This window comes from Clarias gariepinus, chromosome 21 (genome assembly GCF_024256425.1).
Source record: "Clarias gariepinus isolate MV-2021 ecotype Netherlands chromosome 21, CGAR_prim_01v2, whole genome shotgun sequence".
Classification (NCBI taxonomy): Eukaryota; Metazoa; Chordata; class Actinopteri; order Siluriformes; family Clariidae; genus Clarias; species Clarias gariepinus.
In genome coordinates this window covers 5,588,549-5,732,727 of record NC_071120.1, presented here as the reverse complement: position 1 = coordinate 5,732,727, position 144,179 = coordinate 5,588,549, and the positions used below count along the sequence as shown (strand labels likewise).

The 144,179-nt window shown below is 38.5% G+C and overlaps 4 protein-coding genes and 1 long non-coding RNA gene across 6 annotated transcripts; 4 read left to right on the top strand and 1 right to left on the bottom strand.

The window, feature by feature from the left end:
- The first annotated feature begins 59,544 nt into the window (after window positions 1–59,544).
- LOC128509753 (uncharacterized) lies at window positions 59,545–61,619 on the top strand. The gene is made up of 4 exons (XM_053481587.1): window positions 59,545–59,562; window positions 60,171–60,597; window positions 60,816–60,931; window positions 61,497–61,619. The coding sequence occupies exons 1-4, from the start codon at window positions 59,545–59,547 to the stop codon at window positions 61,617–61,619; spliced, it is 684 nt and encodes a 227-aa protein (XP_053337562.1).
- A 9,866-nt stretch (window positions 61,620–71,485) lies between these two features.
- LOC128509752 (immunoglobulin kappa light chain-like) lies at window positions 71,486–139,172 on the top strand. The gene is made up of 4 exons (XM_053481586.1): window positions 71,486–71,531; window positions 138,488–138,835; window positions 138,913–138,948; window positions 139,054–139,172. The coding sequence occupies exons 1-4, from the start codon at window positions 71,489–71,491 to the stop codon at window positions 139,170–139,172; spliced, it is 546 nt and encodes a 181-aa protein (XP_053337561.1). The 5' UTR covers window positions 71,486–71,488.
- LOC128509154 (uncharacterized) lies at window positions 101,511–103,220 on the bottom strand. Its single transcript, XR_008356005.1, has 3 exons — window positions 103,112–103,220; window positions 101,800–101,895; window positions 101,511–101,610 (listed from the first exon to the last, which is right to left on the bottom strand). It is a non-coding gene; the product is annotated as an uncharacterized LOC128509154 (long non-coding RNA).
- On the top strand, window positions 115,361–120,623 carry LOC128509143 (uncharacterized). Of its 2 annotated transcripts, XR_008355996.1 has the most exons (7): window positions 115,361–115,462; window positions 115,914–116,282; window positions 116,375–116,416; window positions 116,519–116,644; window positions 116,790–116,820; window positions 116,978–117,621; window positions 119,137–120,623. XR_008355996.1 is itself a non-coding variant. In XM_053480731.1 (6 exons), exons 1-6 carry the CDS (start codon window positions 115,438–115,440, stop codon window positions 117,168–117,170), a joined length of 786 nt encoding a protein of 261 aa, XP_053336706.1. In that variant the 5' UTR covers window positions 115,361–115,437; the 3' UTR covers window positions 117,171–118,140. The 2 variants fall into 2 exon arrangements, 1 of the variants encoding a protein (XP_053336706.1); XM_053480731.1 differs by lacking the exon at window positions 119,137–120,623 and having other exon boundaries at window positions 116,978–118,140.
- Window positions 124,087–127,519, top strand: LOC128509134 (patr class I histocompatibility antigen, B-1 alpha chain-like). Its single transcript, XM_053480719.1, has 6 exons — window positions 124,087–124,209; window positions 124,643–124,903; window positions 126,100–126,372; window positions 126,516–126,800; window positions 126,922–127,155; window positions 127,450–127,519. The coding sequence occupies exons 1-6, from the start codon at window positions 124,119–124,121 to the stop codon at window positions 127,497–127,499; spliced, it is 1,194 nt and encodes a 397-aa protein (XP_053336694.1). The 5' UTR covers window positions 124,087–124,118; the 3' UTR covers window positions 127,500–127,519.
- Window positions 139,173–144,179: the final 5,007 nt, after the last annotated feature.

The following is a 144,179-nucleotide window of genomic DNA, read 5'->3' as shown; positions in this document are numbered from 1 at the left end:
GTGTCCAACAGGTTTGCTCTCCTCAGTAATGCACCCGCTGAGAAACCTGAAAGAGCTCTGGTTATAGGAGACTCTATACTGAGACATGTGAAATTAGCTAGGCCTTTAGGGGCGGCAGTGGTTAGGTGTATCCCGGGAGCCAGAGCACCGGACATAGCAGGTAATCTTCGGGCTCTAGGACAGCATAGGTTCTCTAAGATAGTGGTACATGCTGGAGCTAATGATATACGCCTTCGTCAATCAGAGGTTAGTAAGAATAACTTTTCAGAGGTGTTTAAACTAGCGAAGGTGATGTCCGATGAAGTAATATGCTCTGGTCCCATCCCAATGAGACGTGGTGACATAGCTTACAGCAGTATGGTCGCTGAACCGCTGGATGTCTAGGTTGTGCTCCGAAAATAATGTGGGCTTCATAGATAATTGGAAGACCTTTGAAGGCAAAGCTGGCCTGTCCGGGCGGGATGGTGTCCATCCCACTTAGGAAGGTGCTGCTCTCATTTCCTGTGGTATAGCGCATAGTCTCAGAAGAGGCCTAGTTAATCGGTGACAATCCAGAGCCCAGGCCAGAGAGCAGACAGACAGGCAAAACCAACCATCTGCTAGCTGCATAGAGTCGGCACCCAGGGTTCACTGTGTCTGTTCCCTAAGTTAAGCAAAAATATAGAAAGACCCAGAAAGTCTGTTTTAATAATTTAATTAACATAAAGACCACAAACTCGGGTCATACTGAAGGCGCAGCCAGCACCTCTGATCTGAAGCTAGGACTGTTAAATATTAGATCTCTCACATCAAAAGCAGTTATTGTTAATAAAATTATCACAGATCAGGAGTTTGATATACTCTGTTTAACTGAAACCTGGATTAAACAGGACGAGTATGTAGCAATAAATGAAGCTAGTCCTCCTGGATATAGCTACATACACCAGCCTCGGTTAACTGGTAGAGAAGAAGGCGTCACAGTTATTCACAATGATAATTTGACTATTCTTTATAGTAACATAAGTGTATTTAAGTATATTAAGTCAGCTCAGTCGATTCCACTAATTGTCATTTACAGACCATCAGAGCCGAATTTCTTCGTGAATTTGCAGATTTCCTCTCAAACCTAGTCGTTCTTGTAGACAAAGTGTTAATTGCTGGAGATTTTAATATTCATTTTAGGAATCCAGAAGACCAGCATTTATGTCCATACTGAACTCAGTAGGAGTAAATTAGTGTGTAGTAGGACCCACTCATAAAGCAGGTCACACTTTAGATTTCATAATATTGTGGTGTGGGCGGGGCGGCAGCTGACGACCAGCATTGCCTAGCGGAAAAACGCTACATTGGTGTCAGAAGTGGGATGGAGAGTAATAGGTTGGAGCGCACATCAGAGGACCTTCTAAAAATCCAAGCAGGCCGCCGAGTAGCGGAGCAACTACTCGGAAAGAAAAAACGCTTTCCCGACGAAGCTAGCACGAGCACACACCCGGGTGGCGGAACTTCCGGTAGCAGACCGAGCGGAAAATCTACGGTGACCGGTACTGCGAGCGAGTGGAGCACCGTGTCGACGTAGAACACTCGACGCAGAACATTCTCCCTGTGCAGTCCTCCAGGCTCTCCGGCGGTGATCAGCCGTCCGAGCCAGCGTGCAGCCGTGTTACTGCATCACCCAGAGCGTCACCCGCAGTCGCTTCGCCGGTGTCACAGCTGGACCATGATCCGCTCATCGCCAAGCAGAAGGGCCCCACCCAGCGCTCGCAGGCACTGTGCAAGACTTTCGGGTGGGGGCACCTATGGGGCGTATGGGCGTGGACACTCACAGCCGGGGCCAAGATTTTGCTCCTGGAGAGCAGGTATGGGTGTGTTCCTTCGGAAGGAAGAGGGGGCTCTCGGACAAGCTTACAGTATGTCTCACTGGGTGGGCCCCTGTACAGTACTTGCTCAGCTCTCCGATGTCTTCTACCGGGTGCGGTTGGCGGGGCTGGCACGAGTTGTGCTTCACCGGGACCGTCTTGCACCTTACCAGCCGCACGTTGATGAAACACCGAACTCTGTGGAGGCCGGATCGCTTCAGGACAATGTTCGCGCTCATCCCTCACCTGCCAAAGGACTTCGGCGTTCCCAACGCCAGCGCCGACCGCCTCCACGCCTCTGAAATAAAGTTCGTCATGGTGACCAGGGACGGTCACAGCTCGGGTAGGGGCAGTGTGGCGTGGGCGGGGCGGCGGCTGACGACCAGCATGCCTTGCAGGGATGTCGGTGTGTTCACCATGTTGGGGAAGGGTGTTTGGGTTAGTGGCTTCGGCCCTGTTTGTGTGTGTGGTGTGTGTGTGACGTGTGGAATGTGCTCCGGTTCATGCTTAGGCTGAATTTGATGTAGGTTCCTGTGTGAATGTGCTGTTCATGCTGTTGTTAGACTGTGTGAGTGAAATAAAGTACTCCCAGCCATTGCATTGGGCAGCAAATAAGCTCACTCGTCTCTCCAGCATCCTTTTCGGCGGAAAAACGCTACAATATTATTCGGATTAAGTATAAGAAATTTATTCACAATTCCACTATCTGAGATTATCTCAGATCACTATCTCATCTCAATTCAAGTTTGTCACAGTAATAATGTACGCACAGCGCCGCGCTACCATATTAAACGTACATTCACATCAACTACTACAGAGTTTTATCAGTAATCTCCCATAGTTTCCAATTTCGATTATATCACCGTCTTACCCCACAGAACTCGATCAGGCGACTGAATATTTAGAGTTGACATTTCGCTATACCTTAGATTATGTAGCTCCAGTTAAAATTGTCAATTCAATTGTCAATTCAACTTTATTGTCAATTTTGCTACATGTACAGTGCATACATATAGAGAATCGAAATTACTTTCTCTCATCCTCGATACAAATAACACTGAAGGGGGGGGGGGCCTTAAATAACAGAAACTTAGAAAATCAACAGAGGTGAGGTAATTTAGTTACTGTCCTGCAAAAAGGAACAGTTAACAACACAGAAGGCAGATATGGAGAGAAACGGAACAGTGCAATAGGAATAGTGCAAGTGTGCTTATTTTAGTTGATTAAAGTGACAAGTGACATTATAAAGAGCAATATAAACCAGTAAACAAGACGGGGTATAAATAAAGTGTGAACAAGTTATGTAATTTACTTATTTTATTATTTTTTTTTAATGTTATTTCCTGGGTTGAGGTAGTGAAGGTACCAATGGTGCATGGAGCACAAAGTGACAGGTGCAAGAGTGTGATTGCGTGGATGTGTGAGTGTGTGTATATGTGAGTTTGTGTGAGTGTTGTGTGTCTGAGTGTGTGTGTGTGTGTCTGTATGTGTGTGTGAAATAGAGGAGTCAGAGTATGACGGTGGGAGAGGCCGAAGAGCACAGGAGAGGCAGAGCTGGAAGGAAGTTGAGCTTTCTGATCGCCTGATGGATGAAGCTGTCCTTCAATCTGCTTGTCCTGGCTTGGAGACTCCTTATCGAAGGAGTCGAACCACAGAGTGATGCAGCTGGTCAGGATGCTCTCAATGGTGCCTCTGTAGAAGGTGCGCATGATGGGTGTCGGGGCTCTGGTTCTTCTCAGCTTTCGGAGAAAGTAGTAGAGACGTGCCTTCTTGGCCAGTGCTGCAGTGTTGGTGGACCAGGAGAGATCTTCCGTAATGTGCACACCTGGGAACTTGGTGCTCCTTACCCTCTCCACGATCGCACCATTGATGGACAGCAGAGAGTGTTGGGTGTATGTTCTCCTGTAATCGACCACAATCTCTTTTGTTTTTTGCACGTTCAGGGAGAGATTGTTGTCTGTGCACCACCCTGCCAGGTGGCTCACCTCACTCCTGTAGTTAGTCTCATCATTGTTGCTAATGAGACCCACCACAGTCGTGTCGTCTGCAAACTTGATAAAGAGGTTGGAGTTGTGTGATGGTATGCAATTGTGGGTCAGCAGCGTAAAGAGGAGGGGGCTCAGCACACATCCTTGGGGAGCCCCAGTGCTCAGCATAATGGTGCTGAAAGTGTTATTGGCAACCTGTACCGCCTGAGGTCTGCCAGTCAGGAAGTTGTTTTCCAAGTGGGTAAGCGCCGAGTAGAGGGCCGTAGCAATGGCATCATCGGTTGAGCTTTTGGACCGAAAAGCAAACTGGAAGGGGTCCAGGGAGGGGGGAAGGCAGTCTTGATCTGCTTCATGACTAGCCTTTCAAAGCACTTCATAATGATGGGAGTAAGTGCAACTGGGCAGAAGTCATTGAAACAGGAGGGAGATGTTTTCTTAGGTACTGGGATTATGGTGGTGGTTTTAAAGCATGTGGGGATAACAGCCTGCCTCAGAGAGAAAGAGAGATGTTAAAAATGTCCGTAAAGACATCCGTCAGTTCCCCTGCAGAGTCTCTCAATACTCGGCCAGGAATGTTGTCCGGACCCGGGGCCTTGCGTGCGTTAATCCTGCGGAAGGATCTTCTCACGCTGTCTGGGGAAAGCGTCATCACCTAGTCGCCGGGCTGAAGGGCCTTGTAAGCTTCTCTCTGAGTAGTGTAAAGAAGGTCCAGTGTATTGTTTCCTCGTGTTGGAAAGTCTATGTGCTGTTGTATTTTTGGCAACACGCTTTTTAGATCTGCATGATTAAAATTCCCAGCCAAGATAAGAAAAGCATCTGGGTGAGCTGTCTGCTGCTCACTGATGAGCTGGTACAGTTCATTTAGTGCCTCACTCCTGTTGTTATTGGAGTTGGGGGTACATAAACAGCCCCGATTAAAATGGCTGAATATTCCCTCGGTAGATAGAACGGTCGATACTTAATGATCATAACTTCCACCAGAGAAGAGTACGTCAGACCACCACTGCATCGCGGCACCACGCATCACTGATGTAAACACAAAGTCTGCTGCCACGGGTTTTACCGCTCTCAGCGAGAGCTCTGTCCGCACGGTAGCATGTTAGCTGGTCGAGCTGAATGGCGCTATCCGGAATGCTATTGTTGAGCCATGTTTTAGTAAATACAAAAACACAACGGTCTCTTACAGTCCTTAGAGTTGTGCGAAGGAGTTGAATGTGGTCCAGTTTATTGTCCAAAGAGCGTACGTTAGCCAGTACGATCATAGGAATAGCCGGCTTGTGTGGGTTAGCCGCTAACCTAGCACGGATACCTCCGCGCTTTCCCCTCTTCTGCTTCCTTTCCCGCCGCCTGTGGCGCCTCCACTCTGGACGAGGTGCCGGAGTGGGGGTTGGTGATGGCGAAGGCCTCAGGAGCAGACCGATGTCCCGCAGCTTATCCACATTCGACGAGTTTAACTTAAAAACTGTGGATTTACCGATAACTAACAAACTCTCTACTGTATGTTTGTTTGAAGACAGATGGACGAGTTAACTTTTTTAATAATAAAATTGTAAATATTAGGCATACAATTGAGGCTTTGTGATACCAAACAATGTAATTGATGCAGATGTTAATCTAGCCGTGTCAGATTGGAACCTAGAATACTTTTCTCCCCTCGAAGAGAATGAACTAATTTTACTCATCTCTTCTGCTAATTCATCAACCTGTATATTAGAACCAATACCGACACAATTTCCTTAAACAGATAGTACCAGCAATAACAAAACCCCTGTTGAGAATAATTAATTCCTTACTCAGCATTGGTTATGTTCCAAAATCTTTTAAATTAGCAGTTATCAAACCAATAATTAAGAAACCTGACCTCGACCCCTGTCAGCTGTCCAATTACAGGCCAATATCAAACCTCCCCTTTATCTCTAAGATTCTGGAAAAGATAGTAGCGGAGCAGCTATGCTCATATCTACATAGAAATGGCATACATGAACTGGATCAGTCAGGATTTAGGCCTCATCACAGCACAAAGCACTCGTTAAAGTAGTAAATGACCTCCTATTGGCCTCTGATCAGGGTTGTGTAACTACAGTATGCTTGTATTACTCGACCTCAGTGCAGATTTTGACACCATTGACCATGCTATTCTTCTTCACAGATTAGAAAATGTAGTAGGAATTAAGGGTACAGCCCTCTCCCGGCTCAGATCCTATCTGACCCATCGTTATCAGTATGTAGACTTAAATGATAATTATTCTGCATGTTCTCTAGTGGAGTTTGGCATTCCGCAGGGTTCAGTTTTAGGTCCACTGCTTTTTTTCCCTTTACATGCTTCCTCTGGGCAACATTATCTGTAAGCATGGTATTAGTTTTCATTGTTATGCTGACGACACACAGTTATATGTCTCAGCAAAACCTGATGAGAAAAAACATCAGCTTACTAAAGTTAAGCAATGTGTGCAGGACATAAGAAATTAGATGCTAATTAACTTCCTTTTGCTTAATCAGGATAAGACAGAAGTTCTAGTCATAGGACCGCATACAGCTAGGAGTAAAATTTTTGATTAACGTTAGACGGCCTTTCTGTTACATCAAGTGCAACAGTAAAAGACCTCGGTGTGATTATAGATTCCAGCCTTTCATTTGAAGCTCATGTAGATAATATCACCAGGATAGCATTCTTTCACCTCAGAAATATTGCCAAGATAAGAAATATATTGTCGCTAAACGATGCAGAAAAACTAGTTGCTTTTATCACGTCTAGGTTGGACTATTGTAATGCCTTACTGTCTGGTTGTTCAGCTAGGTGCATAAACAACCTTCAGCTAGTCCAAAATGCAGCAGCGAGAGTCCTCACTAGAACCAGAAGATATGAGCACATCACCCCTATCTTATCTTCACTGCATTGGCTCCCTGTGAAATTAAGCATTGATTTTAAAATACTATTCTTGACATATAAAGCATTAAATGGTCTCGTGCCACGGTATTTGGGCGAACTGCTAGTATCTTACGATCCGCCACGCCTACTTCGATCAAAGGATGCAGGCTGCTTGTCAGTACTGCGTATTAGGAAAAATACAGCTGGGGGCAGAGCTTTTTCTTACAAAGCCCCCAAATTATGGAATAGTCTTCCAAATAGTGTTCTGGACTCAAACACAGTCTCAGTGTTTAAGTCTAGGCTAAAAACCTATTTATTTAGCCAAGCATTTTTATAAATAGATTTGCCTTAGGTAAAGGAGCAGATCTGGGGGACTCATGGACGTAGAGTATTATGGTGAACTGGTATGTTTGGATCCTGTTTTCCTCACTCTCATTGATCACTCAGGTTTGTTGACGATGAGGTGATTGTTTGCTTCACATCTCAGGAAGCCCTCATGTCTGTGTTTCCTTCTGGCTCTGCCTTTTAGTTATGCTGTCATAGTTAGTTCTGCCGGAGTCTCTGCTTGCACTCTACAGTTAATATACATTCACATTATACAGTACATTGTGTGACTGTGACCATACCGAATTGCCATCTCTTCTTCTCTTTCTCCCCCTTTTTCTCTTTCCTCTCTTCCCCTGTCTCCCCCTTTCACTCTTTCTTTCTCTCTCTCTCTCTCTCTCTGTCGAGCTACACATGTCGTTCCTGAGCTGCCAGTGATCCAGACTCCCTCAGCCCTCCGGACCTGTCTGACCCATCCTGGTGCCTCACTTCTGGTTGGAGATCTCGTCACATGGATGCCCCGTGTGTCTCTTTGGGATGCGTCTGGTGTCTGGAGATGATTCTCTCTACCTAGAAGATGGTTCTGGCCTCAACTGGTGTTGGCAACTGTTTCTCTGGGGACTTAACAGTTCAATAGTTCAGGACTGGAACTTCCTACAAGTCTATCTGAGTCTTCAATAACTACCTGGAATCCATATTAACATCAATTAACATCAACTATTATAGCTGAACTGCCTGCCACCTTACACACTGTATAAATGCAGATCATTTCCTGCTTTCTGTTTCACCCAAATGAGGATGGGTTCCCAGGTGAGTCGTGTTTCTTTCAAGGTTTCTTCCTATTACCATCTCAGGGAGTTTTCCTTGCCACTGTCGCCCTTGGCTTGCTTACCAGGGACAAACTGACCATTTAGATTCATTCACATTCACACTCCATACAAACTTAAATAGTTCTTTTGATTGTGTAAAGCTGCTTTGCGACAATGACAATTGCTAAAAGCACTATACAAATAAAATTGAATTGAATAGATACCCTTTTATTTATTATTTTGGCCTGGGTCTTTGACCTTAAGCTGATCCTGGTGTTGTTTGTGTGTGTGGGTGTGTATTATTGTAAAGCAATACAAACTTCACTATTTCTTCAGCTAACGACTGGATTTAGTTCTTTATGCCATATACCACCATTTCCATACAGTTTAAAATAGAAATCTGGACCATTCTTTTGCTGTACGGCCCAACCCTAGACTGGGACGTACACCATATTTAAGCGACCATTTTAATTTTCAAGCACAAGAAAGGCAACAGCTATATTATTATGCATAGGTGTTCCTTCAATTAAAAACAACTAGTTTGACACTTACATTTTAAACAGTATTAGAAACCCCCATTCCACCCCGCTGTTAAAAAAGTAACTCAGTAACTTTTACTCTGAGTAAATTTTTAATGAGCTCCTTTTACTTTTACTTAAGTAGATTTTTATAATGTTAACTTCACTTGTATTTCAGTAAAATTTCTCTGGCAGATACTACATTCTCTGTGTGTAGATGGCTGGGTGCACCAGGGGATGTCTTTTTTGCAGTGCCAGTTAGATGATTACTGTTCATCCCCATAAAATAAAACCTGAGTGAACAGAAAGTTTTTTTTTTTTAATTATGTAGGGTTACAGTCCAACCTTTCAGTCATTACAAGTTTCATGAGCTTGGAAAAGACAAGATTATTCCTGGTGTGTTGGCCCACCTGTGTGACAGGACACGGACAGGAGCTTCTTCCACTTGCCTAAAGTATAAACTAATTTAATATTAAATAGTTTATATTATATAAAAAATAAATAAATATTGATTAATATAAATTTTGCATTAATACTCATTCATCATCATCATCATCATCCTCTATACTGCTTAATCCTGTGTTTAGGGTCACCGGAGGCCTGGAGCCCATACCAGGAGACTTGGGGCACAAGACGAGGTACACCCTGGACAGGTTGCCATTACAGGGCACACACATACACATACTATGACCAATTTGGGAATGCTAATTAACTTAACCTACATGACTTTTGACTGTGGGAAGAAACTGTAGTACTGTACACGGAAGAAATTCACCAAGCACAGGGAGAACATGCAAACTCCATGTAAACAGAGACAGGAATCAAACCTGGATCCTGGAGGTGCAAGGCAACAGTGCTAACCACTATGTCACTGTGCCGCTATTACATTAGTACTTACAATACAAATATAAAACATTTTTTATTACGAACTAGTGTGTGCATTCAAAGAAGTGGTAGGAAACCTTGCATGTGTGGGACTTGTACATGTGTTTCCAATATTTGTAGCAGTTTTTTCCTTGTTTTGCAGTCACTTTTTGTAGAGCAGAAGTTGCATTTCCTTCTCTTCTGTCCCCTTGTGTTACTGTAGGTTCTTGTATGACTTGCTGATTAGGACCAGCCTGAGATCGCTGCACTGCCCTTACCAGTGCGGCTGAAGCTGCTGTTCTGAAAAGTTTGTTTCACTTTTGCATGCAACGAGGCACAAGGGTCTTTCCAAGCTTCTCCAAAAAGAATCTCCCTCAGTTCCTCTTGCTTGGTCGCCAGGTAGGGTTCAACTCACTCCATATGACAAAGGAAAATATGTCAATGATATTGTGGAATATTGCGTGAGACCAAAGGGCAGTTCACCTCTTGCAGACTAGTTTTCTGTTCACCTGAGTACTGACCTCTGTACTAGAAGAAATTACATTTTTGTTCATCTTTTGCATATATGAAATAATTGGGTATCAGGGGTGAAAGCAAATTTTGAAGAAAAGACTGCTCTCCAAAAATTTAGCAATAAACTATGTTTCATATTTGTGTTCTAAGTGTTAATGTTGAATTAATATTGTTGAATTGTAGTTATGAGAATCAAACTGTCAAAATGCACTGTGCAAATTCACTTAAATTGATGAGGGGCACTACGCTTGAAAAATTAATCACATTGGTACTGACTGATGTACGGCTGTGGGCTGGATAATGTCGGCACCACTAGAGGATACACACAGTACGGTTTTGATGTAGAAGCTTTTTATCAGCTTTGATCTGAAGACTCTCACCTGGATCGCTCCGACACTGCAGGCTCTGATCATCAAACACAAGTGGGACAATGATAATGTGTATAATAAGGGCATAGAGAACTATTTGAAAATCACCCGAGTGGTTAAAGAGGTACCTGTCTCATAGACTCTGCAGAGGAAAGGTAAAGGTTGTGATCCGTTAATCTCTCACACACGATTTTCCCTGAAGGAAAATTCATGCTTCTATCTGAATTCTTGCATGTGCGGCGGTGTGGTGGGGTGTATTTTTCTCTATGTCGGGAAATAAAATTCCCCTTAACCAACCTTAAAAGACTGATAAATACCGATCACGCCACCCAGGATTTTTTACCTGGGAAAAGATTAAGACACGCAGGTTCGAATCTCTCAGTGAGAGCACAGGGACATGGATACAACAATAAATATACAGATCTTTATTCCTGCAACAAATTTCCACGTCAAGCAAAATTAATATAACAGCTTAAAATAGGTCACTAAAACATCCCAGGCAAAGAGACAAACAAAGAAAAGAAATTGGAGCTGGGAGCTTAACCATAGAGAGGCAGGCTAGATACGGGACTACACTCCTGCCTGGCAATGAATAATCAAACGTGCACCAAACCACTCACACTAGTGAAAAGGAAGTACCACTCCACACTTTGTAAATATAAGCATGCCACTCTACAAGCAGCTAGCCTGCCTTCTCCCCATTCCCAGCTCCCCAAAAAAAGTAAATAAACAAGAACAAAATAATTAATAATTACAAAAATAGTAATTAAAAGAAAAAAAGGAAATGGATTTTGTAGTACATTGGTTGATCCCTAGAGGGAGTTGGTGATTTCTTATTTTGTTAGTTTTACCAGAGTTTACCAGGGTGTGTGACGAAGAAGAAAAAGCGAATACTATAATGACAGACAATGTGTGTACCGCTCTGGAAGTTAAGTAAAGTTTGAAACTGGGTTCTGAGTGTCTAAGATTATTCATTACTTCACCTAATGATACCACACAAAGCAACCTCCAAACTTGGGAGGACAAATAAAACTAAAACGTCAGCCAGCGAAAGTTTGTATTAAAGCTCTGGCTGACAACACCAAGCAAAGCAGCACAAACAAAACAACCAAAATATATAAACACGCCAGGCCAAGGCAGCAGAAGGAGCAAAGCAAAGAACTGCTGGAAAAGGCAAAGCAGAGAAAAACAAAAACAAAGAGAAAATCCGTCACAAGGACAAAAAACGAAACTAAGAGAAAAACAATAAAACTCTAAGCTGGAACGACACACTACGCTGAAACAAGACAGTCCACTGAAGCAAAACAATCCGCTGAAGGTAAAAAAGCAGGGCTAAATCTGCAAGCAAAGCTATGAGAAACGTAAAGCCAAGGACAAGTGGGAAAAGCTCCCTCGCCAGCCGATCAATTTACCTAAAATGTAAGAGAACATTGAATTAAAAAGATACAGCACATACCTGTGTGGCGGGCGATAAGAAAATAAATTTCACCTACCGCGCGATGCAGACCACATCTGTCTGGCAGCCAATCCTTCAACAGATCAAATAGGGAAGATAAATAGGTCACATTATACACCTAATGATCTTAAACACTGCTATACTAAGGAACCCAGATAGCACACACACGTCGCGGAAACGTCTATGCGACGTCGTCTTTTTCATCTGGCAGTTGTCTAGCAGAGAGCATTTGCTCATCTGGCAGATGTCGCCGAGACGTCCGTGCCCGATGTTAGAACAACGCTTAGCCTACGTGTTTAAGACGTAAAATAATTAAAACGACCCCGATCCGCTCTTTAGATGATGTTAATCAGATGTTCATACATCTGCCAAAGGTCTGATTCATGTCGGATAAACGTCGTTTTATTAAAACACCCCCTCTCATTATTTTATTTAAATACGCTTGGTTAATTATAATTAACCATGGTCAACAGAATTCTGTGAAGAGGGAAACATAAGACTAATGGGGTAAAACTGAGATTTTTATTTTATATTTAATAAAAACCCTGTTTTATACCAGCAGCAGCTTACAAATGAGGTCTCAATTTAAAAAGATGTACAAACCAAACACCACAAATAAGTATTAATCATAGAAAAAAAAATAAACACCAACAGAAACGTTTTGTACTTTATAACTGTACGTTATGACTTTTAAATATGACCGTTAGATACGGTTGGTCAGGAAACTCCTGAAGTCAGATGCAGACAGGACACTTTTCAGTCACAAACTGCTGTGAAAAAATACAGAGATAGATATTCAATAGTTCATGATACTTAATTTAGCAAATTAACAATATTTATAGTTTGTTCCTCTCACTTCACAACTCATGAGAACAGACCGAAACCCGAACCGAACCGCAGACTGAACAGGTTTGAAATAAAATCAGTAGCAGCATTAACTCACGCTAATAAACTAGTTACTTATTTTAATTATTATGGTAGTCAATATTAATTCGAAATAATGCTGAGAAATGTTATTTTTAATTAATATTGACTACCATAATAACTACTAGCACGAGGTAATGCTGCTACTGATTTTATTTCAAACCTGTTCAGTTTGATTGGCATAATTTTCACTCAGCTCTGGTAGATCGGGTGGTGGGGGGGGGGGGGGGGTTGGTCATCATCAGCTGCACTTACAGCTTACACTGATGAGTGGTATATCTTACACTGCATTACGATGATACTCCCTGCGAAATGATATCTCACAAACTAAAAGGCTAATCTTTTTTTTCCCTCATGAAGTGTTTTAGTGAAATTCCACCCATACACGTGTGACAAATATGCAAAGAAAAAAAAATCAGGAAGTGGCAAATACTTTTTCATGGCACTGCACATGTAGTTAGATTGTTCCTCTGGGATGAAACTGTGGCAGGTGGAGTTATAGCACTTACAAAATCATACTTACTTTACACTGATCTGAATAATAAATGCTTTTTAACACCCTTGTGACTCAATAAGAGACAATGCAAAGAGGATTTTCTAACAGCCTTAAAACATTTTGGCAGTATTGTCTTGCATCTTTTGAAATAAATAAATAAATAATCACAATACTGCCAAAATGTGTCATTTCGCTGTCAAACTCACTGTGAAAAATGTCTGTGAAAACTACAGTAAAATACTGTAAAGCAGCAACAGTAAAAGCCTATTTAAACCAAAATAGCACATCACTGTATTACATATATTAAAATACCGTAATTTAAGAAACAGTACATAATTTAAAATTTTACTTCCTTAAAATGTAAAAAAACACTCAAGTAATCCCCCTAACATCAATGGTATAATTTTGTGTAAAAACACATTTTGTTGATGTGTACTATAGAATTTACAACATAAAACCTTCAAAAATTCGACAAACACATACCTTATAGCAAGCTGTTAAACATATGGTATATGGTTGTTAAATAAGTCTATTTTAAAGGGATAGTTCACCCAAAAATTTAATTTCTAAACCTGTAAGATTTCATTTATCATTGGAACACAAATTAAGATAGACAGCAAAGGCTGTTACACCATAATTACACAATTAAATCCAAAATACCTTAATTTCTTTTCTGAAGATGACATCTGACAGATGAACTATCCCTTTAATTTAAAAAAATCTGTAACTTACTGTACTTTTGTGTATTTTTCTTTAAATATGGATCAAATTTGCCATAAAAAACAAAATGGAAGTCTTGAAAAAAGTCAAGAGATAATTTTAGGAATACAAATATATTGACCTTTATGTAATCATATTTCCATAGATTTTCCAAATTATTATTTAATTGTCACTTGTAACGGGTTCGACCCTATGTGCACGAGCGACACCAGAAAGCACAGATACGAGGCGAGGTCTTACAGGGAAAAGGGTAATTTATTTAGAAAAATGGGGAAGGAAAGAATTAAAGGAGGGACGACGGAAAGAAAGGGAAGGGAAGGTGGTGCACGTGCAGGTCTGGTTGGCAGTTGCCCCACTGGCATGCGGGCACAGGCTGGTGAGTGGTGACGGTGGGCAGAGCGGCAACTTTGGAGCATGCGGAGGTCGGGAGTCTCTCCTGGACATCCGTCGGCTGGGCAGCTTTCCCGGCTGGGATTGGGGGCCCTAATGCAGTCCTTTTTGCGGCCTTTTCCTTCAAGGTGACGGGGATGCGAAGGCAGACTCTTCCCGGATGCGAAGGTGCCGCGAGAGCTCGCACAGCTCGTTCATGTGCTGTCCTCTCGCAGAAATCAAATGGCGGCATTCCCTTTTTTAAAGTCTCTGGGGCGCATCACATCGCCCGCTCACGTGCCACTGTCTTTTTAAACATCCACCGCATAGCAAACTCCAGCTTCTCAACAGACAGACCCCAAGCTACACTCCCCACTGTGTTTTATAGCGCAGGGAGAAGCCCGGGATCATTAGCGGCGATAGCTCACCAGCCGTGCCTGATTCCGTGGCCCTACTCCCTCACATAGCTAAATAAAAGAGCACAAGACATAACAAAAATCTGCCCATTCTAAAATAAAATATTATTTAGCTTTTATTATTCATGATAGCATGTTTCAGGGGAAAGGCATTATCATGCACTGCTGACGCATGATACATGTGTATCTGTTTAGTATAACGTAGCTAACTCGCTAATTTAAAAGATGCCTAAAAAAGAGACTCATGCTCTGCTAATGTGAAGTGAACTTTTGAAATCGTCTTTACAAAGTGCATCATCTTTTAACCCATTTCTGGGCTTATTTAAAAAACTAATAGTGCATGATGGAAACGCACTTTTCTAAACTGAAAAGGTAAAACTCAAAACTGAAGATGCTAAGTCTCTAATAGCACACTTGAAAGACCATATTGTGGAAGGATGTGTGGTCAGTTGTACAGTAAGTGGATGCACAGATGTTTTTAAGGTTAAATCTACCTGACACATGTCACGGAAACATAGAGATTTTGCAGAAAGCAGAATCAGTGACTTGTACAGAGACCCATTGGCTAATCAGTCATCATAATCTGATGGCCCTGAGTTTGTAAAAGCAAGTACAGATTTAAGTGATATGGACACATCAGACGATTTCAACGATCTTTTCTTAAAAATGTTTGCTTATTTTATTTAAAACTGCAAGGGCAGTTCTTAGTGCCCAATTCAACCACACAGAATATTGTTGAGGAGATTCAAAATATACACGACTTGGGTCAGACATATACTTTAAGTATGGTAAACTTACTTCACAGCTAAAGAATAAAACATCCTTATCAAAAGATGAGATCACCAAAATCTGTCAGTCTGTCAGGGAATCCGATCTGTTTTCTGCATGTCATACAGGCCCAATGAGGACAGCACACTCAAGAACTCAGTGTTTAAAAAAAAAATTCAATTATGTGTATCAGATGAAACCATAGTCAAAGGAACATTGAGCACTGCTGGTGATCATTTACTGTAGAATCCCACTGCATTGGTGGGTGTCAAACCCCTGGTCTGATCATTAAGTTTTTCATTTTCCTTTCTTTCTTCTCCCTTCCTCTTCCCCCCGTGTTGTTTACATGTCTATTCAAGCACATGGCATTTGTTTTTGATACTTCGCCATGTGTCCGCGTCACTGACATCACCACCTTCCCTCCCACTTCCTCTCTATCACTCTATTAAGATGATTGCACTCACCTGTTCCCCTCGTGTTCGTTGTAATCACTCGCCCTATTTATTCCCTCTTTTTCCGTTGTCCTGTGTCAGACCGTTGTTCCGTGTCGCTAACCATATCGCTTGCCAATTTCATGTCCTGTCTAGTTTTTGTCTGTGTAGTTTGTTTTGGCTCCAAGCCAGTATCATCCGGGACTGCTTTTTCACTTTTTTTTTTTCCCCTTCTTCCTCTTTCTGGGTGTTTTTTTTTATCTTCTTTGCATCCAGACTGGGTCCTGTTTTTTCCCCCCTTCTTTAGTGTGCCCTGCGCTGCGGTTTTCCGTCCCGAAGCCTGCCTGCTCTCGCCCTTCTTCGCGGCCGTGCAGTTCAGCGGGCTTCGGCCCTATCGCCCCCTGCTGGCCACCGACGGAACTACAGCCACGTCTCCCGGACACGGCCTTTTTCCTCTCCGGAGTGTTTTTTTTTTTTTGTTTTGTTTTCCCCCTTTTGGGACGTCGACGCTCCGGGTTTTCCTTTCACTTAAGAAAAAGAACCTTGCAGCTGGTCACAGTTTTTATCTCTATTTTCATAATTTTGTTTTGTTTTGCTTTATTATTTAAAAGGAAAAGAAATAATAAAGGATTGGAGGAGACCTGCACTTGTGTCCGTTTCAATTCCCTGACAGAACGGTCTGACCAGCATGGACGCAGCAGGTCCAGATCCCATCAGATCAGCAGTGGCCCAACAGGGGGTGCTCCTAGGCCAGCATGAGACCCGGCTGACAAGCACCACGAGAGAGGTCGAGTTCCTCGCCAACCAGGTGGCAGACCTCACCGCACGCATCCAGGAACTCCAGCGGGAAGGCACTCAAGCTGGTACCGCCCACCTCTCCTCACGTCACGATCCTGAACCCCGCTGTAACAACCCACCTCCCTATGACGGGGACCCTAACTCCTGCCGAGCCTTCCTGACACAATGCTCTGTAGTGTTCGCCCTGCAGCCACGTACATTCGCGGCAGAGGAGACGAGGGTAGCATTTATCTTGACCCTTCTTACGGGCAAAGCTCGTGAATGGGGAACGTCTGTCTGGGAGTCCAGAGCCCCGTGTTGTGACTCATTTGACGAGCTTCGACAGGAGATGTTGAGACTTTTTGACCGGTCCGTCAGAGGACAGGAGGCAGCAGAGAAGCTTGCACGGCTTCGTCAGGCAGGCCGCTCAGTCACAGAGTTTGCCATTCAGTTTAAGACCTTAGCAGCCTCCTGTGTCTGGAATGAGGCAGCCTGTCGGGCAATGTTCCGGGCAGGACTCGAGGAGGAGATACAGGACGAACTGGCCACGCATGACCTGGAATGAGGCAGCCTGTCGGGCAATGTTCCGGGCAGGACTCGAGGAGGAGATACAGGACGAACTGGCCACGCATGACCTGCCCCGCGACCTTGAGGACCTCATCGACCTGGCACTCCGCATCGAGGCTCGTCTCTGTCGTCGGCACCAGCGCCGGATGATCCGTCCTTCTAGCAGGGAGGAGGGCCCTCACCCTCCCGCGGCGACCGTTGACCTGCCAGAACCTGAACCCATGCAGCTGGGACGCCTCCACCTAACGCCCCAGGAGAAACAACTGCGCCTGGTCAAAGGTCTGTGCCTCTATTGTGGCAAGCCAGGCCACTTTGCCGTCGCATGCCCAGCAAAAGCCAAGGCTCACCAGTGAAGCGGGGGATCCTGGTAAGCGCTATTCCTTTTTCACAATCCCCCTCCTCTCGCACTGTTTTATCTGTCTTAGTTCAGTATGGGGAGACTTCACAGTCATGCTCGGCCTTGGTCGATTCAGGGGCTGAGGGTAATTTCATGGACAGCTCAATAGCTGCACGTTTGGGTATTCCGGCTATTCCCTTGCCTGAACCTATTCCTGCCCGATCCCTAAATGGAACCTTAATTACTGCTGTCTCTCACCAGACACCCAAGGTTAGCTTAGTGGTCTCAGGTAATCACCGTGAGGAGACCACGTTGTACCTTCTGGACTCCCCTAGTGCTCCTATTGTGCTGGGGCACCCCTGGTTGGTACAACATGGCCCTCACATTGATTGGTCTGGAAACTCTGTCCTGTCTTGGAGCCAAAATTGTCTAGCTTCTTGTCTTGGTCCTGCCCCTTTTTCTGGTCCTGTTTGTCCTGTGTTGCAGGTGGAGGTTGCTGATCTGTCTGGGGTCCCGGCGGAGTACCACGACCTGCGGCTGGTGTTCAGCAAGTCCTGGGCCATGTCCTTGCCTCCTCATCGCCCTTATGACTGTGCCATTGAGCTCCTCCCAGGCACTTCTCCGCCCAAGGGTCATTTATATTCCCTTTCAGGTCCGGAAAGAGAGGCCATGGACACATACATTAACGAGTCCCTCAAAGCCGGCCTCATCCGTCCCTCCTCCTCTCCTGCGGGTGCGGGGTTCTTCTTTGTCAAGAAGAGAGATGGTTCCCTGCGTCCCTGTATTGATTATCGTGGGCTGAATGACATCACCATTAAGAACAGGTACCCCCTCCCTCTTATGTCTTCAGCTTTCGAGCTTTTGCAGGGAGCCAAGGTCTTCACCAAGCTTGACCTGCGCAACGCCTACCACCTTATCCGTATTCGGGAGGGAGATGAGTGGAAGACAGCTTTCAACACACCCACGGGACACTTTGAATACCGGGTCCTTCCTTTTGGTCTGACCAATGCTCCTGCTGTCTTCCAGGCCCTGGTCAATGATGTGCTGAGAGACATGGTAAATCAATTTGTCTTTGTGTACCTAGATGATATCCTGATATTTTCTCCCTCTTTGCAGGTACACACTCGGCATGTCCGCCAGGTGTTGCAACGGCTTTTGGAGAACCAACTATTCGTTAAAGCGGAGAAGTGCGTTTTCCATGCAAGGTCGGTTTCGTTCTTGGGGTTCATAATTTCGGCAGGTGAGATCAGAGCTGACCCTTCTAAGATAAGGGCGGTAGCTGAGTGGCCAACTCCTGACTCTCGGAAGGCTCTGCAGCGGTTCCTGGGGTTCGCCAACTTTTATCGGCGTTTCATCCGGAACTTCAGTCAGATGGCTGCACCCTTAACAGCGCTCACTTCTCCAAAGGTACTGTTTAAATGGAGTAATGAGGCCCAGGAGGCCTTTGATAAATTAAAGTCCCGGTTTGTCTCTGCTCCTGTCTTGTCTACTCCAGATCCTGAGCAACAGTTTATTGTTGAGGTGGACGCTTCAGATGTTGGAGTTGGTGCGGTCTTGTCACAACGCTCTCTTCGGGATGGGAAAGTGCATCCGTGCGCCTTCTTCTCCCACCGCCTGAGCCCCACTGAGCGGAATTATGACATAGGTAATCGGGAGTTGTTGGCAGTCAGACTGGCTTTGGGTGAGTGGTGTCACTGGCTAGAGGGCGCAGTCCAACCATTCATGGTCTGGACCGACCACAAAAATCTAGAATATATCAGTTCAGCCAGGAGACTAAATTCTAGACAGGCCCGCTGGTCCCTTTTCTTTAGCCGTTTTAATTTTACACTCTCCTACAGGCCTGGGTCCAAAAACACCAAACCAGACTCCCTTTCTCGCCTGTTTAAGACCCCCGAGAAGGAGGCCTCCATCGACACCATCCTGCCCAAGGGTGTGGTGGTGGCCTCACTCTCATGGGATGTCGAGAGGGAGGTGCAGGAGGCCCTGCGTAAGTGCCGTGTACCCAGAGGGGTTCCAGCGGGCAAGTTGTATGTCCCTTTGAGACTGCGTCCCAAAGTCATCCAGTGGTGTCACTCATCCAAACTAGTCTGTCACCCAGGAGTTCGGAGATCGCTGGCCTCCATCCGTCAGCGATTTTGGTGGCCCTCCATGACCAAGGATGTCAGGCAGTTCGTGGCAGCTTGCTCAGTTTGCGCCCAGAACAAGAGTTCACCTTCGCCTCCCGTTGGTCTGCTTCGCCCATTACCCATCCCCGCCCGCCCGTGGTCACATATAGCTCTCGATTTTGTCACTGGCCTCCCCGAGTCAAGGGGCAACACGGTCATTCTCACAGTGGTGGACCGCTTTTCCAAAGCTGCCCACTTCATCCCTCTTCCCAAGCTGCCCTCCGCCAAAGAGACTGCTCAGGTGGTGGTTGACCAAGTATTCCGGATTCATGGTCTTCCGGTAGACGTGGTCTCCGATAGGGGCCCACAGTTCGTCTCTAGGTTTTGGAAGGAGTTTTGCAGACAGATCGGGGCCTCAACGAGTCTGTCATCTGGATTTCATCCCCAGACCAATGGGCAGTCTGAGCGGGCTAACCAGGATTTGGAACGTGCTCTCCGCTGCCTGGCATCCCACAATCCGGCCTCCTGGTGTCAACAGCTGTCCTGGGTAGAGTATGCCCACAATACTCTACCGGTTTCTGCCACAGGTATGTCACCATTTCAGTGTTCTGTTGGCTATCAACCCCCTCTGTTCCCTTCACAGGAACCCGAAGCGGCAGTTCCGTCTGCCTTGGCTTTTGTTCAACGTTGCCGGCGCACGTGGAGAAAAGCTAAGGAGGTCTTGGCCCGGGCTAGTAGACGGACCAAAGCCGCGGCCGATCGCCACCGGACTCCTGCCCCTAACTATGTTTGTGGTCAAAGAGTATGGCTTTCTACCAAGGACTTGCCTCTCAGGGTAGCCTCACGCAAGTTGGCTCCCAAGTTCATTGGTCCGTACCGGATCACAAAGGTCTTGAACCCAGTGGCGATTCGGCTCAAGCTTCCTTCCACGCTTGGTCGGGTACACCCAGTATTTCATGTTTCTAGGGTCAAACCTGTGTTTTCCTCACCTCTTGCCCCTTCTACTCCGACCCCCCCTCCCCCCCGTCTAGTGGATGGCTCCCCAGTATACACTGTTAGGAGGTTGCTGGACGTCCGTCGCAGAGGTCGGGGTTTTCAGTACTTGGTGGACTGGGAGGGTTATGGCCCAGAGGAGAGGAGTTGGATTCCGGCTCGGGATGTTCTGGATCAGGCGCTGGTCGAGGACCTCCGTCGACGACGAGGTGAGCCCCTCCCTGGGGGCGCCTAGTGGCGCCCAAGGGGGGGGGGGGTACTGTCAAACCCCTGGTCTGATCATTAAGTTTTTCATTTTCCTTTCTTTCTTCTCCCTTCCTCTTCCCCCCGTGTTGTTTACATGTCTATTCAAGCACATGGCATTTGTTTTTGATACTTCGCCATGTGTCCGCGTCACTGACATCACCACCTTCCCTCCCACTTCCTCTCTATCACTCTATTAAGATGATTGCACTCACCTGTTCCCCTCGTGTTCGTTGTAATCACTCGCCCTATTTATTCCCTCTTTTTCCGTTGTCCTGTGTCAGACCGTTGTTCCGTGTCGCTAACCATATCGCTTGCCAATTTCATGTCCTGTCTAGTTTTTGTCTGTGTAGTTTGTTTTGGCTCCAAGCCAGTATCATCCGGGACTGCTTTTTCACTTTTTTTTTTTCCCCTTCTCCCTCTCTCTGGGTGTTTTTTTTTATTTTCTTTGCATCCAGACTGGGTCCTGTTTTTTCCCCCCTTCTTTAGTGTGCCCTGCGCTGCGGTTTTCCGTCCCGAAGCCTGCCTGCTCTCGCCCTTCTTCGCGGCCGTGCAGTTCAGCGGGCTTCGGCCCTATCGCCCCCTGCTGGCCACCGACGGAACTACAGCCACGTCTCCCGGACACGGCCTTTTTCCTCTTCGGAGTGGTTTTTTTTGTTTTTTTGTTTTCCCCCTTTTGGGACGTCGACGCTCCGGGTTTTCCTTTCACTTAAGAAAAAGAACCTTGCAGCTGGTCACAGTTTTTATCTCTATTTTCATAATTTTGTTTTGTTTTGCTTTATTATTTAAAAGGAAAAGAAATAATAAAGGATTGGAGGAGACCTGCACTTGTGTCCGTTTCAATTCCCTGACAGGTGGGTTCTTAAAAAATTTCAGCCGTGCAGAACATTTCTGTAAATATTGTCTAATAACCCCATCTGAATTTCAGGGCGAGATCCTAATCGATGTGGACCGGCCCGCACCATTGAAAATTACAACTCAGCAATTGACCGCACCCAGACAAAAAATACACAAGACGTTGAAGGAGTAAAATTCAGGTCAGTATTCAATTCTTTTAAATACTGTACTTTAATGTGTGTCAGCCAGGTCTGCAACCTTGTGTAGGACATGACATCTTGAAGGGTGTTTTGTCTTATGATGTCACACTGTATCTGAAGTATTTCATTAAAAAAAAGCCTGGTTCACATACTCCACTCTAAATAGGCGCATTGAACAGTTCAAATACTGTGCCTCTGATGGTTCTGCTAAGCCATGTGAGGTAAACCCTCAAGCAGCTAAACTCACAGGAAATGCAATACAGAACTGGATTTTTTTAGGACTGCTACCTCTCATAATTGGTGACCAAGTGAAAGATGCAGCAAATGATGTGTAGCAGCTGACTCTGCAGCTGAAAGACATTGTTGACATGGTATGTGCTCAAAAAATCTTTGTCCCTCAGATTACATATCTTGATGTCCTTATTCAAGAATATTTACACTCTAGTAAATCAATATTCCCAGAAACTAACTTGCGACCAAAGCACCATTATTTACATCATTATCTGAAATTTGGCCCCTTGATCAGATTGTGGACTATATGCTTCAAATGTAATCATAGTTTTTTCAAAAGATGTGCGAGGAATTTGAGGAATTTCAAAAACCTCTGTCTTACTCTGTCTATCAGACATCAGATGTTGCAGGCTTATCTTTCAGCTGGCTCTGTGGGACAGTCTGTCTTGCAAATTACAGATGGTTGTCTTTTTTACTCAGCACTGTACAGTAAAGCAATTCAAGATGCAGTCAGACAATATGGCTTTAGTGATATTGACACACAGGTCACAGTAGAAATTTTGTACAAAGGAACAGCATACAAAAAAGGACAGTTCCTTGTCACAGGGGAAACTGACTCAGTGGAGTTTGGAATTTTGATAAAAAATGATGCTGTTTATCTTTTGGTGTCAATGTACACAGCAGAATTCCTACCTCAGTACCATGTTTACTCAGTGAGGAAGGACAATGAAAAGATGCAGTGTCTGAACATCTGTGACATGATTTATTTCTATCCATTGGCTGCTTACAGGAAGGATGGACAACAACTGGTTCCGTTGAAACACAGTGTTTTGTCAATTTTGTTAGTTAAGTATTTTTTGTTTTTGTCCTTTTTTTCTTACTCAGAATAGATGATATAGAACCAAGCAACATAAGCAGTGCCATTACTAATGTGTTACCAGACCTCCTAACCGCTATTCAGAATATTGTATTGGAGACACTACAGTCTTTAGGTGTGGAAACCACTGAGGATTTACAGTAAATTCAGGAAGCTGATCTGCTCACAGTACTGAGACCAATTCAAGCTAGAAAATTATTGGCTGCCTGGAAACAATCCAGTAAGTACATTACGCAGAAAGTTACTTTAACATATAACTTAAGATAAAATAAATGTATTTTCTTACATTTGAATTTTAATTTATTTTACAGCAGAGAAACAGAATTCCATAGTCAGTCAGCATTTACCTTTCCAGTGTCTTCAGCATGCTCCTCAATCTCTCTGTCTTTCTCACCCTCACCCTCACCCTGACACCTGATTGCAACTGCATATTGGTTTGACAGCTTCCAGATTCCATGGGAGAAGCTTCCCGAAGCCTTGATGCAGTGTTTGGAAAGAGGGCAGCAGTTCAGGACACATATGGCTGCATACTGTAAATTGGGACATAAAATGTATGCCAGTGAGCAAGACACTAGAAAGCCAACAGGAGAAAAAAAGAAAAAATGAAGGTGCTCAGTGAACAGGCAACCTTCAGTACAGAGGAAGTAAAACTTCTTATAAGTGCACCTATTTCTCCCAGGGTAAAGCAGGGTAAACAGTGGAACAGATCTGCAATCCCTCATGGAAGAGTGGACTTTTTTGTTTAAGGAGATTGGCATGACAGTTCACTTTTATGAGCTTACTGGTGTATCACTGAAAGAGACTTTCCTCAGTAATGATGAAAAAAAAGGAAAACATGTTTTGGACTGTATGAAAAGCATTTGTGCAGACAAGAGCAAACAAGTTTTGCGAGCTGTAACAAAGCTGAAAATTCCGAGAGGACAGTTGGAGGGCTGCTCAGAAGATGTAAAGGATTTGGTGCTCCTCATCCTCTCCTATTTTAATGAAAAAGAGGAGAAATTGTTCCGTTATGTTGAAGAAACATGTGTGGGAAAAGAAGTACAAATAATAAAACTTGCCTATGACACCCTGCATCATTGTATGTGGTAAGGTGATCTTTTTTGCTGAAGGAGCCTGAGCTTATGTAAGGAAATAATACATGTGTATGAATTAGCTGTTGTGCAGTTATTGTTTTTTAACTGTGTCTTCCTTCTTCCTTCTTCTTTTAGAACAAATCTAGAAGTTAATGTTAAATTCTTGTGTTTAAAAAGGTGTTTCTTCAACATCAATCCTGAGAAGGGCACAAAAGTGGAGACTAATAAAAACAAGAAACAGCTAGCAGTGAATCCAAGAGTCCTTACACTCATTGCAGATCTCTCGGATCATTAGTGGAGAGAGACATGTTAAATGTGGACCTTCAGTCACATCTATTTAAGACAAAACATTTAAACAGCACTACCTGTATGGAACAGCATTCACTTTACTTTACCTTATCTGTTAACCACTAACAGAAATGCTTTTAGGTTTGGGTTAATGTTTTAATAAGCTTTGTTTTTGGTTCAGTTTAATTGGTAAACTGGCTTATTCCAATTTTTGGTTTCCACAAGTTATTAATGTCTAATGATTACCTAAGAACAATGTAACAGATTTTTTGGACATTTTTGTTAAAGGCTGTATTTGTTCAGTTTAGTAAAAAAAATAAAAATAAAAAAAGAGCACTTTTTTTTTCATTGTTCTGAAGATGTTACAATACAAATTGATTATACTCCCTGCATATAGTGTTGTATGCTTTTAGTTTTTAATTTTACAAGTTTTGATAGTTTGATACAACAGGGACTTTACAGTGTTTGGCTGTTTACATACTGATGTTAATAAACCTTGTGGAAAACTTTCCAGACACCTTTTTTTAGTAATTGTTGTAACCTTTTAAAATAAGTTAATGGCTGGTGGCATTGCTAAGACCAAGGAATCTACTTAAAAGTAAGTAAATACGTTTCTGTAAATTTTTCTGCTAAAAGTATAATTGCTTTTACAGACACACTCATACACATTGTATAAGATATTTTCATAACTAGTGTTATGACACATTTCAGGCACTGCATTCAAACTTCAGTAGACGATGACTTTAAGGAAACAACTTTCTAGACCTTTGTGACAAAAGAAAGTGGTGAAATTGTACTCTTTTATCAATAGTATTTATTTAATTTACTGGTTTTAACTTTTAATGACATGTTTTTGCTGTATTCATTATTTCTCCCTTTACCTGTTTTGGCTATGTTATGCCAGGTGTTGTACGCAACAAGGACCTCTTCAATCTCTTTTGCCTGACAGTATTTGGACACTTTATAAAAATAAATAGCAGTATGTTTTGCTGTCTATTATACATGAATTCTTTTACTTTCTTACCAAAAACTTTTGAAGTACTATTTAATTATTTAACCCTTTCTTTAACTTTCCAAGCACAGCTGGAAATTTCAGTGCTTCCAACTTTTCAGAAATGTGGGATGGCCAAGTCACAGTGCTAAGCTTCAGTGAGTACATTTCAATCATGAGCTTTTAAAGTAACTGCCCGGCATCAATATTTGTCAGATTACATTGTTACGTTTTGGTCAGCTGTTCAAATAACTTTACTCTGTTGTCATTGATATGATGATATTGTAGAACTAAAATCTATTTTTTCTAAAAAGTATTTTATTACAACATAAATGTGTTCACAATCTTTCATTTTATAGCAGTGCATATGTCAGTTTTTAATTTCAAAGCAGAGGTCCTAATGCTTGATCTCAAGTGATGCTTTTTTTGTTTATCTCCTTTTTGCAAAGAGGATCATGTCAGCACCAGCTCAAAGTTCCAGTTTTCTGAACATTGTATCCTGTGAGCAAGAGACTCTCTCCCACCTTTCTTCAGTCAAGTCTGGACCCAATAAGACAGCAGTCTCAAGGACAATTAATGGTATAGTTCAGTGTAACAAATGCAAGGTAGATTCAAGCACAACATTCACTTCAAACTATTTGTTGATGATTAAAAAAAATCTTTATTTTATTATTTTATTTTTACTATTAAAAAGATCAAAGATACACAGCACAAATTAAACAGTGGTTTATTATTTTTTCAGCTACAACAGGTGGAGATGTGTGTATTTCAGTCTTTTGACCTGATACTTGTATTGATTATCAAAGTAGACTGCATAATTTTAGAGTGTTGCTTGCTTGTGTGTAGTCCATTAATAATCAATTTGACAAAAGAAGACTGAGTTTATCTCTGTTTAAGCATATTGCTTATAAACTAACTTGTCTTTGTGTCTGTTTTCTGCAGATTGATCATGCCTATCCACATTAAAATAGTGACAGCATTCAAGTCTTTAAGCAGTACATTTCCAGTTTCTCGAACTGACTCAGTCCCATGTCTTCCGTCAAGTGTGGACTCATTACTGTTGTTCAACCAAACAAGCAGCCCTGTTCCAGTTCCAGTTTGATGTTTATGTCATCATTAATTATCCTGAATTTATATGGACACATTTTATTTCCAAGATCAACACGTCTTTGTGAGTACACTGGTCAAGTTATTGGATCAGCTCAGACGGTTTTAACACAGTGCCTGTGTACAGAATCTGTTTCTTTACAATCTAATAATTATGGTTTGTGCCTTGAATTACTATACATAGACACTATTTATTAGTTAATTTATCAATTCCAATAATCTGACTGATTTTTGTAAAATCTGTGGCAAACAACTGTAATGCCTTTTCTATTTTACCGTATTTTTTGCAGTGATATTCTGGCAACCACAGCTGCCGGTACTTTTCTGTAAAAATGAACATTACAATAAAATGCTATAATATTCTATAAAGTTCTATGGTGTTATTTACGTAAACAGAATGTATTTAGTTTGACAGTATATTATATTAACAATAGTTTACTGTAAGAAAATCTACATTTACAACTGCTTTTTTAAAAGTAAATTACTGTAAACATGTTTACAATAAATCTGTTTTATTTAACAGAAATGTACTGTAAACAAGCAGCAGTCCTAAAATGTACGGGTTATCAAAAAGTATTCTGTAAAGCATTTCACATTGTGACCATATATTTTACGGTGAACTTCTGGCAACCACAGCTGCCGGTATTTTACCGTATATTACACTTTTTTTTTTTTTACAGTGCTGTTTATAAGCCTCCTGGGTCTCTGTGAGACTGGTGCTACTGGACACTGAAAATGTTGTCTTTAAATGTAGTTTTATATGTTGTTTGTCTTATTATTTCCGTTGTTTCTTTGTCTTACAAATATGACCCAATATATGTTCAGTGATACTTTTTTTATATACATTTTTGTATTGTGTTATCTTTTTATACTAGTTAGTATTTTTTAAAATTAATATCCACTTTAATGAGCCAATGTATTATGATGCATTTACCTCTAAACTTTTTAAATTTACAATTAGGCTCTTATTCAGAGCGACTTACAAAAAGTGCTACACTGTAAAAAAAAAAAAAAAAAAAAAAAAAAGTAGATTTTACGGTAAAACGCTGGCAGCTGGGGCAATTCCACCGTAAAATAACGGGTAAAACATTTTTTTCTTTTACGGTTGGCAGGCATTGTTATTGTTGTTTCTACGGTTAAATTTGGTGCTGGAGTCAATGTTTTACTGTAAAAGAAAAAGTTTTAACTTAAGAAAAAAAACAATGTTTTTCCTTAAAATGAACAAGAAAACAACCTATAAAATTATGTTTGTGCCACAAAAAACAACATTCAATTCAATTTAATTCAATTTTATTTATATAGCGCTTTTAACAATGGTGATTGACAATGGAAATTCATAAAAAAAAAATATATATATATATATATATATATATATATATATATATATATATATATATATATATACAGGTCCTTCTCAAAAAATTAGCATATTGTGATAAAGTTCATTATTTTCTGTAATGTACAGATAAACATTAGACTTTCATATATTTCAGATTCATTACACACAACTGAAGTAGTTCAAGCCTTTTAATTGTTTTAATATTGATGATTTTGGCATACAGCTCATAAAAACCCAAAATTCCTATCTCAAAAAATTAGCATATTTCATCCGACCAATAAAAGAAAAGTGTTTTTAATACAAAAAAAGTCAACCTTCAAATAATTATGTTTAGTTATGCACTCAATACTTGGTCGGGAATCCTTTTGCAGAAATGACTGCTTCAATGCGGCGTGGCATGGAGCCTGTCGTGGCAATCAGCCTGTGGCACTGCTGAGGTGTTATGGAGGCCCAGGATGCTTTGATAGCGGCCTTAAGCTCATCCAGAGTGTTGGGTCTTGCGTCTCTCAACTTTCTCTTCACAATATCCCACAGATTCTCTATGGGGTTCAGGTCAGCAGAGTTGGCAGGCCAATTGAGCACAGTAATACCATGGTCAGTAAACCATTTACCAGTGGTTTTGGCACTATGAGCAGATGCCAGGTCGTGCTGAAAAATGAAATCTTCATCTCCATAAAGCTTTTCAGCAGATGGAAGCATGAAGTGCTCCAAAATCTCCTGATAGCTAGCTGCATTGACCCTGCCCTTGATAAAACACAGTGGACCAACACCAGCAGCTGACATGGCACCCCAGACCATCACTGACTGTGGGTACTTGACACTGGACTTCAGGCATTTTGGCATTTTCCGCTCCCCAGTCTTCCTTCAGATTCTGGCACCTTGATTTCCGAATGACATGCAAAATTTACTTTCATCCGAAAAAAGTACTTTGGACCACTGAGCAACAGTCCAGTGCTGCTTCTCTGTAGCCCAGCTCAGGCACTTCTGCCGCTGTTTCTGGTTCAAAGGTGGCTTGACCTGGGGAATGCGGCACCTGTAGCCCATTTCCTGCACACGCCTGTACACGGTGGCTCTGGATGTTTCTACTCTAGACTCAGTCCACTGCTTCCGCAGGTCCCCCAAGGTCTGGAATCGGTCCTTCTCCACAATCTTCCTCAGGGTCCAGTCACCTCTTCTCGTTGTGCAGACTTCCCACTGAGGTGCCTTGATACAGCACTCTGGGAACAGCCTATTCATTCAGAAATTTCTTTCTGTGTCTTACCCTCTTGCTTGAGGGTGTCAATGATGGCCTTCTGGACAGCAGTCAGGTCGGCAGTCTTACCCCTGATTGCGGTTTTGAGTAATGAACCAGGCTGGGAGTTTTTAAAAGCCTCAGGAATCTTTTGCAGGTGTTTTAGAGTTAATTAATTGATTCAGATGATTAGGTTAATAGCTCGTTTAGAGAACCTTTTCATGATATGCTAATTCTTTGAAATAGGAATTTTGGGTTTTCATGAGCTGTATGCCAAAATCATCAATATTAAAATAATCAAAAGGCTTGAACTACTTCAGTTGTGTGTAATAAATCTAAAATATATGAAAGTCTAATGTTTATCAGTACATTACAGAAAATAATGAACTTTATCACAATATGCTAATTTTTTGAGAAGGACCTGTATCTATATGTATATATATATATATATATATATATATATATATATATATATATATATATATATATATATATAAAATAATAATAAAATAATAATAATAATCATTTGTGTATGTGTGAGAAAAATGTGTCTAGATAATAACGAGATGAATGAATGAAATTTCTCTGATGAGCAAGCCAAGGGTGACGGCGACAGTGGCAAGGAAAAACTCCCTGAGATGGTAATAGGAAGAAACCTTGAGAGGAACCAGACTCAACAGGGAACCCATCCTCATTCGGGTGATAACAGATAGAGATGATATAACACCATGTGTGTTATGCAGGTGAAAGTACAGTACAATATAACAGAAATTCTTTAAATTAACATGAAGTCCAGTTCAACATAGGGATGAGTCAGTAGGTGCAGAGGGCAGATGGGATCTGGATCACTGGGAGCACAGGAGCAGGATGTGTAGCTCCAACCATAATAAGGCAGAATTCAGCTGGAGCTGGTCCTTCTCTGGATGCCTCAGGATCCTCGCAGGGTTGGCCTTTCTCTACTGAAGCTGGTACAATCTCCAGATGCCTCAGGAAGGGTAGAAAAGTACAGAACAGATGGAGAGAATTAGCGTAGTTGCCATTCAGGATAGATGTACTGGAGTATGAGGTTATGGGATGAGTCATGCGTATGCCATATTAAAGAGATGCGTCTTGAGTCTACTTTTAAACTGGGAAACTGTGTCTGAGCCCCGAACACTGTCTGGAAGGCTATTCCAAAGTTTTGGAGCTAAATATGAAAAAGCCCTACCCCCTTTTGTAGATTTTGAAATTCTGGGAATTACAAGAAGTCCGGAGTTTTGTGATCTTAAGGAGCGTGGTGGATTATAGCGTTTCAGAAGACTGGTTAGGTATGTGGAAGCTAAACCATTTAAGGCCTTGTATGTAAGTAATACTATTTTGTAATTAATTCTAAACTGAACAGGTAGCCAGTGCAGGGATGATAATATTGGGGTTATATGATCATATTTTCTGGATCTGGTGAGAACCCTGGCGGCTGCATTTTGGACTAACTGAAGCTTGTTTATTGAGGATGCAGGACAACCACCTACTGTAGTAATGCATTACAATAGTCCAGTCTGGAGGTCATGAATGCATGAACTAGCTTTTCTGCATCAGATACGGATAAGATGCTCCTAAGTTTGGCGATATTTCTAAGATGGAAAAAGGCTGTTTTTGTGATATTGGAAATATGATTTTCAAAGGACAAGTTACTGTCTAATATTACGCCCAGGTCTTTTACTGTTGAGCTAGTAGTAACAGTACATCCTTCTAAACACAGGCTGAATTGTGAAAGCTGTTGTGTGCTGGTTTTTGGGCCAATGAGTAATATCTCGGTCTTGTCTGAGTTTAGTAAGAGAAAGTTATTGGTCATCCAATCTTTTATGTCCTGGACACACTCGGTTAATCTAGACAATTTAGGTATTTCGTCTGGTTTTGTTGAGATATATAATTGGGTATCATCAGCATAACAATGGAAACTAATCCCATGTCTTCTAATGATGTTACCCAAGGGAAGCATGTACAGTATATTGAGAACAGCAGAGGTCCTAAAACTGACCCTTGTGGGACCCCATATTTCACTGGCATTACATCAGACAGTTCTCCATTTAGATCTACAAAATGGTATCGATCAGACAGGTATGATCTAAACCATTTTAATGCCTGTCACTGAATACCTATGTGATTTTGTAAGCGATCTATGAGAATATTATGATCTATAGTGTCGAATGCAGCATTAAGATCAAGCAAGACTAGAATTGAGGTGCAGCCTTGGTCCGAAGCTAAAAACAAGTCGTTTGCAATCTTAACTAGTGCAGTTTCTGTACTATGATGGGGCCTGAAACCTGATTGAAATTCTTCAAGGATATTGTTTTCCTGCAAAAATGTGCATATTTGAGCTGATACTACTTTTTCTAATATTTTTGATATAAAGGGGAGGTTTAAAATCGGTCCATAATTTGTTATTTCATTTGCGTCCAAATTATATTTTTTAAGAAGCGGCCTAATAACTGCCAACTTGAAAGGTTTAGGGACGTGACCTAAATATAATGAAGAATTAATAATGTTTAAAAGTGGCTCTTCAACCGTATGCATCACTTCTTTCAAAAATCTGGTTGGGATTGGGTCTAACAGGCACGTTGTTGATTTAGCTGAGGTGATAAGTTTATAAAGCTCTTCCTGTCCTACACCTGTAAAGCACTGAAAAACTAAATGTGAAACTTTAGGCTGAACTAGATCATGAGATGCTATTAGAGGTTGAACTTCCGTTATTTTCTTCCTTATGCTATCGATTTTTTCATTAAAGAAGTCCATAAAATCTTCACTACTAAAATGTTGTGGAGTACTCTCTGCAGGCATCTTAGGTTTTGTTTGGCGGGATACTGTACTAAATAAGAACTTGGGATTGTTTTGGTTTCTTGCTATCAGTTGGATAAGATGCTCGGTCCTAGCAGTTTTTAGAGCCTGTCTATAGTTGCACATACTGTCTTTAAACGCAATTCGAAAAACTTCTAATTTAGTTTTTCTCCATTTTCGCTCAAGGTTACGGGTTGCTCTTTTTACGGCGCGAGTATGATTATTGTACCAAGGAGCAAGTGTTTTATCTCTGACTTTTTTTAATCTGATGGGAGCAACAGTGTCTAATGTACTGGTAAAAAATAATGCCCATGCTGCTAGTCACTTCATCTAGATCGTCTGCATTTAGGGGTCTAATAAGAATTTGAGACAGATCCGGCAGATTACTCGTGAATCTGTCTTTAGTAGTCGGATTCATATTTCTAACAAATCGATAACGTGGGGAGACACAGCTAATCTGTTCTACGGGTAGAGTATATATCAGGAGATAATGATCTGTTATATCATTACTTTGAGGTAAAATCTCTATATTAGAGACATCTATACCATGAGATATAATTAAATCTAGCGTATGATAACAGCGGTGAGTTGATCCATTTATATTTTGTTTAACCCCAAAGGAATTTAGTAAGTCCATAAATGCGAGGGCTAAAGCGTCGTTAGCATCATCTACATGAATGTTAAAGTCACCTACTATCAACACTTTGTCAGAGTTAACAATTAGGTCTGATAGCAGATGTCCAAATTCTTTAAGAAAATTGGCATATGGCCCTGGGGGTCTGTACACGGTGGCCATTGTAAAATATAGCGCGTGTTTATTATGTATTTCATTAAGTGCAACATTAATGACGAGCACTTCAAATGAGTTAAACCTAGGCCTCATTTTCTGAGTAACAGTGAGTACATAATTGTAGATAGTGGCGACACCACCACCACGACCAGTTAGACGGGGCTCGTGCTTATAAAAATATCCTGACGGAGTAGACTCATTCAGACCAATATATTCATTTGGTTTAAACCAGGTTTCGGTGAGGCAGAGTGCGTCAAGGCAATAATCTGATATAATTTCAATAACAATAAGTGCTTTAGGCGCAAGGGATCTAATGTTGAGAAGTCCAAACTTTAGAGGTAGATTTAGATTGCTTATGTGGCCTTTTTCTGGTTTAATGGTTACCAGATTGTTTCGGCTGGATTTAACGAATTTATTCTTTTTTCTCACTATTCGGGGAACAGACACAGTTTCTATAGTACAAGCTATGTGTGTGCATCTATTAGTATGGTGGGTTGTATTGTGGATGATATCTAAAGAATCTAAGGTATGACTTACCACCAGTCAGATGGTTTGTAATGTCCTGGAGATGTTGTCTGAAAGGACCGCTGCTCCAGCTCTGCTAGGGTGCAGGCCATCTGTGTGGTAGAGCCTAGGACGCTCCCAGAAAACATTCCAGTTATCAACAAAGGGTAATCTCTGTTGTTGACACCAAGATTGTAACCATTCATTAAAGGCAAATAATCTACTGAACCTCTCGATTCCTCTCTGAAATGTCGGAAGTGGTCCAGCTACGACGATCTTTGTCGTGGGTGATGTGCTGCGGACCTTCTCAACCAGGCTTCTGAAGTCTTAACATCTATTCCTTGTAAAATTAACTATCAAAAATTATAAAATACAATACAATTTTATTCCATAAAAATTCCCAGAATATATATATATATATAGTTAGCTTACATGCAGCAGTCATATTTTCATACTACTTGCCAAAGGGGGAAAGGTGTAAAATAGTTATAACTCGGGAGAAACGGGGGCGACCTTTGACCGCGGAGTAAATTACTAGCTAGTGAAAAACGGGAGGTTAGCAGGTGTGTATATTTGTGAGAGGGTCAGTGTTTTGTAACACCCCAGCATTTTATTGTCTCAAACAGTGAGATTAATAAAGTTCTAATGTTAACTAAATTCTAGCGTCATGCTAATACTACAGTTACAGTTTCGTCACCCTGCAAACATTCTACAGAGAAAGCTAAAAAGCTCAGACATCTTATCTGTTTCCTTCACACACAGGTGGGGTTCTGTGGCTAACTAGCAGCTATTGTCAGCTAAATTAACTTACCTCAGACCAGCCTGAAAGTTTAATTGTAACCTTAACACGGTAACAGTAATAAATCTTACATATAGTAATAATATTTTAGTCATATGTGACTTAGGTGAGTGAACATGTGTATACAGACCTTGTATTTAACGTCATTTTCCCTTAAATGAACCGTCATCAGCGGTGTGGGAGCTCAAGAGAGACACGAAGCTCTGACTGACAGCCGCTGAATCCACCGGTGACCTTTGGGGGAGGAGCCACCAAACTTCAACCCAGCAGCTGGGTTACACAAAAACTACCCAACTCTCTGTAAATAACCCAGAAAAATGACCCAACAGAGGCAACCCAGCGCTTGGGTAGAAAAAACAACCCAGCGCTTTTTAGAGTGTATAGATTCATATAAAGAAACCAAATATTTTTTATAGAGTTGTTGAAAAGTTTAATCTTTTTTGTTAGCTGATGACCAACACTTGTTTTACTTGCTAAAAAAAGTATACAGACTGTTAATGCACAATCCTATATTCCTCTTGTAATACAGTGGCCGGCAAGTAAATCTTCTTACTCGTCACAAGATCCGTAACCAAGTGTGAGTTTAATAAAATTACAAAAAACAATTACAAACAAAATCCAGATGGTCCTTATGTCCTTTGATATACAGTTATTAACCCTTTAACTTGTATTTCCTTTAAACGCTTAAACACAAGTTTTCCTTAAAGACAGAAAGACGGTAAGAAAACTGTTTCTCTTTTCTTCTCCGGCCGTGTCAATTCAACCTAATCTATCAGCATGACGTGGTCGTTAAAGAAACAGCGCCAAAGTACACATCAGAAATAATAGTGTTATTAAAGCATACATAAAAATATCAATATTGCTTTTACTAAACAGAAATAAACATTATAAGCAACATAATACAAATTACTGACATATAAGAAATTGGCTCCTACACACCAGCCCCTAATTGTATTTGTGTTACACAAAACAATTATCAACCTATTTACATCAAAGAGCCAAACAAATTTCTTAAAGATAATGTATTTTCTACAAATCAAACGCAAGAAATACAACAAAATCTTTCAACGATTTCAGTTTAAATTTAGGTAATAAAACTATAACCTTTCACTAGGACTGTGAAAAGAAACTATAAGTCAGCCTCTAAAAGTAGACAGAGTTTGGTAACAGGCCGCAAGAGTGTATTTGTTTTGGTTTTCACTTGGGCTTGCCTCACAAGACCTTTGTTGTCTGTGAATGTTTTTAGCACTCGTCCCATTACCCAAGAGTTTCGTGGCGCAGAATCATCAGCAATCAACACAATGTCCCCAGGCTTTAGATTTTTCACTAGGGTTTGCCATTTTTGTCTCTCTTGCAAGTCAGGTAGGTACTCTTTGACCCAACGCTTCCAAAATAGGTCAGCTATATACTGAACTTGGCGCCACCTACGTCTGGAATATAGATCTGCTTTATCAAAAACTCCAGGAGGCACGGATGGTTTTACTTTAAGCAGCAGCAAGTGATTCGGAGTGAGGGCCTCTAAGTCGTTTGGGTCATTTGACACTTTAGTGATGGGACGACTATTAATTATTGCCTCCACTTCACATAAGAGCGTTTGAAGACTTTCTTCATCAAGAGACTGCTGTTTTACAGTGGAGTTGAGAATTTTTCGGATGGTCCGTATTTGCCGTTCCCAGACTCCTCCGTGGTGGGATGCAGTTGAGAGGTTGAAAATCCACTGTACACCCTTTGCAAGTAATGTGGTTTGAATCTGGTCATTATCCAAACCTTGTATGGCTCTTTGCAACTCCCTTTCTGCCCCAATGAAATTTGTTCCATTGTCTGACCTGATTGTTTGGACTTGGCCTCTCCTAGATATGAATCTCCTTAGCGCATGGATGCACGAGTCAGTATCTAAAGAGCTAGCAATCTCAATGTGGACAGCTCTTAATGTCAGGCAAGTTAAGATAACCCCATATCTTTTGATCAATGATCTCCCTCTTTTTATATCCCCACTATGGACCAAAATAATCAATGCCTACATTTGTGAATGGGGGTTCATCTGGCAAAAGTCTGTCACGGGGAAGGTCGGCCATGAATTGTTTACTTGTAATGCTGCACTGGCGTTTACAAACGGTGCACTGAGACTTGAGAATTTTTCTGATGGCGGTTTGAGCTTTTGGAATCCAGTATTTCTCTCTCAACTTTGACAACATATGATTACGGTTACTATGACCTACATCTACATGAATTGATCGTAAGATCAGATGCGAAACATGGTGGTCCTTTGCCAAAATTGCAGGATGCTTGGATTCCTCAGGCATTGCAGATTTGCTTAGTCTGCCACCTACTTTTAGGATTTTATCTTGTAAAACTGGAGACAACCTGTAGAGAGAGCTACTGCGTTTCACAGTTTTATGCTGTTGGAGGGCTTTGATTTCCACTGGAAACATGATTGTTTGGCTGTAGCGAATTATCTCTTTCCCAGCATTTTCAATGTCACTTACTGATAATGTAACACCTGACAGTGAAACTTTGAAGTTTTCCATTTCTTTTTCAAGTTCAGAATGCACTGATGTAGTGTATCTTAAAGTGTGGCACAGCTCCTTCCTTTTTTCCATCAGTGTCTTCAAAATGTTTTTTAATTTTAGGAACCATGCAATTGCTCTTCTCAAACGGTACCAATCTGAATAGTGTGAAAAGAGCTGAGAAGTATAGTCACAAATTTCAGCGCCCACTGCATTAATTGAGACTTCCTTTACTTCAAGATCATTGTCAGATATCTTAAGAGTGTGACTTGGTATTTTTGGCCACACTGATTCTGGCTTTGTCAGAAAGAATGGACCTGTGAGCCATGAATTTGCTTTAAGGAAAGCATCCACAGTAAGTCCTCTTGAGGCAATGTCAGCTGGGTTGGAAGAAGAAGTGACATACGTCCATTGTGACGCCTTTGAGAGCTCTCTGATTGTAGTTACCCTGTTGGCCACAAATGTACGGAAGCGTGCGCTTTCATTGTTAAGAAACTTCAGAACTGAAGTACTGTCTGTCCAAAACACAGATTCCTGCAGAATCAAGTCCAATTCAGATTTCTGCATGTTGTCCATTCTTGCAGTCATTGTAGCTGCAGTGAGCTCAAGACGTGGCACGGTAACTGTTTTAACTGGAGCAACCCTTGCTTTACCCATAACAAAGGCACAATGTTGGTTACCTCTGTTGTTCTCCATGAGCAAGTACGATACTGTGCCATAACCCAGCTCACTGGCATCTGCAAAATGATGCAGCTGTGCAAAAGTGACTTCACCAAAGTTAAGTGGCTTCATGCATCTCTTAACCTGAAAGTCATTTAAGTTCTGAAGACTATGAAACCACAAGTTCCACTGATGTCTGAGAGTTTCTGGAATACTGTCATCCCACTCATATTTTGTTCTACAAAGCTCTTGCAGTATTTGTTTTGCAGGGAGAATGACCGGAGAAAGTATTCCAAGTGCGAAGCAGCGCTACGGGAGGAAACTAGAGTCACAACTCCAACAGAGTGACTCTAGGAGCCTGTGGCAGGGATTAAGAACAATAACGGATTATAAAGCACCAACATCCGGTATGATAAACGCAGACGTGTCTCTGGCAGATGAGCTGAACACTTTCTATGCTCGCTTCGAGGCTGCAGCTAAAGAAGCTAGCGATGCTAATGCTAGCGGCGCTAACGGCTGCAGACAGGAAGTCACTGCCAGCACCGGAAGTGCGTTCATCATCACAGAGCATGACGTGAGGAAAGCCTTCAAGAGAGTGAACACCAGGAAAGCAGCAGGACCAGACGGCATCTCAGGCCGTATCCTCAGAGCCTGCGCAGACCAGCTAGCACCTGTGTTCACTGAGATATTCAACATCTCTTTATCTCAGTCGGTGATCCCCACATGCTTCAAAGAGTCCATCATTGTTCCTGTCCCAAAGAAACCTCATCCTGCTTCCCTCAATGATTATCGCCCTGTAGCCCTCACCTCAGTAGTGATGAAGTGCTTTGAACGCCTGGTCAGAGACTTCATCATCTCTTCACTACCAGACACACTAGACCCACTACAGTTCGCTTATCGTCCAAACCGTTCCACGGACGATGCAATCTCTCATCTCCTCCATACATCTCTCACTCACCTGGACACCCGGAGGGGGAATTATGTGAAAATGCTCTTCATCGACTACAGTTCTGCATTTAATACCATAAATCCCTCCACACTTACCACCAAGCTGGAGCACCTGGGACTCAGCTCATCAATGTGTCAGGGGATCTCCAATTTTCTGACTGGCAGACCACAGGCAGTAAGGATGGGCGGACATGTCTCAGCCTCCCTCACTCTCAGCACTGGAGCCCCCCAGGGTTGTGTTCTGAGCCCCCTGCTGTACTCTCTGTACACCCACGACTGCGTGGCCACTACCAGCTCCACCACCATCATCAAGTTTGCTGACGACACTGTTGTGGTGGGCCTGATCACGAACAACGATGAGACGGCCTACCTGGAGGAGGTTGGAAATCTGGAGAACTGGTGCCAGAGAAACAATCTCCTCCTGAACGTCAGTAAGACAAAGGAGCTGATAGTGGACTTTAGTACAAAGCAGGTGAGGAACTACCAGACCCCCATCATCAACAGGAGCCCAGTGGAGAGAGTGGACAGCTTCAGATACCTCGGTGTTCACATCACGCAGGACCTGGCATGGTCCTGTCACATCAACACCGTGGTAAAAAAGGCCCGGCAGCGTCTCTACCACCTCAGACGCTTGAGAGACTTTAGACTGCCCTCCAAGGTGCTCAGGAATTTTTACTCCTGCACCATAGAGAGCATCCTGACGGGAAATATCACGACCTGGTTCGGGAACAGCACCATGCAGGACAGACGAGCTCTACAGAGGGTGGTGCGATCAGCTGAGCGCATCATCCGCATCGAGCTCCCTGACCTGCACTCGATCTACAACAAGCGGTGCTTGACCAAGGCCAGGAAGATCGTGAAGGACCTCAGCCACCCCAATAACGGACTGTTTACTCTGTTGCGGTCTGGGAAGCAATTCCGCTCCTTGAAGGCCAACACAGAGAGACTGAGGAGGAGCTTCTTCCCGCAGGCGATAAGGTCTCTTAACCACAACCACACCACTATGCAGAACTAACAATCTTTTCATAATTGATCAAATCTATCAATCTTCTTACATCCATGAACACTATGGACAATTACACGCTCACCTTCCTTCATATATACACTACATGTCGTACGTTTACATCCTGGACCATTGCACAAAGACACTTTAATAACTTTGCACACCTACCTTCACAACTACACTACATTTTACAGTTTTACGTTTACATCCTGGACCAGTGCACAAAGACACTTTAATAACCTCTGCACAAAGACACTTTGTTCTATGCATATTTGCACACACAGTACAGTATATTTCAATTTGTACAGTATATTTCTATTTTTGTACATCATATTTCTATTTTTATTTCTATTTTTAGTTCTATTTTTCCTAGTTTAATTTTTTTTTTTTTTTATTTCTATCGTATTTATTTTATTCATATTTATTTCTTATTTGTAAACTTTAATTCTCTTTTAGGGTCAATGGCAGTCGTATAATGCATTTTACTACATTTCGTACTGTGTATGTTTGTGTATGTGACAAATAAAATTTGAATTTGAAGTGGATCATAAATGGAGCTGACCATGGACAAAATATCTCTCCTTGTAAGAGGCCTTTCCTGCAGGGTTACTTTGAACTGCAAAGTATCAGTCTCTATACACCACTGAACTCCCAGGGCTCTTTCCAATGGCAACTTGTCTTTCTCCAGGTCCAAGTCCTTCACTGTCTTTGCTTTGCTCTCCTCACTTATGGATGCAATACATTGCGACTGTTGGACATCCACTTGGTCAAATTAAATCCTCCTGATGCGCACACCTCCCTTAGTTCATGCATCAGAGCAATACCTTGTTGCTCGGTAGCCACAGATGTCAAACAGTCATCCACATAGAAATTCCTAAGTACCGTTTGAATCACCTCTGATCTGTGATGTGCAGTGTTATCCTTTGCACAGCTTTGCAGCGCATAGATTGCACAACTTGGAGAGGATGTGGAACCAAATAAGTAAACAGTCATTCTATACTCCTCCATGTCTTGGGCAGTGTCCCCTTTAGGCCACCAAAGGAATCTTAAGAGGTCTTTGTCTTTAGCAGGAACTCTGACCTGATGAAACATCCCTTCTACATCCGCTGCAAGGGCTATTGGCTTGTGTCTGAATCTCATTAGCACACCAATGAGAGAATTATTTAAGTTGGGTCCTTGTAACAATTGAGAGTTGAGTGATTTCCCTTGGTAGGTAGCTGCGCAGTCGAACACTACTCGTAGTTTGTGTTTCTGTGGATGATACACCCCGTGATGTGGGATGTACCAAATTCTATCAGGGTTTCCTTTGATTTCACTTGCAGGGATTTTTTCAGCATGACCTTTGAGTAACATATCCTCCATAAAACTACAGTAGTCCTTGTGGAAATCCAAATTTCTTTTGAATTTTCTTTTCAGAAATTGAGCATGCAAAGATGCTACAACATAGTTGTTGGGAAATGTTGCATCCTTTTTCTTCAATGGAAGGTCAATGCAGTAATGTCCATCAACAAGCTTTATGGACTGTGATACTGACTCCATAAACTGCTTATCCTCTATGGACATTTCCAAATTTTCAGCTTGCTTACACTCAGGAAAATCATAACTAGTTTGTTGTTGAATTAGGTTTTCCAGGCTTACTACTGAAATTCTGTTTGCAATTACCTGTGGCCATTCTGCATCATTGTTAGCTTGGATGTTGTCTCTCTCCAAAGGTCCATTTACAATCCAACCCAGGATGGTCTTGACAGCAAAAGGTCCATCTCCTCTACTGTTGATGACTTTCCAAGGTTCAAGGATTTTTGGTACATTTGTACCTATGAGTAAGCCGATACCTGCATCAATCTGAGGAAGACGCACTTCATCAAGGTACTTCCATTTCTTAACATCCTTCTGTTGAGGAATATTTTCTCTTTTAACAGGAATCTCCTTTTGCGAGAACACCTGAGGGAGGTCCACAAAATTGTTTTCATTCAGTCCGCTTATTTCAAGCTCTGTGAAAACGTGCGTAGTAACAGGTCTTTCCTGTCCCATAGTACGCAGCAGGATGTTTGTTTTCCTACCCGTTAGACTTACAGTAGTTCTGTCATTAGTTGTTCCGTGCAAAATGTCGCAGAACTACCCGGGTCTAGGAATGCATAGGTCATGACCTCATGATTGCTTTTTTTGGATTTAACTCTGACTGGTAAAATGGCCAATGAGCACACCAAATTACCAGCCCCAGTACAGCCACAAGTTTCGCTGTTTACAGAACATGACTCAGTAACAGTTGTGGAGCTTTCACCATCCTGAGATGGAAGTACTGGCTTCTTTTCTGGGAGATGAAGGATGGTTGGATGCTTTAGTGAGCATTTCTGACAAGTCAATCGTTGCATACAACCTTTACTCATGTGACCTGGTAACAAACAACCATAACAGAATCGCTTGGATTTTAGAAATTCAAGTTTTTCTTTGTGTGGCTTGTGCTTCAGAACATCACAAACATCCAATCCATGGTCGTTATTACAGCATGAGCAGAGGGTTCCTTTGTTTGCTTTTGCTCCATCCTTTTCCTTTGCTCTTTGAATTTTGGATTGTGGAACAGGTGTCACGCTTGTAACAAATGTGGTTTTCTTTTCTTTCATTTGAAAATTACCTGATTTGTTTGGTTTGAATTTCTGATAGTCTTTTGTTATTCTGTTATCTTGTACAGTATATTACCAAACAGTGGATGTGAAACAATCTTTGCCTGTTTGTCTACAAAACTAACCAAGTCAGAGAATCTTGCTCTCAAGCCAGTCCTTTCTTGTAGCTCGCAGGCAACTCCTCTCCATTTCTCCCTCATTTTGAAAGGAAGCTTTGACACAATAGCACGCATGTTGCTTGGACTGTCCATCTCTTCAACATATTCCACACTGTCAACTGTGTTGCGACAACCAGTAAGAAAAAGGGCAAAATCTGTTAAGGCTTTATTATCCTCAGGCTTTAAAGCTGGCCAGTTCAATGCCTTTTCTGTATAGGCAGTGGCGATAGTGTACTCATTGCCAAAATGTTGGTAGAGCAGTCTTTTAGCCTCATTGTAGCCCCTTTCAGATGGCATGTGTTGACAGCTGCGTACAAGTATCTTTGGTCGTCCTGTGGTGAACTGCTCTAAAAAGTACAATCTGTCTTTGTTGCTTGTTGTCTTATTCTCTACTCCGTGTTCAAATGCTCGAATAAAGAATGTGAATTCAAGCGGGTCTCCACTAAAGACTGGTATATCCATAGGGGGAAGAGAAAATAATGACTGCTGTCTTGCAAAAATCTCTGCAATGTCATTTTGACGTTGCATGATGTTGAACAAACTTCCTGTATCCATATGCTCAGGCATATCTGACCTAGGTGGCTGTAACCTATCATTATTGCCAGGTAATAACGAATGAAAATGTGATTTTGGCTGTACCACTCTTTCAGATGTGGCTTTAAGATTTTCTGCAGTTGTGGCAGCCTTTGCTGCACCACCAGATGCAACAGAAATACTCCGAGCTGGTTCATACATGGACAAAATTTTAAGTTTGGCTTCAGCCGCAGCAATTGCTGTTTGGAGCTCTAAATTTTCCTTCTTTGCTTTAAGCTCAGCTTCTTCCATTTCAAGCTCTTGTTTCTGTTTCAAAGCATTTGCTCGTGCCATCAACTCTGCCTTTTCAGTTTCAATTCTCAGCCTGGATGAAGCTGTAGATGACACGCTTGAAGCCACATGACTACCAGATTTTTTTATCAAGAGGGTTTGTGAAGAAGAAATAACCATTGAGGCGCTGTCTGAGCATTCAACCTCTGCATCACATTGCTCTGCCTCTTTAGATTGGAGTTTTACTCTTTCAATCCAATCATTGACCTTGTCAACAAAATTCTTAACTGCTTGAGACTTAGGTTCAAACCAGTATAGCTGATCTAAATATGTCTCATCATCTGACATAAGTTCTCTGGTTGCATTATTTATGTCTTGGATTGCAAGGAAAGACTGTGCAAACTCACCATTTATGCATTGATACACAGTGTCAATGTTACCATAGTCCTCAAGCAAAGTTTCAATTTCTCTCATTCGCCTTGTCAAATGTCCTAACTTGGCTTTTCTAGACCCCATCAACTGGTTAAGCCGTTCCTCTTGGGCTTTAGCAGTCATCTTAGGCACTCTTTTAGAGGCCGCGCTCTTTTCCTCAGTTTCCATAGTGATCAATGTTCGTATTCAAAGCGCGCGTTGCGTTCATCACGAAAGCAGATGAGATCGCCCTCTTGCGATGTTGTGTGAAGGCGCAAATACGGCGGGTCCATGACGCAGCAAAATATAACAATGTCCAAAGCTTAATAATATCCCCAAAATATCCAAAAGACGGAAATGTTCACCATAGTCAAATCAGATAAATTCTTAGAGTGTAATCCAAACGCCATCGCATAATTTTAGTCACGGTAGTCCATTATAATCCAAATATCGTGCCTGAAGGCGCGTGAATCACTCAACGATCCTCTCATAAAACAAAACCAAAAACATTGCACGTTTTGGACAAAAGGAGAAGTTTTCTTACTAATGTTAATGCACAATCCTATATTCCTCTTGTAATACAGCGGCCGGCAAGTAAATCTTCTTACTCGTCACAAGATCTGTAACCAAGTGTGAGTTTAATAAAATTACAAAAAACAATTACAAACAAAATCCAGATGGTCCTTATGTCCTTTGATATACAGTTATTAACCCTTTAACTTGTATTTCCTTTAAACGCTTAAACACAAGTTTTCCTTAAAGACAGAAAGACGGTAAGAAAACTGTTTCTCTTTTCTTCTCCGGCCGTGTCAATTCAACCTAATCTATCAGCATGACGTGGTCGTTAAAGAAACAGCGCCAAAGTACACATCAGAAATAATAGTGTTATTAAAGCATACATAAAAATATCAATATTGCTTTTACTAAACAGAAATAAACATTATGAGCAACATAATACAAATTACTGACATATTAGAAATTGGCTCCTACACAGACTAAAAAAAAAAAATAATCTTCTGACATTTTATTTATTGTAAGATTATTATTGTTAACATCACTTGTTATTGTCATTAGAACAAGTTAAGTTTAGCTTATAACAATTTATTTGTTACCACTCGTTTTTTTTTGTGACAAAATATATTTACTAATCTGTTTTCAAAAAAGAAGTTGTTGAATAAAATGTTAAATTACTTATTTTGTCACTCATGTTAATTCCTTAATGTGATATTAAAGTGTCCTCTTTTCATTCACAAAATGAGTTCCCTTTCATCAGGGTAAAAGCAACATTCATTATTAATTTCATAACGTATTAGAGCCTTGATTTGCCTGAATTGACAGTGAATAAGGTAAGCCAAACTGTTTATGGAACAACCCAAAATAAGCTTAAAAAATTATTATTATTTCAGGGTTTTGATTATACTTTTACATCTTTTTATTCTTTAAAAATGCTTACAAAATTACCCCAATTATTCTTGAATTATTATTTGATTTTTAAGCAGTTCAAAACACCTGGTGAACATAAATAAATTTGTACACATCGCAATATATATCGCAGGAAAAAAATATATCGCAATGTAATTTTTTCCCCAATATCGTGCAGCCCTACTTTGGACTACACAAAATGTTATACAAATTGTGGGAAATGATACTAAACAAGCCAAGAGTACAATAACATTGCAGTTACATCTGAAAAAACAGTTGAATTTTGCTCAATTTACTTACTGTACCACAAACAATAATGAAGGGTGTTGGTGGCACTTCCTCCATCTGAACATCCTCTGCAAGGCTTGTTGTCTCAACATAGTCAAACAGAAGCGCTTCCTTCTCATCAAAATGAGCCAGTAAAAGAAGCAGCATCTCAATGACTTCTTGGGAGCAACCACTGGACTGACCTCTTTCAGTCTCAAGCTTGAGAAGAGCATTCAGGACTCGTTTGCTTTTTTGTGCATCAACATATTTCAGGAACTTTAACAGACGTGCCCCTTTTTTGTCTACATTGGCAAGGAAGGTTTCCATCAGATTCACACCAGTCAGCTCTTGGAAATGTGCTGGCATACCAACTTCATTTAAGAGAAAGGGCCATTCCTGGCATAGTTTCTGGATGCTTGCCCCTTTGTTGATGTCTTTACGCTGGGTGTAATAGGTGCACTTGACCAGCTCTTTCACAACATCTGTACTGTAGTTCTTTTTAAACATCTTCATTTCTTCTTTTTTTTCAAGCTGACTCTCCACAGTCTCTGAGAGTGGCAAATGCTTTGGCTCCCAGCTAATATAGGTGTCTTGAACACTTGCTTTTTGTTTGACAGGTATTTCGTCTGTGTCATCATCTGATGCTGCTTTGCGCTTTATAACCTTTGGTGTGTCGGGTCTCTTGACATTTTCAACTTTTGCCTGAAGTTGCTTCACCAAAGAATGATATCCTGGTCCAATAACGTCACCATCAATCACATCTTGCAGCGACTTTGGATACCTGGCCACCATCCTTTTTGCTATCCCTGTTATGTTGTGTTTGGTTGGATTCTTGCAAATCTTCATCATTCCAGAGAACACGATCCTTACCATTTCTCTTCGTTGTCTTGACTAGGTCTTTTCTGCCTTTCAAAGTTCTGCATTAACTCCTCAGGGACCCTCTGCCATGGTATTTCAAATTGCTCTAAGCAGTTTGGTATTAATGGTGTACAGATTCTTGAAGATGATGTAGAGGAGGATGATGCTGGTGAAGAAGGAATTGAGGGTGCAGAGGGAAAGACAACCACTGGAGATGAATGCACAGCTTTTGGTGTTGAAGTCCCAGAGACTAAAAAGAAGATTTGAAAGTATTAAACATTGAGTAATGCTTGCACAGTAACATTTATTTATTCAGGAAATAATGATGATCACATTATCATTAGACTCATAAAAATTCATATTCTAACCTCAACACCATGTTAACAAGTGTGCCATTGGGTGGTGTGGTGACATTGTTCTGTACTCACTATTTTGGGTCCAGGCAGCAACCAGTCTTCGGACTTGTATGGGCTTTAACACTGGCAGCAAATCATTTTCCGTGATGTACTTTAAATCATCTGTGGTTGCCGCACCAAGTGTTTTAAAAGTATCTTCAACAGACTTAACAAGTTGATCAGGATGGTCCGGAAGCACTCCTGCTATCGCATCTCCTATGTTCTTTAGCAGCTGTGATTCAGCCATATCTGTTAAGACACATAAACAAAGAGTTTGGTCTCTGGTCCAATGAAATTAAGACATTCAGTCTGACAAGATGCTGTGCTTCAGTGGAATAATCTGGTAACCGTTTTTCTCATAAGATGACAATGGCCACAAGTCAATCAGTTCACTGATGAGTCTGCACTCTAATCTGCCCGTGTCTTCTTTTACTGAGTACATGTGGTAGTAAGAAATAAATTTAGCATTATAAACTCTCATGAGAAAACGAAGAGCTGAATCATCCTAGAAGCGCCGAGCAGCGGTCATTTGACCGCAAGGGGGTAAAAAAAAAATAATACTTCACATTCGATCAAATTCCAGGACCCTCCTTTCATGACTTTTCCTAGTTCAGTGAGCTTAATCACCCTGTATGCTTACATTTTCAAAATCGCACCAGTAAAAGCCAGTATAAAGCTATTTTGCTCTTATTTACGTGAAATCGTTGACAGTTGCGCGGCGGCATTACGTTTCCTTTCTTTTCCAACCTGCGATTTTCATTTCTCTCAGCAGATGGCGCAAGGAATCGCGCCAACTATCTATGCGTCATTCAGTGTGTATATGTAACTATCGCAGGTTTCATTTCATATATGCAGTTTATTTTATATATTTATGCTTCCGTGAAATATTGACAATTCGCCATTAATTCTGGCGTTGATAATCAGCGATATTTTATAAGGACATTTAGGGGATTTCGCTTTACTTAATTTTATAACGTTTTAAGAAAATTTATTAGTTTGTTCATTCTGTTAGAAGCTTCCATGAAATTATCTCTAAAACAATATTGTTTTACATATTACATATGTAATGACCCCTCCTGAGGATATAAAGCCTCATTATTAAATTTGAATAAATCAGATCTACCACAGCAGATAATAAACTATGCTATGTCATAACCGAAGCAAACACCACGTTTATGCCTCGTTTCGTTCAGTGTTGCTAGGCAACGGACCACGCGCCTAATCGGCGAGAACGTGGTGCACTTGACCGCGGTGTATTATAAACCTGTGGAATGTTTCACTGCTTATGTTCATGTAAAAAAAGCGAGGGAAATGTGGAAGTGATGTGTGGCCACTAAATGAGAACTAAATCAAAGATTTCGGTAACTACACTGTGTGTAACATCTGCATAGTGACACTAAACAGCTGAACACCTTCACTTTTCCGTTTACCTCTGAGAAAAAAAAGCTGTATTTTGTTTGTTTATATTTAGAATGTTTATAAAAGTACACGAAGTAGGCGCGCGCGCACACACACACCCCTTCCCTGAGCCCTCGGTAAACATCTAATCACCGTCGATATGCAAATGAGTCAAGACGTAGCCTAACGTGGTGTCGTGTCGGATTACAGCGGTCACGGAAAGGAAAGACTTTGAAGCAGTTGCAGCGTTTTTTCAGTTACAACAGGCACAGCGATGAGTCCAAGTTGTTTCACTGTTTATGACATAGTGACACTGAACAGCTGAACAACTTCACTTTTCTGTTTACCTCTAAGAAAAAAAAGGTGTATTTAGTTTGTTTATATTCAGAGTAACACCTTCCAACCACCTCTCATAGTCTATTGTTAGTTTTAATGATTTGGCAGAAACTAATTATCACTACATAAGTACACCAACACCATTGATCATGAGTTTCAGCTGAAACTAATTCTATACATGCAACAGAAAATGTAGATGCAGATTTCAAATGTATAAAGATGCATGCTATGTGTGTGTGTGTGTGTAATCGAGGCTGGATCTATTCAGGGGCAAGAGCGCCCCCTCAACTAAATGTCTGCACATGTTAATATATTCCTAAAATTAATATATTACAAGTTGATAAACTGATCTGCGGTAGCAGAAAAATCCGCTGAAAAAGGGACACTACACAATACGGTATTAGATGTCCCTTATGTCTCTGTTCTCGGCTGTGCGTATTCGTGCACAGGCTGCAGCGCACGCACGTACACACCTCCCCTGAAGCAGTTGTAGCGTTTTTTCAGTTACAACAAGCACAGCGATGAGTATAAGAATACAATTAGTTAACAGTTTGGTCTGTGTAGTTAGTGCCCTTGTATAGAATTAATAAATTAATTTAGTATTTTCCTGGGCATCAGAAAAATCGGTTTCCCTTCTCCTACTGGCTGTGGAAGTATCAGGGATGTCTGAAATTGCCTTAGAGACATGTATACATGGGGCACAAGTAACACAATGCACAGAATGTTTTTTAAAAACACTGTCTTACAATTGAAGTATGGGAAACAAATTTTCCTGGGTATCAGGAAAATCGGTTTCCCTCCTCCTACTGGCTGTGAAAGTATCAGGGATGTCTGAAATTGCCTCAGAGACATGTGTGCTTAGGTAATACAGTGAGATGATGTTTTTTTAAAAACACTATTTTTAACAAGAGACTCCTGAAAATCAATTTACCCAGTTAACATTTGTAATAAACTTCAAGTTTTCATATTTTGTGAAATGAAAGAAAAATAACCAATTCAGATACATTATTTAATGTAAAAATGCTATTATAATAAGTGCTGTGCCAATTATGTATGTCTATTTTATCATGGATATCCATACAGTATATCATGGATTTCAGGATATCATGTTTCCCCATCATATGTGGGTGCTGAGATAGATAGATAGATAGATGGATGGATGGATGGATGGATGGATGGATAGATAGACAGATAGATAGATAGATAGATAGATAGATAGATAGATAGATAGATAGATAGATAGATGTGAATAAGATGAATAACTATGAGTGTGGTGTCCTATAATCGCTGTACCTGTGTGTTTGATATGTACACCATAGAACTGGATGTTTGAGTGGGTAAAAAAAGAGTATGTTGGTTATCACAAGTAGACACTCTAACCTTGAGTTACATGCTATAATAAATTACAAAGTATAACCTTAAATATATTTAGAATAAATCAGGATCACATCTATCATCACACAGCTAATGTACGTGTAATAAAAGTAGTCGTGATGTCAGTACTCGCCCAGCAAACCAGCCTTTTGCAGCGGCTTAAAAAGTCTGAATTATCTTCAAATATACAAAAAAAGCGAAAAGACACTCGATTATTTTGTATAGGTTATCTGTTTAATTCACAAAGTTCGTAAAAACACTTTAAACGAGAGAAAAACTGTTAAAATCCTCGTTCGCCTTCTCAGCATTTGGTAGCGAGTGACGTCATGATACGAATCTGCGAGCGACCGGGAAAACTAAGGGGAAACTGAATTTCCCGGAACACCATAATCAAACACAACTGGGCTTGTTTCAGAACACGGACGGAATAGACCAAACTAATTAATATTGAGGGAGGGCGATACATTCACATACACGGTAACAAACACACGCTCTTTGTCGGCGGCGCCCGTGCGATCGACACACTCATCCATATGCGTAGAAAACAGATGCAATATTATGGTTTCTGTCTTCTTTTTATATATTTGCGTACTGACTGGGCCGGACCACATTGGCCAGCGGCCCACTGGGAAAACTCCCGGTGCTCCATATGGTCAGTCCACCACTGCAAGTAACTAAAGTACAGCACACCAAAAATACCTCTCGCACAAGGCAACAAACTTCCGGAAGCGCAACCTGGGGGTGAATTACCGCCACACCTGGCTGTTCTTACAACACCCTTTTATACTCTCACAAACTACAACCAGTGATCAATGTCAGGTGCATAACCGGAAATCTGGAGGGAAGTGCAAAACCCAGTCTCACCACACATGCATAAAACTTTTTTTTTAATTCATTAATAAATTAATAAAACTGAAATTGGTGTAATATTGATATCTCTCTGTGTCTCTGCAGTTCGTCCCGAGCTGTCAGTGTTCCAGAAACACTTTCCTTCTCCAGAGGTGGTGTGTCACGCTACAGGTTTCTTCCCCGAAGCACTAAACATCACCTGGCAGAAGGACGGAGAGGACATGCATGAGGACGTGGAGCTCAGAGAGACGTTACCCAACCAGGATGGAAGCTTCCAGAAGAGAAGCATTCTGAAAGTCCCAGCTGAGGAGCTGCAGAAACACACCTACACCTGTGTGGTTCAGCACAGCAGCTTGGAGAAGGAGTTAGTGCGAGAAGTACCAAAAGGTCCTAATAAACTAGAGCTGTAGAGAGTAAAAGATGATTTCTTGCTGCAGCAGATAATAAGGTCCATAAAAAGTATCAGGTGAAATGCAGAATTATACAATGTCTGGCCAAAACTATGTGGACACCTGATAAACAAACCCACCAAATTGTAAACAAACCCATTCCAAAGCCATGGTCACTCTCCTAGAACGGTTTTCCTGTAGACTGTGGAACATGGCTCCGGGGAATCATTATTGTACTGTGTTATTAAATTGTAATTTATTTTATAAAAATTTTAACAGTGAACACAATCAGCTGTATACTGTGAAGGTCATGAAACACTTTCATACAGTTTTTTAGACTAAAGTGGAAACTAATTAAATATTCTTAATAAGTATTTTTTCTTCGTTTGATTTTAAAATTGTTCAGTTCTTTATTCAACTGCTACAAATGATTTATATAAGTCAATCCACTCAATTCACTGGGAGGAAATGTGCTGCTACTACTTTCCGTTTGAATCATTAGAAAATTACAATCAAAGCATGAGGTTGTTATACAAGTATATTTTATTGAAACTTACCATATTATTGATTATAAATCACACGCTTAAATAACCATAAACAGCTGTAGTATGATTTGGGACATAACTGTATAAATTGGGCCAAAACTGTAGAAGATGGATTTATAGCCTTTTGCAAAATCATCTGAAGTTCTCACTTATATAAACAAAACAATTTTGATGTACAGTAAAATGTTGCTAGCATGCAACCTTTTCACTAAAAACATGTACAAATATTTTATAACAGCTTGTAATGCATTTTGCTTCTTTTAATAAAAATGTTTTCTTAAAGCTGCTAAAATGACTATTATATTTTGTTGTCAAATGGTTTTCACACATTTTTATGCTTTCTTGAACATTAAGACTCTCCTGTGCTTTTCATCCTTATCATGGTATTTGGTGCTGTATTTGGGATTTTTCTCTGTGTCTTTATCTTTAATCACCAACAAACACACAGAGATAAATGATTGATTATGTAATAATAATGTTTTCTCTGTTGTGTTGTAGGTTTTGATTAGTTTCGAATACAGTAGCTTTACGCTTACGTTAAGAAGGAAAATACAGTATTTAAGAAATTTTTAAATGTATACACTACATGCAGAAGAATTTAAGTAATACTTTCATGATTCTTGGGCAAGAAGGTGGACGCAAATGCAGGTTTAGCAACTGAGTCTTTATTTTCGCCAGTGCAGCGTTAAACAGAAAGAACCAAAAATAAACAAACACCAAAAACGGGTCCCAGTCCCCAGGCTGGTCTGCAGGGGGGCGTGCGGGTCTTGAATCAAAAGGAAAACAAATAAAGAACAGTCTTAACAAAAAGGGCTGAGAACCTCTCAGTGTTGACCTTCACCTTGGTCTTGCTAACAGAAAACTCCCTGGCTCTGCAGACATGGCACAGTCCTAGGGAAATATTAAACAGAGTAGCTAATGTGATAACTATAGGTAACGCACATTATGTTAAATGTTTTGATAAGATTGCGAAGTCTGCTTAGTGTGATATACAGTACATTGGATACATGTCATGTTGATGTGATTCTGAAAATGGTTGTTGACTGCTTACTTGTGCTTACTTAAAGAAAGGGTGTTCTGTGCCTTTAAATAGTGCTCCCTGTTAATTGGCATACCTGTGTCATGACGTCATCGCATGCCTCAGTAGGTGGCGCGCATGTGCTGTGCTTCATTCGTGTTAAATACAGCGTTGAGGAAGCCATCACTGCTGCGCATGTCTTTAATTAATTTTCTTAATTAAATTTTCTGTTCAGGTATTTGCAATAATTGAATGCACAAAACACACTTTCATTAGGTACACTGTTCATATTCATACACTGTTCAAGTGATATTGCTGAGTTCTGTGTTTAAAGTAGTGTTTAAAGTAGTTAATTTAACTAAATTGATGGTGTCTCATGAGGTCGGCATGCTAAGCACACAAATAGCATGGGTGCTTCGTGACTAGCACGATAGCCTGACAGTTATGATAAACGGCTAATGTGCTGATGTTATTTAAGAATTGTTGATGTTAAGTTATGGTTTAGCTTGCACTTGACCAATTTGGGTAACTTAACTCCATTCCTCTGGTCCATTATATCTGGTCACTGGGATTTAAGCATTGCAAATGTTAATCATTTAAGTGTGCCTTTGTTGTGTTGAATGTGCTGAATGCAATGGACTGCGCAAGTGTTTTGATATGAGTGTATGGCTAATATGGTAATTGTATAGTTGCATTATTAAGGTCATACAGTTATGTCATTGTTGAGTGAAGATTATATATGCATATATTTATATAAGACTATATATTTTCTCCGTGTGCATATGAAAATGATTCTGATTCTGCTTGTCAAAGTCTAATGTTTGGGTGTCAACTGTGAATGACGTTTTTTTCTGTTTAGTATGTTAATAGTGTGGAAGATGCTGAATTTCATAATTTCATGTTTCTTCTAGAGTAATGGAAATTATGTAGAATCTCATGTTGATAGCCAGTTACTACTGTAACCATTAATGTGTAGAGCTGTCATATTTTTTTTTATTTTTTTTATTCGTGTTAAATACAGCGTTGAGGAAGCCATCACTGCTGCGCATGTCTTTAATTAATTTTCTTAATTAAATCTTCTGTTCAGTCTGTTCAGGAGTGTTACACTAACTACATGACGGTGGACAGACAGGGGGCTACGGGTTCGGCTAACTTAAGTAAAGGAAACACTGGGTAGACACAGATGTTGCTAATTTAGTGACTAAATGAAAAACATACACACGCAGACACACCAGAGGGAGATAGAGAGTTGGCTCAGTAATCCGGGGAGCCAGATCTGTTGCCTTGGGAACAGGATGGCATAGGTGTGACAAATACATTATTTTAAAAAAATAATTTGTTGTTGTTTTTTTATCAGGGGTTCTTAAACATTTTTTTTTTAACATTGTTTGGACTTCCTCATTTACAGGGTTATTTATTGAACATGATATTAAAATATTTTTTAGATTTTGTATTTTAAAGCAGTAAAGAGTTTTTTTTTTTTTTCTAAAACAAAACATAGGTCAAACTGGATATTTTTTTAGATGATCAGTCACAAGTAAATAGTAATAAAAGGTCAATAAAAATATCTTATTATTATATAATGTCTCACTACAAGCAGTTAAAATAAATGACGCTCTCTTCTGCTCTACAGTTCTCTGAGAAGATGAAGAGGATGTACTGTAGGATTAACAGGATTAGGTTGTGTATTCTCCCATTAGTCAAAAACACAGCTGTGTGTACATCATTTAACACAATATTTAAAATGTGCAAATTGTGAAAAAATAAAGAGTAAAATAATCCTTGATTATGTCCAAAAAAAAAAAAAATTGTGCGAAAATAAATGGAGAATGCTGTCTTGATAAAACTCCTGCTACTGGTTATTCTCCTTAGTCGTCAGGAAAATGACAATTTTCTTACATGCTATTAATATAAATTTATACTTTTCTTAATATGTGATGTCATAATCCTTTATAATTAATGTTTCATGCTTGACAGGTGTTTGTGATTATTCTGTGATTATCACTTCATCACTGCAGGTAAATAAGCTTCCATCTAGTCCTTATTCTAGTCACATTTGACATCTGTTTTTCAGTTTATACACATTTAATTTTTATGCAAGAAAATGTATAAATATTTATAGTTTTTTGTGTCATTTCAGTTGTTTGCACAAAATGTTTAACATTTTTAAAACAGATTTCTCAAAATAATTTTCACATCCAAACTACAAGTTCCAATCTCAGATTTCAGTGAACTGTTCCCTTGTGATTATTTACAGGACATGCATGGTGAAATCACTAGCAGGATCATGTGACCTGATTGCAACTCTGACAGTGTGTGTGGAGGGAAGCCTAACCTCTCTAGTCCAATTTACGGCAGCTCACACTACTGCAACAAACATCACAGCTTGCTGTATGTGGGGCTGTGTAGCTGCAGGCTGGTCAGAGTGCCAATGCCAACCATATTTATTATCATTTTTGTGCATTATGCTTATGTCACATGATTGGCTGATTAGATGGATCCTTGAATATGCAGATGTTAGAGGAGTTCATAATAAAGTGGACAGTAAGCATACACTCTAAAAAATGATTCTGTGGCCTTGTAAATTTCACAGTTATAAAAAAGTTATGTTACCTTAATAAAATCTCTAAAAGTCACATACATGATTGTTTGAGTTAGACAAATCAAAATAAATGCCTAAAAAAACAATTATTCATTTTGTCTTAAATTTACACTATAATTTAAGTTTACTTCACTAGTAAAAATCAGTATTTGACTAACTGAATTTTATTTTTAACATGCACTTAATATTTTTTGATACATTTCAATCAAAATATCTGTTAATGGAGTAATTGTACTGATTAGTTTCAAGAATTAAAATTATAAATTATTCCAACTCAATATTATTTATTTTTAACCACAAAAACTTAAATAATTGAGTAAATTGCCCTGTGCAAGTGCTCATGGGAAGTCTGGTGTAACATCAGAGACAAGAAGGCTGTGAGGATGTGAGAATGGACATGAAGCACCTGGAACATTCCTTACAAATCCTGGTGAGTAAACAGCTAACACAAGTTACTGTAATAATGACTCTGTCTGCCTGCACACACAACTTTATAGGGTGTGAGTTACTGTTCTGAATCCTGTCACAGCCGAGCTCCAGAGCTAACGATAGCTAGCAACAGGCCAGTCCTGGGGTTCAGTGTGATTTAGCTTGTTTCTTCCAACCACCAAACTGCTCAGCTAAAGCGCGTTTAATACAGACACTTAAACTCTGGTGTAAAAGGAGAGATTTAACACCGAGCAGCAGCGCGTGCATGTCCGCGTTTTTTCCGGGTTTCTCGGTGTAACCGGCGGCGGTTGTGCCGCAATATTTGAATTTCTCCCGCCAAATGCGGTGATTTTGCGCAGCCAACCGCCACTGTGGCGAGGATATAAAACTAGCATGTTCAAATACAGTAATTAACGCATTTGTAACGGTCCACCTCACACACTGAACCGCGAGTCTGCTCGGTCACTCCGACACTTTAAGGAAGAAACTCAGAACAAATCCGGTTTAAACAGCAGAAATGAGGTGCAGTGTCCGGGTTCTGGCAGTGTTTTATCCGTTACTGTATATGAGTATTTTTAACATGATTAAACACTGAGCACGCAGCAGCAGATGTTATAAAATAAACGTGCTAAGTACTGTACTAATAACTAAAGCTATGAAATATAAAGATTTAGTGAAAATACAACATTTCTCTCAGAATTAGAATTGGGAGAAAGTAATATGAAATTAAAATATTGAAGTGAAACATTATGTATGTTCTGATATGTAAGTAAAAGAACCTAAAACTGATTGATTTTGTGTGTGTGTGTGTGTTTGTGTGAAACATGTTATATATTTTCTATATCTCTTTCACAGCACCAACACCACTAATGAAGAGACGTTGAATAGAGATAAAACAGGAGGTAAATGTCAACTTTTTAAAATGTTACAGAAGTATTAAATGTGTAACCATTGAATCAAAGATAGAAGTAGACTATTAGTCCAAAAAGTATGTATTTGAACAGAAGTACTATTTTACCAGTCTGGTAGACTTTATAGTAACAGTCACACTTGTACTTACTTGTATACTATTGTTCCTTTTTCAGGTGCCAGTTTATGGGATGGCGGTGTAAGCTCTGCACATTTGTCGTATCATCAAAAGGAATTTCGATCATTACCGAGTGAAGCATGGTACTGTTAGTCATGGATATTTTGTGTCCTGTGTTCATTTAGACTGTCATTGCTTCTTTAAGATTTGAGAAGGTCTGCACACACATTTGTATGGATCCCACAGTTTGCAGGAAACTGAAGTGTGAAGGTGTGCAATCTTTCAGATGTAAAATGTGACTCATTAGATTCTAATACAAAAGTCTACTTTCCATGTGTTAACTGTATAATACTTGTGGCAGGAGTATTGTTTCTGAAACTGTTTACTAATAACATAAATTCAGCTCTTTGTTTATGATCTTGTTACATGTCATTTGCAAAGTAAACCAGGTTGAGTTTAGACTTCATGTCTTGTCAAATTTGGCAAATAAATGTTTAATTAAAATGAAAATGTGTGTATTGTTTCTTTCATTCAGTTAAAATATTTAGTAAATGTAGCACATTTGTTTATTAAATAATAGTATAATTTTCAGTATCTTCTACCTTCCATTTCAATTATATCTACTCAATTATTTTACTCATTTTCACTTTTCATTAACTTCTAATTTTCATTACATTTACTCAATTTTGTACATCATTGTACTAAATATAGTTATTCAGGTCTACTTATTTTTTTTACTGACTTATACTCAATTCATGAAGTATATTTTACATGATTTTTATATTTTTTTATATTTACTCAATATTTTTAAGTGTAAAAATGTTTCACCAAAAAAATTGAGTACAGCACAGTTTTATTTTTTAGAGTGTATATAGGGCAGTGTTTTCAGTATTGCTACAGCAGAGATTTTAAGGTAAATATCTACTGATTGCGAAAAAATAACTATTGTGGCTGACAGCTAGAAATATATATAAATGCATTTTTGAGAAAATGATGCACTTCATGTTTTAGTCTAGATTCAGCTGTCTTTCAGCAGAGTCGTGTAAAGCCTTTACTGAAATCACAAGACTAACACATGCACTAACTTTTGTGCATTCATCCTTTTCACACCTCTGATTCTCACACCGTGTGTTTGATCTGCTTCTGACCACCAGCTGCTTTCAGACAGACTATAGCACATTTGGCACTTATAGTTTATGGTTTAAATAAGTTTTCATATTAACACATCTTAAAACAACAGTGTACATTTTCTACAGGAACTAAAAAATGTCAGTCACATGACTCTCTTCAAACATCTCATTACAGTGGAACCTGTAACGGTTTAGATATTAGACAGAAGGTGAAGAGTCAGCTCTCAAATACTAGTAGAATATTTATGTATAGAATACAGTATATAAATAATATATTATTTCACCCACAGGTACAATTCCTATACCTCTTCATACAATATATCTGATTGTGCAGTAAAATATTTAGAAGCAAGCAGATCAAGTTCTTTATATTGTACTTGTCTGTGTGTGTGTGTGAGAGAGAGAGAGAGAGAGAGATCAATATCTCTAACTACAAGTCTTTGCTGAAACACATTCAATGTCTGTCCATTTAAAGGTCTGAATATTTTCCAACCAGAGAACTGACACTCAGTGTGTTTGTGTGCATCTCATTTACAAATACACTTACACTACCTACTACGTACTTTGGCGTTCACTGTGGGAAAAACAGAAGTAAATTTCAGCAACAGTTATCATAAACCCTAAGCAATTCACACTACAGTAAAAGATAACAGATACAAATGTTTATAGTTAGTCTATATTTATATAAATATTTATATAAATTTTACTACAGTTTCTCTTTACTGACACATGATAAAGAAGTCTTTTACAATCTAAGTTCAGTACAGTGTAAGTTGACTGAAGTTTTATAATTGATGTTTTTTTTTGTTGGAAATGAAACAAAATTTTCTTGGAAGCCTCAGGTTGCTTTTACTTTTATTTTATTTTATTTTAAGGTCACGGGCAGTCATTTAAGCATTTGACTGCATATCGTACTGTGTATGGCTGTATGTGACAAATAAAATTTGAATTTGATTTGAATTTGACTACTGGGGCAGATCGATGGGACAGGGCTAGTTCTGGGAAAAATAAAATATATATCATTGGATCCAGGCTCTCAGCTTTTTCTCAACAGTACTTATGAACATTTGTAAGTTCTTTGCACTGTGACCATTTCTTATCATATGCTTCACAATTGGAAACGAGTAAAGCACTGGTTACCTACATTTAGGGATTTGGCAGACACACTTATCCAGAATGACTTAATTTTTTTTTATCATCTCATTATACTTTCAAGCAGTTGATGGATAAGAGCCTTGCTCAAGGCCTGAACAGAGACAACTTGGTGCTCGTGGGATTTGAACCTGGGACTTTCCAAACCATAGTTTAATGCCTTAACCACTTATACTGTAGCTACCTACAACTATTGTACTTGTTTCTCTAAATTACTTAGTAACTTTGCTACTTTTAGTTGCCACAGACTTTAGGCATGTTTTGCACCAGCCAGTGGTTTTCTTGGATGCTTCAAAACCACTTCCAAGTAACTGAGGAGACATAATAATTAACCATGTTAAAAGAAAAAAAAAAACATGATTTTATTTTTATATCTCAATAAAAAAAGTTTAGTGATTTATTTATTTATTTAAATTGTTAATTGACCAGCCCTGCCCCAGTAAAATATTGTGTGAGAGAGCTTTAATCATTGTTGCACTAATTATTTCCATTTGATCCTGTACCTTATAATCATAAAGAGCTCCTTAAGAAGCAAAAATTTCTCACAGAGAAAATCTATGTAGGTGAGATTATATTATATTATATTATATTTAATCAGTTTGTTCTCTGTAGCCTTCACTACTACATACTCACAACCATTAAACCAGAAACAGACTGAGTGCTCCTACTCCACATCTCTCTCCCGAGGCTGATGGGTTCTGGTCTGTTATAGGATGAGACTTTCCTTCCCCAAATGATTCCTACTTGCATTCACATGTAAAAACAGATCCGTCTACATCCACATAAAGCAATTTTTTTATATTATTATTATAGTTAAACAAATTATAATTGAATACACCAAACTGTCAAAGTTCTCTTTTTTTTTTTAACAAGCTCTGACTCACAGAGATCATGGGACACCATGGTGTGTTTTCTGTGTTGTTTTTGACATCTCTTAAGCCACAAGTCTTTGTTCAAACATATACAGAAACTGTCCATTTTATGTTCAATGTTATTTTCCAACCACAGATCTGAGCTGCTGTGTGTTTACATGCATCTGTTTTTCTGTTTTGCAGTGAACCACAAGGGGTTCTGAGACCCACTGGTTGTGTTTTATCTGCATCTGATCACCAGCTGCTTTCTCATGATTATGTTTCCACTTTTTCACTTTAATGTTATGGGTATGGGTATGGGTCATTTATGGCATGAACATGTCTGACGATGACCTTAGAAAGACTATGAAAGCATCTGCTACTTATTTCATCAATATCAGTTTATACTGTATATTGTTTCAATATATATATATATATATATATATATATATATATATATATAATTGTTTCAAGGAGTAGCATTGACATGGCAACAACATATGAATCAGATCACTGATTTATGTTTCTCTGCTAAAATTAATGAATTTACCTGAAAACATTCAGTTTTGCCAGTATCAAAGCTTCCAGAGGGAGGTCAGATTAAACAGACAATGTGCCAATGCACCAGCCAGCCAAGGTCTGTAACAATGATTCAAATGTTGAACTGTGTATAATTCGCATGAATTCAGCAAAAGTTCTCAGGTAAAAAGTCTAATTTAAGCAGAAATCTCCTGATTCACTCACTCACTCATTGTCTATTTATCCTTATTTTTGTCTAATGTACTGTATAAAGGAAACTATAGATATAATAATGGTCTTACCTTTTGTGCTGTTAAAGTTACCCAACTGTTGTAGGCTTAACTACCCCTCCGATGCAAGTCCCCCCCCCCCCCCCCCCAACACACACACATACACACAGATTTGACCAACAGCTCATTTCCTCTCTCTCAGTTGATACACAATGGTTGGGGTTGAAACTGTGTTTTTGTATGTCATGGGTAAGTCTTAATGATTTTTCAATAATTTATATAGTTTGGTAAAACACTAAATATACAGCATATTACAGCTCTCATAATAAAACCTAACATTAAAGGTTTAAGGTAAAACTACATTGTGTAGGTGTAAGTTGTGCAAGTGAATTAATGGAAAACTATTTTTCTCTCCACCTACAGTATGAGATTTTTGGGGATTTACACAACTTTCATTCAGTTATAAAAACAGTTTCATTTACAAACTGTTATAAAGGCTTTTTGTTGTCGTTTGCTGCGTTATGTGTGCTGTGATTTAACTGATGTGTCTTTTGTATGTGTTGTAGGTTTGCTCTCAGAGACTCTGTGCTCCTTAACTTTGGAGGCAGAAGCTGGAGATAAAGTCACTATTTGGTGCCAAAATGGCTTGACTGATACAGGTTCCATTTTCTGGTTTAAACACACGTGTGATTCAGTTCCACTTCTTGTTGGGTGTAATCATTTTTTTACATCAGCTCCATCAGAAACATGTTACTTCTTTACTGAGAGTGAGAGAATAGTGATGTCTGTTTATAACAAGAACACGTCTCTCACCATCACTGCAGTAAATGTCTCTGATACAGGACTCTATTACTGCAGCTACAGTGAGAAAATTAACTTTAACAACCCGACTTCCTTACAAGTGAAAGGTAAGTTTATACAGAGTGAGCAGTTTTAGTAAAAGTTTATTGAGTTGATGAAAGTTGTAAAAATTTATTTATTTATTTTTTTTACCAGGCAGAGGTAAGACACTTTCCAGGAACTCAAACAGGGCAAAAGGTTTGTTGTTGTTGTTGTTCTTGTTGTTTTCAAGTAAAGACATAATTACATTGTTGGTTTAATTATCTAAATGTTTCATTGAATGTTTGTCTCTAATGTTCAGACTCTCCTGATGTGTTCTTCATGCTGACTGTGGTGCTTGGTGCAGTGAGTGTAATTCTTCTCAGTGTCCTGATCCTTATCATACTGAAGCACAGAAAAACTCACACAGGTCAAATAGTACTTCTATAGTACTTCTATAATAATAATAATAATAATAATAATGTATTTTGTTGCTTTACTGTAGGTGCTGAAGCAGGAACTTTTGAGGTAAATCTGAGAATCTAAGAGTTACATTACAAAGATAACATTTATGAAACATACATTATAAGGACTGAACATTCATATTTTAACAAAAGAACAGAGAGAACACATTTTTATGAATTCATTTGTTTTTATGGCAACATGGAGATTTTTTAAATTAATCATTTTTTATCAGGTGCCAATAACATTAGCATTATTTTAACAGAATATTTAGAACATGTTATATATATATATATATATATATATATATATATATATATATATAATCTCATACATATTTCAACTCAGACCCTACTTTGAAACTGGTATGAAATAAACATAATTTGCATAAACAAGTTTAAATAAATGTCTCTTAACAATCTTCTTGAGCAGAGCATTTGTAAAAACATCTGAATAATTTTCTCTTCAGGTTTTTTTGCCCTCCGGTTTATCTTTTCTGATTTATTATGTCTTATAATTTGTGACTCCTGTGTTACTTCAGGTTCCCGAGTCAGACTCTATGAATTACGCTGCTCTCCAGTTCCATAAGAAAGAAACTATGAGGACCAGGAGACACGATGAGAAAGTGGATCTGCATGTTATCTATTCATCTGTGGGTCAGTAATGCAGCAGTGTCGGGGAAATGTGTGTGTATAATCTCATACATCAATTACTACTCACTCAGATGTAACAGATTTTTACAATATTTTTAAACTCAGATTTACAGAATATAGTTTTATTGTAAAACTGCTTCAGAATTCTTCACATTTCTTTATTTTCCATAGCAATGTATCTGTCTAGTTTATGATATTTAGATGCATATATATTTCCTTTTTCTCTTTTGTCACTTATATTTAATCAAACAAATTCTGCTCTATAGTATGTTAATCACTAATGCGGGTGTTGTATGTAAAGTTTAACCCCATCCTCTATAAAGAAGATTTTATTTAGTTTTCTTGTCATAATGGGGAAATATTTTAATCTGCATATTTCAAGTTGAATCTGATATTCCTATTTCATTGAGCCGAATTTGTTCCGAACTATTCAATAAAATTTAATTTTTTAAATGGTGTTTGCATCCTTGAATGAAGTAGGCATAGCGGAACATAAGCCACAAGTAGTTCACTCAGGTACTGCAGCATAAGACCATTTAAAGCTACATGCTTTAATGCTAGAATCTAGCCCAACGCAAATCAGTTACAACCTTTGGAGAGCTCAGTACAGTATCTGCTGCTTACAGCCCTTTTGGACTCGATGTAAATTCAGTCCTGTTTGTCAGCGTGCTTTTTGTTTGGAGGAAAATTGGCACATGTTCAAAAATTTTGGCTGCCCACTTCCAACAATAACACTTCTGTAAGCCTCAGTATATATTCTGTAAGCCTCAGTATCCGTTAGTGACTCATTATCCATTTTAAAGTGTAGTCGTTATTGGTTTTTATCACTTTCTTACCTGTTCTGCCGCATTCGGAGGCCAAAAATCCTCGGATATAATGTAGATGGAAGTAATGACAAAATTAACGAAGAAATATTTTAAGGAGAAGATTCATAAATAAACACGCTTGAAAGATATAAAACATGTTGAAGTCTGATGCACAATAAAAAAAATATATATATAAAATGTCTGTGGTTTGATCATTTTTGTTGTTTTTAATAATAAAGTTTGATGACAAATTTATCAAATATTTTTTCATTCCTAAATTACGCGTGGCACAGCTGCCCACTTTTCAGAAAAGCTTGGAGTGAGTTTCTGAAAATAAGGGCATTAGTTTTGCACACACGCATGCACTGACCTCACTGCGCATACAACATCCACCTTAAGTATGCATGGCTCAGGTTCTGTATATTCTACTGTATTAGGTCAGTAGCATCATTTTAATTTCGCTTTATATTGGTAATGATGGTACGGCTTCATTATCAGTTAGTTAGGGCTTAGTACAACATTGTTAAATTCAGCCCACTATTTAAATGTTATGTTATTGTTCACATGAAAATTAGCTATTGAGTCGTTTTCATGTCATAATGAATTTAATTAAATCATTAATGGCTTGAGGTGGGGTCACACTTGAAAAAGTAACCAAACTGATATCAACTGCAATGACTTTAGAAACGATTTTAAATCGCGAGACATCAGAAGAAGTTGGTAGCAAATTCACTTAGTGAAATCAAGTTCTTAAAGACACATTACAAAAAAAAAATCTTACAATAAGGGGATGTGATAAATTAAAGTTACTGATTATTTTTTAGCAGCATGCATCAAAGTCATCTGGAGATTTTTTAAACAAGAAGATTGAACAAAGTAAAAATAATGCTTACATTGACTGTTCTGTAGAGCTTGTGCTTATGTTTTGTGTCAAAATTTGTCTGAAGCAATGTTTTAAAAAAAAAGTTTATTTTTAGTAAATTCTGGTGACTGATGAACTGTGTCCTCTGCTTCTGATTAAAATCAAAAGAACTGGAAGAAGAAACAAAGTACAAAAACATCATCATAAATCACCTGATTCTCATAATTGAGATGGGTACAGGTGTGATGGAAAAATCAAAGTGTGGGGTATAAAAGGTGTTAAAAACACTTAATAAAAAAATAACACATTATGTGCACTGGGGTGTTTTTGACAGTATATAAATTAGTAATTTCAAGCATCAAAATACAAAATAGATTTAAAAAAAATAAATGAAAGAAAAGACAAAAGAAATGTGTAGCCATTTTTTTCTTTTGTTTCTTTTATTCAATTCTGTTCTGGGGGAATTGTTGTTTATTTTTACTTTATTGCAGGACTTCACTGGTGAAATAAGTAGCAGCATCACAGTCCTCAGTCCCGTCCCCTCACCCTCTCACACCCACCTCCACCCAGTGGCGGTTCTACACTGAATTGCTCCCCAGGTGAGACTCCCTCCCGGCGCCCCAAGCCCAAGGAAAAGTGTCCAAAACACACTACAATAAGAAATTTTGTAATAGTTTCACTGAAAAAAGTTAATGGTTCATAATGGTATTTAATAGAAACCATTAGAATCTCTGTGATTGTTTGTATATTAGGTTTTTATTGTGTGTTTTTTTAGCAAGGTAAGCATAGCAAGCATCATAAGCAAGAAGGCTAACAAACCTAAGAGTTAACGGTATACCACTAATTAACATAATGACATGAATACCTTAATCATACAGAGAGAACATTGTTGTATACCTTTATCTTTTGCCTGTTTCTCCTCATCTTCTTTTCTTTTTTTCCTAAATTGGGCACCTGACAGCTTTGGCCTTTTTTTACTGTTTACTTTTAATCGACGATTCGACAATTAACAGATTTCAGAAGTCAAGACTAAACCAATGCACCTCCACATCATAATCGTTTTTTATTACCTATTTTTATTAGCCATTTCACACAATTAAATAAATGAAAAAAGTGCAAATTATTGGTCTGTGTTTATAATATTTTGAATAAAATGTGCGTTATTTGTAAGAAAGTCAGGTGTCACTGACATAATTTAGCCCCCCTCCTTATCCGCTTCATATGGGAGAGGTGAACTGTACTCTGCACCCCATGACCCCTGCCCCCCCATCCCATCTCCTCTCCGCTCGCTCAGCTTTTCAGTATTTTTTCCATCAAGTTCGTGTGCCGCCCCCCACGTGTCATGAAAAAAGGCCACCCCGGGCGGCTGCCCCATTCGCCCATGCCTAAAACCGCCATTTTTATTAGCACAGGGTCAAAATTTACAGCTCTCACAAAGATGTAGTCTTTTCTTTTTGAGTGAGAATGCCCTCTAGTGGACGACTATAGTCCCAACTAGATCAGTTAGCAGCCTCTTACACACACCGAGATTGTAATATTACTCACTGGCAATTTTCCTTTTACCACAGAGCTGTAGCACAGGGACAAAATTAAAAATCCTCTTTTTTAACAAAAGAAAAAACTATATTTATCAACGAGGTAGAGCAAAAAGTAAACTTAACTTAAAAAAGCCCATGCCAAACTTGAAGTTTCCTGAAGACATGACAGAGGAGTTTACACTCTGTATTGTTTTGGTAGTATGACAAGCTTTTTTTTTTGTCTCATTAATTTCAAGACTGTGGCATGATGTCATAGTGGTTATCACTGTGGCCTCACACCTCCAGGGTCGAAGGTTTAAGACCCAACTTGGGTCTGCAAGCACAGAGTTTCCATGTTCTCCCTGTGCTTGTGGGGTTTCCTCTGGGTACTCCAGCTTCCTCCCATAATCCAAAAACAAGCAGATTAGGCTAATTGGCATTTCCGCGGTCCGTTCTTCGTACACATCGCTTGACACATCCGAGATGAACTGACATATTTAAGATGAGATCATCATGCTATATACGATCTGGCTAAGTTGGTTCTTCAAGCACACCTGTTGTTGATGATTAGTAGAGCTGGATTGAGTTGTCTAGGATTATTGCGCGTTCGTGCGTTGGTTTAAAAGGCGATATGCATCGACAGTAGAAACACTGATCACAAGCCCTCCGATTGGTTGACGAAATGGCAAACACAAGTTATGCGCTGAAATGCCCCCCAGCCATGGATTGCCCCCCCCTACATAATTGCTATCAAATATCATATTGGAACAGAAATTCATAGGGTATTGGTTTACAAATTACAAATGAGGCAATAAAATAAAATAATCAATATGAAAATATATATGTTGTACATAAAAAAATAGAAATATTAATATTTTTTCAAATACAACATGTATACTTTTATATTGTTTATTTTATAATAAAATTAGTTTCATTATAAAAAATATTTATTTTTATTATATATAAATATTTATTTGCATATTCATGACAAACCCCTGGGGTTCGTTCTTCGTTCATTTCGTTCATTCGGTTCATTTTTAATATACAACATATTTATTAACATATTGTTTATTTAATTTTATTGTCTCATGCAATTTGTAAACCATCAACATATGAATTTATGTTCTAATATAATATTTGATAGCGATAATGTAGGGGGAACAATCCATGGCAGGGGATAACATGTGTTACAAAAAAAGTTGAGCCGCTCTTTTTCCATTTCGTCAACCAATCAAAGGGCTTGTGATAAGTGTTTCTACTGTCGATGCATATCGCCTTTTAAACCAACGCACGAACGCGCAATAATCCTAGACAACTCAATCCAGCTACACTAATCATCAACAACAGGTGAGCTCGAAAAACCGAATTAGCCGGATCGTAATTAGCACGATGATCTCATCTTGGATGTGTCAGTTCATCTCGGATGTGTCAAGCGACGTACGAAGAACGGACCCCTGAAAAACAAATGTGTTACAAAATAAACATTATACAAGAATTTGTATTAATGGCCTTGATGGCTGTCTCGTGCCTAGGGTTTATTATAATATTAATCTCATATTTGATAATAATAAACCTATGCATTTTTCTTCTAATATAATATTTGATAGCGATTATAAGATACTTTTCTTTCCCCACATGAGCCAGTGTGCGTCAGCCGTGCTCTTTAACCAATCAGATGTGACCTCGCCCTTTCAACCAATCATAACCCGCCAGGAGCCTAAATCCTGTTTACATGAAATAAACCTGCTTCCGAGCAGGTTCAAGCTAACGGACATGTTGCTATGACAGCAACAACAATCAAATCCAGCTAACTGAGTTAGCGACATACGAAAAACGGACCCCTGTAGTGTGTGAGTGTGTTTGTGTTTGTGTGCTGTGATGGAACTGCACCCCGTTCAGGTCCCTGGGATAGAGACAAGTGGAATAGAAAATCTGTTACTGTTACTTGATCTTAGTGTAGCTTTTAACACCATTGATCATAGTAATCTCCTCCAAAGATTAGAAAATGTATTAGAAATTGAGGAAATGGCCCTGGCTCAGATCACATTTGACTGATCGTTATCAATTTGTGGACCTAAATGGTGTCTATTCTGCATGTTCTCAAGTGACGTTTGGTGTTCCAAAGGGATGGTTTAAGGCCCACTACTATTTTCTCTTTACCTTTAAATTTACACTGAGCCATTTGGCATATGCTCTTTGTAACAAGGAGCTCGTCACAGTCAGCAGCAGCATGCATACATAACACATTGTAGTCAAGAAGCTAGTGCGGTTGGGTGCACACAGCCGTGCTACGAACTCACGGCTGCATACAGTACACATACTACGCACACACATACATGTGTCATATTGATTGCAGTTAGTAAACACACAATGTAAACGCTGCACTATTAAAAAAAGGGGTTACTGTTTATTGTGTTGGTTGTGGCGTGACGTTGAGTTCCTTACTGGGGTCTTCTAATTACTGTAATCGGTTGCTTAAGCGTACACCAGTGTGTCTTGAGTGATCTCTGGAATTTTTATGTGGTTTTCCCGCCTTAAGCATGTGCATCGCTGATAAATGGGGACAAACCACTCTGGTTATAACCTGAGAGCAAAGTAAAGCATGTGTAGCTGGTTAATGTGAGGATTTAGTTTTTTTTCTGAATAAATGCTAGACAGGAAATGTTGCTGAGAACAAACAGAGGCTAGTCATCACAGTGGACTACCTTATACTACCATGTTTTTAGGACTTTACTGTTTTCATGGGCATTTTCATGGGGATTTACAGTGGTTCAGACCTTATTTTCCTTATAGCTAATTACTAAGCCATTTTATATTTTATTAAAGGGGTCATACAGGCCTACATGCACTTTTTTAAGCTGTTTGGACTGAACCGTGTGTTAGGAGAGTGCGTACACAACCACTCTACGATGATAAAGAGCCGCCCAGTGGTTTTCTTTTCATTTATTACAATAACATGCCCCTTCTGAAATCAGGCCAATCGCAAATGCCTGTCGATGTGATGCCACACCACAAGAGGCTGCTCCTACACTAGTTGATTGACACTGGTGTTTTAGCAAAGACCCGCCCCGAGTGAGAAGAAGCTGTCGGCCATTGTTTTTTCGCCGCTTGAGCAAAATGGCGCCTAAGCGAGTGTTGTGTACAGTTGTTGGGTGTAATAGCGAACACAGCAGTCGTCATTCACTACCTAGGGTTAGTGACCTAGGGTACCTACCTAGGGTTAGGTATCTGAGCCACTGAGGACGCAGTGGCTGAATTTAGTTTTTGAAGCTAACGTCCCCGCCGATTTACCTAAATGCGTTCATGTTTGCGATAATCATTTTTCACCAGACTGCTTTATAAACGCGGGTCAATATAAAGCAGGTTTTACTAGGAAGCTGCTCCTAAAAAATGGATCTGTACTAACGCTTCGTGTTCCTGCTTCATCTTCACCCGGCTTGGTGAGTGTAATTTCTTTTACTATGACTCTTTGCAGATCGCCTTTTCTAATAATCACGATGAATGCGGAGTGTAAGTTAACTTACACTCTCATAGAACATGGTTATGGCTTCTTCTCTGTGTACATCCGTCTCTATATAATCCCTAATCGCCCGTTTATAATAAACAATGCATTAAGGTGATTGTCTAGTTGCAAACTGTGTACGTAGTCGGAAAACTATATTATGCTTACCTTTGTAAAGTTAGATGGTTTATAACGATGTCTGTCGAAGATTAAGAAGTCATGTAAACACATCAGTAAACACATCGCGTCCATATCTCTCTCGGTAAGTTTCTCCGCTTTATGTTGTTGTTGCTCGCGGCAGCGTAACAGCCCGTTAATTCATGCCCATGCAGTGATGAGAAAGACAAATCGAGTCGATGCATGTCCATTCTTTTAATTTCTGCGTTGTCAGGCGATATTACAAACTTCCGCGTAGGCTCCGTACTTAAATAAAACCAAAAACGATTGAAGAAAACAGGCTCAGGTTCTATATTCCAGCGTTTTCCATTTTGGACTGCATTACCCTCAAAGCACTGCGTTGTGGCAATGCTTTGTGGGTAATGCAGTCCAAAGCATTGCCCGCACTGGACTACTCTTCCGTGGCTATACCCCACGTGTGTTGTGAAGACACGCCCCACAGAACTGGGGGGCGGGCTCAGCAGAGGTCATGAGCATTTAAATTAGCATGTACTTGAAACAGGTTGCTGAGAACAGAGCTAGTTTTTTTACACAATCCCTTTGAATTTTTAATTAACGTATATTACAAACTTTTCATTAGGACCCTAAAGATCATATTAACATTTAATGAAAAATGGGATGTGTAGGACCTTTAATACACATGTAGCTAGTTGTTCTTAAATATTTTTCTATTCAAAATTAGATTTGCACTATTAATAATTTTGCTATGATGAGTCAAATATCAATGATTTACTATGATTTACAATAAAATTTTTAGTAGTAATTAGTGTTTTTTAATCTCTACACTGTGTGCATAATTATTAGGCAAGTGTCACACTTTCACGGTGTCCATCGAGAAAACTCCATTTCCCAGACTGCCATTCAGCCTACAAACATAGAGGACAAGTACTACAACTCCCAAAAATACTCTTTTCTACGCTCAGGATCTCCAGATTACTAATACAGCAACACCCGTGTTCAGTAAGATAGCACCCAATTCAAAAGAGACTCTAAGGCTACGTTTACACTGTCTGGTAAATGTAACCCAGTTCAGTTTTTTTTTTTTCTTCATATGTGACACATATCGGATATGTTCTATGTCCGTGTAAACAGGAAAAAAAACGATGCATTGCATTCCGATATTTTGAGATCGGTTTCAGGCCTCCTTCATATGTGGAAATAAATCAGATATAAATCAGATATGTGGTAATGTGATTGTCGTGTAAACAGACAGATCGGATTTCCTGAGGCATTGCGTTCTGTACGTCATTAAAACTGCGACTTCTTCCCGGTTTAATGACCTAATGTTATTCTCCGGTGAAAGCACGTGTGGAATTATAACATCGCAGATGACATGGAAGAGGAGAAGCATTCAGCCCCCCACCGCCCCCCCTATTTAATGCTTATTTGGGCTAAATCACATTAAGAAATCAGTATTTGGTGAATGAAGTATATGCGCAGGCTGCAATTATGCCGTTTTTTCTCCTCCTCCATTTTAAAACCATGGTGACATTTCACAAACTTGGCATATATCGCAGAGCGTCAAGCATACTTCACCTTCGTCTATCTTGGCTAGTGTCTAGCACAAAAACCTCCCTTTAAGTATGCGTGATGTTTCAGATGGCATGGCAAGTGTAAACACGTGAATCCGATATGAATCATAGTTGAAAGAACGTGTAAACAGATGGTCAAAAAAATCTGATATAGGCAACGAATCAGAATTGGGCATCGAGACCTGCAGTGTAAACATAGCTTAAGCCACAGTTCAGTGCGAAGTATTTCAGCTCTAGCCTGACTTTACCAAGCTGTTGTTTACTGGTGGGCGGCACGGTGGTGTAGTAGTAAGCACTTTCACCTCCAGGGTCCGGGTTCGATTCCCAACCAGGCTCGATTCCCATCTTTGCATACATGGAATTTGCAGGTTCTTCCTGTGCTTGGTGGGTTTCCTCCGGGGACTCCCACCAAGCAAACTTCCTGCATTCCAACGACCTGCACATTAGGTGGATTGGTGTTCCCAAATTTGCTGTAGGGTGTGAGTGAGGGATGTGTGTATGCCCTGCGATGAATTGGCACCCTGTCCAGGGTGTACCCTGCCTCATCTCTTAAGTCTTCTGGGATAAGCTCTAGGCCCCCCACAACCCTGAATATGGGATAAAGCAGTATAGACGATGAGTTAGTGAGACGATAAAATCTATAAAGAAATAAATCTATGTACAGTAAAAGTCAGTACTGTAGGTGTGTGCATCGGGCAGCAAAAACAGTTATTGGAGATGAAATGTTCTCTAATGACATCTCTAACTAATGACGCTGAAACAACCCACTGAATGAAATGATGTTAAAAAGTTGTGTGTGTACATACAGAAGCATCCCAGTAAATTAGAATATAAATTAAAAGTTTCTTTTTTTAGCAATTTAATAAGTGAAACTTATATAATTACACACAGACTACTAATAATTATATAAATAGATAAAAACCTTTTTTAGCATATTCATCACATTTAGAGTCTCCAGATTATGCCTTTTAAAATGTCTAAATTAATTGAATTAGTTGGATAAAATAATTAAGGTCACACTGTTGCTGCAATAAAAATTCTAAACAAAAGTATTTTTACCAAAAGTACATTATTGTGAGACCCTGCAGCAGCACTTCCTGCTCTACCATCAGAATCAGAAATTATTTATATTACTACATTTACTTTAAAACTATTATAATATCTAGAGTACAGATCACATTGCATTCAGAGTACTTACAAACGCTAACACATAAATAAACTAATGTAGTTTCTTGAAACACACCAATACATTATAATGTTTCAAAAAGGTAAACTTCAAAAAAAGTAAAATAAAGTTATTTTTTTTTAAAATCTAAGACAAGGTAAAGAAATTAACATCTATTTTAGGCTAAAGTTTTTCTTCCTGTGGGTCTTTTACCTAGGTGTTATAGGTTGCATATCTCTCCACACCCCTTACACACACCTACACCAGTGTTAGTTTTACCCATCAGACCGTTTCCTCTTTGTCTCTTGGCTGATACACAATGGTCCAGGTTAAAGCTCTGCCTGTGTTTCTATGTGTCATGGGTAAGTCTTAAACATCTTAATGATCGATTTAATACATTATCATCCTTTATATATGCTATACAGTAAATTAAATGTTTGTATAATTAAAAATTAAATAATTCATATTTTGTGTTACTGAAAATACACCATTTAAAAAATATTATCACTAATATTCTCTTTAAATCATATGGTAGATGAATATAAAATATATGCTGTTATAAAGGAGGTACAGTAAATGTCTCTGATACAGGACAATCTTATCATTTTGATTCATACACATTCACATTTCATATGAATTGAACTTTAGAATTCTCACCTTTATTATTAGTTAAATGTAAGTGAAGAGAAAACAAATATTAGCCTGTTCAAAAAAAATAGAAGTGTGGAGTTCAATTAGAGAGGTAAATTATTCATTGAAAAACAGGTGTCAAACAAGTTCCCCTTATTTAAGGATAAATGCAGAAAAGGTTGTCCTGTGCATTTCTGTCTGAAAATCAGAGTAAAATGGGTCGTCCAGACATTGTTTAGAAGAACAGCGTATTTTGATTCAAAAGTTAATTAGAGATGGGAAAACTTACAAAGAAATGCAGAAAATGATAGGCTGCTCTGCTAAAATGATACCTAATCATTTTTAAGCTTTCAAATGGAGACCAAAACCAGAAAGATGTGGAAGAAAATGGAAAACTACCATTCGAATGGATCGAAGAATAACAAAATTGACTCAAAGAACATCTAAAAGTGCAACCACGGGGGGGCGCAATCCAGTGTCTTCTTGTGCCAGTCCCAAGTCTGGATAAATGCAGAGGGTTGTGTCAGGAAGGGCATCCGACGTAAAACATTTGCCAAATCAATGATGCGAATCAAGAATATAATTCCCATACCGGATCGGTCGTGGCCCGGGTTAACAACGACCGCCACTGGTGCTGTTGACCTACAGGGTGCTGGTGGAAATTGGGCTACTGTTGGTCGAAGAAGGAGAGGAGGAAGGCGTGTTCGAAAGCAGAGAGAGAAGAGGAAAGGCAAGAGTTTAGGAGTGATAGTAGGGACTTTGAATGTTGGGACCATGACAGGGAAGGGAAGAGAGTTAGTTGATATGATGCAGAGAAGAAAGGTGGATATACTGTGTGTCCAGGAGACCAAGTGGAAAGGTAGCAAGGCTAGAAGCTTAGGATCAGGGTTCAAATTGTTTTACCATGGTGTGGATAGGAAAAGAAATGGAGTAGGAGTTATTCTAAAAGAGGAGTTTGTAAGGAATGTTCTAGAGGTGAAGAGAGTATCAGATAGGGTGATGAGTCTGAAGCTGGAAATTGAAGGGATAATGTTCAATGTTGTTAGTGGTTATGCCCCACAGGTAGGATGTGAGTTAGAAGAGAAGGAGAAATTCTGAAGTGAGTTAGATGAAGTGATGCAGAGCATCCCCAGAGGTGAAAGAGTGGTGATTGGTGCAGACTTCAATGGACATGTTGGGGAAGGGAACAGAGGTGATGAAAATGTGATGGGCAGGTTTGGTCTTCAGGACAGGAATGTAGAAAGACAAATGGTGGTGGACTTTGCAAAGAGGATGGAAATGGCAGTAATAAATACTTTCTTCCAGAAGAGGCAGGAACATAGGGTGACATATAAGAGTGGAGGCAGAAGCACTCAGGTCGACTACATCTTGTGTCGACGTTGTAACCTGAAAGAGATCAGTGACTGCAAAGTGTTGGTAGGGGAGAGTGTAGCCAGACAACACAGAATGGTGGTGTGTAGAATAACCCTGGTGGTGAGGAAGGCGAAGAGGACAAAGGCAGAGCAGAGGACAAAGTGGTGGAAGCTGAAAAAGGAAGAAAGTCTTTAGGGAGGAGTTGAGACAGGCTATGGGTGGTCAGGAGGTGCTATCAGTTGACTGGACAACTACAGCCAATGTGATCAGGGAGACAGGTAGGAGGGTACTTGGTGTATCATCAGGTAAGGGGAAAGTGGACAAGAAGAATGGTGGAATGAGGAAGTCCAGGAGTGTATACAGGGAAAGAGGCTAGCTAAGAAGAAGTGGGACACTGAGAGGACTGAAGAGAGTAGACAGGAGTACAGGGAGATGCAGAGTAAGGTGAAGGTAGAGGTGGCAAAGGCCAAACAAAGAGCATATGAGGACTTGTATGCTAGGCTAGACAGTAAGGAGGGAGAGGGGGATCTGTACAGGTTGGCAAGGCAGAGAGATAGAGATGGGAAGGATGTGCAGCAGGTTAGAGTGATTAAAGATAGAGATGGAAATGTACTGACAGATGCCAGGAGGGTGATGGGAAGATGGAAGGAGTACTTTAAGGAGTTGATGAATGAGGAAAACGAAAGAGAACAAAGAGTAGAAGAGGTGACTGTTGTGGAACAGTAAGTAGCAAATATTGGTAGAAGTGAGGTGAGAAGGGCGTTGAAGAGGATGAAGAGTGGAAAGGCTGTTGGTCCTGATGACATACCTGTGGAGGTATGGAAGTGCTTAGGAGAGGTGGCAGTAGAGTTTTTGACAAGTTTGTTTAACAAGATCTTGGAGAGTGAGAGGATTCCAGAGGAATGGAGGAGAAGTGTATTGGTGCCAATTTTTAAGAACAAGGGAGATGTGCAAAGCTGTGGCAATTATAGAGGTATAAAGCTAATGAGCCAGACAATGAAGCTGTGGGAAAGAGTAGTGGAAGCTAGGTTAAGGGCAGAGGTGAGCATTTGTGAGCAGCAATATGGTTTTATGCCTAGAAAGAGTATGTCAGATGCAGTATTTGCTTTGAGGATGCTGGCGGAGAAGTACAGAGAAGGTAACAGGGAGTTGCATTGTGTCTTTTTAGATTTAGAGAAAGCGTATGACAGGGTGCCAAGAGAGGAGCTGTGGTATTGTATGAGGAAATCTGGAGTGGCAGAGAAGTATGTTAGAGTGGTGCGGGACATGTATGAGAGCTGTAAGACAGTTGTAAGATGTGCTGTAGGTGTGACAGAAGAGTTCAAGGTGGAGGTGGGTCTGCATCAAGGATCGGCTCTAAGCCCCTTTTTGTTTGCTCTGGTGATGGACAGGATGACAGATGAGATAAGACAGGAGTCCCCATGGACTATGATGTTTGCAGATGACATTGTGCTCTGTAGCGAGAGCAGGGAACAGGTGGAGGAAAATTTGGAGAGGTGGAGGTATGCTCTGGAAAGCAGAGGAATGAAGGTTAGCCGCAGTAAGACGGAATACATGTGTGTAAATGAGAGGGACCCAGGAGGATCGGTGAGGCTACAGGGAGCAGAGGTAAAGAAGGTGCAGGATTTTAAGTACTTAGGGTCAACGGTCCAGAGCAACGGAGAGTGTGGAAAGGAGGTGAAGAGGCGGGTACAGGCAGGTTGGAATGGGTGGAGAAAAGTGTCAGGTGTGTTGTGCGATAAAAGAGTATCAGCGAGAATGAAAGGAAAGGTGTACAGGACAGTGGTGAGACCAGCGATGCTCTACGGCTTAGAGACAGTGGCGCTGAAGAAAAGACAGGAGGCAGAGTTGGAGGTAGCAGAGCTGAAGATGTTGAGGTTCTCTTTGGGAGTGACAAGGATGGATAGAATTAGGAATGAGTTTATCAGAGGGACAACCCACGTTAGATGTTTTGGAGATAAAGTCAGAGAGGCCAGATTGAGGTGGTTTGGACATGTTCAGAGGAGAGATTGTGAATATATCGGTAGAAGGATGCTGAGGTTGGAACTGACAGGCAGGAGGTCTAGAGGAAGACCAAAGAGGAGATTTATGGATGCAGTGAGAGAGGACATGAAGTTAGTAGGTGTAAGAAAAGAGGATGCAGAGGATAGGGTTAGATGGAGGCAAATGATTCGCTGTGGCGACCCCTGAAAGGGAACAGCCGAAAGACAAAGAAGACTCAAAGAACATCTAAAGTTACCTGTTAGTACTGTTACTATTATAAGATGGCTATGTGAAGCCAAGATATCAGCAAGAAGCCCCCGCAAAGTCCCATTGTTGAAATAAAAACTTGTGCTGAAGTGGTTACAGTTTCCCAAAGAACACATTGACTGGCCTAAAGAGAAATGTTGTATATTTTGTGGACTGATGAAAGCAAGATTGTCCTTTTTGGGTCTAGAGGCCGCAGACAGTTTGTCAGGCCCCCAAACACTGAATTCAAGCCACAGTACACTGTGATATTAAATTATGGCATTTAATACCATAATTCCCTCCACACTTACCACCAAGCTGGAGCACCTGGGACTCAGCTCATCAATGTGTCAGTGGATCTCCAATTTTCTGACTGGCAGACCACAGGCAGTAAGGATGGGCGGACATGTCTCAGCCTCCCTCACTCTCAGCACTGGAGCCCCCCAGGGTTGTGTTCTGAGCCCCCTGCTGTACTCTCTGTACACCCACGACTGCGTGGCCACTACCAGCTCCACCACCATCATCAAGTTCGCTGACGACACTGTTGTGGTGGGCCTGATCACGAACAACGATGAGACGGCCTACCTGGAGGAGGTTGGAAATCTGGAGAACTGGTGCCAGAGAAACAATCTTCTCCTGAACGTCAGTAAGACAAAGGAGCTGATAGTGGACTTTAGTACAAAGCAGGTGAGGAACTACCAGACCCCCGTCATCAACAGGAGCCCAGTGGAGAGAGTGGACAGCTTCAGATACCTCGGTGTTCACATCACGCAGGACCTGGCATGGTCCTGTCACATCAACACCGTGGTAAAAAAGGCAGCGTCTCTACCACCTCAGACGCTTGAGAGACTTTAGACTGCCCTCCAAGGTGCTCAGGAATTTCTACTCCTGCACCATAGAGAGCATCCTGACGGGAAATATCACGACCTGGTTCGGGAACAGCACCATGCAGGACAGACGAGCTCTACAGAGGGTGGTGCGATCAGCTGAGCGCATCATCCGCATCGAGCTCCCTGACCTGCACTCAATCTACAGCAAGCGGTGCTTGACCAAGGCCAGGAAGATCGTGAAGGACCTCAGTCACCCCAATAACGGACTGTTTACTCTGTTGCAGTCTGGGAAGCGATTCCGCTCCTTGAAGGCCAACACAGAGAGACTGAGGAGGAGCTTCTTCCCGCAGGCGATAAGGTCTCTCAACCACAACCACACCACTATGCAGAACTAACAATCTTTTCATCTTTTTCATAATTGATCAAATCCATCAATCTTCTTACATCCATGAACACTATGGACAATTACATGCTCACCTTCCTTCATATATACACTACATGTCGTTTGCTTACATCCTGGACCATTGCACAAAGTCACTTTAATAACTTTGCACACCTACCTTCACAACTACACTACATTTTACAGTTTTACGTTTACATCCTGGACCAGTGCACAAAGACACTTTAATAACCTCTGCACAAAGTCACTTTATTCCATGCATATTTGCACACACAGCACAGTATATTTCAATTTGTACAGTAGATTTCTATTTTTGCACATCATATTTCTATTTCTATTTTTATTTTTAGTTCTATTTTTCCTAGTTTAATTTAATTTTTATTTAATTTCTATCGTATTTCTTTTATTCATATTTATTTCTTATTTGTAAACTTTAATTCTCTTCTAGGGTCAATGGCAGCCGTAAAATGCATTTCACTACATTTCGTACTGTGTATGTTTGTGTATGTGACAAATAAAATTTGAATTTGATTTGAATTTGAATTTTGAATTTGAATTTGAAGCATGGAGGCACAAGCATCATGATATGGGGATGCTTCTCGTACTATGGTGTTGGGCCTATTTATCACATTTCATAGATCAGTTTGAGTACATCAGAATACTTAAAGAGGTCATGTTGCCTTATGCCGAAGAGGAAATGCCCTAGAAATGGGAGTTTCAACAAGTCAACGACCCCCAACACACCAGTAAGCGAGCAGCATCTTGGTTCCAGACCAACAGGATATACATTTAGCACATTTTTCTTCATGTTGTAATTTAGAATAAAATGTGCAGGGGGTCCAGTGCATTTATGTGATTTAAATTAAAAGTTATTATATGGATATGGAGCTTTACTCACTTTTTTCAACACACTGCTATTATTTGAACACAACTTTACTTTATTTGTCTTCAACAAAACCTCAAAACCTCAGATTTTTCAGGCAAAACACATACTGAACTATATAAAATATAACTGTTGTCTGAAAAAGACAGTCATTTACAGTTATTATTGAAATATATTGTATGTTTTCAAACCTGGTGATGTCTATAGATATATGATTCTATATACTGATTATAATGCTTGTAATCTTTAAGGATACAGATGATAATTTGCATACAGATTAAAAGTTTATTAAACGCAATAAAAGTTTAGATCAGATTCATGGTCAGAAACCAGGCAAAAGTTAGGCAATCAACAAGTTTTAATAAACAAGGCGACAGCAAGATAAGAAAACAGAACAGGACTAGAAGCAAATAAACAAATCAGAAATTCCGTTTTGCTAATGACTGGAAGAAAATTTATCCAGTTTACTTTCACATAATACTACAATTAACCTCATTCCCGAAAAGTGAAATTCCTACTCCTTTACTTCCCACAGTTAATCCAGTGCCTAGAACCTTTAGTTCTGATTTCTCAAGACTAAAACTGACACCTATATCAACTCCCAGGCCCAGCTTCAGTCCAATCGGACCTGCTTCAGCTGACACACTTCCAAGCTCAGCTCGAGCCATGGCACTTGCTGTCAGAATGTTAGCTTCGGCTCCAGCATAAACATTTGGACCTTTAGCTTCAGCTGAGAAAAAGCTCCACTCTGCTCCAGCTCGTCCTACGCCAGCCTCAGCTGTGGCTCCAGCTTTAGGAATACGCTTTCCAGGTTTGTTTTCAAAAGCATAAGCATAGGTATTTGTGCCGGAGTACAGTCCATAGGAATATGCGTCTCCTGGTCTGTCAAAGTTATCGATCATATTCACGATGCCCTGACCACCTGTAGGGGAGTGGAGTTATAAATAAAAATTAAAACATTGAATAAATAAAATTACTTTACATCACAATGAAGAATTTATCCGTATCTTTACCTTCACCTTTTTTTAAAGTAATTTACTGTAGAAGAGGGAAAAAAAGGCTGGTGTGGGACCACATGTCTAGAATGTAAGTGAGAACAGGAACTAACTTGTTTCATGAACATTAACACTAGAATGAAATTGTTAGCAACTTACTGTGGTACAGAGCATAGTATAACACTACATTTAACCTCATTCCCAACAATTTAAATTCAAATTTTTTGTTACTCCAGTGCTTAGAACCATTACTTCTACTTTGCCAAAATTAAAACTGATACCACTATCAGCTCCCAGGCCCAGCTTTACTCTAACTTAACGAGCAAAAGCTGATACACTTCCAACCTCACCTCGAGCCACAACATCTGCTTTCAGAAGGTTAACCTTAGCCCCAGCAGAAACATTTGGACCTCCACCTTCAGCTGAGAGGATTCTAGGCTTCTTTACAGCTTGTACACCATCACTGACTTTGGCTTCAGGTGTAGGAATGTCCCTCCCGGGTTTATCTTCAAAACCATCAACGTAAGGAGTGGAGTTAAAAATAAAAATCATAAATAAATAAAATTACTTTACATCACAATTAAGAATTATCCGTATCTTTACCTTCACCTTTTTTTAAAGTAATTTTGAAAGAGGGCAAAAAAGATTGGTGTGGGACCACATGTCTAGAATGTAAGTGTTTCATGAACATTAACATTAGAATGTAATTGTTAGCAACTGTGGTACAGAGCAATCTACTGATAAAAGACAAGTACATCAAGTACATAGAGTACATCAGTTTCAGATCAGTAACATTTCACAAACTCCCCACTCTGCATCTTACATTAACAGCAACACATACACTGTTTATACATTACCCCACTAAAATTATAATATTTTACTATATGCTATTAATTGAGTAATTAATTAATATGCTTTTGTGATGTAATGTGATAATATAAAGATTCAAATACTGAAAATATGCAATTCAGTGTGAATGATTAAATTGAATATTGTGTAAAAATACAATATTTCAGAAAAATAACTGTAGTATTAGTGTAGTTCTGTGTTTTAACTTTGTTGTATAAAAAATCTATACAGAAATTTAGTTTTGCTAATTATTTTTAAAAAATGAATCCAGTTTACCAATTTCTTTACAACCATTACTTCTACTTTGCCAAGATTAAAACTGATCAGCTCTTAGGCCCAGCTTTACTCTAACTGGACCAGCAAAAGCTGATACACTTCCAACCTCACATTGTACCACAACTCCTGCTTTCAGAAGGTTAACCTCAGTCCCAGCAGAAACATTTGGACCTACACCTTTACCTGAGCGGATTCTAAGCTTCTTTTCAGCTCGTCCTACACCAGCACTGACGTTAGCTCCAGGTGCAAGAATGTCCTTTCCGGATTCATCTTCAAAACCACCAACGCACTCGTGGAAATACAGTCCTTCAATATTTTTCTTCATACTTATCGATCACGTCCAGGATGCCCTGTGGTGTAGGGAGTGGAGGTAAAAATTATCATGAATAAATAAAATTGACATTTTTTACATTTACAATGAAGAATTTATCACTGTTTAAAAAAAAAAAAAGACTGGTGAGAGGTCGTGCATATATAAATTTATATATATATACAGTCGTGGTCAAAAGTTTTAAGAATGACACACATAAGTTTTCAAAAAAGTTTGCTGCTAAACTGCTTTTAGATCTTTGTTTCAGTTGTTTCAGGATGCTTTACTGTTGGCATGACACAGGACTGATAGTAGCGCTCACACCTGCCTGCTGGCATTCCTGAGCAAGCTCTGCACTGGTGGCACTCCGATCCCGCAGCTAATTCCTCTTTAGGAGACGATCCTGGCGCTTGCTGGACTTTCTTGGACGCCCTGAAGCCTTCTTAACAAGAATTGAACCTCTTTCCTTGAAGTTCTTGATGATCCTATAAGTTGTTGATTTAGGTGCAATCTTAGTAGCCACAACATCCTTGCCTGTGAAGCCATTTTTATGCAACGCGATGATGGCTGCACGCGTTTCTTTGCAGGTCACCATGGTTAACAATGGAAGAACAATGATTTCAAGCATCACCCTCCTTTTAACATGTCAAGTCTGCCATTCTAACCCAATCAGCCTGACATAATGATCTCCAGCCTTGTGCTTGTCAACATTCTTACCTAAGTAAACAAGATGATTACTGAAATGATCTCAGCAGGTCCTTTAATGACAGCAATGAATGACAGTTATATATATCATTGAAATATGATTTTCAAAAGCTTTGTTATGTGGGTTCAACATGTAAAACATAATTGTACTGTAATCCAGTCTATTATTACCCCTAACTACAACCATTCACTTTTTCTAATTTAGTTTAAAAAAAACATTCATAAAAATTTATTATTAATTTAATAGCTTTTTCTTTGTTTTTTATTATTGTTACTAACTACAACCATTTAATGTTTTTAAAAAAAAGAAATTAAACATAATTCAAACTGAATAGCTCTTTTGTTATGGGAGGAACACATATAATGCCCATTACACTTTAATCCAGTGCATTATTTCTACTTACTACAACCATTAGATTCAGTTCATTGATTTAAATTTATTATTATTAGTTTACTTAAATATATTTCTAAGTAAAATTTAATAACACTATTAATAATATACACTGATGTTGGATGCAAAGGCTTTGCTCCAATTCATTTTAAAGGTGTTCTATCAGGTTGCTTTGTGCATTGGTGCGTATTATGTTGGAGCGTAGACTGTGAGCCAGACCATCTCATAAACTTAAGTCCCTGACCTCACAAATGTGAAGGTAGCCAAGCAAATAGTTTTGGCAATATACTGTATAAAGTATGGACAAGTAAGTTTTGATTTATTTTCTACATTCTCGTACAATAATTTTTTCAACCCAATGAAATACCACATATGGCAATGGGTAATTAAATAAAAACAAAAATAAAAGTCAGTTGTTATTTTAAGACATAAAGGTCATTGGTTCTGGAAAAGTTATTACAAAAACAGTATTGCATTTGTAAGTGCATTTGGAAAACCCATGAAGCTCCATGATGAAACTGTCTCTCATAAAGATCTTCCTAGGAAAGCAAGACCAAAACTGACCTATGCTGCAGAGGAGACGTTCATTTAGAGTCACCAGCCTCAGAAATCACCAATTAACAAACAGCACCTCAGATTAGAGCCGTTATAAAACTTTACAGACCAGAAGTAGCAGATATACATCTCAATATCAACTGTTTAAAGGAGATTATAGTGCATATAGATACATACAGGATTGTTTTACAGGGTAGAAAAAAATAAAACTTAGGAGAAAACATGGAATTAGGAGCTGTGTCCAAACTTTTGGGAAAACCTAGTCATTCAGTTTATTCAGGTGGTCAGCTGACTTCTTTTTTTGGGCACATAACGTTGCTGAACCTGGACCTGACCAAAAGTAGCAGCCCTAGATCATATAGTGGCCCCACAGGCTTGTATGGCTCTAGGCATGGTGGGTGCTGCACTTTATCCATCTTTCTTCTTAGCGTGATGTACCATCATTCTGAAAAAAGGTCAATCTGGACTCATGTGGTCTGACCTTTTTCCAATGCTTCAGTCAATTTGTTATGCTCCCTAACAAACAAAAGTTTAATTTTCCAATACAAGTTATTATTATTATTATTATTATTATTATTATTATTTTATTATTTTTTTTTTTTACAAATTGATTTCACTACATTTACATAGATTACATTTGAGCAATTGGCTGCCGCCTTTATCCACTTACATTTTATACTGATCTCCCATTATGCTCATTCAGGATGTTTCTCCAGCCACATTTATTTAATAATGCATTTTACAGTTCTTAACCCAATTTTATTAGTCTCAGCAATCTCGCTATGCAGGAAAATACAATCTTTTTTGCTACTGATATATAAAATATTGTGTTTTTCTGTAAAATTCAGAAATAATTTATGTATTGATTATGATAATTTTTTTTGAGTCAACTCAGCATAATTTTTTTTGCAATTCTGCTTAAAATTTAATTGGTAATTGACTCCCATGCTTGGTCTCAGTGCGCATGCCTCACTCGTATAGTCAACCTCTGTGTTCGCATGTATTGTTTACTTAAAGGTCCTACACATCCCATTTTTCATTAAATGTTAATATGATCTTTAGGATCCTAATGAAAAGTTTGTAATATACGTTAATTAAAAATTCAAAAGGATTGTGTAAAAAAAACACTACTTTTACCTGGTAAAAACTAGCTCTGTTCTCAGCAACCTGTTTCAGTACATGCTAATTTTAGATGCTCATGACCTCTGCTGAGCCCCCCCACCAGTTCTGTGGGGCGTGTCTTCACAACACACGTGGGGTATAGCCATGGAAGTGTAGTCCAGTGCGGGCAATGCTTTGGACTGCATTACCCACAAAGCATTGCCCACAACGTAGTGCTTTGTGGGTAATGCAGTCCAAAATAGAAAACGCTGGATTATAGAGCCCGAGCCTGTTTTCTTCAGTCGTTTTTGGTTTGATTTAAGTACGGAACCTACGCGGAAGTTTGTAATATCGCCTGACAATGCAGAAATTAAAAGAATGGACATGCATCGACTCGATTTGTCTTTCTCATCACTGCGTGGGCATGAATTAACAGGCTGTTGCGCTGCCGCGAGCAACAACAACATAAAGCGGAGAAACTTACAGAGAGAGATACGGACGCGATGTGTTTACTGATGTGTTTACATGACTTCTTAATCTTCGACAGACATCGTTATAAACCATCTAACGTTACAAAGGTAAGCATAATATAGTTTTCCGACTACGTACACAGTTTGCAACTAGACAATCACCTTAATGCATTGTTTATTATAAACGGGCGATTAGGGATTATATAGAGACGGATGTACATAGAGAAGAAGCCATAACCATGTTCTATGAGAGTGTAAGTTAACTTACACTCGGCATTCATCGTGATTATTAGAAAAGGCGATCTGCAAAGAGTCATAGTAAAAGGAATTACTCACCGAGCCTGGTGAAGATGAAGCAGGAACACGAAGCGTTAGTACAGATCCATTTTTAGGAGCAGCTTCCTAGTAAAACCTGCTTTATATTGACCCGCGTTTATAAAGCAGTCTGGTAAAAAAATGATTATCGCAAACATGAACGCATTTAGGTAAATCGGCGGGGACGTTAGCTTCAAAAACTAAATTCAGCCACTGCGTCCTCAGTGGCTCAGATACCTAACCCTAGGTAGGTACCCTAGGTCACTAACCCTAGGTAGTGAATGACGACTGCTGTGTTCGCTATTACACCCAACAACTGTACACAACACTCGCTTAGGCGCCATTTTGCTCCAGCGGCGAAAAACAATGGCCGACAGCTTCTTCTCACTCGGGGCGGGTCTTTGCTAAAACACCAGTGTCAATCAACTAGTGTAGGAGCGGCCTCTTGCGATTGGCCTGATTTCAGAAGGGGCATGTTATTGTAATAAATGAAAAGAAAACCACTGGTCGGCTCTTTATCATCGTAGAGTGGTTGTGTATGCACTCTCCTAACACACAGTTCAGTCCAAACAGCTTAAAAAAGTGCATGTAGGCCTGTATGACCCCTTTAAGCATTGTGACCATGTGTGTGCGTAAAGTATTTTTTTAATTTTGTGTCCACAACAATGCAATGTCACATTTCCACAAAATGCTCAAAAGGAGGTAAAAGAAAGATCATTAAAGGGGTTCCTTGTCAAAGTCACACAAAAAAAGTTTCCACTGAGCCAGACAGCTGTGATTCCACTAGTGTGTGTGTGTGTGAGAGAGAGAGAGAGAGAGAGAGAGAGAGAATGTTGTCCTACACAATAACCCCCTCCTTCTAACTTATTTTTTGTTAAGTTTGTAGCAATATTAGACTGCATTATAGTATAATTGGTTTTGCATGCGTAACTGCCAAAATGAAAAAGCTATTAAAAAGTAATATATATTTTGCACAAAATAAATAATAAACTGAATTTTAAAAACCTAATGGTTGTAGGTAGTAGCAGTAATACACCAGATATTAGATACTAAATAGTGCAATGGGATTTATACGTGTACCTCACAAACAAAAAACAAATTTTTTACTAATTTTAAAAAGAAAATGGTTGTACTTAGTAGCAATATTACAGTGGATTATAGGACAATTGGTTTTAAATGTGTATTCCACATAACCAAATTGAAAATTATTAATATTTTTTTGTTTAAAAATTTATAAAAAAAAATATCAAACTGAATTTTAAAAGGTCAATAGTTGTGGTTAGTAGCAATAATAGACTGGATTATAGTACAATTGGTTTTAATTGTGAAACTTCTGTAGCAAAAAAAAAATTTGAATTTGGTTGATATAATCATGTATTTTTTTCAACTCATAATAGACTGTATTAAATATGTTAAATAATAAAAACACACCCTGATTCTTATTTAAAAAATAATCTGTGTAATTATTTATTTAAATAATAATAATAATATATATATATATATATATATATATATATATATATATATATATATATATATATATATATATATTAAAGCAATTATGAATCAATTAAGCAAACAAACAAACAAACAAACAAATAAGCCATACTGTAGCCTAACACTGCATTATGTTTGACAATATTTTTCTCGGAAACTTAGTAGAATCAAAAAAGCTTTTGATTTTACTAAGTTTACAGAAGAACACAATTTTCAATAGCTTTTTTGTTCTGTGCATTACACATGTAAAACCAATTATACTGTAATCCACTCTGATATTGGCACTAACTACAACCATGTGTCATGAATCTTCCTTTGGCGTTTGTGTGTGCGTGGCATAATGTGCAGGAGGCGAGCTGGCGGTTTAGTATTCGGTTTTTATTAAATAATTACATAAAATAAATACCGACATAAATCACTCAAAGGACAACAAAAGCTAGACGCCTGACTGTGCTCCAGTCAGGCTCTTTATAATCAACTTAATTATCTAACCCTCGGTTCAGGTGAATTCCCACGTCACCTGACCGAGGTGCAGTCTGGGACACGCAGTCCAACTTAAACACAAAGTATAACAAAAAACAAACAAACCCAGGCGCTTTGGCGCCCTCTAGGGGTTAACCGTTACAGTACCCCCCCCTAAAAAAACGCTCCTCCGGAGCGTTACCGGAGGACCCGGACTCCCTCCCCAGCGGTCCCAGTCTGGCCCCCCAACACCGAGGCGGTCGATCCCCTCTCGCGAGCAGGGTTGGCAAGGCTTAAGAGCTGGAGCGACGCTTGGCGGCGGCTGAGGAGCTGGAGCTACGCTCGTCGGCGGCTGAGGAGCTGGAGCGACGCTCGGCGGCGGCTGAGGAGCTGGAGCGACGCTCGGCGGCGGCTGAGGAGCTGGAGCGACGCTCGGCGGCGGCTGAGGAGCTGGAGCGACGCTCGGCGGGGGCTGAGGAGCTGGAGCGACGCTCGCTGAGCTGGGCGGCGGCGGCGGAGGAACTGGAGCGACGCTCGCTGAGCTGGGCGGCGGCGGCGGCGCTGGAGCGACGCTCGCTGAGCTGGGCGGCGGCGGCGGAGCTGGAGCGATGTCCTCAATGCCGGGAGGCGGAGGAAGCAGCAGGCCGGCCTGAAAGTCTGGCTGAGGAGCCGGAGCGTCGTTCGCTGTCTCCATCGGCGGCTGCTGAGCTGGCGCGATGTCCTCAAAGCCGGGAGGCGGAGGAAGCAGTAGGCCGTCCTCGAAGCCCGGCTGAAGCGCTAGCTCGATGTTCGTGCAGCTTGGAGGCGGCAGATCGGCAGTGCCGCACACGACGCTTGGCGGCTGTGGAGCGGGAGCGACGTTTCCCATGTCTGGCAGAGGCGGCGGCGGTGGAGTAAACGTGTCTGGCAGCCGCGGCGCGTAGACCTCCGCGTTGACTACAGCCGGGAGTGGGAGGAGGAGTGCGTCGTCCAGATTAGAGAGAGGGAGAGTATCCGGAGCTACATCGCGGTTCTCTCGAACCTGGACGAGCAGCCTTTGGAGTAGCGCCACCTGCTCCCGCAGGTCGGAAATGCGCTCTCTGTTTTGCTGTGCCAACAACGTGTAGTCCTCCTCCGTTTAATCCACGTCACCGTCCTGCCAGGCCTCCTCGGCCCGTGCCTCTTGGATGGTGGTTGGGACCGTGTATCTCCCCGCTGCCTCACCCTTGAACGGCGTCCGCCGAATGGCGAGTCTGCAGCCTTCCCAGCTGTGCCGCGCTCTTATCTCTCGCTGCTCTTCGCTGTTTTCCAGCCAGTCCGCCGGTTCGATGAGCTTGCAGCCTTCCCAGCTCTGCAAGAGCTCTCTCTCCCCTTGCTCCTCGCTGTCCTCCAGCCATTCCGCCAGCTCGGGCGAGATGGTGATAGCGCCCCCCCCAAAAAACTTCTGGGGGAGCGACCTCCGCTATGCCACTTCGACGGTCTAGCTTTCTGTCATGAATCTTCCTTTGGCGTTTGTGTGTGCGTGGCATAATGTGCAGGAGGCGAGCTGGCAGTTTAGTATTCGGTTTTTATTAAATCACTCAAAGGACAACAAAAGCTAGACGCCTGACTGTGCTCCAGTCAGGCTCTTTATAATCAACTTAATTATCTTACCCTCGGTTCAGGTGAATTCCCACGTCACCTGACCGAGGTGCAGTCTGGGACACGCAGTCCAACTTAAACACAAAGTATAACAAAAAACAAACAAACCCAGGCGCGTTACACCATGCCGTTTTTCAAATTCTGTTTATTACATTATTATTATTATTATTATCATTATTATTATTATTATTTTAAATATCATTAATTTAATAGCTTTTTCATTGTGTGGGTTACATATCCGGGCATCCTCGACTAAATTTCTCGACTGAATTCTTATCTTTGCTTCGCGACCCTCAGAAACATCTACACTATCACTCTGTGTAAGCACTTCCATGTTCGCAGACATCGAGAGAGAGAGAGAGAGAGCGTCCTTGCTGGGCGTTGGCTTTTTACTCCGGATGTTAAACTTGTTTCCATTAGTACTCTACATGAACCGTTGAGTTGCCTAGAAGCTTGCACATATGTATTCATGATGCTTAAAACATTTAAAAATACACATGAAAACTTACATGCAGGGTAAAGGTTTATTAAGCTCTGTTTTAGGTTAAGGTTTAGTTCATAATCATGGTCAGAAATGTTTTGACAAATTTTAATTAAGTAGAACAGAACCAGAAGCAAGTAAAGAAAATTTTAATTCTGTTTGCTAATGACTGAAAGAAAATGAATCCAGTTTAGTTTCACATACTGTAACATTACGTTTAAGGATGCATTGAAATTCCTACTCCTTCACTTCCCACAGTTATTTAAGTGCCAAGAATGTTTAGTTTGTTTGTTTTTTCTTTAGGACTAAAACTGACACTACTATCAACTCCCAGGCCCAGTTTTACTCCAACTGGACCTTGCTGGCACGTTGGAGCCAGCAAAGTCTCGAAAATACACACACACAAATCTAGGTATATTCACACACGTAAGTCGATTTTCACATGCACAGTCCATGATGCACTCGTAAACCTTAAACATTTAAAAAATGCAGGGTTGAACAAACTGCGGCTCGAGCAGCACACAGCGCACTATCGCGTTGTGTTTGATAAACATTCCCTAATCAAACACCCAAATAGGAAATATCTACCTGCAAATGACGAACCATTACCGGTGTCAAATTCTGTAAAGGTAGAAGACTCACCTTAGAAAGTGTCCTTGGAAATGTAGTCTCCGGAATCGTCTCTTCCTGAACACAAAGAACTCACAGCTGTGGCACAGTACTGGAGTTTTATTATTTTATATTGCAATCAACTACAACTTCAGCAAAGAAAAGCAATATATGGGAAATAAGTATATCTAAGCAAAGGGTTCAAAGAAAAATAAAAGAGCACAAAGCCTTGAGAACTTAAGTTAACAATGCCTGGTAACACTGCCTACTGTGTCTCATGCCCTGGTCCTGTGTCTCATGTTCTAACAGCCTTAACCAATTAGCAGGTTTTAACCTTATAGGGTAAATACGGAAGAACTAAGCTGCTCTTTTTGCTTCATCAGGGGAATACCCTTATCTTGTGACTAACTGTCAGACAAGTTCTTGAGAGGTCCGTTAACCTCAGACATTACATCACATAGCAAATCTGAGGTACTGTACGAAGAATATCGTTGCTAAGATCAGGTTTGCTGCCTTTAGCCTTGCAGGTGTCAACCATTTCTATTTTCACAGATGTTGCAGCAACGCCCGGAAGAGTGGTCTTTGCATTTCCTCTTGCATAACCTTTGCGCATCTTCTTTAGACGTCTCGTCGAGCGGCTACTCGCCCTGCTTTAATATCTGACACATTTTTAGCTTCACACCATACATCTCCTATAGTGAGCTGGGACATATGACAACTTAAAACATTTCTAGACAGCAGCTGAGCTGACTCCAAGCCGGATCCGTTTTCAAACTGGCAAATCCGCGTTACAGTCACCTCCATTTCACAGCTCAGGGCCGGGTTTCAGTGGGCGGGAACATTCACTAAACGGATATGTGCCGCATCTGTGAAAACGAGCGCGCAAAATTCTTCGGTGTGGTAGTTATCGGCGGTACAGTACTCCGTCCTTAGAGCTACACATTTCATAAAGGTAAGTCAGAGCATACCCAAACTCTATTAATTAATGACTTTCTAAATGATTATGTTGTGAACTCTAACTTAAAAAGTTTGGAGTATTGCTCCTTCGATAATCTCGGTATTAAATTTTAATGCTATCAGTTCCTCAGTTATCAAAGATCATGCTAACACGAAGCGCACGGGGTCTGTAATTTATATGTAATTTTTACTGCTTTTTAGTGTCGAGAGAGTATAGAGATTATTAGTGTTGTGGCAGTTATGTGGTTTAATGTGATGAGCTTTTTTATTTGCCTAACAAAACCTAAAAAAAGCAAACACACACACACACACACACACACACACTTAATTGTGAATGGTGGTGTATAATGGTTTCTGCATAATAAGCAGCACAACTGTTAATAATATGAAACCTTTTTGAGCATCAAATCAGCATATAAGAATAATTTCTGAAGGATAATGTTACACTGAATACTGGAATAATGATGCAGAAATAAACTGCATGATGTATTAAAATATAAAAGTATGTTGAGTGCATAAAGTTAGCCCTGGTAATCAGACAGTATGTGACTTAATAAAACATTTAGAAATCACATTAAAAAAAAACAACTTGTCAAGTACTGTATATGTTATGCATTGAGAGTGAAATTCAGCATGTTCAGGTTGACAGTATACAGTACAACAATGACACTGTGTCTGCATTTCAGTTTTCCATCAGAAATCAAGGACTGCACATAGTAGGGTAAGTCTCTTTTTTGTTGCTGTTTTTAGTATTTAAGTAAGTAATTAAAACTAGTAACTATCAATAATATGGAGTGTCTGATAATATTACAGCTGTTTCATTTAGGCACAAATAATTTATCACCTCACACCACTGATTAAAGGTAGTGTGTATGACTGATGTGTCATGGAGAGTCCTGTATACATGATTACTGTGGTGGAAACTGTCAGCATCCTCGATAACCAAAGCTTGCTAAGGACATATATATAAGGATAACTACAGTATAAATATGTACAACTATATTTGTATTGTTTCTTATTCTAAGCTTTTATTCACCTACAGATTTCGTTTTTTGCTCTTGCATTTACATTGTGTTTGCATACATGGAGGGACATATGTGGTATTGCAGTGTTTTTGTTAATGTTTCCATTTTTGTGTCAAATTCACATTCATGCTGTTTTTTTGGCTAAGAGACATCATAATAGACAGCATAGAGTGAATGCATCTGCATCAGAAGGTGACGATTGGCGCAGAGTAGACCTCTCTCATCAGCGCATTCTGAAATTTATGGAAGTATAATAGTGCCAAAATTCCTCAAAGCAAAATAGCAGGTTGAATTACATGAACTGAAAAAAACGTGTTGCAATAAATATGTTTGAATTTTTCTGCATTGCAATTTGATCTGAATTGAAAAAAATCCTTAGAGCATTTACAATGTTTGAAATTTTTGCCACTGCAATTTATTGTGGTTGTATATTTCAAGTGAAAATGTAATCCAAGCATTTAAAATTCAATGCAAAAATATTCAAGTTACTAAATTGCAGTTCAAAAATATTTTCAAGTGTTAAAAATACAATCTTCATTATTTTTCAATCTTACAAATTCAGGTAATAAAATTCAAGTAATAAAATTCAAGTCGCTAAAATGCAGGTCTTCACATCCGGGATATCACAGGAAGAGCAGTGGAGAGCCGATTGCTGCTGTCCGTGCCACAGTGTACTTTAAAGTGTGCTTCCTGCTCCCTGTGCAGTCTACTTCTCAGAAACTACTTACCGATCGGAACGCAGCCCTCTTAACTAACAGGCCGGGTTGCCAGTTGCACAATAAACGGTGTAATGTGTTAAAATTACCCCTCTGCCGTAAACACTATATTCAAAGCAAAGCCAGCGCTCTTTCATTCACACGCGCGAGCGATGGGTTTCCCGCCCCTGAGCTCGGTAATGTTACAGTCACATTCAGTAACCAGAGGGGATTCATTTCCTCAGCAGCAACAACAACATACATGCTGTTTAGACTTTGTTAAATTTATATCGCGGGAAACACAAAAACTTTGTAATTAAGAAAAACGTAAAGTGTGGATAGTACGGTTTAATGTCAGTCTGATTAAAATATAATATAAATAAATTATATAAATTATTTTATGCAATGCAATTACAACATTTCAGTTTCAGTTTAATATTAAGTATGAAGTCATAAGTCTTCATGTAGTTATTTGAACAGTTAGTAGTATATACTGTATGTGTGTGTGAGTGTTTCATATGTGTGTGTATGAGTGAAGTTTGATTTAAGCTTTATACGGCGCCTCATTAATACCTGTCGCACTGTGACTTTGTCACATATAACATTGTACATCAATAGCTGCACTGCAATTAACCCCATTTCTATTTTTTATTGTAATTTATATTTATTATCTTTATATACTTTTTTATATATAGTTTTTGTCCATCATTGCACTAGTAACTCTGGTCAGTTCTCACATTACCCTGTGTATACTGACTGTATACTGACTGTAAGCTATACAGTACAGTGTGCAGTCTATAACCTGTCTTACTGTTACTGTTGGATATCTGGAATTTCCTTCGGGATCAATAAAGTATCTATCTATCTATCTATCTATCTATCTATCTATCTATCTATCTATCGTATATATCTGTCTTTATTCTAATTGTCCCTATCAGTTTATTTGCACAGAGTCAGACTTCTGCAGTTACTCTGGTGTCACTCGCTAAACCCATGCTGTTTGACGGCTTCCTAAATTTGTTTCTGCTGCTGTACTGAATTTTTCCACAGACTGTAACATTACCGAGCTCAGGGGCGGGAAACCCATCGCTCGCGCGTGTGAATGAAAGAGCGCTGGCTTGCTTTGAATATAGTTTTTACGGCAGAGGGGTAATTTTAACACATTACACCCTTTATTGTGCAACTGGCAACCCGGGCTGTTAGTTAAGAGGGCTGTGTTCCGATCGGTAAGTAGTTTCTGAGAAGTAGACTGCACAGGAAGCAGGAAGCACACTTTAAAGTACACTGCGGCACGGACAGCAGCAATCGGCTCTCCACTGCTCTTCCTGTGATATCCCTGATGTGAAGACCTGAATTTTAGCGACTTGAATTTTATTACCTGAATTTTGTGACCTGAATTTTTGCAACCTGAATTTTGTTACCTGAATTTTTGCAACCTGAATTTTGTTACCTGAATTTGTAAGATTGAAAAATAATGAAGATTGTATTTTTAACACTTGAAAATATTTTTGAACTGCAATTTAGTACGGTAAGAGTAAAATCTTTCCGTGCCACGGGCATATGCCACTCCACATGTCACTGCTACGTGCGCATGCCACTGGCAGCTGCCACTCCACATGTCACCGTTCCATGCGCATGGCACTCCACATGTCACCTCTACGTGCGCATGCCACTGGCAGCTGCCACTCCACATGTCACCGCTACGTGCGCATGGCACTCCACATGTTACCGCTACGTGCGCATGGCACTCCACATGTTACCGCTACGTGCGCATGGCACTCCACATGTTACCGCTACGTGCGCATGGCACTGGCATCTGCCACTCCACATGTCACCGCTACGTGCGCATGCCACTGCACATGTCACCGCTACTTGCGCATGCCACTGCACATGTCACTGCTACGTGCGCATGCCACTCGACATGTTACCACTGTGTGCGCATGGCACTGGCAGCTGCCACTCCACATGAGCATGGCACTCGATCTTTTATTGTTATATGCGCATGGCAACCAACCCGGGACAGCCATGCACGCATTTCTCACGACCCGACACGGCCATAGGAACCTGTCACTCGACATGGTGTCTTCACATATTGGCTGTCATTCGACCTGTCACCGCTACGTGCGACTGTCACTACTTAAAGCTTGGTTTATACTCGCAGAGGTGCGCGCGGCGAAAATGACTGCGTGGTGGGTCAGTTTGCGTGGTGGTGGGCACGGTATCTTTTGTAACTTCAGAGTTTAGCAGAGAATTAGCAGGGATGCGCTTTCAGAGCACTTGTAAATTACCCAATATTGTCGGAGATTATATAAAAACATCCGTTTTTCTATGTATTTTTGTCGAGATGGGAATTCACACGCATGTTATCTTTGACATTTGTTTATGTCCTTGAGTATTGTTTGTTTTTGGTCACATTTCAATACATAGTTTTATGTAGTTACACCAACTATTTGCAAATCTGCATAACGTTTAAATTGTTTCTGAATTCTTATTTTTAATTATCCCTCACCGATTTGTCTGTTTATACCTTAAGCACCAGTGTTTGATCAAATTTTACAAATTCAGAGGCCTATAGCGACCCCATTTCCTACACCGTTCATTTGTACACTAGTCACTTGATCTGTCACAGCATTCTGTCAAATTACTATTAAACAACCAAAGGAGATCAAGAAAATTAAAATTGTCATTAATATTAAGACTACTGTCAAGGCTAAATTAAGCAATATGTTTCAATCTAAACTGTAATACTATATTGCTTTTAATATATAGTAACAGCAACCTAAAGTGACAGAAATAAAGTGAAAAGAAACACTATAAATAATCACACCAATCACTTCCTTTAATAAGACCTCTACAATGTTCCCTATTTACATTTCTATGATAAAAAATAAATGACATTTACTTAATTTATGCATACACATGAAAATAAATAATTACTTAACAATTTTTACATACATTTGTGAATGTCAGTGAAATTATTTAACTTCAACCACTAGGAATGTAAAATGAAGTTGGGGACAGGGCCTAGAGTTTTGTTTTTTTAATTTTTTTAACAGTGGGCCTCCTCCTCTTGCCTTGGTCCAAAATGTATACAGCACTGAGTAAAGTTGTTGTGTGCCTCCATTATCACACAGGACAACATTTCTGGTGATGAATTTCTATTAAAACCATTTTGGGTTTGAACATTTTACCCTTTAAAAAAGAAACAGGACACATGTTCTACTCCAGAACAGTGTTTGATTGTAAAGCCATTTCTGCCTGAAATCTGTGAAATCCTTCTGTCTTGTGCAGAATTATGAATGTAAGCTTTAAAAGAAGGAGACAATTATGAGCAGTATGCACAGTGCATTTATTGATATTGTCTCATGTCCTGTATCAAAGTTTCTGTATATCTACCTCAGGGGTCAAAACTTCAAGAATGTAGGTCGTGCTTCCCAGGGAAACTCTAGGCAATTGTGTAACCGTGTCTATCCTTTTAATGATCCTGTCTGTCTGTATACAGTATATATATATTTATATACAGCAAATTAAACAAACACAAACTTATTCAAAGTATATACATTTGTAGACAAGGCAAATAATATAAATGAATATGAATTTACCTGTTCTTCGTCAAAAAAACAAAACTTTTCACTGAGTTTCATTTTCAACTTTGGAAAAAATGTGGGATTTTTGAATAAAAACATCCTGTTGGATCTTATTGTGCCATTTTTCAAGCCTTTGTGTAAGTTCTGAAATGTTATATACAAACCGGATTCCAAAAAAGTTGGGACACTATACAAATCGTGAATAACAACTGAATGCAATGATGTGGAGGTGCCAACTTCTAATATTTTATTCAGAATAGAACATAAATTATGGAACAAAAGTTTAAACTGAGAAAATGTATCATTTTAAGGGAAATATATGTTGATTCAAAATTTCATGGTGTCAACAAATCCCAGAAAAGTTGGGAGAAGTAGCAATAAGAAGCTGGAAAACGTAAATTTGAGCATAACGAGGAGCTGGAAGACCAACTAACACTAATTAGGTCAATTGGCAACATGATTGGGTATAAAAAGAGCTTCTCAGAGTGGCAGTGTCTCTCAGACGCCAAGATGGGTAGAGGATCACCAGTTCCCACAATGTTGCGCACAAAGATAGTGGAGCAATATCAGAAAGGTGTTACCCAGCGAAAAATTGCAAAGACTTTGCAGTTATCATCATCAACTGTGCATAACATCATCCGAAGATTCAGAGAATCTGGAACAATCTCTGTGCCTAAGGGTCAAGGGGGTAAAACCATACTGGATGCCCGTGATCTCCGGGCTCTTAAACAACACTGCACCATAAACAGAAATGCTACTGTAAAGGAAATCACAGAATGGGCTCAGGAATACTTCCAGAAACCATTGTCAGTAAACACAATCCACCGTGCCATCCGCCGTTGCCCGCTGAAACTCTACAGTGCAAAGAAGAAGCAATTTCTAAGCAAGATCCACAAGCTCAGGCGTTTTTACTGGGCCTGGGATCATTTAAAATGGAGTGTGGCAAATGGAAGACTGTTTTGTGGTCAGACGAGTCACGATTCGAAGTTCTTTTTGGAAATCTGGGACATCATGTCATCCAGACCAAAGAGGACAAATACAACCCAAGTTGTTATCAACGCTCAGTTCAGAAGCCTGCATATCTGATGGTATGGGGTTGCATGAGTGCGTTTGGCATGGGCAGCTTGCATGTCTGGAAAGGCACCATCAATGCAGAAAAATATATTCAGGTTCTAGAACAACATATGCTCCCATCCAGACGTCATCTCTTTCAGGGAAGACCCTGCATTTTTTAACAAGATAATGCCAGACCACATTCTACATCAATCACAACATCATGGCTGCATAGGAAAAGGATCCGGGTACTGAAATGGCCAGTCTGCAGTCCAGATCTTTCACCTATAGAGAACATTTGGCGCATCATAAAGAGGAAGGTGCGACAAAGAAGGCCCAAGACGATTGAACAGTTAGAGGCCTGTATTAGACAAGAATGGAAGAGTATTCCTATTTCTAAACTTGAGAAACTGGTCTCCTCGGTCCCCAGATGTCTGAGTGTTGTAAGAAGAAGGGGAGATGCCACACAGTGGTGAAAATGGCCTTGTCCCAACTTTTTTGGGATTTGTTGACACCATGAAATTTTGAATCAACATATTTTTCCCTTAAAATGATACATTTTCTCAGTTTAAACTTTTGTTCTGTGATTTATGTTCTATTCTGAATAAAATATTAGAAGTTGGCACCTCCACATCATTGCATTCAGTTTTTATTCACGATTTGTATAGTGTCCCAACTTTTTTGGAATCCGGTTTGTAGTTACAAACATGAGAAAAACATAGGATGAAGTGGTGGATTATTTCTTAAAAGTTAATATTTGTATATATTAACTTTATATATATTATATATATATAGATATATAGATATAGATATATACAGTATATATGTGTGTGTGTGTGTGTGTGTGTGTAGCAAACCTTTGTACCCCGTTCATAAACCCAATTCCCCAAGCCTCACAAGGCTTAATTAATTAGCCTACTGTGTTGTATTTTTCTTGTCATATGAACATGTATATGGATGTATGGATTTATTCTTTAGTGCCAGCCTTTTACGTCTTTATGCAGCCTTTTTGAATCATTGATTGCACGTTCAAGTTTTATTTCAATTTTGCTCAGCATACCAGGGCCGGTTCTAGACCAGACCATTTGCGGGAGCAGTCAGAAATGTGAAGGGGGCATCATGTGTACACGTCATGATCGAGCACACTTTTTTCCCCCTGTGCTTATAGTAACAGTATTGTCTTTGCTGAATTGTGTTGTTTGCTGCGTCCAAAGCCTGAAGAAGTGGATTGCACTTTGTCAGGCCTCTACCTTCAGACCTGTCCAACTTGGGTGTCCCACTTGAAGACTAAGCTCCTGCTGGTATAGCTCTTAAGGTCACTGAGGCACGCAAACCCCCTGACCACAATAAGGTGGCAATCCCTCAGGGGGGAAACTAAAAACTAAAAATTAAATAAATGAAACAAAATAAAATAAAATTTTATCAATCAACAACATAACATTTATCTTAGCTGGATGGTCTAATTCTCAAAAACGTTTAACCTAAGGTAAGACTTAAGACAGTATAAAATATAACTTACTACTATAGGGGCCAAAATAGAACTTTATTCAAATAAAGTAAATACATAAATAAATTGTATTATTTAAAAATTACAATTGTAGCTCTACAGCAAAAAAAAATACAAAATAAAATTATACTTTAAATAAAACATTTATAATAAATAAAATAAAAATAAAAAACAATAATAAACTGAAGTAAAATCAACACTGTCATCTGCTGGAGCTTTCCAATGTTTAAAATTTACAAAGGCACACTTCTTGCCTTCTTTCTTGAGGCAAAGTCGTACATGAGCTCTTCATATGATAAAGCCTTTAATTCAGAGTTGATGCTGACAGATGCAGACCATTCATGCGCTCTGGTGCCATAGATGAGCGCAAGTACGTTTTGATGAGCTTCATTTAAAAAAGAATCACTCAGCAGAGGTAACAGTTACAGGGAGCGTCACTGAATCATATTAAGAAATATGCGTTAGTCGTGAAATTATTACCGACATTAAAACACATTATTAACGTCGACAGAATAAAATAATAATATAAATTTTCACAGGATTATGAACGTACCTGAAAGTGTAAACATATAAAAACCCCATCTTTGCTGTTAATAAACAGAGACCTTTCTGACGGACAACGTGTGTGTGTGTTTGACTGAGTCTCTCCTGGCGCCAGAAAAGCTTACCAAAAGCACAGCGGACGGACCGAGCAACTCGCTTCTTCTACTACGCAACTTTAGAAAAACTTTACACACAATGAGTCCCGTAACCGGCTTATACAGCTGTCATGTGACCAACGTATTTAACCGTGAGGAGTCCAGTGGCGTATACAGACGTGAATAGTCGCGTTGAGACCGATGACAGACGGACATATCAGTGGCAGCTACTGTACTGGTAGCGTGCGAGTGACAGCTGCCAGTGCAATGCGCAAGTAACGGTGACACGTGGAGTGGGAGCTGCCAGTGCCATGCGCGCACAGCGGTGACATGTGGAATAACAGCTGCCAGTGCCATGCGCGCACAGCGGTGACATGTGGAATAACAGCTGCCAGTGCCATGCGCGCACAGCGGTGACATGTGGAATAACAGCTGCCAGTGCCATGCGCGCACAGCGGTGACATGTGGAATAACAGCTGCCAGTGACATGCGCGCACAGCGGTGACATGTGGAGTGGCATATGCCCGTGGCACGGAAAGATTTTACTCCCTCTCATTTAGTAACTTGAATATTTTTGCATTGAATTTTAAATGCTTGGATTACATTTTCACTTGAAATATACAACCACAATAAATTGCAGTGGCAAAAATTTCAAACATTGTAAATGCTCTAAGGATTTTTTTCAATTCAGATCAAATTGCAATGCAGAAAAATTCAAACGTATTTATTGCAACACGTTTTTTTCAGTTCATGTAATTTAACCTGCTATTTTGCTTTGAGGAATTTTGGCACTATTATACTTCCATAAAATTGTGCATGTTCATACTGTTAACCTCATAATGCTTTTACAGATAACTTTACTGGTAATGTTATTTTTATTGTTATTGGTTAAAATATATGGTTATTGTTATTGGTAATTTTTTTTCATATTGGTACTTTACCAGTATTTTTGAAAAGATCCTGTTATAATTACTAACAGTAATTAACTGATAATTTACCAGTAAAGATGTTAATAATAGGCTAATAATAACAAATAAATACTGACACTTAATATTTATTTAGAGACTATGAAAAGGAGGGTTTACATTGCACTTGAACAATGCCTGCATGCCATTGCAGACTTACAAGAGTCTTTTACAACAGCTTACAAACTTTTACAACAGCTTACAAAGCTGATGCATATTCCACAATCAATGACAGTGACTCAAGACTCTCTCGGACAGACGAGCATTTACTGTAGATTCTATTTGCACAGACGATTTTGGAGGATTGACTGAAAGACAATGTGTGTTTCAGAGCCTGACTCTGAATCCGAATCAGAGGTTGCAGATGAGCCAGTCAGCTTTGTTGAAAGTTTAGCCAACTGGTCTGTACAGTTTGGTGTTTCCTTAGTTGCCCTATCAGCTCTCCTTAGTGTGTTGAGAGTGTACCACCCAGATCTTCCAAAGGATGCCCAAACCATCCTTAAAACAAAAACTAAATATAAAATTCAACAAAAATGTGTGTGTGTGTGTGTGTGGGGGGGGGGTATTATATTATAGAGGTATCCTGACAGTTCTCTGGAACACCCTAACCAAACTAATTGAAAAGTTTCCAAATGGCTTTACTTTTAAATTGCAAGTAAACATTGATGGCTTGCCGTTGTTTAAAAGCACAAATTTACAGTTATGGCACATTTTAGGACTCTTGTTAAATGCCCCAATGAAAGAACCTGTTGTTATCAGGCTCTTCTGTGGTACCAAAAAACCAAATGCCCCTGATGAATATTTGAAAGACTTTACCCACAAGTTAAAACAGCTGCAGGAAGGAGTTTATTTTAAAGAAAAAAAGGTTTTCTTTGAACTGGATTCTGTTGTATGCGATACCCCTGCTAGAGCTTTTGTAAAAAAACGTTTTCAACAGGAGAAGCTATAGGCAAGGACATTTGTGTTATCTAGACATTTGTGTTATTTATAGCATAATTCAGTCTGTAAAGGAAATATACGTTGTGTTTAGAGTTTTTACACAAATTTTAAATTTTTTCAACTATCCAATAAACTCAATTTTTCTTAGAGTATTTATTGTGTCACAGCCAACATGACCGTTTAGGGTAGCCAAAGCATCTTAGATCTCTCACAAGTGTGTACTTATTCCTTATAAAGATAAATTTGTTGTCATGCCTCTCTTGCATACCCAGTTATAGAACACAGCTATAGTTCAGGTTAGGGATGGGGTTAGGAACAATATGATAAAAAAAGACTGACTTGACACAAAAACTGACAAAAGACTGCTTTACTTCACAAAGGTTTCTGGATACTGGATTTTGAAAATGTAAGTATTCCAAATAAACCACTTTAGATCAGTGGTTCTCAATTCTAGTCCTCACTAACACACCCGATTCAGATTTACAGTTTACTTTGTTAATTGTAAAATATATTAAGTGTAATACAGCACAATTGAGTCAGTTATCTTATTTACATATTAATAAAACTAAAAAGAAAAACAGCAACTAACAAAAAAAAAGGGGAGCAGGTAATTTGGGGTAAGTGGTAAATGACTGATGGCTTAATATTACATTTTATAAAGCATTGGCAGTAACACTTGATTACATGTACAGTAAAAAAGGGGACACCTCTAAAATTTTTGTAAATATTTTATTCTATTTTTTCATGTCAACAATGAAGAAATGTCACTCTGCTCCAATGTACAGTAGTGAGTGTACAGCCTGTATAACAGTGTACATTTGCTGTCCCCTCAAAATAACCCAACACACAGCCATTAATGTCTAAACCGCTGGCAACAAAAGTGAGTACACTGTAAAAAAAAAAAAAAGTTGTTTTAACTTAAAATAATAAGGCAACCTATCACAAGCACTTTTATGAGTTAACTGAACAAACAGGGTCTGAAAACAAAGCAACTCAAAGTATTTTGTTAAAATCCTTAGTTCTCACAACATAAATATATTTGTTGACCTAACAAATAACAAAACAAAATATTTTTTGTTTGCTGAAGGCAATTACTACAGATTGATCTATTATGTGTTCATGATTATTTTTTATAATTAAAATTTAATAAACCACAAAAATTTCTCTCTCTTTTTTAATAGTTTGTCTGAACACATTAAAATACAGTCTACGACATGCCGTACATGTCTTCTGCATTAAGCATGTTTATAGAAAAATAGTACAGAAATGTTAATAATTGGAAAATTTGTAAATTATAAACTACCACTTTTTTCAACATGAATTGAAAGATGAGATCCAAAAAAAAGTTATATTTTGCCCAAAAACCCAGAACAAACATAAGTAAAAGCATCCGAAAACATGAAAAAAAGAAAATGAGTATATGACAAAATATACTAGATTCAAACACTCCATGATGAATTTTGTATTATTTCGACAGATCAACTTAAGAATACATTAACACTGCATCTGAATAAACCTCAAACCTTAGTAAAGTACAGTATGGTTCATATATAACATGAACTATTTTACTGCATGTAACAGTGTATCAGAAAAGAAAATAGTTAGCTTGAACCGCTACAGCCAGATAAAAAAAACAAAGATCAAAGATTCAGTATTTTTGGCTGCAAAGATTGAACCAAATTAAACATTGTGATAAATTGGTATGTACTATTAAATTTTGATTGCAACAATCATTGTCCCATTTGCTGTAGCTTCAATAACATCCACAAAATGGTCAACTACAACAATTTTTATTTAAGTGACTGAATGCAGAGCAGGAATCACCAAGATCCATAAAGATTTTCTGAATAACTTCAAAAGTATATTTCAGTTCTTTTGGGTATTTCATATTAAATGCATATAAGGGACCGAACAATACAATTATATTGAATGCATACAAGGGACCGAGCAAAGGCTTCAGGCCGATCCGGCATATCCTGAAGAACAATGGCCTCATTCAGGATTACACGGTTAATCACAGTAGCCAGTGAAGCAGGAGTGCCAACATCATCCTCAACTACAGTAAAGATTCCGATCTTTACACATCTGGTGCTGCGGTCCTCAGGGTCAACGTCCTAGAAGATTAAGTGATAGGAAGGGGCATTAATTGACATGTAAACATATTTACTTATTGTTATTAGGGCTTGAGCAATGGTGGTGCTTGCAGCTTTAATTATTATTTTTATAATGTGCAAACAAAATGAACAAATGTAATACTAAGCTTGCTAACAAATTACAAATAAATTTTGAAAAAGGCAACCTACCAGATACACCTTGAGCAAGAAAACCGAATTTTCATGCAGAACGAGTGACAGTCCCTCAAGAGCTGCTCTTTTTCGGTAAATGACAATATCACTGGCCTGAAAAAAAAAAAAAAAAAAGTTTACAAAGGGTGCAGATGCTTTACCACCTTATAAATCTTATGGATTAAATGGATCTCAAATTGAAAGTAAGAAGGATCATTTGTGATTAAATGCACAATGTTTCCACAGTGGGAAACAATTATATAGTTTATAATTATTATACAATTATTCCTAAAATTCACCAGTTCAGTTGGATTCTCACACAACACAGACGAAAGATATGCAAACTTGCTTTAATTACCCTATTTAAGTAAATACTTCAGTATTTTAAATATATGTATTGTATTACATTGTAGCGTGGGCGGAGCGGAGCGGGGCGGGGCGGCGGCTGACGACCATCATGCATTGCGGGGGGCTTTGCAATGTGTTCACCATGTTGGGGAAGGGTGTTTGGGTATGTGGCTTCGGCCATGTTTGTGTATGGTGTGTGTGAGACATGTTGAATGTGCTCCGGTAAATTGGATGTGTTTATCGTGTGAATGTGCTGTTCATGCTTTTGTATGACTGCGTGTGTTAATAAAGTACTCCCAGCCATTGCATTGAGCAGCAAGTAAGCTCACTTGTTTCTACAACATTCTTCCCAGCGGTAAAACACTACAATATTAAAGAATCTTAAATAGTACCTCCTTATCCAGAAGTGTCTTTGTTTCTGGACTACTAATTTGCCATAAAAAAAATTAAACTGTTAAAACGTAATTTCCAGCTAGTGAGCTGTCTTGAGGTAAGTTAAGTTGGCCTGGCTAGCCAGTGCCACAATACAATTTATTGGCTGTTTAGTCGAGGTAACCAATTAACAAACGTCTCAAGTGACGCACATTGCCTGAATGTCACACGATGTTCTTGATTATCAAAACCGTTAAGAATATGCGCAATGTTTAAATGGTGCCAACAGGTATCCGAATAGACAGGACCTAAAGTTAACGTTATATTCCTTGTTTTGCAAATGCATATGACTAGCAAATGTCACGTTGAACTTACTGTATTGCAATATTTGTATTTTTTTTTCAATAAACAAATGGCTCGTTTGAATTTTCTCTTTAAACACAATCATTCAAAACTCTAAATTTGTTAAAAAGCTAACCCTGCGAATTCGTTAGCAAGCAGCTACATTCGAATAGATAGTCATTTTGGGGAACCAACATCCAATCTTACACATCAAATAATATAACATTAAGTTAGATGATAAAATAAAAAAAAATAATACATAACTTACCTATGATTTGGCAGAAATGCTGGACTGCTTTGAACCGGCATGCTTTTTCAAATCAACACTACACTAGTAAAACAGATTAGGCATTTAGCTTGGTAGGACATCACATTTGAAATGGAAAAAATAAAATAAAAATAAAAATAAAGCTATTCGATCATGAAACTGATTGCACTCACCTGTAACTTGGCAGCAACAAGTGAATTGTTGGCGCGATGCTGCCCTTTCAGTAACACTGGCAGTTGAAGTTTCAAACTACCATGCGCTCATGCGAACGCGCCAAACAAGAAACGCACGCTTTAACGCACAACTTACATTTTAATGTAAGTTCAACAAAACATTTTTGTTTCACTGTATAATACATAGTATTATACAGTTTTTAACATTGACACAACATTTGTTGAATGAACAAAGTATTATTTCTGAACATTTCAAATAAAAACATCTTAGTTCAGTTTACTTTTTAAACTTTATTTAGAGAACTTTTTAGAAGTTGGCTTTTTTACAGTGTACACCCCAAATGGAAATGTCCAATTTGGAACAGATTGTCAATATTTTGTGTGGCCACCATTATTTTCTAGCACTTATTCTTATAGCCTTGGCCATCTTTGTGTAGAGCACCAAACCTTTTTTTCAGATCCTCAGAGAGTTCTTTGCCATGAGGAACCATGTTGAACTTCCAGTGACCAGTATGAGAGAGTGTTAGAGCAATAACACCAAATTTAACACACCCGCTCCTCATTCACACCTGAGACCTTGTAACACTAACCAGCCACATGACCCCAGGGAGGGAAATGGCTAATTGGGACCAATTTTGGACATTTCCACTTAGGGGTGTACTTACTTTCGTTACCAGTGGTTTAGACATTAATGTCTGTGTGTTGAGTTACTGTATTTTGATGGGACAGCAAATGTGCACTGTTATACAGGCTGTACACTCACTATTGTACATTGGAGCAGAGTGGCATTTCTTCAGTGTTGTCACATGAAAAGATATATTAAAGTATTTACAAAAATGTGAGGGGTGTACTCATTTTTGTGAGGTACTGTATATGTTGTTGCCAGTGCTTGTATGTTGTGTCAATTTTAATTGTTTGAGGGAAAAGGCAATCTATGCTTGTGATAACAGTATGATTAAAGAATGTTAGTACATTGATTGAAGGTAAGAGTTAAAAAAATGTTGTACAGTATGTTTTTTAAAATATTTAATAATTTCTGAAAAACTTCTTTTTCAGATGTTTTTGGTTGTGGAATTTATAGAAACAAAGACTGTTAACGTTATATCTGAATCATGGCTTGAAGATGGTGTCACTTGGTGGCCAGACTATACAAGCGATAAACGCATAAACCAAGCTGTTCAAAAATGTGAAGAGCCAGGAGCAGACAGGAAAAAAAATATGATTTTCAAGTCCTTTCAAGAACAAGTAAAAATCTGCTTTAGAAAACCAAGTGAAATTTATTTGTGCTATGAAATATGCAATTTTTGTGAAATAAACTTTTTCAAAAAAATTTTTTTTTCAATTATTAATTGTTTCAATTTCTATATTACATACATTAATTTACACAAATTTAACTGTCAGTACTTAATAGTGTGTCTAGAACAGCCAAACAAATGTTGTTTTTACAAAATATTTAAATGAACAGCTAATATTTTATGTACTGTAACAGGTGGAATAATGTTTATGTGTCGGGTTTTCAAGTCAATCTGGTGCACAATGAAAGTCAGATGCTCTCAAACCGTTATGTGTTTGTGGCTTCCGATTACAATATGATTTCGTGAATTTTTAACAAATATTAAAAATTTCTCGCAGCTGAGATTTGTAGAAGTGAGGGTATTTAATATTTTTTTTGTGAATTCTGATCTGGGGTCTGTGACACATCTAAGATAAGATCATAGTGCTAATTACGATCCGGTTAAGTTGGTTTGAGCACACCTGTTGTTGATGATTAGTATAGCTGGATTGAGTTGTCTAGAATTATTGCGCGTTCACGTGTTGGTTTAAAAGGCGAAATGCATCAACAGTAGAAACACTGATCACAACCCCTTCGATTGGTTGACAAAATGACAAGAGCAAGAGCTTTTATCAGAGGGTTATGGAGAATTTCAAACTTTAATAAAGAAACCGAGAAACACAGCAAATGCTGCAAAACCCAGGAGAGAGGGCTGGCAAAAAGTAGCGAACAAATTAAAGGTGTGACTGCTGCCCATGTTACATGATATGTTATTTTATTTGTATTAATTGCTCTTTTTGTCAAGAGCCAGCAGTGGACCCATGCAAACATGGGAACAAGTAAAAATGAAGTACAAGAACATCTTACAAAAGGGTGATCTTTAACGTAGTTATCTTTATTTTCTGTTAGGACACTGGCAAATTAATGTGTTTCATGGTTTTAAGCAGCAACCAAGAAAAAGGCGGGACAGAAAAAACAGGAGGTCGTCCGGCACCCTTTCCCTATACCGCAGCAGAAGAGCTCGCCCTTGGTTTCAATAGTAACTGACCAATTGTGTAGGGCATCCCTGGGGGTGTAAAAATTACCTCCACTTAGACGCAAGACACCTAGACGCAATCAGGGGATAGAATGTTACATATTATTAGACACACACGAATGATGACCACAGCCACACAACCATGTATACATATACTGTATGTATGTTTAAATACATTAATATATATGCAAGATACTTTTCTTTTCCCACGTGAGTCAGTCCGCGTCAGTCGTGCTCTTTAACCAATCAGATGTGACCTCGCCGTTTCAACCAATCATAACCCGCCAGTCCAGTTTACATGAAATAAACCTGCTTCTGAGCAGGTTTAAGGTTTAAGGAGTTTGCGACATACGAAGAACGGACCCCTGGTGATTACCTTAAAACAAGACAGAAACTGAGGGCCTCGCTGACCTGTAATACCTCTGAATTACAAACAGATGAGGAAGAAGAAGTGATTAGGAAGAGAAAAATTAAGCCAAGGTTTTATATTCTGAGACTATTACATCACTATGACTATGTACCATTTAAAATACATTTAGAAATATTTAATTATAGAGCTGACATGTTAGGTAGTGTAAACTTCTCTTTTTTTGCTCTTTTAATTTGCTATAATTGCCAAAGTAAGCAATGGACTCTTTAGATATTTTGCAGTACTACAAAGGGTCAATTGATACAAGTCATACTATAGATTCCATAGTGTAGGTTAATTAAATATTTTGTGTGTCTGTTTGAGTATTTTGAGTGTTTTTAGGTTTAATTTTAAAGCAATTTGTTAATTTTTTTAATCCTGCCAAAAAATATTATGATTAGTTGGTGTTTGTTTTGTTTGTTAGGCAAATCTTTTGCGATACACACTCTGACAGTGAGCCAGAGACGACTATAAAGAGGAGATGCCACAATGTCTTCCTTTGTCTAGTACCATCTATTCCCTCACCTTCTCCTGACAATGAAGCTTGCAAGACTACTCCTAGACCTCTCCTAGACCAGAGGCAGACTGAATCTTATTTCACTGGTATATTTTTGTATTTTTGTTGAATAGTTTTGTAAGCTTTGTTTTTTTAATACTGTTATGTTAATGTTACAACTGAACATGTATATACAGTCAAGCCCTGGCAAATTTTGATTTAAAGTTACTTTTATTTAACCAGCAAGTTTTTTTCCTGATTAATGAATGACACAGGCATCTCCCAAACAAGACGATGTACAAGAGGCATTATTGTGGGAAAGATTATTACTTATCTTTTATGTACATTTAAACAAAAAGTGGCACACGCAAAATTATTCATACCCTTCTCAATAATCAATAGAAAAGCATTTAGAAAAAACAATCAATAGAAAAAAATCTATTCTTCTGTAAATCAATAGAAAAAACGTGGCTATTACAGCAATAAAACACTTCCTATAATTGCTGACCAGCTTTTTGCATGTCTCCACTGGTATTTTCACCCATGATCCCTGATCTTTATCTCCCTCCACAGATTCCTAATTGGAGTTAAGTCAGGACTCTAAGTCAGGACCTGCAAAACGTCTGCTAATCATTTCTTCACCACTTTTGCTGTTTGTTTTGGGTCATTGTCATGCTGAAAAGTCCACTGGTGCCCACGGCCAAGGTTCTCTGCAGACTGCCTGATGTTGTTGTTGAGAAAGTTAATGTATTGCTCCTTTTTCATAGTGCCATTTACTGTAATTAGGTTCTCTGGTCCACCGGCTAAAAAACACCCCCAAAACATTAGGTTCTCACCACCAAGTTTGACAGTGGGGATGATGTTCTTAAGGTAAAAGGCTCCTCCCTTTTTTTTCACACCAAATGAAGGCTACATTATTGTGGCCAAACAATTTGATTTTTGTTTCATGTAACCATAAAACAAAAGACCAAAATTATTTTTCTTTGTTCAGATGAGCATTTGCAAAGGCCAAGAGGGATTTTGTGTGCCTTATCTGGAGAAGTGGTGTCCTCCTTGGTCTGCATCTGTAGAACTCAGTGGTGTGTCCATTGGACTGTCTGCCTTGAGATGTTGGCACCAGGAGAACCCAGATTTAACAGGCCTTGGTGGTAATCGTTGGATTCTTTTTACCTCTCTCATTATCCTACTGGCCAGCACAGGTGTCACTTTTGGCTTCTGACCACTTTAGGGCAACAACGAATTGGTGCCGCACGACGCGGAGACATTTAATTATTAATAAAAAAAAAAACTTTAGTTGAGCGCGGAACGGAGTGAACACACTCGGTCTCTCACACTGATGCCAACTTATTAACTCAAATTGACACCGTGCCTATGACACGCAGACCCCTCCTACTTTCACCTTCACACACACACTCTTTCTTTCTGCTCTACACAGAAACACTGCTCTGTTGCCATTCTTTTTAAAGGTAAAGTGCAGGTTAATTTGTTTTATTTTTACTTTAAAGCAGTGATTCCGTTGTGTTCCGTTGAAGTGTGTTTTTTTTATTAAATTTGGTTTATGAATGTTTTGGAATATGAGCCGCTTCCGGAACGAATTATGCTCGTAATCCAAGGTTCCACTGTATATCTTTGGCAGATGTAAAGCATACATGTCTATGTTTTTGTGTTATTCCATTTTTATTTTATTTTTATTATTATAACAGCTCTTTTAAATAAAGGGTTTGAAATGAATGCTTTTTTGGGGGGGTTTAGGTTTTATCTGATTAATCAATCAATAATAATAATAATAATAATTTAATAATCGACAGATTAATCGATTATTAAAATAATTGTTAGTTTCATCACAAGACCACGTCCTCCGAGATTTTTCACAGCATGGAACGTCTTGTATTTTTTAATAATACTTTGCACTGTAGCCACTGGAACTTCAAAATATTTAGATATAGTCTTATTGCCCTTTCCTGACTTGTGAGCAGCCACAATACGCAGCCGCAGGTCCTCAGTGAGGTCCTTTGTCTTAGCCATGAATGTCCACAAACCAACAGCAGAGAGCTTCTGTTTTTCATCTGTTAAGTTGATCAAAACAGCTGTTCTTAATTAATCAGGGTAATTAGGATGCTTTAGAACAGCTTGGACTATTTGGAATGGTATAGAACTTTGAGTTTCAACTTACACATTAGGACAATAGAAACTATGAGCATAAAGGATTTATTATTATAATACTGTAGTAAATTTATCATAATTTGTTGTTATTCACTTAAAAATGTTATTGATCTATGTTTCACAGCAGCACCACCTGTTGCATTAAGTACATCTTGCATGCCTTCCAGTCCTCTGCGCCACTCCTCTTTTGGCCATTTTGATAGGATGCATTTTGAAGTTGGTTATTGCTATATATATATATAGTGTATATATATATATATATATATATATATATATATATATATATATATATAAATAGAGAGAGAGAGAGAGATAGATTTTTTTTATTTATTTGCGTGCCATCTTTGATCACCAGTCAGTGAGCTAAAAATAATGACTCTCACCATCCTCAGTGCCTCAAGTTCCAACACGTGTCTCTCACACACCATCAAGCTCTATGGTCCAGATCTCTGCCACGCCTCTGCCAGATAAGCATTTCTTTAGGCCCATATTTAGACTGAGGATGACAGGCAGTGGACCAATTCCATGATCTGGTAAAATCTTTTATTATTTCAAACATCCAGATATATATAATATATATATATATAATAAGAAAACTTTAAATCTTTCCTTTATTGTAGCTGCTCAGCTGCACATAATAATTTTTTTGGAACATGTGGAGGAACAGCAAATGGCGATTGCTGCTGCTGTGAACAATCTTGCTGCAAGACTAGGGACAGAGGCTCCTGTGGCTGAAATGCCTAAAGACATCAGTATCCCCCTGACCACTGTGCCTGAAGTTGAGGAGTTTAAGGAATGGCTTAAAGACTCACAAATTCACAAGCTAAACAAATTTCCATTATCTAAAGCTACTTTATGGTTGTTGTACCTAAGTTATCTCAAGTGGTTCTGTGCCAGTTGTAGTGATACTGGCCTCAAATATTAATATTAACGCTTAATTTTGGTTACATATCATTTAAGGTAAGAGTGTTAGATTCAGTGCACCAATTAATATAAGGATTGGTTCTCGTTCGCTTTATGGTACAGAACAATGTGATAAGGACCATCCCTCCCTCCAGTGATCAGGTGCTCTGTCTGTCCATTAAGAAACATTAAGAAACTCTATGCAGAGTTAATCCATGGAAATCCGCTGGACAAGACAACATTCCTGGAAGAGCATTCAGGGAATGTGCAGAACAGCTACTGTAGCAACTTCAACATTTTCCTGAGCAGTGCTGTTGTTCCTACGTGCCTCAAGACAATGACCGTTGTCACTGCGCTAAAGAAGTCTACAGTTTACTGCTTCAATTACTAACGTCCTTTTGCTTTAACACCCACTGTGAAGAAGTGTTTTTTGTGGAGTGCAAGAAGTTTGTTGATCAGTAAGTTTTGAGTAATACTAAGGAGTTGAGTATTAGATACCTCTTTAAAACCTAAACCATAAAGCTACAAGAATGTGCCATTATTATGGAGCTTATTATTCTGTAGAAGTTAAAGATTCTTATTTTTCTTTTTTACAGGGTTTGTAAGAAAGAACCAGTCTTTGACCAATGCAGCAGACAGTGAGATAGATTCTTATGCCATCTGTTGGTTCAATCTTGCCCCTGATGTTGGGGATGGCCGGAAAGAGCGTTCAAGAGTCAAAGAGGCATTAACTGGGGTAAGTTTAGATCCAAGAAGCATAGTGGCAGTTACATTTTTGAATGAATGAATGAATAAATAAATACAAATATTTTAAAAACAGTAGTGCCATATTTTTGTACTAGAATTTGTAAGATAACTTAATAAATTATAAGTTAATTTGCAGTTTATCCATAGTCTGTCTCATAACACTGCTTTAGTGAAAAAATAACAGCTTTCTTATTGGTTTTTTTTTTATTATTATTATTTTAGATGACCCATGGGAATTGAATTGTTTGACCGCACTACTGATTGTGTTTTTACAGTTTATTGGGATAAATCTGTTATAAGTATTCTCTGCTTTTTTCTGACCACATTGTTTGGACTCAGGGGACCAACTCCTGTAGTTGCACAGTTTAAAAAAGGACTAAATAAAAAAATAAATAAATGAACAAGGTTACGCGAAATGCGAGGTTTCACTGTATCAGTATTTACAGTTTAAGCTTGACACGTTTATGAGTTCTGTCCAAGAAAGATGAATACATTATCAGCTTCAGTAGACACGCAATACTGTACTTCAGATTGAAACACGTAAACTTTTTTCTGTTTTAGATCAATAAATATTTACATATTTTTTATTAACTCAGTTAATTGTTAATATTAATTTTTATTAACTCAAATTGAATCAATTAAACTATCAGAAGCTTTTTAAGCTCAGAATGGAATCATTTGGAGTTTTGTTTAAAGACACGATAAGCATAGTGTACGCTTCTGACTTTAATGAAAGTGATAAAATTCAATTCTGACATTTACCAAATGCAAAAACAAGTGTTAATATTTATTTATTTATCTAAAACAGAAAGAGTTTATTCCGATAGCTGATAGCTATATGTATTTTGTGTATGTATAAACGCAATAAATGACAAATGTTTGTACAAATATAATACCAAACCTAATGAAGCATATCCTTCATTCATTTTTTGTAAGGCTGTTCATTAAAAAGTCCACGCTTCAGAAATATTGATGTTTTATATGTTTTTTTTTTTATATGAACAGAGACAACAGTAAAAAACTAAACACAAAAGGAAAGAACGAAAACTATGAGGCGCCGTATAGGGCTTAAATCAAACTTCGCTCATGCACACACACTTGACATACTTGCATACACTTATATGAAACACTCACACATACATATATACTACTAACTGCTCAAACAAATATATCTGAAACGTGCCCACACATGCACACACACAAAATCTGCGTTTACACACCCCTATGAGACACACACACAAACACACACGCACAAAAAAAAACATTTATATATGTATATGCAAGTGTTTATGTGCAGTATTGGGGGACGTTACTTTTTAAAGTAACTAATTACATTACAAAATTACTGTCTTCAAAAAGTAATCAGTTACATTACAGTGTTACTTTCTGATAAAAGTAACTAGTTCGAGTACTTATACCATTGCAAAAAATGAAAACTCCTTTGAGGTTCCTCATGCATGTTGTTTTAGTCAAGACCTTTATAATTATTCTACCTTCACCCCTACTAATACCCCTATCTCACCTTCGTGAATCATGATTCACTGCGAGTTTTGGCGCTGTGATTAGGTTTCCATCTTTCTGCGTGTCGGTCCTCGTATAGTCAAACTGCATAGGTGAGATAGGGGTCTAACAGCAGGAATAACAAAGGGGGGTGGGGGGGGGGGGGGGGGGTTATAGGAAGCGAGGCTTGTTGGATGACTTTCACACACACACACACACTAAAGGACTGGGAATGACTGCTGTCTGGCTTACGGGTTACATAAACTGTCTGAATAACGGATTACATCTTTTTAAAAAATATCTAAGTAAGTATTTAAATGCCGGACCTAACGTGTTAGATTACTTCAAAAAAGAAACCCAAGTACTCTAATTCGTTACAACCAACACTGTTAATGTGTTTCACTGTTTTCTTTGTTCATAAAAAAAAAAAAAAAAAAAACGTACGGACATCAATATTTCGGAAGCGTGGACTTTTTAATGACCAGCCTTACAGAAACGAATGAACAGTAATGGACCGTACAGTTTGATTTAAGCCTTTACGGTGCTTCATAAACAGTTTGCATTGCAGACATTGCAAAGGACATCAAAAACAAATAAAGGAATGTACTTTTTACATTAACGCTTTAACCTTGTTTGCCTGGTAGCAGTAGAATAGTCAAATAAATTAATGAATGGATAAATAGGTATTGCATTAGACATCTTTAATTTACCTCTAATGTTTTGTCCCAATTACCGTATATGTCCACAAATACTTTGACAACATACATTTATCAGCCATTACATTAACACCGCAATATATTAATTAATTATCCCCTGGTAAACTAAGGTAAATTAAGGATGTCTTGAGACATAATGCAATAACTAGTTTTATTTATAAATTTTTAAAACCACATAAAAACATGAGTTGTGTTTAGAGTGATTAAAAACAATACAATGCCTTTTTACGATACAATGTCTGTGATAAGTAAAATCTCTGTCTTTTCCTTTCCAGGGATTAAAAAATGATAACGATGTCAACTGGCTCTGGCGACACCAGGCTTCACCAGGACTCCGATTGAAGTCTTAGCTGTTCACACCTACTGGAGCAGTTTCACACACCAACCTGTAATTGCTTTTTTTTTGCACAATATTTGTTAGCTGTCATTTGCACACAAAATCTTGATGAAGAATCTTCACTGCTACTTAAATAAAAAATGTTTACTGTTTTTTTTTATTAACATCTCACGAACAATGTACTTGCACCACCTCAACTCATTACCTCATTACCACAGAGTATTACATTGTTTGCACATGTGCACCTGCACTTTATGTTGTCTTTTGCTGTCTCTTGTATAGTACTTAGATAGTTTTGTTAATTTATGGTGTTTATTTGTGTTGTATGTATGTAGCCTGGAGGAACATTGTTCCGTGTCACTGTGTACTGAACTGTGTATGGAAATGACAATAAAAGCCTCCTTGACTAAAAACCCTAAAGAAGCAACAGACGTTGTTTAAATACTGATTTTCTGACAGTAAACTGCTGACTTATGTCTTTTTTTCATTTAATACCACCACAAAACAACATACTGTAATAATGTTGTGACAGCTACAGTCAGTGTGTGTGTGTGTGTGTGTGTGTGTAACGATGATCAATATCTATAATCAAAAGGCTTTTTGAGAAGATCTTGAGATCTTTTGTTTTATTTCATGTTTGGCTGAGATCTTTATGTATTCAAGGCGGGAATTGAATTATTCCTAAATGTCGTCTCGAGCGTATTCTAAAGACCAGGAGATAAGATCCAGACGTTCAGTTCATGTGTGAAAATGATTCCTTATGCTCTTTTTTTACAATCTGAGTGCTGTAATATGTTTTTTTCTTTGTTTGTTTTAATCAGGGATGAAATGCTCCATAGATGTGATAACTTGGCAATTCCTTCAGGTCATCAGATGATTTACTTTTATTACCACATAACATTAGCTTAGTCTAGACCTGACCAGATCATAACACTGCCTCCAGAGGCTCGTACTGTGGGCACATGATTGGTGCATTGCTTCATTTATTTCCAAAATCTTTTCTTCGAACACAGCTATATAAGAAATGAGTTACGCAGTGGAGGTAAATTAGTTTGTATATAGTAAGGAACTGCTTTGGGCATAAAGGGCCTCCTGTTAGCCCTTATTCTTCCCAGACCGCTCTCCTCAACAATGTTTTTCAGGCTGCAGACTAGAAATAGGACACTTTTTTTATTATTATTATTATTATTCAATTTAAAGTATATATGTTTACATTTGAGGTAGTGAAATGTCAGTTTCTTAATAATTCTTTAAGTGGTGTGTTTTAAACTATTCACACATTGACATGCAGCACAGTTTGTTTAGAATTGGTCACTCTCTGACTGATACTACTTCATCCAGGTCCATCAGCCTCCCTATGGCTCTATGATGGTCCAGGAGATGACATAGACATGCTAAGACATGACAAATTTAGGTGGAAAAATCAGAGGAGTAAACCAGGATGATGTCAATGTAGGTGATAATACTGATCTCAGCATCAAAATGCTGCAGGAGCTGGAGAGAGCTTGTATGGCATGACACAGTATTCATAGTGGCCATACAGTAGGAGGGGCTAAATGGCTCTTTCCCTTGTCTTCCTCTTGAATACACTGTACAGGTATAGCTTCGAGTCCTCTCAAGTCAGTGCGGACCATGGGCAAATGATAATATTATTAAACCAAGACTTTGTTCATGCTGTAGTAGTCTACACATGGTTTACACCCTCCCACACGAAGAAGAACCCTGCTGATGCTGGAGTTGGGTAGAGTCAGGTGTAGCCCTGTTGTAGTTCCCCTTTTTGCAAAGAAAACATTAGAAGACAGATACTTTGTGTCTTAATGGTTTGCATTTGGATGGGAAACTTATATATACAGTATATAAAGTAATACTAAATAGCACGATATACGTAGTGTATATGTATTTGTTGAGTTCCCCAGTGATTGGGGATTTGAACAATTTTGGTCAACTTTAGAGGGGTTTTTTTTTTCTCTTTTTTTTCTTAGGCTTTTAAAAATCAGCTTAGACACAAACCACAAGCCCCCTCTTGAGAAACATCCAGCATCTGTCCATTTCCGAGAAACTGTGCATTGGTGTTTTCCAACCACAAAAATGTACATCCTTTCATTGTATCACAGAACCTTCTGTTGAATCAAAGTGACGTACAGTATATATTTTATTTGCATTTTTAAAGTCTTATTAAACAAAGAGAATTCTGGTCAATCCCATTTAGGTCAAACTAAAATCCTCCTTGTGTACAGTGTTTAGACTGGATCAATGACTCCAACTCTCTGTTTATCAAAATATTCCATCACAAATCTGGACAAAAACTGTAACAGTTAAGGCTGCAAGTGGGACAATGTCTTTGCAATTGACAAAAACATGAATTCAGTCTATATTATATAGTTAGGTCAGTCCTGATGCTGCAGGAAATGAAACTTACCAGGAAAGCATTTAGCGAGCAAATAAACCGCTAGAGCCTGTACATCGCTCACACCTCCTGCACACTGAACAAACACTGTTTCGCTCTCCACTGTTTCACCATTTCCTCTGTATTTTTCACCTGACACAGAGCAGAAAAGGACGACTTTACCATCATGCTTTTGTTTCTGGTTGTGATGGGTAAGTGTGAAGAATATTACTTACTGCTTTATTAAATATAATCACAAATTTAGTGTGAATATTGAATAAATCATATCTCTAACACCAAAACCTTACAAGACAAAATATTGTTAAGGCATATGAAAAATGTGTAATATATAATATATATAATATTATATAATATAATAATATATAATATTATATAACTATTACATTTTACTCTAAATCACTAACTACATTTCTGAGCATTAATGATCTCTGAAAGGTGAAAATCTGTAGAATATTTCTGATTTTAAAAAATCAGATGAGAAAATGTTTTACCAGTTATTTATTTGTATTTTTTTATTTTAATTAAGTCCTATTATGGGCTATTGTTACCGTGACAACTTTTTGTTTCACACTGTATATTTAAGGATTTTTTTTTATTATGCACAGAATATGATCAACTAATCTTTGTGTTTCTGTGTTGCAGGTTTGCTCTCAGAGAATCTGTGTTCTTCATCTTTAGAAGCAGATCCTGGAGATAATGTCACGCTTTGGTGCCAGCATGAGCTGGATCATGCAGGTTACATCTTCTGGTTCTACCAGGACCTCAGTACTGCTGCTTTAAGTACCACTTCAGTACCGGCTCTTATTGGCTGTAGGCATTTTAAGATGTCAAGCCCAGCACATGTGTGTTACTTCTACAGTGGCAGAGAGCGCATGGTGATGTCTGTTCAAGGCAAGAACACGTCTCTCACCATCACTGCAGTAAATGTCTCTGATACAGGACTCTACTACTGCGGGTTTATGCAGCTCAACCAAATCTCATTCAGCAATTCTAGCTACTTGAGGATGAAAGGTAAATGTATATAATATGCATAAATATGTAAAATTGTATGCAATATAAGTTTTGTTTTTAAAAACTCCATAAATAATGTGTATATGTTTCAGGTGGAAATGAAACACTTCCCAAAAGCACAGACACAACACCAGGTCTGTCAGTTATTTATTCTTTTGTGCAGCAGCGTCACTTTGTGAACACTGTACATCAATTATCCATGACATTAACATTATTCACATTAAAACCACCTACAGTACTACTACCAGGTTCAGACACTTCGTCAGTGTTCTTCATCCTGAATGTGGCGTTCAGTTCAGCGACTCTAATTCTTTTTTGTGTCCTGATCTTCCTCACACTGATGTACAGAACAACACACAAAGGTAAATTATTACTTCAATTCAACTGCAACAAGTATTACTATAATAATAATAATAATAATAATAATAATAATAATACTTCACAAATTAAATAATTTATCTAAATTTAAAATAAAAGGTCATCTAAAAAATGTTTTATGTATTTTAGTTGACAATCCTGAAGCCACAAATACGTCAAAGTAAGTATATACAGTGGCTTCCAGAATTATAAAACAGTCTGATTTCAACTGACTGGAAATAAAATTTTTATTAGTTTTGAGCTATTACAGAATTTGTTTTTTCTTTCTTCAATTTCGTCTGTTTTCTTGTTTTGCTTTTTTCTTCTCTTTTAATCAGCCTGGTTCAAACTAATAGGAAGCCAACAGTAACTCAAGTAACATCTTGTTACAACCGAGGCATGCAGAAGTGCTTCTCTGAACACACAATACGTCGACCTTTGAAGCAGATGGACTACAGCAGCAGAAGATCACATCAGCTAAGAGCAGAAAGAACAGGAAACGGAGGATACAATTCAGATGGACTCCACTAAAATCGGACAATAGACAATCAGGAAATCTTGACTTATTTCTGATGAGTCTTGATTTCTGCTGTGAGATTCAGATGGCCGGGCCAGAATTTGTCGGGAACAACATGAAAGCGTGGATCCATCCTGCCTTGTATGAGCAGTTCAGGCTGGTGGTGTAATGCTGGGGAGTTTTTCTTGGCACACTTTCCCAACCAATTGAGCATGGTTTAAATGCCACAGACTACCTGAGTATTATTTCTGACCGTGTCCATCCCTTTAAGAGCACAGGATAACGTGCCATGTCACAAAGCTAATCATCTCAAACTAATTTCTTGAACATGACAGTGAGGTCACTGTACTCACACAACCTCCACAGTCACCAGATATCAATCTAGGCCATAAAGAATTCAGGCAGATCTGAAGGCAAAAGTGGTAGAATCCGGTACTACTAAGGTTGTACCTAATGAACTGGCCGGTGAGTGTATGTTTTGTATTAGAAATTAGCTTTTTGTGCTAATGTGTGGTGCTCTTGTAACATGATACGTTATTTTATTTATTTAAAAGCAAAAAAATATATTTATTTTCTTTAATTAATAGGGTTTTGGAGTGTAGAGGAAATTATTACATAAGCTAGAGTTACAGTAGAATGTACGAGAATTACACTTTGGAGTTCAGCATTTTTAGACGAGTATTATGATTATAGACTTTTCTACTGTTGTATTGGATTAATTTTGCATTAATCTCAGACCAATCAGATTAAGACTAATCACTAGGAGATGATCTGGTCAAGTAAATGTTCTGTAGGGATCTGCATAAGATTTACAGCAAAATTGTAAATGCCTATATTGAATTCTTTCTCACTGTAATTTAGTCATCAGGCTGTAAAAGGCTGATGGGGAACAAATTAGGCAGGTGATGTAATTTATCAAAACAATATATTAATATATACTGTATATTATATATCAAAGAGAGGTTTTGTCTGTACATTGTTGAGAACTCACTCTTTCAACAATATTTTTCCATTTCATACATTAAATCGAAATGTTGAATGGAAGGGAAGTTTTAAACAGTTTTGTGTCAGATGGTGATCAACTCTTTATCTTCCAATGACAGGAAACTAATGCGCATATACAAGATATTTATTCCCATGAAGTGTTTCTTTATGTCTACTGAGTTCGTGCTGTCAGATTCTCAAATTCCAACTTATAATTCATCTTTAGAAGTAATGATAAGGTGATAAAAAGATAAAGCAATAGATCCTAAATACTGGTATAAGAGACAGAGCTTTTCTGAACAGACAAACCACGTGGCTAAAAGACAGGTGCTCTGATTGGATGAACATCATATTTTTTTCCTCCCATTTACTACCCCTGCTCTGGGGAGCTATACTGAGTGAAATTATATATATTAGTTTTTTTGTTTACTGATATATATTAAGAGAACACTTCGACTTGTGTGTACAGTATATTTACACAACATGATGTAGTAAAATTTGTTATGTTCATATTATAATATTCTTAGCTCTTATGAAAAACTGAGAGTAGAAATACTTTACTGTCAATGTCAGAAATATGCTTTCCTGATAGACAGATCTGAAGTGATTCACAAGCAATGTGCCCAAAGCCAACACAATACAGAGAACGACTGCCCCTGACCAAGCTACTGTACCCTCAGGCTCAGGATCAGCTGGGAGCAAGACTGATCAGCACTGCAAGTCATATTTAATAACTTAAATGCAGCATGCACTTACTATTTAAAAAAAAAAGTTGGTGTTGTTCTGGGCTGAACTTCTTTGGGGTACAAATAATATCACATTTAGAGTGGGGAACAAAGTGTATTATTTAAAGAAGGTAGCCTATTTAAAGAATCTAAACCTTACAATCAGGGTTATTCATATAAAGTGATTTCAGTATGATTATTTTTTTTTACCCTTATTTGCATTTTCTCACTCAATCTTCATGTATTTCTGGAAATGTATTCTTTTCTGTAGGTTAGATTCAAACTCCCAGCCCTGCCTGTGCTAAGTGACGGCTCTAACCACTGAGAGACTAAGGCTGTTTGCTGTGGGCTGCACACATTTTCATGTGTGAAACAGTCTGAAGTGAGATACTGTATACACAGAACTGCCTAACCAAAAAAAAATAAAAATAAATAAGAAGGCACATCACTTTATGTGCCAGTCGCTCTGAGATAGGGTCACTATGGACGCATCTGACCACACAACCTTTTTCCATCGCTCCAAAGGCCAATCTTTATGCTCATCAGTGTGCATCACTAGCACACTGATGCCTTTGTTCTGATGAATCTCACTAAGAAGTGGTTTTCCTATGGAAACACAGCTGTTTTGTCCCAGGCCTGTTCTCATCACGTTTTGTATGTATGGAAATGCTCTTACTGTCACTATTAATCATAGCTCTGGTATTTACTGTTGATTTTTTTCCCCATGCACCTTCTCTATTTCCATTCATGATTTCATTTGTTTCACAAAGTTGACAGTTATTCCCCAACTATTCCTCCCGGTTTTGGTAGCCCAATAATAAAAATGGGGCCTTTTTTGTGGTCAGGCAGTGATAAAGTAGGACACCAAAACTTCTTCTAATGAATAATAGGCTTCATTATAAAGGTTACACTAATAAATAATGGAGATCAATCTTGAAACTTGACACATGATCTAACTCCATGGCTTTAAAAACTTTAAAGGTGGGACATTTGTCTTCATTAATTTATTTTAGACAACCCCTGCATATGTGCTCTTACCCTCTTCATCTATTAAGGATTTTACTTCTCATTTTCAACAATTCTGGAAGGCCTGAAAAAATTTCAGCTTGTCTAGGCGATGGAATATGTATGTTTCACTTATCTTTTGATAGAGATGTGCATCTCTCTGCTCTAAATTCTAAAGATTAAGGCTATTTTTTTCAGCAGTAGGTAGCATCATGGTAAAGATTTGAGTCCATGGTGGTCGTTGATTGTGTATTTGCACAGACAGTTCCATCTGAGGAGAAAATGCCGGCCATGGTTGGAGAAACCACCTTGCATGCTGTAAAGTTGTATTATTTTTGGTATAATGGACTTTCTCATTGCACTGGTCAGGCCAAAGAAGTGGCATCACTGGCTGATGTTTCACTTTATCGACATGACCATCATGACTGCTTGGCTGCTCTACAAGAGAAATTGCAGCAGCATTGGGATGAAAAAGAAAGGAACAGATAAGGCTTTATACAGTATTTTTAAGTTGTATATCGCAGAAAGCTTGTGCAAAAATGTCAAAAATCTGGCAAGAGAGGTTGTCCTAGTCCCACAACTGCTAGGGGGTATATAAATAAAAGGGAGAAAGGACCTGCCACACCCACTTCTGTTCTTGAAAGGGAAATGTGAGGGATATACAGGGTACACCTGAAGCCAAGTGACAAAAAATGTGACGTAAATCTTTGTTTCACATCCCCCAGCAACTGTTTCCTGAGGCTCCATACAGAATAATACAGACTTTTGTGAAATACTTTTCCTAATTTCCATAAAAATGTATACATAATATGTAAAAATGTATAGCCTTAAAATGTTTTACCTCATATGACTGTATTTTTACTTTAATTCCCTGGATCCTCTTTTTAAAAATGAAGAAAGCCACTCAAATATATGTGGCATCCATTTGAATTTTGAATGCATTAAAAAAAAAAAAAAGAAAATCAGTAAAGTATATTCATTGGAAATCAAAATTTGTTTTTTTAATTTACCATTATTATAGCCCCATAATTGTTAGTTATTAAATTTTTATATACATATTACTGCACATTGTCGGGTTTAAATATCGGTTTAAATATCATATGTAGTTGATTTATACACATAAATGTAATAAAAATACTTCTGAACTAGGTTGACTCATATTAATAGCATTAAATAGAGCACAAAAAATTAAGAAAGAAGGCAAGTCAATATAAATCCATAAAAAGAGACAGATAAGTTATATATCATATCATTATATTTTAATAAAGTACAAATGGTGCTGTATAAATGAGAATGTGATGAAAAATAATACTTTGTTTAAACCTGCAATAAGTGATAAATAAGATTTGTGCTGGATTGACCCAAAGAGTGCCCAAACAACCAGAGTGAAGTTGGGCACTGGCAAGAACACTGGTGAACAGTTAGCATCCCAGTTCATCCCAAAGGTGTTCACTGTGGTTGAGTTCAACCAGGGCTCAATCAAAACTATCTCACCGTCCTTTTGGTTGTAGATTTTTTTTTTTTTTTGTAAGTGTGTGTGTGTGTGTATGTGTGTGTGTGTATGTGTGTGTGTGTGTGTGTGTGTGTGTGTGTGTGTGTGTGTAGGTGTGTGTGTGTGTGTGTAAGCAATTATAGATCATAAAAATAAAATTGTATGCCAACTAATGTCCAATATACTGTAGACAACTACTGTTTTTTTTTTAAGTCAGACTAGCTACATAAATTTTATGGAACAACAAATATAAATAAATAAATAAATAAATAATCTGAAATGAATGGCAATAACTGTTAGTAGTAACAGTAACTGCTGCAGATACAACACACTGTGAGTCTGACTGGTGCTACTGTATGTTCATTACTGTTTCAGTAATTAGCAGTAGATTATGAAGCTCTGCCCATCTGAGAGATTTCCTAATCACTGTTCAAAGAAGCCATGCGTCCAAACAGGAAAAAGTGTATACTGGAGAAAAGGTAATGATTTGTTTAGGTTTTGTTTCCTGTGTAAAACCAACCTGACCGTATGCGTCTTCACTCCCAGAGACACTCACTCCATGGCAGCCAAGTGAGCCGCCAAATGTCATGGAAAGTGCCTGCAGTCCTGTCAGTGTAAATGTAAAACTCATTGTTTTTGAATTTGATATACTGTACAAGTTCATAAATGACACTTTCATGGGCTCTGACACAGAAGATTTAAAGGAGATTTCATACAGACTGCACTGCCTGCCAAAACAGCATGTTTTACATGAAAGAAAGGAATTTGGGAGTATGATTTTATTATTTAATTTGCTATGATATTTAAATTTCATCAAGATTAATAAAATAAAGTACACATTTGTACATTACACACACAAAAGAGAGGAGGAACAAACAGAAGAATTAAAAAATATCTGTGGAGTGAAAAAAAATAATAAAAATAAAAGCGAAGATGATCTGGCTTAGGTAAGTACAGCTCAAGCTTCAATGTTGTTGTTTTTTTCAACAGTAAATACATTAATGTTCAGTTTAAGCTAGATGGGCCATGCTAACACTGGCAAGCTAATGATGCGTTTATTTTTCCCTGATTCATGTGATTTTGATTTTGATTTCTCATTAACAACACTTTTCTTTCTATCAATGTTAAAACAAATATTTAAATAAAACGTTCAATTGCAAATTAATTAGATACACCACAGAGGAAAAATAATTTAAATTAACGTGTTGTGTATATAATTAAAATATATGACATTCACATGAATAGTTTACGTTCCCAGTATTCCAATACACACTGCACCCGGAAATAATCTCAACCCTCAGTCGCCTGTTCTTCTTAGAAACTGATGACGTTCAAGAACACTAAATTCCCATTGGTTTGTGTAAACCCCGCCCCTGCGCTGACGGCTCATACCGGAAGTGTCGCGGGTCCTAAAAAAGTTCTACGAAAGTTACAGTTTTCCTCGATTACATGACTCTGGAAGTTTATTTTCCATTGTAAATATGATTTGTAGTGTCTCGGGGTTAAGTATTTTATATCAGATATAATTCAGGAGTAACGTGTAAAAGGGACAGGTTGGGATGATCAGATGAGGAGAGTTTGAATGAAAAGTGCCGCTGCTGCTCTACACTGGGTTACATTTAGGCATTTGGCAGACGCTCTTGTCCAAAGCGATTTACATGGTTTTTTTTTTTTATATCTCATTATACATCTGAGCAGTTGAGGGTTAAGGGCCTTGCTTAAGGGCCCAGCAGTGGCAACTTGATGGTTGGGTTTGAACCTGGGATCTTCCGAACCGTATTCCAATGCCTTAACCACTGAGCTACCCCCTGGTCCCATCATATACACGGACATACACTGGATTAATACCACCGCAGTGTTACCGCACCGGACTGATGAAGAGCAGATACTTTATCATCTTTACAACATGTTTTCTCTGCGTCTCTGCAGGTAAGGCGGAGTGTGAGTGTGTGTGTGTATGGATTTATTTTTTTAAGAGCGCTGTTTTAGTGCAGTATAGCAGTTTACCTTTAAAAAGAAAAAAAAATAATCCGATTATTTCTGTCAGTCTCGTGTTTTAATAAGTACAATTACGTGTCTTTATGGGATCATGACTGTAATTGCTACACATTATATAATATAAAAAGCGCTTTTTCTGAGACTGACAGGCGCGTCCGCTACATTACATTACAGTAGTTATGTTTGTATATTCGTTTATATTTTACTCTTTGAAGTATTTCGGCGGATACATTTTATTTAAACCCTGCTTTGATTCTGTTGCCCCTGGGGTGAGATTTGTTACAGTGTAACAGGAGCATGTTTAAAGCCGTATAATGTTATCTAATGTAGATTATAGACTTAACACGCGTTGATGTGAAAACCCACGAGCTCACTGAATGAGATTTCAATGTTCAATGACGGATGAGTCAATTTCTCAGAACCTCTTGTAAATTTTCACAAAGTTTACTGCTTCAGTGTTTTTAGATCTTTGTGTCAGATGTTACTCTGGTAAACTAAAGTATAAGCAAGCAAGCAAGCAAGTCGAAAGCTTTTATTTTATTTTATTGTCTCTCTGTTTGTCAGAACTTGTGTTTGTTTGTTTTTTTCTTAAGGATCATTCACAAGTTCTCAATGGGATTAAAGGCCATGGACCCAAAATTTCGATAGTTTTATTCCCCACTTACCGTAGTTATTTTTATTTGGAGTAGGTGGACAAAAAAAAAAAAAACTTGGACAAAGAAAAACCTACAAATTCTGAGAAACTTCAGGCACTGATTATGCAAGAACGGGCTGCGATCAGTCAGGATGTGGTACAGAAGGTGACTAACAGCATCCCAGGACAAATCACAGAGGTTTGGAAAGAGAAGGGTAAATACTGGCTCTTTGCATAAACTTAATGTGATTCTCAATAAAAGCCTCTGACACTTATGAACTGCTTGTAATTATACTTTAGTATACTTGAGTAACATCTGATAGAAAGATCTAAAAACACAGAAGCAGTAAACTTTGCGAAAATTAATATTTGTGTCATTCTCAAAACCATTGGCTTTGGCTGTACGACACTTTTTGGGTGTCTGTGTAAAATTATGTTTTAATTTTTCATGATACAAACATGTACATTAAGTTTAAACATTTTTAAATTAATCTGTGTGTTTCCTTAAATTAATTTATCATAGCTAATTTTCGTTCTCTCGGACAAACACAAATAATAATAAATGTAAAAAAAATAGTGGAAAACTGTGGCACTGTAATTAAAAAATACCATTTACCAAATTTAAAATTAAATTTCTTGTCTCCGCAGACACACACTCTCTGCGGATCCTCTACATCGCCGTCACACCCGGACACGCTGGTTTCCCAGAGTTCATGGCTGTGGGTCTGCTGGACGGAGAGCAGTTTATGTCCTACTGCAGCAGCAACCGTACGCTGATCCCAAAGGACTGGATAAAGAAGATTGAGCGTGAACCTTCTTGGGAGAGTGAGACTCAGAGCATGGAGAACAACGAGGATGATTTTAAGAACACATTCACAACAGCAATAAAAGAGTTTAATAACAGTAAAGGTAAAGATGAACACATTTTCATTGTTATAGTGTTCATTTTAATAGTTTTGAGTTAAAGTCTAACAAGGGATATAACGTGACACAACATTCGCCAAACAGTCTATAAATGAGTGAATGCTAACAGCAGCATGGTGATATCTTAATAGGCTGTAGAACATGATTTTATGTTGTCATGTGTTTTCATTTTTTTGTAAACTCATACAGAGAGGAATAGTTTCTACAGTTGTGATTTTAAAGTTTATGTCATGATTGATTTTGATTAAAAGATTATGCTGGGTTTTTCATTATAAGTGGAATTATGGGAACATTTTGGTTATGAAAGCATCCTTTATTAGCAAAAGTAATTGGTTAAGCTACAGTATGTAGGTGATTTCCAGGACGAGGTACCATCTACAAACGAGGCAAATTCAGGCGTGCCTACATTCCACACATTACGGACAGTTTAAGAAGAATTCAAAGTGTAGCCCTGGCATGCAAGTTTTCCCAAGATTCACCCCCAGTGAAGTGTCTTTAGGATTTGGTTAATCAAGCACACCTATGGGACAGGCTCTCCAGAACCTGCTGCACATGTCTTGGTGCCACACCCACCAAGGCATTTCCAGAGTTTTTGCCTCAGCATGTTCGAGCATTGGCACTATGCAAAGGACCAACATCATATTGGGCCGAGACTCATTGGTGTACGTTTAATTCTGTTTGCACCATTGGGAGACATCCATGGTGACATCTGTCACACACCTAGGTGGTGTGCATCAGGCTGGATTGGATGATGAGGACGAAATCCATTCTTAAATATCAATAGGATCCTATGATCTGCCAGTATGGCTGTTAGAATTTAATGAAGTGATGATGGCATTTAAATAACAACAACTATTTGTAGTGTACTCTTAGTGCAATATAACTTTATACAACATGTCTACAAACAGAAAGTGAATAGTAATTAAATAGGTGACATTTTGGAGTTGAAAACATTTTTGAATAAGCAGCATCACATCCCTAGTTACAATATCCTAACCTAGGTCACTTGCTGTGAGTTATCACTCTAATCTACACACACACACACACATACATGCACACATAAATATATACATTTCCTGCTTTCTTATATTCAGCCTATTGGCTAGACATTGTAGAGTGTGTGCACTTCACTTAACCTCAGCATTTTTTCCAAACCTTAGAAATCTTTCCCCTCTCTGCAGGTATTCATACACTACAGAAGCTGTTCGGCTGTGAGCTGAATGATAACGGCACCACTAAAGGATATAATCAATACGCTTATGATGGAGAAGATTTCATCAGTCTGGATCTCAGAACTGGAATGTGGGCTGCTGCTAAACCTCAAGCTGTGATCATCATACAGAAGTGGAAGGATACACATTACGGGAAACACCAGAAGCACTACATGGAGAACGGGTGTATTGACTTCCTGAAGCTGTTAAAGGTTCATGGCAGAGAGACTCTGGAACTAAAAGGTAAAGTGTGTGAGCGTTGGATAGTGCACGAATTAATAACACACTCAATAACAACAACACACTAATAGTGTAAACGCTTTGATCATTTTATTAAAAGGTTTAAAAACAGCTTGTAATGTTTATACCACTGTGTGTCTCTGTAGTTCGTCCTGAGGTGTTAGTGTTCCATAGACACTTGTCTCCTTCTCCAGAGGTGGTGTGTCACGCTACAGGTTTCTTCCCCAAAGCACTAAACATCACCTGGCAGAAGGACGGAGAGGACGTGCATGAGGACGTGGAGCTCAGAGAGACGTTACCCAACCAGGATGGAAGCTTCCAGAAGAGAAGCATTCTGAAAGTCCCAGCTGAGGAGCTGCAGAAACACACCTACACCTGCGTGGTTCAGCACAGCAGCTTGGAGAAGGAGTTAGTGCGAGAAGTACCAAAAGGTCCTAATAAACTAGAGCTGTAAAGAGTGAAAGCTGATTTCTTGCTGCAGCAGATAATAAAGACTCTGTGCTGATTTAACAGGTGGAGGCCCAGATGGAGGATTAGATGCAGCAACAAAAGGTGGAAGATCAGATGGACAATCAGAAGGAGGATCAGGTGGAGCACAAATTCCTATCATCGCTGCTGTAGTCGGGTCTCTCGTTGCTCTCGTCGCCATTGTTGTTGGAATTGTAGTCTGGAAGAAGAAGTACTGTGGTGGAAGGAGGAAGGAGGCAGATGTGAAGTATTCACAGAACGGGTCGTGTATCATCGGTAGTTCAAGCTTTAGACCTGTTCCACAAAACGGCACTGACAGTAAGTGAGCCTTTGATCCTCATAATTAAATAGTCAAAATGTTTAAAATATGGATTTGTATGGACATACCAGTTGGGTCTGGGTGGCTCTAATAAAATCAGCCCTGAACATCAACCCTACACCTGATCACCAGACATACTGTATACACACTGCTTTAAACTGTCTATACACACTGTCTATACACGGTAAAGTGAAGACTTCTGCAATTAGTTGGTCTATTGTTTTTTCTTTATTTAATCCATGTGTGATGTTAATCATAATTTGAAATAATAATTATGTGAATTTTCTTTACAGTCCCTGAAGGAGATTCTTCCTGCAAGTATGACTGTGTGTCTTCCTGCTGAACTGAGAGAGTAAGACATGTGCAATATGAAATAAAAATGTGTGTATGGAGTAAAAATCCAGCAGAAAATCCTAAACTAACATTCAGCCTCAGCTCAGAGCTCATCCTGTTTCTGAGACACGTCTGGTTAGATCTTCATCACTCCTAAACAAATCCTGACTGAATTTGGTGTGTAAGAAAATAATCTGTACAATTGTATTGCTTCGTTATATTTTGTGATACTGTACTGTAAATTCTTAAAACATTCCATTTTTAATTCTATATCTTTTATTTTCTAATTTATTGTTTATAAGTAAGGATTTCTTGCAGGCCTGTCTTCGTTGTATGTCTTTATAATGTTTTGTCTCAGTGGGAAGATAATGTTTTGTTTTTTTCTTCAGTCTTCAGTCATTCGTTAATTCCACTTTAAATTAAATAATGTAAACTTAGACTGGCAGTAGCATGAGGGTGCACAGTTAATGTTAGCCTTAGTAAACCTATAGCTGACTAGTAACATTACCATTGAGAGCTGTACTGTGTGCATAAAGTGCCAACATCAAATACTTTGGAAACAGAGAAATAAGAAGTTTGAGTGGACACTTATCAAGACACTGTTCTTATTTAAAGCAGGAACAAACAGCTAACGTTAAATAGATCGCTCTCAACTCACTTGAGAACAAGATCATACTCCAAAGCTACCTCTGACCTACAGTATCACTGACCGGTCTGATTGCATTTCCAAAGCTATAATGTGATTTCCTAAAATGTGAGTTAAAAAAAGGAACTAAATAGCAACTTTTTTATATTTTTGCTAGACATTTTTTATATCCCCATATAATGTTAATTCATAGCATTAGATTAGCTGGGCTCTGGTTACTCGAGCTGCTAATAGCTAGCAGCACTGGTGTAGCATAGCCAGGTCATTTGTTCTAAAAGCTAATTTTTGTTTGGATACTTCTCTACATCCATCATTTTATCAGTTTAATTTTCCACAAGAAGCTATATTTTGGTGTGTGCCACAGTGGATGTAATATTATTGAGAGCATGGAGCAAACCAAATCAATACCTTTAAACAGGGGTTAAAGTGGGATTCGCCAGGTGGGGAAACCTAAAACTCAGTGTAGCGGGAAAAAAGACTCACAACAAAATAACTCCCACATTGATTAGCCCACAACGTGTGCCTCAGCTTGTGTTTTGGGATAAACTGCATTGCTTTTAAAATACTGTGATTAGGAGCTGGCTAAAATTAAAATTTGAGATTTTTCCTGAGGCACAGCAGAAAGACAACGGGGCAAATTTCCCAATAAAAGGGGTCAAGAGAAGGCCATGGTTAAACCAATGAACACAGAGCGTAGCACTCAAGGATTTTTGGTATGAGCTCCCAAATTATTTATTCATTTACTCATAGAAGGTGCTGAAACACTTTTACGGACCTTTCCAGCCTACTTTAACCCCTCATAATTTTGAGGCCAATGCGCACATAATACGCTTTTTTTTCCTGCTTGACTTTTGACAGTAATGTGTCTCCATGTCTGTGTGTCAGGGTGGATGGAGAAGTTTGTATACACAGTGCTGACAAAAAAAAAATTATAGGTGTACACAGTATACTTGCATACACCCTGCACTACACCACTGCCTATACATACTGTATTCATGTTACCAAGGGCGTTCAAGTCAAAGCGGGACTTGTGCAGGAATACCTGTAATGTGCAAGTGGTGTTGGTTGATGATTGTGTGTACGGTTCCCTCAGGCAGATGTGTGTCTGTCTGCTGCAAGTTGGCAACAAGTCATCCAGTGGCTTTCAAGGATCAGGCGGTTCCACGCCGAATGTTTACAGAAACTGCGAGCCACCTCGGCCGGGGTCGTCATTTAAAGATGTATGGCCTTCCTAAACATGTTTCCACTATTTAAATGTTTTACTGCAGCACAGAGTCTCATTACTGTAATCTACATGAAGTCTTCTGTAAATGTCAATCACTTTTACGCATTTAGTCACCAGAAATTCTTCCACAAGTCCCACTTTGACTTGAACGGCCCTCATGTTAACATGTCTTAATTATAACCTTTATGGTTTCCACACACGTTTGTATCCCCTATTTGCACATTTTGTGGTGTTTCTTATTCATGAAAAAAATCTATTTATTACATTCTGAATTAATTTCACACTTATTTCAGTGTTTTTAAGGACAGAACTCCTAAGCTGTTACATGTAATTGAGGACTACATCATTTTTATTTCAGTATTTTAATCTCAGTATTTTAATCTCAGTTTGTTTGTACAAATGCTATTTATTTTGGAATGTTTTACCTTACAGTGCCAGTAGGGTCATTATCACTACAAAAATCACTTTGTATAAAATCATTTTTCTTTTTTTAAAGCCCCTCAAATTGTTCTTTTGTTCAAGAGTCCCACAAAGAAAAGTGCAGTCAGTAAATCCTGGTTAGGACTGCCTTGTCCTTCTCAGTCTCTTACTTGGACACTAGTTTTTATTCAGTCTTTATATAGTCTAAATAAATAAAAGACTCCAAACACTTGTTTGTACTTTGTTAAGTTTTGAGTGTAGAATTATGATGGGGAAAAGCAAACTGAATTTTAAGATGAATGTGAATCATAATGTAATGTGTCAATCTTTCGTTCCCACAGTAGATAGAACTGTACTTAGACCCAGTGTGGGTGTGGATGTGATTGTTTGTGCCATACAGTTCACCACATTCTTAGTTAAAATGACTTAAAAAAAAATCTGTGTGTCTATTTGATTATTATTTGGTCCTTTACTCATGAGACGAACTTCCCGGCAGACTGAACAGACTTGAACAGAACAGGTCTGTTAAACATAATGTACACAGAAAAAAATCGTCTGTATGCAGAAGAAAATATCTCATAGCCCTTAAAACCCAGAGCTTTTTTTTTTTTTTTTTAGCTATTTTTGTACATTACAATGTTTTAATAAATATATATGGGGGTTTAGACATGGAGTGTCATTTTTTTCAGCAGAAAATAGTCAATATGGTTAATTACATTTGATTTTGTTTTAACCAACTGTACAAGCATGCATGTGAAAAAGATATAAAATGTGTTACATAAAAGGTTGAAAAAGCACAGATACACATGATCACATGTTTTATGGTGTTTTTAAATAATAATAATAATAATACAAGCATTTTGTGAGTTCATCTTTGCACTGAGATTCCCATACTACTGTATCAGTCAGAATTATGTGCTGTAAAAGTAAGAATAACTTCAGTTCTACCTGACATCCAAAAACCCAAATGCACAGATTGATGTCTGAAGCTTCCCACCAACACACATCATCAGGCTTTTTTTAATATATATTATTATTATTATTTTTATGGCCATTAACCAGTGCTGTATTGCTGGCACAGATCCATGTCACTTGAGTTTTAGTTGATAATTAATAACAAAACGTATATTCAGAGATAAACATTATTTTCTGATTCCTAGAGAGCTCTTCTTGCCATTTCTCTTTTAGATTTATCCATGGTCTTTGGTTCATTATAGATACAAATAGACTCTAATAACATCTGCAAACTGTTATTTATTTATATTATATTTAATATTAAAAATATTAAAGAAATGATGCTCTATAATTTAAATATATTCAATAGTGTGCAAAAGCCTTCAGCCCCCTCATTTCTTCATATTTATCTTCCAAAGTTTCAGACTTTTAGACAGAATGTGTGTGCAATTACTGTACCGCTAGTGGCCACCTGCAGAACAGGTTCTGAATCTCTGAAGAATCTCTGCCTTTTTCCATGGTAGTGTATAGAGGAGAAAAAGTCATGAATTATTATTCTAGGGTAAACCCTAGACAGGGTACCAATCCATCACAGGTCTCGAACACACACACGCACACACACACAAAGGACAATTTGGAAACACCAATTAGCCTACTCTGGGGGGAAACCAGAGTACCAGGAAGAAAACCCACCAAGCACGGAGAGAACATGCACACAGAGACATGAGTCAAACCGGGCTGAGAATCGAACCCGGACCCTGGCAACATCAAGGCGACAGTGCTAACCACTATGCCGTCTATGAATTATTCTTATGTCGCTTTATGATAAAAACATCAGAAAGATCTTTATAAGAGTTATTTGACTTTAGTAAATGTGATGGGAGATGAGGTGATTCTAGTCAAATCCAGGTCATGTTCCTGTAACCTGCTCTAACAAACCCTCAGCAGCAAATTCTTTGCTCATTGTGAGATCTAATCCGCTGTAAGGCGCCGAGCTATATCACCGGCTGCCAGCAGATGGAGGCAGAGGTGCACAGTGAGAGAGTCGTATGGGAGAACTCAGTTACCCAGAATCCTCCAGAATTATTAACCCCACACTGTTGTACTGATCTAGTCAGTACTGTATGTCAGTGTAAAAGGAAATAGTATTTTTAAATTATAATACTGTACCACCTTCTGTTTTGTACCAAGTCTAATATTATATTAATATGTATCCCTATATTAGTCAACTTTGTATTTTGCTTCTGTGTTTGATCTCACTGGTCAAACTGTTGCTTTACATATTTAAACAATATAATTCTATGATGTAGTGGAATTATTTTATATATTAAAAAAAAGTTCATTCCAGTTTCTTCCTCATAGATCTGACATTAATGTGTTAAATCTTCCTGGCTAACACCTTCCTCTTTCACGTCTCCTCTTGGTTTTGTTCTTGAGGTGCTAATGCTCCCATGCTCACCTTCTCTCTCTCTCTCTTTCTCTCTCTCTCTCTTTCCCCCTTGTCCCTCTAACACGTGCCAACACCTCCTGGTTCATCTCTGGACCAACATCTGTCCAACTTCCACTCTTTTCTTATTCAGGATTTCATCAGGACATTTTACGATGGTTTATGTTCTTTGTAGTAACAGATGTCGATGGCACAGGCGTTTGGTCAAACATATAAAAACTCTATCTTTTGCCGGTAATAAACAACAGAAACCTTTCTGACAGAAAACACGTTTGTTCGTTTCACTAAGTCTCTCCTGGCGCCAAAAAAGTTTATCGAAGCACAGTGGACAGACCGAGCAACTCACTTATTCAACAATCCAACTTTAAAACTTTACATATAAGAAATAAAGTGTATGTAAAGGCAGTTAGTCCCTGTTCGGTGTGTTAGGACTGTAATGTCCTGTCTGCTCTCCACATGCTGTATGTTAATAGAGTAAATCACTTTACTGTCAGGTATAAACAAAGAACACTGAGGTGTTTATCTGAGTAAAAGTATACATACTTCTGATTAAATATTACTCCAATACAAGTAAAATTAGTTTGGTCAAACTTTTACTTATGTAATGGGATACTTAAAAAAGCACTGTTGCTGTTAGTCCTTCGGCATCCCCCCTTTCGCAGGGTTGCCACAGCAGACCATCCAATCCACACAACAAAAAAACTGCCACAGGTTTTACCGGATGCACCTCTCCTTTTAACCTAGCTTCCATTACACTTTCCCCTAACTTAATGGTGTGGTTCACGAGTTTTACGCCTCTCTGCAGCTCTTACACATTTTCCTTGTTCTTAAAAATTCCAACTAAATCACTTCTCCTCCATGCATCAGGCATTCTCTCACTTTCTAAGATCTTGTTAAACAATCTAGTAAGCAACTCAAACACTGCCATTTCATCTAAACACCCTCATGTCTCCACTGGAATGTTATCTGGACCAACTGCCTTTCCACTCTTTATCTTCTTTATAGCTGTCCTCAATTCAACCACAATAAAAAAACAACAACTATAAAACAGTCAGAAAATTACAATAATTAGGTTTATTACAGGAATTGTCAATAAAAAATAAAACTACAACGAATATCAAGTTAAAAAGATTAAGACAAATGTCCAGACATAAGCAACCTCTGAGTCATAAAAGTCATTGACTATTAAAAATCCAAAATACTGCATATTACACTTTGAAAAATGTGCCAAGCTTCCAGCTCAAACCGCAGACCTTCCAATCCTTAACTCAGAGCCTTAACACACTGAGCCACCACTGCTTTTCCTATTATTCCATGTGTCTTTCCTGTGTGCCCCGCATTATAATGCCGAGGCTCGTTGTACAGGTGACCACCCTCTTAGTGTTGCTTTACCAGTCTCTTTTTTCCTGAAAACAGTCATGTATATGTAACAAATAAAGGCTTTAACTTTAACTTAAAAACACAAAACATGCAACAAAAATACAAGGCACACTCAAACCTTGAAATATACACAAAGACAGTCCCTTAAAAAAAAAAAAAAGTAAAAAGACACAATACCCTGTGACCCGTTCCTGTACTTCCTCTTCAAGTTTCCTTATCTTTCTTTCCATGTCTTGATGTTATGTCAAATATCTTCCTATCTCTCTCTCTTACCACTTCTGCAGTAGCTGACAAGTCATCCAGCATCTCTTCACCACCACCTGGTACCCGACTCTCTGAATCTTACAAAATATATTTCTTCTTCAACTTCCACTATCTAATCCAGAGTTCAGTCCTCACATTTGTCTGTACCTCCAAAGGATGTTACCATCTGATGTTGTCTAGCTACACTATCTCCTGCAAACATCTTACAGCCTCCTTCAGATTGCATCTCCTAAACAGCAGATGGTCCACCTGATCTTCCACCACTCTTATGTGTCATCCTGTGTTCCTCTTTCTTCTTAAAATATGTATTCACCACTGCCATTTCCATCCTTTTTGTGAAATCTACAATAACCTGTCCTTCCACATTCCTTTACTGGACTCCATACCTACCCATCACCTCCTTATCACCTCTGTTCCCTTCTTCAACATGCTCAGTAAGGTTAGTCACATTCACCAATCACCAATCTTACAGTACTTCTTTGGGCACACACACTACCACTTTGTCTAACTAACTTCAGAAGTCTTCTTTCTCCTTCACATCACATCCTACCTGTGGAGTGTATGCACAGAAGACATTTATCATTAACCCTTTACAAAGATACCCTGTTGACCAACGCTACCTTAGGTGGTTGTTGTTAACCCGGGCCTCGACCAATCCTGTATGGAAATCTTTTACATGCTTCACATTTTGATTTGGCACATGTTTTTATGCTGGATTATCTTCCTGATGCAACCCTCCTTATTTAATTGGGCTTGAGACCGATTCTAAGACTACACTGGTTCGTGCAACCTCAGTGGCTGAGTTATTTGAGAATCCCTCGGATTATTTATCAAAATAAAAAAATGTTCCTTCCAGCCTCTGTCACAAATGTAACCACACCTACAAAATTTGACTACCTGCAAAGTTTCCCAACTACTTTTCAGCTCAATTAGTTGAAATTCAATTTAGGTGAAAATCTAGTCTCATCAGAAGGAAGTTTTAGCATAATAAAAAATGCTCTATTATATGCTTACATACTGTTAATATACTAGTTTGTCTATTAGCTTTTTGTTATTATATCATTAAGTTGTTTTTGTTGCTAAGCAAAAGTGGACTGTGAAAACAGCAAGTGTCCTGTTATTAGAGTCAGGAAGCTTCCCCACCTTGGTCAATGTTACATGCTGACATTAATTTGTCAGTGTTTTAGCAAGTGTGTGTGTGTGTGTGTGTGTGTGTGTGTACAACCTGAATTCTGGAAAAGTTTTTTTTTTTATTATTAAATGAAAAATAAACATATTTTATTCACAATAATAGAGAACATAACAAATGTTTAAACTGTGAAATTCTTTTAATTCACTTAATGAGCTAATTTCAAATTTGATGCCTGCTAAAAGTCTCAAAAACATTGGGATAGGGGCAACAAAGGGCTGAAAAAGCAAGAAATTTTGCAAAGATTCAGCTGGGAAAACATCTAGCATCAGGTCTGTAACATTAGCTATAAAAGAGATGTCTTAGAGAGACTAAGTTTCTCAGAAGTAAAGATAAGCATCAGTGAAAGAGTGCATAAAAAGATTGTGGAATACTTTTAAAAACAATGTTTCTTAATGTCAAATTGCAAAGGCTGCAATGACCCTGTATAGTGCATAACATCATGAAAAGATTCAGAAAATCTGGAGAAATCTCTGTGCATTAGGGACTGGGCAGACGACCTATGTTGGATGCACGTGGTCTTTGGGCCCTCAGACAACACTGCATCACTTTTCTGCATGATTGTGTCTACATGTACATTGACATTACTAACTGGGCCTTGGAAAACTTCCAAAAACCACTGTTGGTAAACACAATCTGCCACAATTCCACCAACACTCACAAACAAAACTCATAACTTCAATACCTAGACATCTTCAAACTATTTTGAAAAGAAGAGAAGGTGCTACCCCATGGTGACCATGCCACCGTCTAAAAAAATGCATAAAATTATATAATATCTCAATTTAAAACAAATGTTATGTTCTCCATGTTCTATTGTGAATAATATATTTGCTCACGGTATTTTAGAGTGATTTAGCTTTTATTTTATTTAAAGTTAAAAAAAAAGTCCCAACATTGGGACAAAATATTTTGGCTGCCTAGTGCCCTGAGTCCTCTACAATGGCCTAGAATGACCCTGTACAGATATCAGAGAAAGAGAGTCAGTAAGGAAGAGAGAGAGAGAGAGAGAGAGAGAGAGAGAGAGAGAGAGAGAGAGAAAGATTTGCCTCCCCTCCATCCTGCACTCAAAGATAAACAGTGTTGAGGGACTTAACTTTTTAAAGTAACTAATTACATTACAAAATCATTGTCATTAAAAAGTAATTAGTTACATGACCGTGTTACTTTCTGATAAAAGTAACTAGTTAGCGTACCTTTCCATTGCAGAAAATGAAAAACGCCTTTGTGATTCCTCATGCATGTTGTTTTATGTGACCTTTATAATTATTCTACCATCATCACTCAGCCAAGTTTGACCCATAATCTGTTAACTACTAATACCCCTATCACACCTACGCGTACGGTTCCATCTTTCCGCGCGTCGGTCCTTGGATGGTCATTGCCTAACACTGCTTCTCACCACGAGTTAAACACATTGGTGGGATAGGGGTATCACAGCAGGAATAATCAGGGGCAGGGCTTGTAGGACGACTAACGTGTTATATTACTCGCTCCATTAAAAAAGTGAACCAAGTACTCTAACATGTTACTTTGTAATGCATTACACGTACTGTAACACTGAAGATTGAGATGAGTATTTAATAAGCTTAAACTTTAAAGCCAATGGCACTCCTGTGATTTTTTTTTACTTCAGAGAATTTCAGAGAAACCAAACATGCTAGAGCTTCTTTAAATGTTTGAAAGAGGAGGCCTAAAGCTTATGGGCTGTGAAGTTTCCTGTATATACAGTGGAACCTTGGACTGTGAGCATAACTCTTTCTGGAAGCATGCTTGTATATCAAAGCACTTATATATTTACATTTACATTTAGGCATTTGGCAGATGCCCTTACCCAGATCAACTTACATTTTTATCTCAGTATACATCTGAGCAGTTCAGGGTTAAAGGCCTTGCTCTAGGGCCCAATAGGGACAAATTGGTGGTCATGGGATTTGAACCTGGAACCTCCTGAATCAAAGTACAATGCCTTAACCACTTTAAAGCCAATTTCCCCCATAAGAAATAACGAAAACTCAGATGATTCATTCCACAGCCCCAAAAATCGGAATCTTTCCTCTAAACGGATTCATCTCCCCCACTGCTACAGTCTTTCAAACTTTTTTTTTTTATTGCAGAAGCACAAAGTTATTTAAACAGTAAATCTTAACTTTTACTTTACAAACCCACTGAAATCAGTTCTGTCTGGAAGTCATATAAGGACATTTCTTAAACCACAAGCTCTAACTTGAACACAGACATTGTTTATCGTTTGACTGTTTTCCAACCACAGACCTGAGACACAGTATATTTGCATGCATGATGCATGTGTTTAACAGTGAGAACTGACAAACTCACCTGTGGTTCATCTGGTTTTACCCACTGGCTGCTTTTCATACACTTTTTTCCACTGTTCAATTCGAAAAAAAAAAGAAGATGATGATGAATAAGAAGCGGAATGATAACTTTTCTAATAATTTTGTTAAAGTGATGTCTGAATGTTGACTGCTGTACAACATTTATAGACAAATTCAAACCACTGATAATTATATAAATAGATATAAAAATTTTTTAGCATGTTCACACAGACAGATTATGCCTTTTAACATGGCTAAATTAATTGACTAATTGAATTAGTCGGATAATTAAATTGAGTTCACACTATGTTGTGCAATAATTATGTAAGTGAAAATTCTTTTCTCCTAAAATACATTATTGTAAGACCCTGGAGTTGTGAGGCAGCAGCACTTCCTAATCTACCATGAGGGTCTGAAATTATTCCCATTACTACACTTACTGTACAACTAACATAATATCTGGAGTACAGGATACAGTATGTAACATCTTGGGTATGTATAAACACTAAGTGTTTATAGTAGTTTCTTAAAATACAACAATTAAAAAAGTAAACTGTACATCTTATAATTATACATTAGTGTATTTGTAGTAAACAGGGCAGTGTGTTTGAATGATGTAAAATGTACAATTTAGATTACCTTTTACTGAAATGATAGACAATAAAAAACATCTATTACAGGTTACAGTTGGTTTTCTTCCTGTCACGTTCCATAGGTTGTATAAATCTCCACACCCCTTACACGCAGATAAACCAGCGTTAGTTTAACCCATCAGACCGTTTCCTCTTTGTCTCTCGGCTGATACACAATGGTCCAGGTTAAAACTCTGCCTGTGTTTCTCTGTGTCATGGGTAAGTCTTAATCATCTTAATGATGGATTTAATAAATTATTGTCCTTTATATATGGTATACATTAAATGGTTGTGTAATTAAAAATCTAATTATTCATATCTTACTGAGAATACACCATTTAAAAAATTGGTATAATATATATTAATATTGTCTTTAACTTTAAATCATATAGTAGATTCATATAAAATCTGTACTGTGCTAGTAATGAAGTGTGTGTGTGTGTGTGTGTGTGTGTGTGTGTGTGTGTGTGTGTGTGTGTGTGTGTGTGTGTGTGGTGTGTTGTAGGTTTTCTCTCAGAGACTCTGTGCTCTTTAACTTTGGAGGCAGAAGTTGGAGATAAAGTCACTATTTGGTGCCAACATGACCTGAGTGTTACAGGTTTTATCTCCTGGTATAAACACACGAGAGATTCAGCTCCACTTCTTCTCGGGTGTAAAAAAATTATAACATCAGCTCAATTAGTAGCGTGTCACTTCTTTACTGAGAGTGAGAGAATAGTGATGTCTGTTCATGAGAAGAACACGTCTCTCACCATCACTGCAGTAAATGTCTCTGATACAGGACTCTATTACTGCAGCTACATAGACCTGAACCAAGTTAAATTCAGTAACCCGACCTCTTTAAATGTAAAAGGTAAATTTATACAGAGTCAGTAGTTTTCATAAAAGATAATTTGACTGAGGATGTAAAATTAATGTTTCTTATTTCAGAGGGAAATATAAAATTTTCTGAGGGCAAACAAACAGGTTGGCATTTTTTTTTCTCAGAGGCCTCTGTACATTATAAATTATAATATACAATTTAAATTACAGGTTTAAAAATATATCTATTTTAAAATGTTTGTTTCCAAGGCTGTGTGTGTTCTGCTGTGTCCTTGTTGCTGACTGCGGGGTTTGGTTTGGCGACTGTAATTATTTTCTGTGTCCTGATCTTCATTATACTGAAGCACAGAAAAGTTAACACAGGTTAATTATTTCTCCTGTCATAATAATAATAATAATAATAATAATAATAATAATAATAATGGTGTTGTGTTGCATTAGGCGCTGCAGCAGAAGATACTGAGGTAAGTCGAAGTGATTTAGAATGATTATACTGATCTACGCTAACAGAAATCAATTCATTTGTATTTTTTTTTCTGCTGATGCGAATTTTAAACCACTCAGTAGAAACTGTTTTTATTTAAAGACAAATGACAAATAAAAAAACAGAAAATTAATAAGCCTTTTAGTGCCTTGAGTATTTTTTAATGCAATGAATATTTTTTTATAATGAAATATAACAATAAAGCTTGTAGTTATCAAGCATCTCTTAGAACTCAGTTCAGTAATATTGTGTATATATACAAGTTACAATTGTTTCTTCTCATTTGTAGTTTAACTCTAACTTCTTCTGGAAATCTGAGAAAAAAATATTTTCACGTTCTCTGAAAAGATACTTACTGTTTTTGACTTTAATATATTAGTCCTTGTGGAGTTCGGGATTTTTTAATTGTTGTAACCGGTTCACTGTTGTTGTTTTTAAATAAGTGTGTTAATTATTTAAAGATTTTAAATTACCTTAAAACCTGTCAAAAGAATTTTGTTTTAAAAAATTGACCTCCTTACAAGTTTAATAAATATTATCTTAACTATTTGGCTCATTATTTATAAGTAGTAATTTATTTTTTTGTTTTTATTAGGTATAGAGTTTTTTTAATCATTAATTCCTTTACTCACAATATCCAGTTGATTTCGCATTGATGTTATTTGTAGAATACAAATAACTTCTACAATAACATTAGGGGTTTTAGAGGTTTAAATTAAATTTGTTAATTCAAGTGTCCAAACTCATAAAATAAACTGTAATAATGATTAATATAATATCTATAACATATATTTACCTATATTTATCAGGTATAATAAATATTATTATATTTATTAATGTATTAATAAATATTAATAAATAATATTATAATAATATATATATACCTATATTTATCAGGTATAATTAATATTATACCTGATAAATATAGGAGGAATAAAGAAAAAGATCCTCAAAGTGTTCTGATATCTTAGAGCTTTATGATCTCTAATAATCCTCAATCCAGCTCAATAAACTTCTAGAGAAATTTGCTTTATTATTTATTTATTTTTATATTTTATTATCTTTGAGTATCTTCTTTATCCCTGCAGACTGCTGAATCTGACTCTGTGAATTACGCTGCACTACAGTTTTCTAAAATGAAAACCAGGCCAATTAAAAGACATGATGAAAAGGTGGATCCACATGTTATCTATTCTTCAACTGCCCAAAGTAAAGTGTGTAAATAATCTTATATATCATTTACTTTTTTATAAATATGAAACAGATGTTTCTGATGATCTGTAGTTGGAAGAAATACAGTGCCAAGAAAAAGTATGTGAACCTTTTGGAATTTCATGTTTTTTTGCATTAATTTGTCATAAAATGTGATCTGATTGTCCTATAAGTCAGGAGTATTGACAAATATTACTGTATGTGCCTTAAATGATAACACAAAATAAGTCTGATCTTTCATGTCTTTATTTGGAACAATTCCAAAAACTAACATAGTGCTAGTGGAAAAAGTATGTGAATCTTTGAGTTAATGACCTCAAAAAAGTTAATTAGAGTCAGGTTTTAGCATATCTGAAGTCTTGTTAAGAAAATGAGTTTGGAGGTGTGGACTAGAGCTACTATGACTGAAAAAAACACTCAAATCTTTTGAGTTTGCTCTGCACAAGAAGGACACACCATGTCTCACCAAGGGCTTTAAATAAAATTAAAAAGCTTTCAGAGGATCTATGATCAAGAAATGTTGATACATAAACCTCCTGGCTGAACTGCTTTAGCTCGGTCATTTTCTCTGGATGTCTCATGCGTCTGACTCTCTTTAGCATCTCTTTTGGGTTGAGGTCTGGGCCCTGACTGGTTGCTCCAAAAGGAGGATTTTGTTTTTCTAAAGCTGCTCTGTTGTGTAATTGCTCTGGTGTTTTGGGTCATTGTTCTGTTCTTTTACAGAGTTTCAGCTGATGAACAGACATTCTCACATTATCCTGAACATTTTTTTCATACTTTGGAATTTAATTACTGCGAGTTGGCCACGCCCTGATGCAGCAAAGCAGTCCCAAATTATCATGTTTCCTCCACCATACCTTACGGTTGGGATGATGTTTTTATGATGATATGCAGTGCCTTTTTACATCAGATGTAGTACTGTGTGTTCTTTTCAAAAGGTTCAATCTTAGTTTTATCAATGCACAAAACTTTTTGCAGTGGAGTGTCAATGTGCTCTTTCACAAACTTCCGGTGTTATACAATGTTCTTTTTAGTAAGCAGCAGCTTTCTTTGTAATGTCCCGCCATGGACACCTTACTTGTTCAATGTTTTACGTACTGTAGACTCATGCCTTCAGATCTTTGGCTGTCACTTGGGGTTATTTCTTTACCTCACTGATGAGTCTTTGTTGTGCTCTTCAGGTTATTTTCACTGGAAATTCTTTCCAGCTTCATGGAAATCAACTATTCTTGATCATAGATCCTCTGAAAGTTGAAAAGAAAAGAAAAAAACTTTAAAGAAGAAGAAGTAGAATATTCATTCGATTTACAGGTCTGAGCAATGATGGCAGAAGCGTGTGACACCTCTTCCACCTTGTATTTTTTCAAGTGTCGATATGTCACCCGAATCATTAAACTGCGACATCTGGTGAAGTGCAGGGTTTACAGCAGTCATGTAGTCCAGTCTAGTTGAAATGTACCTGCCTCATTGAGTTATGATTAAAGTGATATAATAAGGAGGAATAATAGCTTGTGTCTTTGTCCTTATTTTACAATAATCATTAATAATGAAAAAAACACGTCTAAAAATGTTGTATTTTTTTATTAACACAGGCACGTTTTCATTTAATACGTAAAAGCACATTAAAGATTGAAGCAAATTAAAGATTGTCAGCTGTTTTTTGAATTAGTGACAATGGAAAAATAAATGAGGCACAGTTTTAGTGTGAGCAGAAAAAAAAGCATGAAACATCAATGTTAGATTGATTTTAAGGAAATAAATGTTATGCGGCATATCAATTGTATTGGTTAAAATAGTAATGTGTTCTATTTAACATTACTGTGGACATTTATGCCCTAGTAGGAAGTGGCATAGATCACAGGTGACTTACTGTTGGAATAAGAAATTGATAACTATTATTATTTTTAGAGGATGGTAAAGCAGATTTTACCGCGAGGAATGATAACCAAATGTCTTAAGGATTAAAGAGTTAAGGACATTATTGTACAATGGTACAGAACCATTAGGAATGGCTCTCATCACCATGTCATACAGTTTGGCAACATCATATGGTCATGAAGCAGCTCCAAGATCTATTGTGGCTGGTTATTTTGTCAGGCCAGCTCTATGGATTGTGAGAGGATTGAACCAAAAGCAGGGGTTTAATGGATGGAGAGCATGTGTGTATCCAATCCAGCATGTTGCGTGTTCAAGACAGGAATAATAAATCCAAATTGCATGGCGTGAATCATTTCAATCAGCAGGGAAACAAATCCAAATCACAAGATGAGAAGAAAGATTGATTGCATAATCATTGCATTAATCCGAATTCAAACATATGTACTGGCCTGAGGAGGGGTCATGCAAGATGAAGTGTAACAGTGCCATTATTTAAAAATATAATAGGGTTGAGGACAGATTTTCATGCCAAAAGAGGTTATTTAAGAAATTCAGATAATTAACAGGAATATTATCTATTTTATAATTACCCATCAATAAGAAAGGAGGCCACCAAGCTTGTGAGAAACAAAATTAAATATGACATTTCATACACAAGCCAGATAACTTCCAAGGAGTCAAATCTACTATTTTTAAAAGACTTAAATACAGATTTTCTAATATTTTCTTACGTGTCTAAACAGCAGTTGGTCTACAGTTGTAGCTGTGTTTGTGTCTAAGTAAACTGAGAAGGCAACATACATGAGACGGGAAATACTGTACCTTCATCTTCAGACAGCAGCACACGACCTTTTGCAGCAGGTTTCTTCTAAGCCTAACTGAAAACTGCTTTTTCAGTCACTGGTTTAACATTTAGAGAGACTCTTTCTTGTTGGTTTCTACTGACTATGATTTCTTAATAATAGGCCTCAACTCATGGGAATATCTGCAAAACTTTTTTATAGCAAATAATTCACATTTTTAAGATTCAGGTAAAGTAGTTTTATGAAGTAACAGAAGATGGAAGCTGTACAAGAAGGAAGAGGTAAGCAAAGACAGGGCACCCTTGTCTAATACCGGTTTTGAATAGTAACCTTTGGGTGTTGCCATTTATAACTTCACAGAGAAATAATTTACATTTGCATACAAACTTGCAACAGAAATTACCAAAACCAAACTTTTCATTACAGACCCCTAAATAATGATTAAGGGTCAAGCTCACTCATTTACACTACTGTGGTGTGATAGTAACTGTGTGAATGTGTCCCTGAGAGGTTGCTCTCATGTTTTATTTTTGCTATTCCTTTTTTTTTTAATCAAAACTTGTTTGCTGTTCATTGTAAAATTATAATATTGTCACAAATGTGCATATTGTATATATCGTTACATATTACACATTGTTAATACTGTTTGTATTGGCCAATAAAGCTGATTTTATAATGATTCTGTTCTATATTTTTTATTGAATGACATCTTGTAAAACCTGAATTGTGTCTTGGTACTAGGGAGTTACTAGCATACCTGAAGCAAAAGAAGCATTGTAATATTTGCATGTATTCTGACGTTTATACCATACCAACATTTGATGGAGTGAACAGCCTACCATCAAATGTTGGTAATTTGGGATGCATATGTTGTGTTTTGGTACTGGTATGCTGGTCACCCTGCTTATGCTAGTGCTGGTGGAAACAAACAGCATAGACCAGCAGTGATACCAGCATATGTTGTGTTTTGGTGCTGATGTGCTGGCGACCAGCATCAG

Bases quoted from the DNA above. Each gene is read 5' to 3' on its own strand.
- LOC128509134 (XM_053480719.1), top strand. From the start codon at position 124,119: ATGCAAGAACGGGCTGCGATCAGTCAGGATGTGGTACAGAAGGTGACT. The intron at 124,210-124,642 runs GTAAATACTGGC...TTGTCTCCGCAG, and splicing joins AGAGGTTTGGAAAGAGAAGG to ACACACACTCTCTGCGGATC. The intron at 124,904-126,099 runs GTAAAGATGAAC...CCCTCTCTGCAG, and splicing joins AGAGTTTAATAACAGTAAAG to GTATTCATACACTACAGAAG.
- LOC128509753 (XM_053481587.1), top strand. The intron at 60,598-60,815 runs GTGAGCAGTTTT...TCTAATGTTCAG, and splicing joins GAAAGGTAAGTTTATACAGA to ACTCTCCTGATGTGTTCTTC. The intron at 60,932-61,496 runs GTACTTCTATAG...GTGTTACTTCAG, and splicing joins AAACTCACACAGGTCAAATA to GTTCCCGAGTCAGACTCTAT.
- LOC128509143 (XM_053480731.1), top strand. From the start codon at position 115,438: ATGCTTTTGTTTCTGGTTGTGATGG. The intron at 115,463-115,913 runs GTAAGTGTGAAG...TCTGTGTTGCAG, and splicing joins TTTGTTTCTGGTTGTGATGG to GTTTGCTCTCAGAGAATCTG. The intron at 116,283-116,374 runs GTAAATGTATAT...TATATGTTTCAG, and splicing joins TAGCTACTTGAGGATGAAAG to GTGGAAATGAAACACTTCCC.
- LOC128509752 (XM_053481586.1), top strand. From the start codon at position 71,489: ATGGTCCAGGTTAAAGCTCTGCCTGTGTTTCTATGTGTCATGG. The intron at 138,836-138,912 runs GTAAATTTATAC...TTCTTATTTCAG, and splicing joins GACCTCTTTAAATGTAAAAG to AGGGAAATATAAAATTTTCT. The intron at 138,949-139,053 runs GTTGGCATTTTT...TTTGTTTCCAAG, and splicing joins TTCTGAGGGCAAACAAACAG to GCTGTGTGTGTTCTGCTGTG.